Here is a 123,846-nt window from a genome sequence, read left to right as displayed (position 1 = left end):
AGATGATTCGTTGCCTTTTTATAGCCGCATCGATGTCCTCCCCTCAGAGATGCTCACCTTATTTTGCATGGTGAACCGAATTCCAGGATGACGATCAGTCTTGATTCCAATATTTGACTACCACGCAAGAATGAAAATTTCCACTTTGAATTTTGACGATCCACGGGATTTCATGGAACACGAGATCTCTCTTTAAAATCGTTTAATCATCCATGGGGGACTGCTCTCAGTCCGACAACAGTCATCTTCACCTACTTTTGAATAATGCAACCTTGAGCTTTCATGTCACAACTGGAATCTAATTGCATGGCTAGATGTATGTGTTCTCGGGATTCCGTTTTCAGATTTATTGAAATTCATGATGATATATTGCTTTCACGGCTAACCTACTGGCCGATCAGTCTTGATTCCAATATTAGACTATCTTGCCAGAACGAAATTCCCACTTTGGATTTTGACGATCCACGGGATTTCATGGAACACGACACCTCTCTTGGAAGTCGTTTAATCATCCATGAACAGATTAACATATCCCCACCCTTTCATGATAAATATTGTACGTTATATTCAATTTTTGGGGAGGAACACTAACGACAGGCACTGCTCTCTGTCCACAACATTCATCTTCACATGAATAATGCAACCTTCTGTCCGGTGAGCTTTCATGTCAAAAGTATGTAATTCCTGGTGGCCCTCAAAGATAATGATTCCATAAATCTAGTTCACTGCATTAGGAATCATGTTGTAGACGATGATTATACGTTAAAGAGTCCTCCTCCAGATGTTAAGCAATAAACGTAGCTGATGTTTAGGTAACAACTGCATAGCGACGATAGAATCAGAGGATGAAGATCGAAGCCTTGTTGTAGCGGTTCGATAAATACCGGGGAGGATATGGTGAGAGAAGATCATGAATGAGCAGCAGCTGTCGGCAATAGAACAGGAGCAGCTTTCCGTCGGACTAACTGCAACCACTACTTTTAGATGTTTTTATTGTTAAGAAAGAGTAGTCGACGTGCGTAGATCTGAACACCAAACGTCCAGTGTGAATTACAGTAGCCTCCTTGACGCCGCCAACTTGGCCGGTCCCTCCCCCTTTAAGAAATGGATAGGATCAATTTCGAACATCTCAACCAATATTATAAGATCACTAACTCAGTGATATACCGGACTTTGGGAAAAGGACAGCCCTTCCCTACACTAGGGGTGGCATCGAGCCTAGCCGAGCCTGAACCTGCCTACCCGAGTTTGATTTAGGGGTGGCCTCAAGCCCACCGAGTTCGAGCCTCAACATACATTTAAAACTTTTCAAAAAATATATATCAAATAAAATATATATAAAATTATGCATACATTTTACATAAAATTGGACATAACCTATATATATAATACATGTATAAGATTGGGCATAACCTCTACTACAATTAAGCATAATCTATATATATAATACCTATATAAAATTCGACATAACCTCTATTTAAAATTGGGCATAATCAATATACATAATACCTGCATAAATACTCCATAAAATTATTTATACATTCCATAAACACTCTAAGAAATTGTTTATACACTCCATAAAATAGTCTAAACACTCCATACACTGCATAATATTATAAATAAATTCCATACAATAATCAAACACAACAAAATTAAATGAAATATCACTATCAATTTATAATCACCCAAATAAAAACTATAAATCCATTATAAATTTACAAACTATAGTTATTTCTCTTCATGCTAGAAAATAATATACGTATTTGCTTGAGTAAAATCTCCACCTATGACAAAAACAAAAAAAATAAAATTAGTTATTGTCAGATAAAAAAATACTCTTCCACTACTAGTTACTTAATATCGTTAAATATTTAAATTACCATGATGAGAAAAACATGAAAAATCATGTAACTGGTAGCATTATCTCTGCACTCTTCTTCTCAGGCTGTAATCATAAAACAAAATTTTAATAAATAAAACTAAAAATATACTAAAAAATATCGTAATAAATAATTAATCAAAGAAATTCACCTTTTGATTTCTCTTTATACCGTGAAGAGTCCGAACCCAATCACTGCCACAAATCAAAGTTTGAAATGTATTTGGTACCAAGGAAGAATGATACGAGTCTATTACTCTACCACCAGCACTAAATAATGACTCTGAAGCTATTGTGGATATGAAAATTATAAGGGGGGTTAGTCAACAAACTTAAAATTTGAAGTTCATCTTCATCTCCTGCTTCAAATTCATTTAATTCCTTTACATGAAATTCAATTTCAAACTTGGTGTTAGTGTGGACGAGTTCATATACATTGGAAAACAGTTTCAAGTGTTAGTGCCCCAAAATAAGAAAAATATGAAAAACAAGAAAATGAGTAACTTATAATAGTATACTTAATTAAAACATAATATTTAAACCCCAAATTAGGTAAAACAAACATGATAACAACATAAATAAGTAATTTAATGTATAATCAAAATAAATTAATATCTTAATTAATTAAATTAGATATTATATTATTTAATGATTACAGTTTAGTATACATTAATACAATAATTACGTGAGCCAATTAACTGTGTACATGATTAATTATAAAAAAATAAAAAAACAAAAAGGAAAAATTGATCAAAATACTAACTTTAACACTATATTTTTAAGTATTATTGCATTGTCCAGAGGAAAAACAAGGTGAGAATAGGATTTGCAAGCTTTTTTTTTTTTTTTTTTTTTTTTTTATAAAAATCACATGTGCGAAACTCGCATGTGTGAACTGCACGTGCAAGTTCGTGCGGGACGGGGCGTCGAGGGGGGAAAATAATCTCCCCCCCTCCCCTCTCTCTCCCCCCCCCCCCCTCAACTTAGGTATCCGAACTTTAGGTACCTGGGGGTTCTTTGCCATTCCGGCGAGAGCGGTGGCCGACTGATTTGACGGCGGTAGCAGGCGGTGGTAGGGAGGTGACGACGACAGGAGAGGGTCTAGAGCAACCGCTCTAGTTGGGGTACGACGAGGCGAGGGCGACACTACGGGAGTCGACGACGACGACGATGAGAGGTAGAGAAGGCGATGAGCAGGGGGAAGGATTAGGTGCGTCGGCGGCGAGAGGGAGAAGGGAGATGGAGGCCGAGAGAGGGAATTTCGGAGGAAGAAGAGAGAAGGGAAGGAGGGGATGAAGAGAGCGAGGGCGGGAGAGAGACCAATTTTTTTCTTTTGGGAGAGAGAGTGCGAGACTCCCAAAAATTTGCTCCATCCCGCCGCTCGTTAAATTAAAGAGTCGGCTCACGAGCCGACAAGCCGAACTTGGCTCTGCTCGAGCTCGACTCGTTAACCTAAATGAGCCCATTTTTGAGTTCGAGTTTGGCTCGAGCTCGATATATAACGAGTCGAACCGAGCCAAACACGAGCCGATCGCGAGCCGGCTCGGTTCGAAGCCACCCCTACCCTACACTACATGGGGGAGAACTTTTGCCCTCGCGGTTTCAATTCAGGGAGGCCCGAGTCAGCTTGGGTGAAGGATATCCCGCCGTAACAGAAGCACGAAGACTATGCTTCCATTATCGGAATCAGAGGTAGAAGACTAGTTAGCCGAGAAGTAGAAAAACCCGATTACTGTTGTAAATTTTATGTATAAATTCAATGTAAACTCTCCTGTCGCTCCATCGCCTTCCCCTCTTCCCTAGCATGATGGGTAAGTTGAGCCTCGTAGATTGGCAATAGCACCTAGTTGTAATCCTAAGGCAAATCAGTTTTCGAGACGAAAACAATGTCTCTAACTCATCATCATCGTCGTCATGATACTATCTTTCCCACCCGAGGCGTCTCTCTATCTCATCTCTTTCACTCGACTGTGATGTAACCGCTACAGTCAAATGGTGTTGACTTGAACGGCTCCTTCACCGTTAAGGCAGTAAAAAAGAAGAAGAAAAGTCACTTCTCTTCAAAAGTTTTTGGTCCAACTCCCTCGTCTCTTCGTTCTATCCAAGACATTGATCTCAAAGGTTAGAAACACGAAGTAGTCGGTCTCTCGGGTCAAACCTCAATGTCCGTTGAATCCCTTCCTCATCTTCTCCCCTTTCATACCCTAATCCACATGATTACCATTAAACTCTCCTCCACAACCTATCTCTGCTTGAAATGCCAACTTCTTCCCCTTCTTTAGAGTTAGAATCTCGTCACCTATGTGGATGGAACCCTAACGCCACCACCTCTAGCGACGCAGATGGTGTATCTTCTGTTGTTCTAGTCAGATGTTCTCCCCGCAACCAGAAACTCTCGCTCGCCAAACGAGTGAGATCAACAACGACCCAAAATGCACACCGGCATTTCATCACGACTATTTTGAGCACACCGGCGAGGTTGTTTTTGTAAAGGTCATGTGGGGGTAAACTATTGTGAGAGCAGAGTCAAGAAGCAAAAACAGAAACAGGAAGGAAGATGACGAATCTGAAGAGTCACCAGTGGAAATGCTTCTTGATACTTCGAGATTGGTCAATCTGTTGCTATACCCTGAGATAGGTCAAACTTGAGTACGAAAGATCACCAAAATAAAAAACAAGGCACGAGGAAAAAGATAAAGAAAAAAACTGTGGAATTCTAAAAATAATATGAGTCCCAAAATCCAATGCTCTGATTCCATGTTAATTTTCAAGACTCCATGGATTTAGCTCATGGATTAAAAAAAAAAAGACACATTGGGACAAAACAGGAGCAAGAAGAGGTTATGGACTTGTTGTCCTAACCCTCCCCCTAAACTCAATTTATAGATTAATAAAACTATAATTTACAATAATGCCCTTGGAACTTAACCTAATTACGTCGGTGTCATCTCTACAATATTCACCAAAAGTATTTCACGTACTCTTTTTGAATTTTTTTGCTTCAAACTTCACGTTTGTTCCAATATGACGCTTCTGTGTGTGTGTGTGTGTGTGGGGGGGGGGGGGGGGGGGGGGGGGGGGGGTGCGGATATCCTGCCGTAATAGAAACTCGATGACTAGGCTTCCATTACCAGAATCAGAGGCAGAAGATCAGTTAGCTGAGTGGTAGAAAAACCTGATTACCATTGTAATTATTCTTTATAAATTCAATGTAAACTCTCACCATCAATTCGTGATGATTAATTAGATTTTAATTAAATCTTAATGTTAATTCATCGGTGAACTTGCCAATCTTGTTGTATGAAGATTAAGGCTTATTCAAGGAGGTGCGCTCCTTTGATTGTCATGAAGCGTGAGTTGGCTGCACCTCTTAATCAAGAAGGTGGGCTGATACCAGTCACTGAAAACTGATTACAGACCTTTTGCATAATAGATTAATGGAGTTGCCTAACAAATGTGCAGGGCAGGCTCGAGATTAACGAAATAAGACATGAACATTAGTAGTCTTATCTACACTCTGTAACGTTGTTGGATGAGGATCAAATCTTAAGAGGTGCTCTTCGAAGTCTCTGTATTTACAAGCATGACGAATAGACACGGTTGCTTTTCAAAAGCGAACACTGGACACTGGACACCAGACCTGCACGCTACTGATACTAGCAAAGATAATGTAACTGATCATGGGCTTCATCAAACTATAGCGAAATTGTACATTGAAACAATCATACTGGTCTATGGCCGTGTCTGTATTGCTAACTCCATTATCCTCCCTGTTACAAACGCAAAAAAGTTACAGTGATGGCACGACATACTGAGCATGCCTTTATACTACAATCATGGCGTTCTTTAATTCGGATTCCAACCTGGTCTTCTCGTGAATGTATCCCAGATGCTCGCTCCATTGTTTCCTTCGTCGACATCTCCTTCGAGCTAACTCAATATCAGAAGAAAAAATATCAGTTCCGAAGACGAATCTTAAAAGGTAGTTCTGTGTCTATTACAAATAACATGAATAAATGCAGCGAAATGGGTACTTATTTGTAGTCATAGCATTGGGAGGACCACACTTCATAGCATTGGGAGGACCCCACTTGGTCGTGTGCAACAATATCCATACTGAGCTCTCTTTGCCAGACTAGACCCCATCGTCGGCAACGTCGCCACAATGTGTTTACTCATGAAATCTGCAGCTTCCACGAGTGCATCTTCCTCTTCTATCGCAAGATAAGAAGCTTCGTATAACGCCAACAGTCGCATTGCATCATCACTCACTTGCAGTTTAAATCTGCCCATCCCATCTCGAAACCTATGGCAGCCTTGGTTTGAATGAGGAGGGGCCATGGCAGCCTTGGTTTGAAAGTTTAATTCCCCAGCAAGGAATCTTTTAAGTAGTTGTGGATGAACGACCTTCGTACGCCCCACCAGTAAAACATGTGGAGCTAGTTAAGTGCAAGGACTCATCTTCTACTTCACTTCTTTTCAGAAACGTGACTCCAGGATCAGCAAAACCACAGAAATTTCCGTTCGATGAAACAGTCGGCAGCAGTTAATGAGGAAAATGAGGAACATCTGGTCCTAGTCTTCACGTTTCTGTGCAAATCTGCGAAGCGCGAGGATACGATGAATCTGCCTCGTGTAACACGGCCTGCAATAAGGCATCATTTTGATTCAGTTAGAGCTCAAATTTTAGCAAGAACCGGCAAACCTCACGAGGGCTGAACCTGACATTCCTAGTGTTTCCCAAAAGGGAGATAATATGGCAAAAGCAGTAACTAATATTAATACAAATTCTGCTGTTAGAGGAAGTCGTACAAATGAATCAGCCACTCCTAACTGCCGCAAAGAGCCGACCTTGATAGCACTTGAAGAAGTGCTCCAAGCATTGAGCTTAATTTAATTGATGGATCCTATTACTCATTTTAGATATATCTTAATTTTTTGAAAATTAGTTGTACAAATAAAAAATTAAAACAATTCCTTTTTCTTTTTTTTCTTTTTTTCTGTTCACCTCTCTCTCTCTTTCTCTCTACTCTCTAGCACTTTCTCACTTTTTACGTTCCATCTAATTACAACCAAATGTAATTCCTATATTTGAAATTATATAAACTTCGAGAGCTACAAATTAAATTCGGTTCAGATTCTTCTTTCTCTTGTTGCAAATTTTAGTTGGTCTTGGCGCCAAATTGATGTGACAAAAGCATTTCTTAATGAAGAAGTATAAGAGGAGATTAATTTATATAGATCAACCACTTGGGTTTGTGGTTGAGGGGGAATTGGCGTGCAAATTATAAAACGGTCATTGAGAGCATGGTTTGGTTTTAAAAGATGCATGATGGATCACTCAGTATTTTTAAGACATACTAATAAGGGAGTTATTCTCCAAGTTGTCTTTGTAAACGATTTTTTTGTGAGAGGAAGTTGTTAAGTTGTGGAGCCTAATTAATGCCTTACGCTGAGTCGGTAAGCAAATTTCACACTTGTATTATGGTTACCCTAGTTTTTTCTTTATATTTGGGGCCGTCGTTTTTAGGGTTATCATCGAGAAGAATCATCAGTTGCGGCCAAGAGAGCTTAAATATAGGATTTCCATAGGCACTTTATTTCCAACATGACCTTTGAGTCTTCTGATACCGATACCTCTCTTGAAATATCATTGGGTCATAAATTAGCCTCAAATAGCTTTCGTTTGAGGTTATTTCTTCAATATAAAGTTTTCTACTTGATAGCATAAAATGCCTAAAAAAAGTGAAACTTTCTGTTGTTGCTCATACCTTTTCCTGATGGCCAACCTTTGCTGCTTCAAATATCGAGTTTTCTTTATTGAAAACTCAGATTGCCAAAAGTCTTTTTGTATTGGAAAATTGACTCAAATATCTTTTCACCAATATATAATATAAAAAATGTATTATGAAGATGCTAAATCTTATAGACCCAAGTAACATTGTGCAATGTATCTACTAGCCATGTCTCTTTCATTATTTAATGGTACTCAATAATGTAACCAATATCTAAGGACAAAAAAAGAGTGGCCAATGGATTTTCTACCAAGGTTTGGGAAGAAAATTGCAAATTCTTTTCAGAAAGAAGACAAGAAAGAGCATGGATATTTGAAATGAAGCTAAGCAGAAAGATGGTATGTGTGGACACTCGAGTTGTAGTTGCAGAGAACCATGTGTAGCAGGTTCAGGCAGAAGAAATTGAATGAAAAGGTGGAGTCATGGCAGCCTTGGTTTCAACTTTAATTCCCCAGCAAGAAACCTCTTTTAGTCGTGGATGAACGACCTTTGTGTGCCCCACCAGTAAAATATGTGGAGCTAGTTAAGTGCAAGGACTCGTCTTCAATGAAACCGTCGGCAGCAATCAATCGTTCCTCAAGCATAACGGGAGGAAAACGTGGAACATCTGTCTTCACGGTTCGTTTCCTCGTGGAACACACTGCAGCAAGCTGACGATGGAGGAAGCCTCATTACTGACTGCATTCCTCGTCGTTATCGATCTTTCGTGCTATGTCTCTCTATTGATTTATGGCGAAAGAGACATCTTGTCCTTCGGCAACAATTACTTTTGACCCGTCACCACTTATATGCTCTTTACGTATAATATTGTCCATTACATGTGCAGCTACACCTGGAGCAGTAAGCCCTAGCTCTCACTATAAAAAAGGCTTCCGTGGAAGCCTCAATCATCACAATAGCTTCTGTTTCAATTTGCCAGAATAAAAAAAAAGAATCACTTCCGTTGCCGTCAGTTTTCTTGCAGCCCATGGAAACACTCTCATCGGAGGCTGCAGGCAGTGTGTCGGCAGAAGAGATGCACTCAGTCATTCACTTATTCACATCTACGCCCTTCACTAATAACATGGCACGTAACTCTTTCACACATCCAGTTGTTGTTTCTCGTTATTGATTTTTCATTTGGTCAATGGGTTGTATCCATGCAGGAGGATTTACAGACGAAGCGACTGAAGGCAGTTGAGGAAGTAAGACGATTATTACTACCGCAGCACGAACCAGTCGAATCCGCAGTTCTGATTGACAAACTGCAACGTCTGGGCATTGATTACCATTTCAGAGATGAGATCGAGCAACTGTTACCTCTCATTCATGACAACGTAGGTGATGATGATGCTCACCATGGTCTGCTCTTTGCTGCGCTTTCCTTCCGTTTGTTGCGGCAATGTGGTTACTACGTGTCTACAAGTGGGTAAATTTTGCATCTCTCTGCAAATTTTAATGTTAAATGCGTATAAATGTGAGATACCAATAACAAATTTCCATGCTGCAGGTGTGTTCAATCGTTTCAGGGACAGAGATGGACGATTCAAAACACAGTTAAGCGAAGACATTGCTGGGATGTTGGCTCTGTATGAAGCTTCCTTTCTCAGTTTAGAAGGAGAAGACATGCTCGACGAAGCCAGAAAATTTTCTTCAAGTTACCTACGGAAGTTGGTGGGCGACGTTGAGGCTTCCATAAGTGGACAGATAGAGTACATCTTGAATCATCCTTTTTACTTGAGCATACCGAGGTTCAACATTAAGCACTACCTAGAAAAGTCGACGGGAGCTGGAGGAAAGAACGAGATCGTCAATGAACTTGCCAAATTGGACTTCAACATTGTACAATTGATGCTTCAGAGAGAATTGCAGGAGGTTGCGAGGTATAGACCCTTCTTATTTCTATAATAGATGCCCTGGTTGATGAGGTCGATAATAATGATGTATTTAGCGTATCTGACCTTCGCACGAACCACTTTCTTGAAATTTTTTATGCCATTATAGGTGGTGGAGAAGCTTGGGTTTGCAGAAGGAACTGAAGCTTGCAAGAGAGAATTACGTCGAATGGTTCATATGGTCTTTGATTGTCGCTTCTGACCCTCAATTATCAACTTCTCGCGTAGAAATGGCTAAGCCCATTGCTTTCATCTTCCTGATCGACGACATCTTTGACGTTTATGGAACACTTGATGAACTCATTATCTTCACGGAAGCAGTTGAAAGGTGACTTTTTGCTGCTTCGGCGATTCTGGTACGGAGTGAGAGAAACTCAATCTGGGGACTACTTGATTGACGAGAAATTCACTGTGTTGATTGCAGATGGGAAGTTGAATCAACGAAAATGCTCCCAAGGTTCATGAAGATGAGCTTTATGGCACTTTATAACACAACCAACGACATTGCTGGCAAGGTCCATAAACAACAAGGCTAGAATCCGATAGAGACATTAAGAAAAACGGTGTTTATCTGCACCCTAAACGTTATTAACTCATGAAAATTAACTAGCTGAAATCCATGTGTTAGTTGTGAGTTTTCTATATATTGCAGTGGGCAGCCATGTGTAGATCATTTCTAGCAGAGAAAAGATGGCTTTCCTCCGGGAATTTGCCGGAGTCAGAGGTATACCTGAGAAACGGAATGATCAGCTCTGGAGTGCCGATGGCTCTGATTCACATGTTCGTGTTGCTGGGAGAGGGGAAGAAGAAGGAGAAGACGAACCTACTGCGCAGCATTCCTGACCTGATTTCACATTCAGCCATGATATTTAGGCTATGGAACGACATGAAAAGCGTCAATGTAAGAAACCTGATCACCTTTGGCTTAATTTGGCCCCGCCTTTTAGTTTTTACTCCATGAAGGACATGGGAAGCTTTTTCTTATCTTCAAATAATAATAACAACTGATCGGTTGGCTTTCTGACGTGAAGGGAGACAAGGGACGCGGCCATGATGGGTCCTACGCTGACTGCTACATGAAAGAGCGCTGTGGCACCTTCCTTTCTATAGAAAGTGTTGAAGAACATGTGAAGCAGAGGCTCAACGTTGCATGGAAGAAACTCAACGCGGAATGCCTCTCTGCAAATCCATACGCAGCTGCTTTCACAACAGCTTCGCTCAATGTACCCCGAATGGCTCAGATGGCCTATAGCTACAATGATGATGAGCGCCCTGTAGCTCTCAAGGAGCTCAGCCTGTCCTTGCTCATGGAAAGTGTTCCTCTGTAGCTAGAAAAAGATAAAAAACGAGATCATTTCCTGTCTACCATTTTTAAAAGTAAAAACCTGTTCTACACGCTCCACGTAAAGGCCTTTAAATGGCTCCTTCACAGTACAAGGTTGTTGTCGATTTCAATGTCTGCAACTTAAGAGGTTGAGATTGTAGTAGAAACATTGAGAGTTTTTTGCGGAAAAGGATCTCATTGGCTACCCAAGTGAATGGACCCTATTTAGATGAATGAAATGAATAGAGTACTAATAAGGGAGTTATTCTCCTATTTGTCTTTGTAAATGATTTTTTGTGAGAGAAAGTTGTTAAGTTGTGGAGAGTACGCTGAGTCGGTATGTGGATTTCACACTTGTATTACGGTTATCCTAGTTTTTCTCTTTATATTTTGGGGCGTCGTCGTTAGGATTATCATCGAGATGAATCATCAGTTGCGGCTGAGAGAGCTTCAATTTAGGATTTCCACAAGCTCTGTACTTCCAACATGACCTTTGGGTCTTCTGATATTGATACCTCTCTTGAAATATCAGATTAAGAAACGGTTCATTGGGTCATAAATTAGCCTCAAATAGCTTTCGTTTGAGGTTATTTCTTCAATATAAAGTTTTCTACTTGATAGCATAAAATGCTTAAAAAAAGTGAAACTTTTTGTTGTTGCTCATACCTTTTCCTGATGGCCAACTTTTGCTGCTTCAGATATCGAGTTTTCTTTATTGAAAACTCAGATTGCCAAAAGTCTTTTTGTGTTGGAAAATTGACTCAAATATCTTTTCACCTATATATAATATAAAAAATGTATTATGAAGGTGCTAAATCTTATAGGCCCAAGTAACATTGTGCAATGTAAATGTATCTACTAGCCATGTCTCTTTCATTATTTAATGGTACTCAATAATGTAACCAATATCTAAGGACAAAAAAAGAGTGGCCAATGGATTTTCTACCAAGGTTTGGGAAGAAAATTGCAAATTCTTTTCAGAAAGAAGACAAGAAAGAGCTTGGATATTTGAAATGAAGCAGTGGCTCGTCGCCTTTCATAAGCAGAAAGATGGGATGTATCGCAGGTTCAGGCAGAAGAAATTGAATGGAAGGTGGACATTCAGATTCTCTCTCCGTTTGTTACCTTATCTGGACTTTTTTGGATTGTTCAAGGAAGCGACGGTCGGGATTTGTTTTTTACTTTGCTGATCGAAATCCTACTACACCAGATTGCTTACATCTATAAATTCCGTCAGCACTATGACCTTGAGTTCCTATCTGTGGCAGCGAAAACGACTGCTCCCGAACTTGTGATGCTTGCTATTGGTTACACATGAGGGGTCTCATTCTGGGGTACTAATGAGGTTCTAGAGAGGAGCACATTAGGTTAACATCATCTAAGCTGCCAGGACCCCGGGCTTAGTGGCCTTATCCTTTGTCTCTGGTGTCTCTTACATACCTCATGGGTCTTTGGTCACATCCCAAATTTTGTTCATTTCTATTTCTAGCTCAAAATTGCAAGAAATATCTATCAACTCAATTAATTACGCGATCTTTTTTTACTCTGTCACTTGCCAACTTTTTATACGTAAAGGTTTTGTTTTTTTATTTCAACAAAATTTTAACACTTCTCACAAATTCCAATTTGCTTAATCAAGTGTTATTATTGGAGCTAATCAAATTAATATGCGGGAAGAAAGATAAAAATGGTCAACTATGTAAGTAGAAAGTATCCTATCCGCGATTAAAAATGGTCAATTTTGACTACCTCACCTCCGCAATAACTCTTGAGAATTTTCACATGTTAAGGGGTGTTTGTGCCAATAGGAAAGTACAAAAAAGCTTCTAGTAAAAAACTTTTCATTTGATGATTTTTTTGTTCATGTTTGTGCTGTATTTTTATGCTAGAAAAATATTTCATTCAATGCCTCTTGATTACTTTTACCTTTAATAAATGTTAAAAATGTTAGAAAAATTATTTTTTTATTGCCCCATTACAAAATTATGGTAAAAATAAGCTAAAAATACTAATCATGATTTATGATCCCTTGCTTCTTCAATTTTAATTTTATTTATAGTGTATACACAAACACTATAGCTATTTTTTTAATACAAAAATTAGTGAAATAAAAAACAAAACTTTCCCTCATTTTGTCGTCCTATGGTGGCACAAAGGGCTTAGGGAATGAGTACCTTGTAATAATATACTTAAATAGAACATATATACCTAAACACCAAATTAACCAAAAAAAATATAATTATTATACTAATAAGTAATTTAATGTAGAATTCTTTCCTAATGATTTTAATATTAAAGGCACGAACTCGTTGTTGAATAATCTATCTTAGGTTATTAATAAAATAATATATTTATTTATTTATTATATTCATTAATAATGATTACTATATGAAAATAGATATTTAAGTCTGGTAATTAAAATATAGTTAAAGTATGCATTTGATCAATTATTTTTTAATAATTATCATTTTTCATAAATAATTAAACTAATCATTTTTAATTTTGTGGAAATATATTATTAATTAACACTACGTAAAAAATGCTTCTTGTGTTATGAATAAAAGAATATTTTTATTTATTCATTATATTTATTTTTTATCAATTTTTTTTGTTTAATCATTCTTTTTTGTTAAAGTATATCTTATGTTATTAATAATTTAATAAATTTATTTATTATATTTGTTTATGTTATTTTTAACTTTATTTTATTTTTTATAATTAATTATGTGTACAGTTAATTGGCTCACGTAATTAATATATTAGTGTACATTAAACTGTAATCATTAAATAATATAATTTAATTTAATTAATTAGCATAATAATTTATTTAATTATACATTAAATTACTTATGCGTGTAGTAATCATGTTTGTTTTACCTAATTTGATATTTTGGTATTATGTTTTATTTAAGTATATTATTACAAGTTACTCATTCTCTTATTTTTGTTATATTTCTCATTTTGGGGCACTAACACTAGAAACTTTTTCCAATGCACATGAACTCGTCCACACTAACACCAAATTTGAAGTTAAAGTTCATGTAGATGATTCAAATGAACGTGAATTTGAATTTGAAGTTCAAGTTCATGTTGACACTAGTATTGAATAACCCCACTACACTTATTTCATATATTTATCTTTTTGGCATCTGAGCCATTAAAGATAAGGAGATCGAGAGCAAGAATTATCTTTAGGGGGGATTAGTCCACAATGAACTTGAAATGAAGTGAAGAATTCAGTTAATCTTAAATGAATTGATTCAACTTTAACTCATCATTGGGTGTTAGTGTAGATGAGTTCAAGTGCACTGGAAAACAAATTCCAGTGTTAGTGCCCCCAAATAAAAAGTATGATATAAACAAGAGAATGAATAACCTTTTATAATACACTTAAATATAACGTATACCTAAATAGATAATTAACCAAAATAAAGATGGTTACTACACTTATAAGTGATTTAACGTATAGTATTAGAATATATTATATTATAATTAATAAAAAATATTATATGAATTAATTATTATAGTTTATTATAAATTAATGCAATAATTACGTGTGACTAGAATAAATTATTAAAAATAAATAAATAAAAATAAAAAAATAACATAAGCGAATATAATAAAGAAATAAATTATTTTTTAATAACATAAGATATGTTTTAACATTAAAAACCACTAATTTAATACAATAATAAAAAAATTAATATAATAAATAAATAAATTTATTTATTAATAACATAATATATATTTTTATATATTATTAATTTATAATATATTGTCACAAAATTTAAAACCATTGGTTTAATTAATTATAGCAATGGGATAATTAAACCAAAACAATTTCTCAAATATTTATTTTAAAAATATTTTAATTATGACTATGAAATAACTATTTAATAGTAATTATAAAATGAGTATATTAAATAAATAAAATAATTATTTTATAAAAAAATATAAATTATTATTCTTATTACGATGGTTTAATTTTTCCTTAACTTAGGAAAAATTAAACCATCGTCTTCCTCATGGCACGCGTCGTCTTCCTTAGCAGCGGGAGACTACGGCGACGGAGGCGGCGTTCCAACGGTACACCGAGAGGGAGACCGAGAGAGAAGAGAAGTCGGGAGGCCGAGAGAGAAGAGAAGCAGGCTCGGCCTCTCGTGCTCTGCGACGGAGGTCCAGAAGGAGAAGAGTGGGAGGCCGAGAGGGAGGAAGGCCGATGGAGCAGGGGCGCAGGGAGACGAGAAAATAAAGTTTGGCCGAAGGACCGCAGGGGGAGGGGGGAAGGAGCAACGCGAGCATCCCGCGCTCTTCAATTGTTTGATTCGTAAAACAGGTCGGAATCCAAATTACCCCTTTTTTCTTGAGCGAATGAATTAACGTGATTCACTTGAAGTATAATTCATTATACACTAACCCCTTAATCTAATGAACTAAGTAATACAGTAGTAATTCATCTCACTTCATGTTGAACTAACCCCCCCTAAAGTGTTGTTGAAATTATTGATAGATTCATTCTAGGCTTATTGCAATTAATCTTTCATTCTTGATTATCATATTTGCCTTGCAAAGAGGTATATTTTATAGAATAATCTTAAGGAAGAAGAAAATAATTCACCATATTTTTCATTGATGAGAGACATGTATTTATAGACCTACAACAAGTGTCATAGAATTTAAAACTCTTCAACTATGACACAACTCTTGAGCTACATGCCATAGTTGGATACAATTTGATTTGAGTTCATCCATTATCCTTTATCTCTATGATGACCTCACAAGATGGAGCCTCGAGAGGAGGGTCCAATCTTGGTCTTCAAGAAGAGGGAAGCGTATTTGCGGAAGCAGTTTGGTGAGAGCATCAACCAACTAAACACCAGTGGAAACATAAGTAACCCGAAGAACGCCACTCTGAACTTGTATGCTAATGAAGTGGTAATTCAAAGCAACATGTTTCATGCGATAGTGAAATACTGAATTGGAGCACAGATTTATAAAACTGAGATTGTCACAATACAACATCGATTGTTGTGGAAGAAAAAACTAAGGTAAGTAACCAAAGAATAGATCCATCGGATCTCAACTGCAGTGGTTACAACAAATCGATATTCCACCTCAGTAGATGTACGAGCCATAGTCTGTTGCTTCTTAGAACTCCAAAATATAGGATTGTGACCTAGGTAAACAAAATAGGCACATGTGGAAGTAAAATCTCCCTTGTTTCCTGCCTTGTTAGGATCAGATAATGCATAAAAAGACAAAGAAGATTATAGATGTAAGACAATACCATGATCCATAGTCCGACAAAGATATCGCAACAAGCACTTAACAACTTCCCAAGGGTTAGTAGTAGGGCAATGCATAAACTAAACTAACTTATTCACACTTAACTAATGTTAGGGCACGTAAGAGACAAGTATTGGATACTACCAACAACACTCCAATATTCAGATGGATCAGAGAGTGTCATGCTAGACTGAAGTGTAAGTATACATGATGTGGCAAGAGGCATAGTTACAAGATTTGCATTTTTCATGCATGTTCGAGCAAGTAGATAAAAAATATACCTGCATTGAAATAGAAGCATTCCTCGAGAATGAGGAACAACTTCATTTTCGAGAAAGTAAGTCAAGGACCCAAGATCCTTGAGTGAAAATTGCTGAGAAAGAAAGTGCATGAATATTGTTATAGCTTGATTATTGTCTCTTTTAATGAAATCTTACATTGTATCAGAAGTCCTCGTCAATCCCCTGTCTCCCTGATTGCATTTCTCGTGTTTTTTTCCGATAGGGAACCCCTCTTTCACCGTTGTAGTTGAGCCGTGGATCGTCGACATCTGCAAGCTATATCACCATTGTCGCAACATTGACAGCCTTGTTGCACTACTCCTACTCTACTTCCGTTGTCGCTACAACTTAGATGGATCTGCCCATTGGACCTTGGCCTCGACAATTTTGATCTCCCATTGCTCCGTCACGTTCCTGTAGGAAAATTGATGTCGCAAATTTTCCTCTCTTGTCGCTTCGTTGCCTTCCCCTCTTGCCTCACTTGATGGGTTTTCTTTTCTGAGCGAGTTGCGCCTTGCAGATCAACTTCAACACCTGGTTGTAATCCTGAGACATATCAGTCTTCGAGACGAAAACAATGTCTCTGACTCTTCCCTGTCGTTGTCGAGATACCATCTTTCCCACTTGAGACGTCTCTCTATCTCGTCTCTTTCACCCGACTGTGCCATAATAGCTACGGTCAAACGGCGTTGACCCGAACGACTCCTTCACCATTTAAGCAAATAAAAAAAGTCAATTTTCTTCAAAAATTTTGGCCCAACTCTCTCGTTTCTTCGTCCCAATCTAGACATTGATCTCAAAGGTCAGAAACACGAAGTAGTGGTCTCTTGGGTCAAACCTCAATGGCCACTGAATCCCTTCCTCATCTTCTCCCCTTTCATACCCTAATCTACATGATTATGATTAAACTCTCCTCCACAACCTACCTCCTCTGGGAAAGCCAACTTCTTCCCCTTCTTGAGAGTCATAATCTCCTCAACTATGTGGACAAAATCCTAGCACCACCACCTCAGTTTTTCGCCGCGGAATCTACCACCCCTACTAGTGAATATTTTGCATGGAAAACAATGGATCAATGCCTTCTCAGCCTCCTCTCTCCTCCCTTACCGAGGAGGCAATGGCTGAAGCCGTTAGCCTCTCCACTACATGCGAGGTTTAGCTCGCGTTGGAAAATGCCTTCAACCACAGATCAAAGGTTCACGAAATCCTTCTCAAGGATGACCTCCAGTAGCTGAAGTGCTACCATCAATTTGTTGCCACCTACACCTACATTTTCAAGGGTCTCTACCACCAACTTTATGCGGTCAATAGACCTGTCGACAAAAATGATAAACTCCATTGGTTTTTCTGTGGACCCAGTGCTGATTTCTTCACCTTCTCCATCACACAAATGGCTCCATGCCTCTACTTTGTTTCTCCAACCTCATCTCCAAAGCAACATATGGTATCACGTTCCAACTGTGAATCTAAGTATCATGTTCTTGCACACAATGCAACTGAACTTCTTTTGCTTACACATCTACTTTGCGATTTTCATGTTCCTATTCTACAACAACCTCTTCTCTTATGTGACAACAAAAGTGCAATCTTCTTGAGTTCCAATCTAGTTTCTCACAAGTGAGCCAAACATGTTTTAATTGGATTATTATTTCCCTCGAGAACTTATTGTTGTCGACAAATTTCACACACAGTATGTGCTATCTCACTTGCAGGTTGCCGACATTTTCACCAATAATATTTTACATCCTCTTTTTGAATTTTTTCGCTCCAAGCTTCTAGGTTGTTCGAATCTGACGCTCAGCTTCTGAGGGGTGTCCAAAGACCAAACTTCCATTACCAGAATCAGAGGTAGAAGACCAGTTACCTGAGACGCAGAAAAATCCGATTACCATTGTAAATTTTCTATATAAATTCAATGTAATCTCTCAACATCAATTCGTGGTGATTAAAAAATGTTTAATTAAATCTTACAGCTAGTTCATTGGTGAACTTGCCAATCTTGTTGTACCAAGATTATGGCTTAAACAAAGAGGTGCGCTCCTTTGATTTCATGAAGCCTAAGTTGGCTGTTCCTCTAAATCAAGGAGGTGGGCTGATACAAGTCACTGAAAATAGATTACTGACCTTTTGCAGAATAGATTAATGGAGTTGTCTAACTAATGTGCAGGGCAGGTTCGACATTAACAAAATAAGACATGAACATTAGTAGTCTTATCTGTACTCTATAACATTGTTGGATGAGGATCAAATCTTAAGAGCTGATCATCGAAGTTTCTGTATTTACAAGCATGACCAATAGACACGGTTGCTTTCCAAAAGCGAAAGCGAAGATGATGTAACTGATCATGGGCTTCATAAAACTATAGCGAAATTGTAGAATGAAACAATGATACTGGTCTATGGCCGTGTCTGCATCGATAACTCCATTATCCTCCTGTTACAAACGCAAAAAGTTGTAGTGATGGCATGACCTACTGAGAATGACTTTTTACTACGATCATGGCGTTCTTTAATTCGGATTCCAACCTGGTCTTCTCGTGAATGTATCCCAGATGCTCGCTCCATTGTTTCCTTCATCAGCATCTCCTTCAAGCAAGCCCAATATCAGAAGAAACAATATCAGATCCGAAGACGAATCTTAAAAACTTGTTAAAAAATTAAGCGAGAGCAGAATCTTAAAAATAAACCTGGTAAGCTGAAGAAGCAGTTCTATGGACGAACCTATGCAGGAAATCAGTTCTACTGATTGCCTCCACATCTGCAAGAACGAATGACGTCGTTAAGAGAGACAGAAACGAGCACACGTCCATAGAAACCCACTTTCTTGGCAAGGAAAGAGGGAAGAGGTAGTCCTGTCTACTACAAATAACATCAATAAAAGCAGCGAAATGGGAAGAGGTAGTCCTATCAAACATAATAATATTTGTCATTCTCAAAATATTCATGTACACAAGCCATAAGAGAAGGCATATAAGATATATGAATTCCATTTCAATAGTGTTACAAAATACAACACCTAAGATCAAAAGTAAAGTGACCTATCTAAATAAAGTTTCATCCTTAAACAAACTTAGTGGCATGCCTTTGTGAATAAGCCTCAAATGCCCATCTTGATTACATCATTCACAACATGCATGTATAAAAGCCATAAGAGAAGGCTCATCAGATCCTTGAACAAACTTGGTGACATGTATTTCATCAATAAATTTGCATCCATTTGTTTAGTATGCTCGTATTCGATTAGTACTTAATGGCAATGTGTTTACTTCAACTTTCACTTTTATTATTATTAATCAGGAACAAGATGACTGAATTATAAAATAAATATTTGATGGATTAGACATGGAATCAACAATTCGAAGCCGAAAAATGAAATTCTTTAAAAATATACCCCGCAATGTAGTCTTGAAACATACAACAAACTTAGCTTCCATAGTAGACATAGTAATTAGTAATTGCTTCACATTTTCCCATTATACAGCTCCATAATCTAACATGAATATGTATCTCAATGTTAACTTACATGAGTCAACACATCCTGTAAAGTTCCAATTTGTCGGATTGTCTATTGGAAAGCATCAAGTTCCAGAAATATGATATGTTAACCTTGTTGTAAATCCAGTTCGCGTGTATATGATCTATGGGTAAAATCTATTGATCCCGAGCGTTCTCCTAGTAAGTAGTCGGTGTGTTGTTCGAGTGACTCAAGGCGATGATCATCGTCATAACTGTACATAACTTGAACCATTCGAGCGGCGTTGAGTGAGCCTGATGTGAAAGCTGGAGAAAAGGAATTGGGAGAGAGGCACGCCTTGTTGAGTTTCTTCCACTCTCCCCTGATCAGATGCACCACATGTTCTCGTGCCATTTCAACTTGTAAAGAATTCCCGTTTTCTTTTAGGTAGCAGTTCAAATAGGAGCCGTCATACCCTTGTTGTTTCTCATCCTTCAAAGGCCGTCCATGAATATTTGTTAGACAAATAAAAGAGTACCAAATTGTTTGTTAGAGAAGACGGTGAAACTAGCTACCAAGAAATAATCTATTCTAATCAGGCAGAGGAGTCGACAGTTTTGAGCACTTGCTTCTCTCTTCTTACCTTGGCACTTCCCAGATCATCCCAGAGGCGAAGAATAGTTGCAGGAGATGAGATAAGGACGGGCATTCCGCAATGGAGGTTGCTGCTGTCAAAAGATGCTCCTTCACCCAACAATGAAAGCAGATGAAGAAGCACCATGGGCAACCCCGTGCTGATAAATCCGTTTCTCAGGTACTCGTCTGTCGTTGGCAAATGTCCCATGCTGAACCACTTTGCTTCTACTAGAAATGCATCGCACAGTGCGGCCCACTGGAATATTTACACTCGCACATATCAGTTAAAACCGTAAACAATTTCAGTCGGAAAGGACATACACTCTACCACGAACGTCGTCTTTGAGCTCTTACGTACCGATTTCCTTAGCGTGTCTATGGGATTCCATCCATGCTCTTTGTGGATCTTATCAGCGATCGCATTTGTGGTGTTGTAGAGAGCCGAGAAGCATATCTTCATGTATCCCGGCAAACTGTCGATTCCGTCGATGCTCCATCTATAATTTGCCGGTAAGTTAACCATAATTTCAGGATTATTTGTTGTAATTGCAGTGGGTTGTTGCGTAAAAATAGTTACCTGTTTACTGCTTCAGCGAAGAGAATGAGTTCGTCGAGTGACCCGTAAGTGTCAAAGATGTCGTCGATTACGTAGAGAAATGAAATAGGTTTAGTGAGCTCAATTCTATATTTGGAAAATTTTGCGTTGGGAACGAGGGCCAGCGACGACATAAACCATTTCAGGGGCTGGTTCCTTGCAAACTTGAGTTCCTTGGCCACTCCGAGATCATTCCACCACCTATTAGTCCAAATTAATGGAACAAATTAGACCAATCTACAGCTAAAGTGACAGACCATTAATGGAGTTATTGCTGCTTACTGCCGAACGCTCCTCAGTTCTTCCAGGTGCATGAACTGTGCAGAGTTGAAACTGAGTTTGGCTAGTTCGTGGAGGACTCCGGTCTTCCCCGTGGCTCCTAATTTGGAGTTTTCCAGATAGAACTTGGTGCTGTAGCTGGGTAAGGTCATGTGAATGGGATTGTCCAAAGCATACTTGGCTCTCTTTGCCAGACCAGATCCCATCGTCGGCAACCTCGCCACAATTTGTTTACTAGCGAAATCTGCAGCTTCCACGAGTGCATCTTCCTCTTCTATCGCAAGATAAGAAGCTTCGTATAACGCCAACAGTCCCATTACATCGTCACACAGTTGCAGTTTAAATCTGCCCATCCCATCTCGAAACCTATCAAACACATCTGTTTGGCAGCTTCCTGTTAATTACCAGAGCTGAATAATGTGCACAACAAAAACTTAATTGAAAAGGTCTTGATTACTTGGCGAGACATAGTAACCATGTTGCCGCAACAAGCGGAAAGCAATTGCAACATCGTACAAGCTGTCTCTGGCACAGTCACCACTCAAGATATGTTCATGGCAGAGGCCCAGACGCAGTCCAATCTCTTCGTGGAAGTGATGATCTATGTCCAATCGTTGAAGGGTGTCGATTATTTTCGCATGCTCCGGTGAATAATGATCAGCTGATCCCAGGATCATGTCCCTGACTTGCTTCACTTTCTCCGCCTGCTTGACGCGTTGGTCGTCCTATAAGCATTGTCCAGATTAAATTACCTAGAGGAAGATAATGAAGCCAGAGTAACTTAAACAGGCATAATGAGAAATAACAGAAGGGAGGAGTTGAAGGGCTCGCCAGGTCGTGGTTCACCGATGACGAAGAGATCAATATCCCCTGCTCGTAAGGGACAGATGTTTTGTTAGGAAGCGAGACTTGTACGCCCCTGCTCATTATATTTTGGGCGGTGTGCAAGGCAGCCGATCGGCCTGGAAAGGTTGGTCTATAAGCCGAAAACACCAACGCCATTGGCGAGGGAGGGGATAGACCTCTCACGACTTTATGTACAGCGAAGGTCTGGTTGACCTCATATATGCTATCGAAAGGGAGGATTAATGCGCAGATTTGAAAAGGAAGACGGGTGTGGAAAGAGCAGAGTTGTGATGGCAGAGAACCATGTATCGAAGGTTCAGGCAGAAGAAATTGAATGAGGAGGAGGAGCCATGGCAGCCTTGGTTTCAAGTTTAATTCCCCAGCAAGGAATCTCTTAAGTAGTTGTGGATGAACGACCTTCGTGTGCCCCCCAGTAAAACATGTGGAGCTAGTTAAGTGCAAGGACTCATCTTCGGCTTCACTTCTTTTCAGTAACGTGACTCCAGGATCATCAAAACCACGGAAAGAGCTTTTCAGAAAGAAGACAAGAAAGAGCTTGGATATTTGAAATGAAGCAGTGGCTTGTCGCCTTTCATAAGCAGAAAGATGGGATGTGTGGACACTCGAGTTGTGGTGGCTGAGAATCTTGTGTCGCAGGTTCAGGCAGAAGAAATTGAATGAGAAGGTGGAACACGAAGGTGAATAAATTGAACACGAAGGTGAAGAAATTGAATGTTTTGCTGGCAGCCTTGGAGCAAGGAATCTTTTTTAGTTGTGGATGAACGACCTTTGTGTGCCCCACCAGTAAAACATGTGGAGCTAGTTTGCAAGGACTCATCTTCAATGAAACCGTCGGCAGCAATCAATCGCTTCTCAATCATAACGGGAGGAAAACGTGGAACATCTGCTCCTAGTCTTCACAGTTCGTTTCCTCGTATAACACACTTCAGCTTGTCGTTGCTGACTCAATTGAAGTGAGATGAATTGTTTCCACTTAAGTCATGTTTGGGTGTTAGTCCAGGCCAATTGAAGTGGCTGGAAAACAGATTCCAGTGTTAGTGCTTGGAAAACAGATTTCAGTGTCTTTTTCTAGATAAATGATTATAGTTTATTATAAATTAAAACAATAATTACGTGTGACTACAATAAATTATATAAAATTAATAAAAAATTAAAAATAACATAAGAAAATATAATAAATAAACCTAATGGTTTAATTAATTATAGCAATTGGATAATTAACCAATTAACAATTATAATTTATTATAAATTAATATACTAATTACGTGACTAGAATATATTATATAAAATTATTAAAAATTACAAAATAGCATAAGGGAATATTATAAATAAAAATAATGGTTTAATTAATTTTAGCAATTGGATAATTAACCAATTAATGATTACAATTCAATATAAATTAACATACTAATTACGTGGGATTAGAATAAATTATTTAAAATTAATAAAAATTTTAAAATAACATAAGGGAATATAATAAATAAACCTAAGTGTTTAATTAATTATAGCAATTGCATAATTAAACCAATTAATGCTTACATTTTATTATTAATTATTAAACTAATTATGTGTGATTAGAATAAATTATTTAAAATTAATAAAAATTTAAATATAACATAAGGGAATATAATAAATAAACCTAATTTTTTAATTAATTATAGCAATTGCATAATTAAACCAATTAATGATTACATTTTATTATAAATTATTATACTAATTACGTGGGATTAGAATAAATTATTTAAAATTAATAAAAATTTAAAAATAACATAAGGGAATATAATAAATAAACCAAATTGTTTAATTAATTATAGCAATTGCATAATTAAACCAATTAATGATTACATTTTATTATTAATTATTAAACTAATTACGTGTGAGTAGAATAAATTATTTAAATTACATAAAATAGTTAAAAATAACATAAATGAATATAATTAATAAATAAATTATTTTGTAATAACATACTATATAGTATAAAAATACTTAATAAATAAAATTAAAACAAAAAGGTATAAAATGACAACAACCAATATAATTAGAGTTTGTGCGTTTAACATCATCAATTGACTAGTTTAGTAGATACGAATGACAACATACATGTTCAAATGCAATAAAGTACAACCACTAATAATCACTCCACATGCTAGTTGCTATGGCATCTCGAAATTGTGCAGCTCTAGTGGATTCTAATGCACGACGCCTCCGCATTGTTGTTGATAGGTTGCCTTCATCCCCAAGATCATCGCTATCATCGCTATCTCTATCCAAATTTTCACCAGCTAATCAGACCTCATCACCTCCTCCACCTACCTCATCATCGGAATCATCATCTTCCAATTCAAACATATCATTGTAATCCTCTTTACGTATATAATTGTGTAATATGCAACAAGCTATTACAATTTTCATCTGGATCTTATCAGAAAAGGGAGGAGCAACTTTCAACATTTGGAATCGAGCTTTTAAAGCACCAAAAGTTCGTTCAATAGTATTTCTCAAAGATGAGTGCCTTCGGTTGAATAGCTCTTTATCATTTCTAGGAAGGTTGTCTCCAAATTCTTGTAGATGATAACGAGTTTCTCGATATGGAGCCAAATATCCTGACATATTTGCATAACTAGCATCGACTAGATAATATTTACCTACAATACAAAATATTTTTCACATAAGATAATTGAAAAAAAATAAAAATGTAATACTACATAACAATATATTATTTACCTTCAGGTACACAAATTCTATTTCGGCGAGTCAATGCGTCCTTCAATACACGGGAATCAGCTGCTGATCCCTCCCATCCAACAAGTACATAAATGAATTGCATATCAAATGTACATGCTGCCATCACATTTTGTGAGAGATAGCCTTTTCTGTTCCAGAACCTTTGTTGTTCTTCAAGTTGGATGTTTGCTTTAATATGAGTTCCATCAATAGCCCCAATACAATCCTAATTATATCATTTCAATTAATACAAGTAACTCTAAATATTAATCTAAAATTGTTCATTATATGTCAAGTGATGTTACCTTAAAATACGGATTAAACATTGGATTGTTTAAAATCTTCGAGTGAGTCCGTTCTGAAGGCCGTTTGATGTAATCAGGCCAAAGTTTGATAATAGCATTCAACACCTTATTGAAATACCTACTTATAGTCCAGTTTGATCTATCAAACATCTCTGCTGTGACACTATACGCTTGTCCTTGACCAACAGTTAAGAGAAAATATGCAAGTTGTTATTCCACTGAGATGGTCTTTGTAGGTGATAAAAATCCTTTGCGATAAAGTATCTCTGCCATTTTTTTAAACACAATTTGATTCATCCTGTAAACTTTTCGAAATTTAACAGGTGATTTCGCTAATGCCTTTTGTAAATAAATCGGACCACCTATCCCACGAGGACGTAATGTACGTCTAGACCTATGGTTCATATAGTATATTCCCATCATGTACATAAGACATGTCAATAAAATCATCATTGTATTCCTATTTTCGTCTTCCATGGAAACCTGCAAATACAATCACCACAACCATAATAACGACTTCAACAATAATTCATGTTTCTTCATAATATCATCAACACAAAAACATACCATGTTCTTCAATCATAACCTATTTTTAATCACACCTATATAAAATCATCTCCAATCACACACCCACAACATTCATCCACACAATAAGAACACAACAATCATGAAAACCCAAATCTTAATCATAATAAAATTCATAATCTATCAATGATACGTCTTATAAAATCATAATTAAAAAAAACATAATTAAACTTCAAAACAATCGTACCAAAATACATAATGTACTTCAAAGTATTGACTCCATTTTACCAGCACAATATTTAAGCCAATTAATTCGCTCTTCCACTGGCAGCTTCGTAAACATGTCCTTCTTCATTGGTGTATCTAACAATATAGGAGCGCAAAACTTCATCTCTACTGATAGATCCGGGATTTCTGTGAGTGCTTCATACCAATTTTTTTCGGTGGCTTTATCATTTTTAGCTTGTAAAGATTGCAGTAGGGTGGCAATTCTTGTCATTGTATCAGCGAACATAATACTATCATCAGTGGCCATTTGTGGTCTCTTTCTACGACGACTTGAACTTGACGGGTTAGTACTTGGAGACTGATCAGGTGCCGACTCATTTTCTGTAAAAAATGGCGAAGGAGATTCTCTACCTAAATCGACATCCTCGAGCATATCCACGTGCTCATTTTCTTCCTAATGTTGGACATCATTACACATGTCTTCGTTAGTTTGATTTGTTCTCCCCATGGCTATTGAGTTTCCCACTACCAAAGCCAATTTGTCATAAAGAGGGCAGCCTTGTTGTCTGTACTTTTCAGCTTCTTTATGCTCCTACAAGGATAAAACATCATTTAGACGACTTGGCATAGTGTTCTAGTAATGCGGAAAACATACAAAATGTTTTACAGTCAATCATAATTTACTGACCTTGATATAGTCTTGCCATACAGAATGACATGCAGTAACTCGATGTGTGGTTGCATCCCAACCGAACCCACTAGTGTTGAGACAACTTGTTACTGTTTGGTAAGTTTTCTTCCATGATCTTGTTCGATTCTTGAGATGCTCAACAGTTTTTTTATTAGCTGTGTCTTCATTGAACCTATTGACACAGTCCAAATATACTTCATGCTTCCAAACCCCATTAGGCATCCTATTCCCCATATTGACTTGCTCAACCAACAGATTGAGCATTTTGTTGTCATCATCGAAGGTCCAAATGTCATATGATCGAGGAGTTTGTTGTCTTCTTCCAGCCATTTATAATCTAAATCCGAGATGGTCGTCATAGAAATATTTTTTATCAGACAACCATTACTCGTCGTAGTAACTAGGGACACACAGAAACACAACCAACAAATAACAAAATACCATGTAGTGGATATTTATAACTCCAAAATCTCCTCACCACATGACATAAACATTCCATAGCACTTCAAACATATTCAACCACATTCTAAAACATTTCAAAAGTAATCTAACTAATTTCATTGCAAATGACTAGAACAATGCAAAAACAAACTCATGAAGTCCAAATTCACCAAACACCCCTGGTAGAGCCCCATATGACTTCGCAGTCACTACGAACCGTACATCGTCATTGATGGGGGTCGGGTTTCGTTGGCTAATGGACGCCCGTGTAGGAGACTCAGCCTTGTTTGAATTGGACCATGTGGTGGATATTTATAACTCCAAAATCTCCTCACCACATGACATAAACATTCCATAGCACTTCAAACATATTCAACCACATTCTAAAACATTTCAAAAGTAATCTAACTAATTTCATTGCAAATGACTAGAACAATGCAAAAACAAACTCATGAAGTCCAAATTCACCAAACACCCCTGGTAGAGCCCCATATGACTTCGCAGTCACTACGAACCATACATCGTCATTGATGGGGGTCGGGTTTCGTTGGCTAATGGACGCCCGTGTAGGCGACTTAGCCTTGTTTGAATTGGACCATGTGGTGGATATTTATAACTCCAAAATCTCCTCACCACATGACATAAACATTCCATAGCACTTCAAACATATTCAACCACATTCTAAAACATTTCAAAAGTAATCTAATTAATTTCATTTCAAATGACTAGAACAATGCAAAAACAAACTCATGAAGTCCAAATTCACCAAACACCCCTGGTAGAGCCCCATATGACTTCGCAGTCACTACGAACCGTACATCGTCATTGATGGGGGTCGGGTTTCGTTGGCTAATGGACGCCCGTGTAGGCGACTCAGCCTTGTTTGAATTGGACTATGTGGTGGATATTTATAACTCCAAAATCTCCTCACCACATGACATAAACATTCCATAGCACTTCAAACATATTCAACAACATTCTAACACATTTCAAAAGTAATCTAACTAATTTCATTGCAAATGACTAGAACAATGCAAAAACAAACTCATGAAGTCCAAATTCACCGAACACCCCTGGTAGAGCCCCATATGACTTCGCAGTCACTACGAACCGTACATCGTCATTGATGGGGGTCGGGTTTCGTTGGCTAATGGATGCCCGTGTAGGCGACTCAGCCTTGTTTGAATTGGACCATGTGGTGGATATTTATACCTCCAAAATCTCCTCACCACATGACATAAACATTCCATAGCACTTCAAACATATTCAATAACATTCTAACACATTTCAAAATTAATCTTCAGGGTTGGAATTAATTTGGCCACAATCAACATAAATTACGCACAAAAATTTAAATTAACTCAAACACAAAATTAAATTAGTTGAAAAAAAAAATTAGGGTTTCGGATTACCTTCTGTTATTCTAGTTACTAGGCTTTTCCTAACAAAAGAGAACAACAAAGAGAATAAAAGAAAGCACATCAAAAACTGCAACAGTGAATCAAACTGTAGAGGAATGGCATCAAGCAGCAAGCTGCTGGTGGGAGATCTCATAACTAGCAAGAAAATTGGCAAGACTTGCATTGGGAAATGTGGAACAGCTAAATGCAGATGCTTTGCTTTGGTTTCATGATTTTACCAAGCGAATGGGTAGAACCACTTAATATTGGATGGTTCGTTTTGGGTTCATGGTCTTACCCAGCGTATGGCCAACTGGGTGTCACCCTCTAATAGGAGCATTGTTAGTGCAACGGAAAAGTTGCAAGAGAATTTACTCTCTTGAAAACTGTATGGAAATGAGTTAGTCAAGGGGAAAAAGTAGCGAGGGGAACTCACTGCATCTAAAGAACCCGTTATGAGGAAACTGCAAGGGCATGGTCCCAGAAATATGCCATGAACTGACAACATGCTTGATGGGTTGTCAAGTTCTTAAACAGTCAGTTGAGCTATCAACTCTCATGCACAGGAAACAAGTGAGCAAATCTGTATTATTTATTAATGAATGTTTTGTATCTCAGCTTCAATGAATGTGATATTATTGGAATTAATTTGGCCACAATCAAGATAAATTATGCACAAAAATTTAAATTAACTCAAACACAAAACTAAATTAGTTGAAAAAATAATCAGGGTTTCGGATTACCTTCTGAAATTTGGGGGAAATCACCGCCGAATGGGGAAATGTAAGCCCAATGGAAGAAATCGACGCCTAACCGTCGAAAATCGAAGAAGATTGAAGGAAATCGAAGGAATTCGAAATCGGAATAGGTTAAATCATAGGAAATCGGGGGAGGAGGAAAGAGAAGAGCGAGAACGAGAAGGAAGAGGGAGGCCGAGAGTGAAAAGAGATGAAGGCCGAGAGGGAAAAGAGAGAAGGAGACGAGAGAGGGAGAGGGAAGAGAAAGGCCGAGAGAGAAAGAGACGAGAGAGGGAGATGGGGCGAAAACGAGAGATAACAAGAGAGAGGGAGCAGAGAACAAAGACGAGCGCCGAGCGAGAGGAGTAGAGCGAGCAGACGAGAGCCGAGCGAGAGGAGCAGAGACGAAGTCGGGCAAAAATTTTCGTCCAGAGACGAAGGCTGAGCGAGAGGAGAGGAGAAAGGAAATGAGGGTGATTTTTTAGTTTGGGGGGGGGGGGGGGGGGGAAGAAGCAACGCCGTCGCTCGTGGTAATTCGATGAATTGAAAAAAAGGGCGAAAACAAAATTCCGTCGTTTTTGCCTGAGGAGATGAAACGGTGTTATCTCACTTCAAGTCAATTCATTCTGGACTAACACCATAAATGGGATGAACTAGGTAATGCGGGGGGAATTCATTCCACTTCATTGTGGACTAACCCCCCCTAGATGTGGACAAACTGAAAAGTGATTCCAAGTAAAAAGGTTTCTTAGTTGTCGCTTGCCAATAACCACTCAATTGCAGAAAAAGTCAAGTAGAAAGATTGTTCCGGCGTGGTTTTGTCCTAAACAAATGTGGGGAACGTTTAGCAACATATTAGACAAAAGACATAAAGCGGCAATTTATTTTCCCAGCAACTAGTCGTTGAGTTGCTGCAAAAACATCTCAATCAAGGATTTGTCATGTCAAACTGAACCTGGAAATCAAGGATTAAGGATAAATAATAGCAATAACGTTAATAATTTGCCAGATTAAGGATAAATAGATAGCTATAACGGGGGGGGGGGGGGGTTAGTCAACAAAATAGAAATTTGAAGTTTATCTTCATCTCCTTATTTAAATTCATTTAATTCATCTATATGAACTTTATCTTCTAAATTGGTGTTAGTATAGACGACTTTATGTGCACTGAAAAACAGTTTTAAGTGTTAGTACACTAACATGAGAAAAATATAAAAAATAAGAGAATCCTTAAACCCTAACATTATTCTTAATTAAAACATAATCCTTAAACTCTAAATTAGGTAAAATATGTATTATTATTACACAAATAAGTAATTTAATGTATAATTAAAATATATTAATATACTCATTAATTGAATTAGATATTATATTATTTAATGATTGCATTTTACTGTGCATTAATACAGTAATTACTTGAGCCAATGAAATATGCACATGATTAATTATACAGTAAAATTAAATAAATAAATAACGATATAAATAACAGAAATGAATGTAATAAGTTTAATTATTAATTTATTAATAATATATGATATATTTTAACCTAAAAATGATTTAACGGGAAAAATTGATCTAATCATAACTTTAACACACTATATATTTGTACATAATATTAATTAATAATATTTTTTATTAAATTTGAAACCATTGATTTTATTAAATAAAAAATGGGTTAATTAAACCAAAAAGTTGTCACAACTCAGATTATTGAAAGGAAAAAGGTCGAATTGCCAAATAAAGAATAATAATCAAAATTTTATTTTATTTTCTTTTCCCTGGGATCCAAACATACCCTAAATAGCAAATATTAAACCAATTGAATATATTCAAACTCCGAATGCAAAATAAAGAATTCATCAGCTATGCCATCCACAAATGGTTCACCTTTCAACTTTCAACTTCCCTCCAGTGAAGTTGAACAAAATCCAGCAATTGAGCAATTACGTCTTTTCAATCCCTCCAGTGAACACCCAGAATTTAGTGATCCATATCAACTTGGTTCAGCTCCGGGAAAGCATCAGAGCTTTGCCTGCTGCCAGCATTCTTCTCCACACTTTTTCTCCCTTTTCGAATTGTATCTGCAAGTTAGGCCAACTTAACTCCAGAACACTGGAAATAAAATTCAACAAGTGAATCATTATGAATAGGTAAAAACAGCACTTTGAGAGGGTTAAATTATATTGAGGTCATCACTGAGAGAGCTACAGATTCTACCAGACAACTCATCTACAGAAACACAGGATTAGAAATAGGCATTTGAAAACATCTAATCTTTCTTCAACAGACCAGCATGTTCATACTATTTTACAGAATCAACCAGGGTCTCCTCCAATGGTTGTACTTCCATCCTAAACTCTTCAGCCTCTCAGAGCTCATACAAATATCATCGCCACCATTGACAAATCTGCCAAACGTAAAAGTATGTAGGTCTAAGGTGGTTTAAAAATCGTGAAAATTAAATCCTCAGAAGTGTGAGAAACTTACTTTTGAGGATAATTATACTGTAGAAACATGCTATGTAGTTTTTCAACTAAATCATGTGCCCGTATTGCATGGGGGCCACATATGTATCTCCTAGATGCATCTGATCTTTCATAGATAAGAAGAAGAGCTTCAGCTACATCTCGGACATCTACTATTCCCCGGATTTTTTTTTCCATTGTCTCATATGCACCTGTTCACTAATCAAATTATCAGAATCATAACATGACTCAGAAACAGGTCTAGCAGCAACTAACCAAGAGTACCAAACAGAAGACCAACAGGCAGCAAGAAGATCACCATTTGAACTTTTGTCAACATCCTTTCTACTCCTATGGCACAGCAGAACAACAATCTATTAAACCAGACATTAAATGACTTTGGCTCGAGGGCCTAAATTATTTCTTTAATTCTAAATGAACTCTGTTAAAAGAAGCATTGGTTTTTCACTGATTGAAACAAAGTTGTAATCAAGTTTCTGTTGCATGCAAAAGTGATACAAAATATGTTGGATTACAAAAAATGTAATGTATGTCAGTATTTCCATTAATAACCTCATCATGCTTGGCTAGGCCAAAGTCTATCTAAAACATAAATTATGAGTAAAGCACCTGTCAGCATCTTGAATAAAACCAGGCTGCTTGCATTCATGGTTGGTTGCAACATGGGCCCAAGAATAAGAGTTGGGCAGGCAGTCACAACATCAAGTTTGTTCTTTTGTCCATACTTGCATCAGAGAAACTAACCTCCAAACAAGGTCCAAATTTGTCTATTGATTGTTAACATAATCTTGAACCATCTACTCGCATAAGAGAAACTAACCTCCAAACAGGGTCAAAATTTATCAATTGAACAACACTTTTCACAATAAAGCATGATAAGCAAAATTCCAAAAATTAAACCCTATAAAGACGAAATTGAACCATAAATACAATAAACCCTAACCCTAAATCCCCAAGTTACGCACAAAAATTAAAATTAAAATCAAATACATCTCTAAATTAATAAAAAAAATATAGTGTTTAGGCTTACCTTAAGAAATCTGGGGGAAAACGAAGCCGAAAGGGGAAATTGACACCAAATCGAAGTAGAATAGAAGAAATCGATGCCAAAATGTCAAAAATCAAAGAAAATTGAACAAAATTGGGAGGTATTTTGGAGGAAAAGAGAGTAGCGACAGGGAGAAGGAAGTGGGAGGTTGTTGTGGTCCCTGACCATGGATCGTGTGATTCAGCGAAGGGCGAGGTCATTTAGAGGATCAGAGGCTAAAATAGGGCGTCCTGCTTTACCTGGGCAACCTATGATGGCGAAATTGTGATGGAAAACAGAATGAACGGGAATGAAATGATCATGCTCGTCAAGGGGAGACCTGTACCCTTGGGTTCGTCAAGAAGAACGCCGATCCTAGGGTTCAATGAAGGAGAACGCCAATCCTGAATTAGGTTAAACTCTGCTTGCTTTTCCTTCACCCCCGTGAGCCCCATAAAGGCTAATCACACCAAGGCATCTGACTAAGAGTTTTACAATAATGTCATCGTTGGCTTACATCCTACCACATAATTAAATAAAGTAAAGTTATAAATCCTAATGTACTTGAATGTCCTAATGAGTCGTCTCTGCATGACTCGTTCCGCTATCGAGTCCACAACATCACTCCCCCTTGGAAAACGAGCTTGTCCCCAAGCTCGAACGTAGGGTAGACATGTTGAAATATGTCTAGATCCTCCCAAGTGGTATTTGTGACGTATGTGTGTGTCCACTGAACTAGTACTTCCCTCCTATCCTAATTCTAGCGAGCATTCAAAATTTTGGTGGGCATGAGAGAAACTTGTCCATCCTCAATCGGTGGTAAAGAGGGAGTAGAAGGTGGATCTTGTCCTTTGAATGGCTTGAGAAGAGAGACATAACAAACATTGTGAAGCTTGGACTCTGGAGGAAGCTGCAGCCTATATGCTACCTGGCCCACACGCTGGATAATGTTGAATGGCCCAAAATATTTCGAAGAAAGCTTGTGTCGACCACCCGCCAATGACTTTTGACGGTAAGGCTGTAGACGGAGCCATAATATATCACCCGGATTGTACTGAACATCCCGGTGGCCTTGATCGTAATAGTCCTTCATGTGTGCTTGAGCTTTCTGAAGCCATTGGAGAGTAGATTCCAGCAATTGATCTCGACCCATAAGAGTTTGGTCAACGACCTCCACTCTCGTTGAACCATGAGCATAAGAAAGCAAACGAGGGGGATCCCGACCATATAATATCCGGAATGGGGTCTCCTGTAAGGTCGTGTGGAAGGATGTACTGTAGCAGTACTCCGCCTATGGAATGCATTCCGCCCACCGTTTAGGGCGGTTTCCCACTAAACACTTTAAATACATTTCAATGGTTTGGTTCACCACTTCGGTCTAGCCATCCGATTGAGGGTGATAAGCGGAGGAATAATTGAGTTTTGGTGCCACAAAGCCTGAAAAGGTCTCTCCAGAATTGACTTGTAAAGACTACATCCCGATCACTTACAATTGATTCTGGAATAACGAGGAGGCGAACAATATTGGAGAAGAACACTTGTGCTACGGTCGCTGCTGTATAAGGGTGATCCAATGGAATGAAGTGGGCTTATTTTGAAAATTTGTCCATGACCACAAAAATAATAGATTTCCCTGAAGCCTTAGGGAGGCCCTCAATAAAATCTATAGAGCTATCAGACCAAACCTAAGTGGGAAGAGCTAGTGGTTGCAACAGCCCCCCGTGGGACTTAAATGATCTGCATTGTTCCTCTGACACACCTGACAAGCAGCCACATACGTTGCAATTGAAGATTTCATCCATTCCCAATAAAAATCTCCGCAAATTCGATGTAATGTTTTCTGAGTGCCTTCATGAGAACTGTCATGATAAGAGGATAACACCACTTGCACCAAAGGAGAAGAGTGAGATAAATAAATGTGTTGGTTATACAAAATAAGGTTGTCATGAAAGGACCATTTTTTGAGGTAGTGTCATTGCGGCAATTTGGTAAGACAACTCCTGCAGTTCTGGTGTGCGCCTATTTTCCTCCTTTATGGACTCCAAAAGTAGCGGTTTTTGATGACTAATTGCACAAAGGTGCACTGGGTCTTCAAACCGGCGTGAGAGTGCATCAGCGGCTTTGTTCAATGTACTTGCCTTATGTTCCACTGTAAAATTAAACCCCATTAATTTGCTAATCCAATGTTGTTGGGGAGAAGTTGATATGCGCTGATCCAACAAAAAATTTAAACTGTAGTGGTCAGTGCGGATGATAAAATATTTGGCCCACAAATAAAGTCTCCAATGGCGGACCGCCTTAGCTAAGCCAATGAGTTCTATTTCGTGGGTTGGTGCGAGTCGACGGCTGAAATAGGCAATAGGGTGCTGAGATTATTGAAGCACCGCCCCAATACCTCCTCCCGATGCATTACATTATACTACATATACAACCTCAAAATATGGTAACTGTAATACAGGCACGGAGGCCAATGCTTGCTTGAGTGTCTGGAATGCTTGGTCGGTGTCTTCATTCCACTGAAAGGTATTGCGTCGGAGAAGGTTGGATAAAGGAGATGCTAGTAGCTCATAATTAGGAATGAACTTTCTATAGTATCCCGCTAAGCCCAAAAATCCCCTTAATGCTTAAATGTGTCTTGGTGGAGGCCAATGTTTGATGGCTGCAATTTTTTCCAGGTCCACTGTGACCCCTGATGCTGTAATAATGTGCCCCAGATAGGCCACCTGTGTTCTACCAAAGGAGCACTTGAATAAGTTGGAAAACCAGATGAAAGTGTTCTAAATGCCGATTCCACGACTTGCTGAAGATTAAAATATCATCAAAGAATACTAAAACAAACTTTTTGAGATAGACACTAAATACCTCATTCATTAGGGGCTGGAAAGTTGAAGGAGCATTGGACAGACCGAAGGGCATCACGATGAATTCAAAGTGGCCATGGTGAGTGCAGAATGATGTCTTCTCAATATCCGAAGGAAACATTCTGACTTGATGATACCCCGGGTGCAAGTCCAACTTAGTGAAAAATTTAGCCCCATGTAATTCATCTAATAACTCATCCACTACTGGGATAGGGAGCTTGTCTTTGATGGTATTGGCATTTAATTCTCGATAGTCCATGCAAAACCTCCAAGTATTGCCATGTTTCTTCACCAATAAGACTGGAGAGGAGAAAGGGGACTTACTCGGTCTGATGAGGCATTGTTCGAGCGTAACTTTGCATTGACGTTCTATTTCATCCTTTTGGAGGTGTGGGTACCTATATGGTCGTACAACTACCACTTCGGACCCGGCCTTCAAACAAATCCGGTGGTCACAATGTCTCAATGGCGGTAGAGCCGTAGGTTCCTGAAAGAGGTCGGTAAACTCATCCAACAAGTTGTCTAAAGTGGTAGTCGTATGTTGTTGTTGTTGGAGTCCATGTAAATGTGTTGTAATGTCTTACTACCTTTTAATGTAGTTGTGTGATCTTCAAACTCAAAGGCCATGGTCAATGCTGCGAAATCCCACAAGATTGGCCCCAACGTTTGAAGTCATTTGATGCCCAAAACCATATCAAATCCCGCTAGTGGAATGATAAAAAATTCCGCAGAAAATTGGTTATCATCAACTGAAAACATAACGGCCTTACTGACCCCGTAGCATGGAACCTTTTCCCCATTTGCCACCGAAATCGAAGCTATTGCCCGAGGTTGAATCTGAAGTTGTAAATGTTTGGCGGCATTGAAACTCAAAAAATTATGAGTACTCCCTGAGTCCACAAGACTTAAGAGCGGTTGATAGCTGACACACTTGCATTGTTTTGGTGGACTGGAGTCATGTTATAGTGTTTAGGGAGATGCAAGGTCTTCAACTTCTGGCTGTTCTACCTCTGGGGCATCTTTGGCCTCATCTTCCACTTCCAACTAGAATATTTTTTTACATTGATGACCAAACGTATACTGCTCATCACAATTATAACAGAATCCTTTCGATCGTTTGTCTTCCATCTCTGCCCGATTCAATTTCTTAATGTATGCCGGGTTAGAAGGAATGGGCTTAGGGGCTTGAGGAGCACCGGTAGTCACATTAGTTCTCCACAGTGGGGCTGTGGTGGTCACTCCAGCATTATTTTTTCCCCTGCCAAGTTGGCCTTCGAGTTTGAATCTTTTGCTTGGTTCCTAAGACTCTAGCCAAATTCATTGCTCTTGCTAGATTTGTAGGAGCAAGTAGTTCCACTTCTAGTCGCAGGGCTTCTATCAAACCAGCTGTAAACAGACCTACTTGTTGGTCCACCCTCACAACTTTACTAGCCCTAGCCAATTTTTCTTGGAATAATTTTTTATATTGCTCAACACTACCCATTTGTCTCAGCAGTACTAAATCCCCTAATGGGTTGATTTGAGCAGGTGGCCCAAACCGAATTGTACACAACTCTTTAAATTCATCCCAATCTAAACTCGAATTTTCCAATTCCAACTAATGGCCCCATAACTGCGCTTCATCGAGCATGTGGAAGGCAGCCCCCACCTTGTTTATTTCAGCCGTCCTTTGATGAGAATTTTTTTTCTCACACCTATAAAGCCAAATTAGAGGGTCCTCTGACCCATTAAACATAGGGAAGTCCAGTTTTGTGTATCTTGGAATTGTGCCTCCTCTTGGACTAAAACCCCCTCCGTGTACTGGATATTCTGCACGTCCAGCATACTGCTCCCCTTGCCTGGTCGCAGGGATTCTTCCCCCTTCCCGTGAGGATGGGTTTCTTCCCCCAATCAATTCATACAATCTATTAGACAAAGCTTCTACTTGTAAGTTTACCTGGTGAGAGACTCTATTGTCCAACAACACAGCCAGACGACCCTGTTTTCTTCTTGCCTTGCAACCATTCAACTTTCACTCTCTTCTTGCCATGCGTGTATCATCTCTCCAAGCTTGGCTATCAATTCCTCTTTGTTGGATGACTCCCCCATGTTGGCTTGCTCTGATACCAAATTGTTGTGGTCCCTGACCATGGATCGTGTGATTCGATGAAGGGAGAGATCGTTTAGAGGATCAAAAGCTAAAACAGGGCATCATGCTTTACCGAAGCAACCTATGATAGCAAAATTGTGATGGAAAATGGAATGAACAGGAATGAAATGATCAAGCTCGTCAAGGGGGAGACTTGTACCCTTGGGTTCGTCAAGGAGAATGCCGATCCTAGGGTTCAATGAAGGAGATCGCCGATTCTGAATTAGGTTAAAGTCTGCTTGCTTTTCCTTCACCCCCGTGAGCCCCTTAAAGGCTAATCACACCAAGGCATCCGACTGAGAGTTTTACAATAATGTCATCATTGGCTTACATCGTACCACATAATTAAATAAAGTAAACTTATTAATCCTAATGTACTTGAATGTCCTAATGAGTTACCACTCACCCGTGTCGCCTCTGCACGACTTGTTCCGCTATCGAGTCCACAATAGAGGTTGAAAGGGAGAAGAGAGGGAGGCAGAGAGGGATAGGAGTGAGGGAGAAGCGAGCGGGAGGCCGGAAGGGACAGCGAGTGCGAGGGAGAGAGAGGGAGGTCGAGAGGACGTTCATAGCAAGAGGGAAAAGGGAAAGGGAGACCGATAGAGAGAAAGGAGAAGCGAGAGGGAGAAGGGACAAGCGAGAGGGAGCAGGGAGACTGGAGATGGCTGCAGAGAGAGTGAAAAAAAAAATTGAGGAAGAAGAAATGTCGAGCAATGGAGGAGACCGAGAGAGTGAGGGAGACAAAAAAAATGAAATGACGAGGGTTTGAATCACAGCGCCAAAGTCATTTGGATGACTCGCAATATGCAACGGAAACTAGATTCCATAACTTAAATTGTGGAGATGATTTTTGAATTCATCTTAGTTATCTAGATGATTTGAACTCTAGTGCTCCACTAACAACGTCAGGAGATGAACTGAGTAATGCGGCTGAAGTTCATCTCTTGCGTCAAAGTTTACTAACCCCCCAAAAGTAAATGAAGCTCACTTCAAACTTTTTCGAGGAAACTTCAATCATAACAATATATTTTGTTTCCATTTTTTGGAATAAAAAAAAGGAATCACTTCCGTTGTCGTCTGTTTACTTGCAAACCATGGAAACACACTCATCGGAGGCTGTATGCAGTGTGTCAACAGAAGAGATGCACTCAGTCACTCACTTATTCACATTTATGCCCTTCACTAATAACATTTTTAAATTGGGTTAATCGGAATATATAACATGAGGTATATACTCTTCCCACCAGGAAGAGTCTTCCATAAATAAAGAGGATCACTTGTTTGGCAAGATATGTTTGTGGTTAGTCATTTTGGGATAGGTTTTGAACCCAATTTAACAAACATGGTAAGTAACTCTTTTACACATCCAGTTGTTGTTCCTCGTTATTGTTTTTTACAGACCTAGCAATTGAAGGCAGTAGAGGAAGTAAGACGATCATTTTGTCATTTTGTCTTGTTCTTTATTTTATCAATGGTTTGTATCTCATTCATGACAACGTAGGTGATGATGATGCTCACCATGGTCTACTCTTTGCTGCACTTTCCTTCCGTTTGTTGCGGCATTGTGGCTACTACTTGTCTACAAGTGGGTAAATTTTGCATCTCTCTACAAATTTCCTTGTTACAGATGTGTTCAATCGTTTAAGGGACAGAGATGGATGATTCAAAACACAGTTAAAGCGAAGACATTGCTGGGATGTTGGCTCTATATGAAGCTTCCTTTCTCAGTTTAGAAGGAGAAGACATGCTTGACAAAGCAAGAAAAATTTCTTCAAGTTACCAACGGAATTTGGTGTGTAATGTTGAGGTTTCCGTAAGTGGACAGATAGAGTACATCTTGAATCATCCTTTTTACTTAGCATGTGAACGACACTGAAGCTTGCAGACCAGGCTTCCAATAGTCGGAACCGACGGATTACCGAGCCAAAAATAGTAATCTTCTATTATCATCTTGTATATAAATACCTTTGTAAGGTTTACTTATAATTGTGGTAAATAAAGAGTTTTTTCCTTAAAATCTTACATGGTTTAAGAGAAGGTCGATCTCCTTTTTATCTGATAGCCATTTTTTTTCGACGAGAAGCTTCCCGTCGATCTCCTCTGTGTGCATCGCAGCTCTACTTCACGACTGCTCACCTCTGCGTACCGGCATAGTCATTGCCTCTCTGAATCCATCCCGATGCGATGGCCCCTGGTGTTTCGCATTTTTTCCGCGGCGCCTCTTCCTACCCTGAGAGACCACAGTCGTATCCTTTCCGCCTCAACAAACCTTTCTCCTCCAGGCATAGGCTTAAGCAGCTTGAAAGCACCAACCCCTTGATCACTGACGCGAATTGCCCCGCTATCACTGTCTCCCAGCATCGGCTCATTCTCCGTCCCAACACGAAGGCACTCCAGACACCCCCGAACGATAAAAAAAAATCTCTTGAGGGACCACCAGAATAGATGTCCCACTTTTTTGAGTCCGAGTGGGGCAGAGAGTTATCCAACCCTCGTGAACCTAGGTCGACACGTGGTTCCAACCTGAACCCAACTCGATTCACAAATCTTTAAAAAAAATGACCTCTGAATTCTTTTCTCATATTCTCCCTTTTCATTCCCTCATCCATATGATTACCATTAAACTCTCTTTCACAACATACCTCCTGTGGAAACTCCAACTTCTTCCTCTTTTGGAAAGTAAAAAATCTACAATTACGTGGACGGAACCCTCATGCCACCACCACAGTTTGCTGCCTCAAATTCTACCACCCCTACTACTGAATATTTATAATGGAGAACAATGGATCAACGCCTTCTCAACATCCTCTTTCCTCCCTCACTGAGGAGGCAATGGCCGAAGTCGTTGGCCTCTCCACTACACTCAAGGTCTGGTTCGCGTTGGAAAATACCTTCAGTCATCGCTCGAAGGTTCTGGAAATCTGACTCAAAGATGATCTCCAACTGCTAAAGCGCAGAAATCAATCCATTGTAGCTTATACCTGCGTTTTCAAGGGTCTCTGCGATCAACTTCACGTGATCAACAGACCTGTTGACAACACCGACAAACTCCACTGGTTTCTCCGTGGACTTGGAGCCAAATTTTCCACCTTCTCCGTCACACAAATGGCCCTCGTGTCTCTCCCCCATTTCTCTGACCACATCCTCAAAGCCAAGAGCTTTGATCTCTTTCAGGAATCTCTAGAGAGTTTTGTTCCTCCCGTTGTTGTTTTCATTGCCACACCCTGTGGATCAGACTGGTCGACCTGCAGTGGCTCTAGTAGAACTCATGGCCGAACCAATGGGGGCCGAACTCATTTTGGACAAGGGCGTCGCCCTCCTCGCTATCATATATGCCATTTTGATGGTCATTATGCTGATCGATGCAACCAACGTTATGCCCGTAGGGAGTCCAATGAGTCTCATGCCCATCTTGTTGAGGCTTTCATTGGATGGTGTGCTCTCATTGGATATGCACCCTTCAACTGGTTCTTGGACATTGAAGCATCCGCTGATATGTCCAATAACGCATCCATCCTGGATTAGTCAACTTCGTACACAGGTAAGGATTCTATAATTGTGGGGAATGGTGCCCCCTTACCTATCTCATATATGGTATTCTTTCTCCTACCCCAAATATTCAATTGTTAGATGTTTTAGTAGTTCCACATCTCACAAAAAATCTTCTCTCCATCAGTAAATTAACGTCTGGTTTTCCTTTAACTATTACATTTACTAACAATCTTTTGATAATTCAGAATCGTCTCACAGGAACGGTGGTGGCAACCGGTAAGAGAAATGGAGGCTTATATGTGCTAGAGCATGGCAACCCTGACCTTCTCTCTATTCTTAAAAATAAATCTTTATATGCTTCCTATGATTTATGGCATGCTCACCTTGGACATGTAAATCATTCTATTATTTATTCTTTACATAAATAAGGTCATCTCTATCTTACCTCTTTATTGCCTTCTCCATCATTATATAGTTCATGTTAATTTGCAAAAAATAGTATATGCCTTATCCACGTCATGAACATGGGTCGTCTTTGTTATGGTCTTGGGTTAAGTATCTATGTCTTCCGCTCCTAACAGGCCGGTCTTTTGGGTAGTATTGGTTAGGTGCTTAATATTTGGTATCAGAGCGGGCTCCCACGTCGTGAGTTCGAATCCCGAAGGCGGTGACCTAGCGGAGGGGGCGACCTAGAGGCTAGATTAAAATTACTGGTAGGTCGTAGGAACTTATCCCGAGTTTGACCAGTGTTGTTAGAGTGGGTCGTCGCTAGAGTAGGCCATCGCTAGAGTGTGCCACCGTGGTCGTCGGCTCGCGAAGGTGGTGTGTGATGTTATGGTCGTGGGTTAAGTACTTATATCTTCCGCTCCTAACAGGCCGGTCTTTTGGGTAGTATTGGTTAGGTGCTTAATAGTCTCATATGTTAAATCTTATTCATTGTGACATATCAGAACCTTTACCTGTCACATCCCATTTAGGATCTGCATATTATGTTATCTTCATTGATGATTTTTTCCATTTCACTTGGCTTTATCCTTTGAAATTCAAATCCGATTTTCATGATATTTTTACCCAATTTCAAAACTATTGGAAAATCAATATTCAACACATATTAAAAAAAATTTGAAGTGATGGCGGGGGAGAATTTACTAATACTTGCTTCTAGACTCATCTTTGTATCTCTGGAATCCATCATCAACTTTTTTGCCCATATACACTTGCCCAAAATGGACATGCAGAATGCAAACATCGTCATGTGACTGACACTAGTTTGGCATTTCTTTTTCACTCTCATCTCTCTCCTCGCTTTTGGTTAAAGCCTTCAGCACTGCATCTTACATCATCAACCGTTTGCCCACATCACTTCTTGAAGGTAAATCACCGTTTGAACTTTTATATGGTTACTTTCAAATTATGAAAATTTTCATCCCTTTGGTTGTCATGTTTATCCTTGCTTATGCGATTATATGCCTAACACATTTTCACCTTGTAATATACCCTGCAATTTTTTTGGTTATAGTCCCTCTTATAAAGGGTTTCGCTGCCTTGATTCAATCACCTCTCAGATCTACATCACCTGCCATGCTCAATTTGATGAAAACAACTTTCCTTTCATACAATCATCTCTGGCTCAACCCCCTTCCTCTCTCCATTTTTCCAACTTTCTAGAACCCAATCTTATCCAAACAAAAACTCCTTCTTCCTCCTCACACCATTCTTGACACATTACTCAATCCGGATTTAACCTATGTTCTATTTGTGTTGATTTGGTCGATGAGCCCATGCAGACTACTGATTCTTTTGTAGGTCCCTCCTCACTGCACTAGACTTCCAGTCCAAAACCTATCGAGATACGAATCACTCCTCCTGTTCCTATTTTAGTCTTTACACTACTGTTGGGTTCTCACTCTATGCTTACACGAGGTAAAGTTGGTATTTTCAAACAATGTCATCTGACCAACCTCGGTATCGTGGGCTCCTTTGGACTTCTCTCCGCTCTCCTTGTCTCTTCTGTGCCTAAAGGATTCAAATTTGCCGCTAAGAATCATGCTTCACTTGCTACGTTGGATGAAGAAGTTCAAGCTTTGCAAAATAATCGGACTTGGATTTTAGTCCCTCGACCTGCCAACACCAATATTGTGGGCTCCAAATGGGTATTTCAGACCAATTACTTGTCTAACGGATCCATTGAGCATCTCAAAGCATGCCTCGTTGCCAAGGGCTACACTCAGGTCCCTGGTCTTGACTACACTAAAACCTTTAGCCCTGTGGTAAAAGCTATTATTGTCCGAGTTGTGCTCTCTATTGTTGTCACCAACAAATGGCCTCTTCACCAACTTGATGTCAAGAATGCATTCCTCAACGGTACTCTCACTGAAAATATTTATATGGAACAACCTTTTGGGTACATTGACCCTCGTTTTCCTCATTACGTTTGTCAGTTGCAGAAAGATCTCTATGGTCTCAAGCAAGCTCCTCGTGCTTGGTTCTAGCGCTTCAGCTCCTTTATCACTCAACTCAAATTTTCATGTAGTCGTGTTGACACTTCTCTGTTTGTCTTTTATAAGTATTCAGATACTATATATCTGTCCTTTATGTTGATGGCATAATTATTACTGGCAACAACATAACTCTTATCACTAGTTTCACTTGTGAGCTTAATTCTGAGTTTGCAACAAAAGATTTGGGTCTACTCAATTACTTTCTTGGCCTGCATTTTTGCCAACTACCAATGGATTATTTATCAGTTAGCTAAAATATGCACGGGGTATTCTTACTCGAGCTCAGCTACTTGATATTAAACCGATTCCTATGCCTATAGTTGTTTCACAGCATCTGTCTGCTGATGGTTCTCTATTTACTGATCCCACTCTTTACAGGTCTCTCATTGGCGCCCTTCAATACTTGACCATCACTAGCCCTGACGTAGCCCATGTTAGACGGTAGCTTTCCACTACATAATAGATCAGTCTTTTGGGTAGTATTGGCTAAGCATTTGACATGGTATGAGAGTTGGGCACCACGTTCCGCATTCGAATCCCGACGAAAGCGGTAGGGAACGGGAACGGTGGGTATCAGAGTTAGGTGGTTCCGTCCACCACTGATGGGTTAGGTACTTGGCTTTCTGCTCCTTAACAGGTCAGCCTTTTCGGGAGTATTGGCTAGGCAGTTGACAGCCCATTCGGGCAATTTTGTTAGCCAATTCCTACAAGCTCCCACTGAAGATCATTTTCTTGTTGTTAAGCGTATTCTTCGCTATGTCAAAGGCACCATTCACTTTGGCCTTACCTTTTACCCATTTACTACTCTTTGTGCTCTAGTTGCTTACTCTGATGCTGACTGGGCTAGTTGTTGTGACACTCGTCGCTCCACCTCTGGTTACTCCATTTATCTAGGAGAAAATTTGATTTCTTCAAGTGCTAAAAAGTAACCTACGGTATCATGTTCTACTGTGAATCTGAGTATCGTACTCTTGCACACACTGCAGCTAAAATTATTTGGTTTACACATCTCCTTTGTGATCTATATGTTCCTATTCGACAACCACCTCTTCTCTTATGTAACAACAAAAGTGCAATCTTCCTTAGCTCCAATCCAGTTTCTCACAAGCGCGCCAAACATGTTGAGCTAGATTATCATTTCCTTTGAGAACTTGTTGTTGTTAACAAACTTCACAAGCAGTATGCGCCATCTCACTTGCAGCTTGCCGATATTTTCACCAAAAATATTTCATGCCCTCTATTTGAATTTTTTGTTCCAAACTTCACGTCTGTTCCAATCTAACGCTCAGCTTGCGAGGGGGATAACATTGGGATGTAGTTAAGTGGATTTTCAGATACTTGAGGGATACTACAGACTATGACATCATGTTTAACAGACATTAGAGTGTTCCTTCAGTTGTGAGATATGTGGATGCAGACTATGCAAGGGACTTGGATGACAGGAGGTCTACCATAAGTTATGTATTTACTTTTGTGGGAGAGCCTATTTGTTGGAAGTCCATAGTACAGTATATAGTTGCTCTATCTACTACTGAGTCAGAGTATATGGGTGTAGTTGTGGCTTCCAAGGAGGCTTTGTGGCTTACAGGGTTGGCCAAGGAGCTGGGTGTCCAGCAAGGTAAAGTTCAATTGCATTGTGATAGTCAGAGTGTCATTTATTTGGCAAAGAACCAGGTGTATCATGCGAGGTCCAAACACATAGATGTGAGGTTGCACAGGATCAGGGAATTGGTTTCATCAGGTGAACTACTGCTTCAAAAAGTTCAAATTTCTGAGAATGCAACAGACATGTTGACAAAACTTGTTACTACAGATAAGTTCAAGCATTGCTTGGACTTGATAAATGTCTCCAGTTGCTAGATGAGAGACGGCCCCAACCTATTGTTCCAGGTGGAGTCCTAAGTTATGATTTCTTTTTTTTAAGGGGTGAATATTCGCCAAGGTGGAGATTGTTGAGTATATGGCTCATACATGAGGTTCGGAGGTATTTTTGTATAGGGGTATTTGTGTATTTTCTACACAAATACATCTAGGGTTTAGTATAAATTCGCATTATGTAACCTTAATTGAAATTAGTGTATTTTTCGGCCGTCACTCCGGTGGACGTAGGTACACTGCCGAACCACAGTAAAATTCATTTGTCTTCTTCATTCTTCCCTTTTTCTTCGCATAACATATTCATCAGCCTTTGGGGAGAGTCCACAAGCAAGCCATCTTGGTTCCACCAAAAATGCGTCGTAGAGCATCTGCAGGGCAGAAAAGCGAGCAAAATTGAAGCACTGCGCACATCCAGGGACAACTCGAGTAGTGAAGTCAGTAGCGCTTACCGATTTTCTTAAGATTACTAAGGGATCCCAGCCGTGGTGTCTGAGTACCATATCAGCAATCTCGTTCGTGGTTTTATTCAGACCCATGAAGCACGTCTTCATGTATTCTGGCAGCTTGTTTATTGCATCGTCGTCCCACTGGTTCATCGCTCATCAGTACTGATTTTGATGCTTATCTTTCTGGTTTATGTCTTCAGAAAAGACTAGTTTGGGTCAGAATTACTTGTTAACCGCTTCAGTGAAGAGAACTAGCTCAAAATTACGTATGTAAAAAAATGCTTTAGCTCTCTCTGATGCATGGCCTGACCGACATTGAAGCTCAGTTGGGCTAGTTAATGGAAGATTCTCATCTTGCCTTGAACTGATCAGGTGGAATTGTTCAAATAGAACTTGGCGTTGAACCTTGGCAAGTTCAAATGAAAAGGATGCTTCAAAATGTGTTGCACCTGCCTTGACAGACCCGCTTTCATCCTCATCGCCGAAGATTCGAGATGTTTACTGGCAAATACTCTTGCTTTGTCAATTTCATTTCTCCTTCTATACCCAGGTGGGAAGCCTAGTACAAAGCTAACATTCCTTTTATGTCTTCAACCACTACGGCTTGAAACCTCCCGTTATTGTCTTTATATTAATTAATTAAAAAATCTTACTCTTACCTATATAATACATTTTATTATCAATTTAAAATAATTGTTAATTAAAAAATTGAAAATTTTATTTTAGTGTTTAAAAATCAAATTTATTGGTACACTTTTATTACCTTATATTTAAAATAATAAAAATAAAATAAGTATACTAATTAAATAAAAATCTGACTCTTACCTATTTAACGCCTTTTATTATCGATTTAAAATGTTGATTAATCGAAAAACTATTTTAAAGTTTAAAAATCAAAATTTTAGGTACAAATTTTATTACCTTAAATTTAAAATAATAAAATATTTAAAAATATTAATTAATTTAAATTTTATACTCTTACCTATTTAACAACTTTTATTATTGATTTAAAATATTTATTAATTAAAAAAATTAAAAATTTTATTTTAGATTTTAAAAATCAAATTTATCGGTACACTTTGTATTACCTTATATTTAAAAAATAAAAAATAAAATAAGTATACTAATTAATTAAAAAATCTTCCTCTTACCTATTTAACACCTTTTATTATTGATTAAAAATATTTATTAATTTTAAAAATTATTCAAAAAAATTATTTTAGTGTTTAAAAATAAAATTTATCGGTACATATTTTATTACCTTATATTTAAGATAATAGAATATAAAATTATTCAATTAGTTAATTTAAAATCTTACAAATCTTACTTTTACCAATTTAACATTTTTTATTATCGATTTAAAATAATTATTAATCAAAGAAATATTTTAAAAATTTATTTTATAGTTTAAAAATTAAATTTATTGGTACACATTTTATTACCTTATATTTACTATAATAAAATATAAAATTATTATATTAATTAATTAAAAATTCTACTCTTACCTATTTAACAGCTTTTATTGTTGATTTAAAATAGTTATTAATTGAAAAAATATTTGAAAAAATTATTGTAGAGTTTAGAAATAAAATTTATCCGTCCTCTTTTTAATAAATTTATTATTTTAAATATAAAAGTAATAGAATTTGTACTGATAAATCTGATTTTTAAACTCTAAAATAAAATTTTAAGCCGAGTGGGTGAGAGGAGAGTCGAGAGATCAAGTGGCGAGAGGGAGAGAATGAAAAAAATAAGAAGGTTGACGAGGGATTATGTGGTGCATGATGACATGGCATGATGATGTGTCAAACATTTAATGAAATGGCATCTTACATGGGTGATCATGTGTCTTGACGATGACATGTCAATTGACGTATCATTCGACTCATCAAGTCATGATGTGCATGAAGATGTGGCACCACGTAATCGGTCAAAGCCTACGTGTCACTTTCGACTGTACACGTACTATTGATTGGTCAAAGTTGGGTATTTTTGGAAATAAGTTTAAAAGATGGTTATTTGTCTAATTATGTTTAAAAAATTGGGTAATATCCTAAAAGTCTTAAATCTTTATTAGCCTATGATAGAAACAAAGCCATGGAAGCTTTCGATTTCGGTCTCATCCTGAGGGAGACCTGGGTCAACTTATAGATGAGTATGGAGCCATACAACCTCATTTATAGGAGTTGGATATTGAGATCTTTCTTCATGTGCTTTAACGCACCTCTACCACCCTCTTCGTTGCTGTGATTTGTGAGGTGGAGCAATTCATAGAGAGAAACTTCGAAGAGCTGTGACTTTTCATTTCTATGACAGAAGGATGCGTAAATACAGCTCCCTTTTTTTTTCATAGGGAGCAATTCATAGAGAGAAACTTCGAAGGGTTGTGACTTTTCATTTCCATGAAAGAAGGATGCGTAAAGACAGCCAGTTTTTTTCGTGGGGGAGCAATTCACAGAGAGAAACTTCGAAGGGCCGTGACTTTTCATTTCTATGAAGGAAGGATGCGTAAAGAAGCCCCTTGTTTTCATATAAACGCCAGAATCTCTTAACTCTGACTCGTGTAGCATCGCCCATGAACGAAAGAGTGAATGCAGTATCATTAATACTCAGTCGGCAACAAATTGGATATCATATAGGAATCCCCATCCAGATTCGATTGCCTTATTTAGACTGCACGTCTGGTATGTAAATTTTAAATGAATCCCCGCTAATAAATGGTGACTGCATATTACTAAACTTGGTGGCTACTTGGATTTCTTAAGCTCTCTATAAGGATTCCAACGCCTAAATCATCCATTCAAGTGGAAATACCCAAGCAAAGTGTACCGAGAGATTGCACAGAGCTCCAAATCAGAGTTTCGTTTATATTTTCAGGTGAATCCTTCTTTGCTTGCTTCATTTTATGATGTGATTTCTTCTTCTTCTTCTTTCATTGTTCATTTCTCTTGACAAAGACTTTCCGATCCTGAATTTGCAAAAGCATTTCACATTTAATTGAATTGGAGAGTTCTTAGCTCCGTTCGATCATCTCACTGTATGTTTAGGACATTGTCGTTGCTTATTCGATTGATGTTTTCGATCAATCACCCAAAAACCGTACCAGTTATTATAAACACTAGAATGATCATCTTATAATTTTGGGTTTTTCTTTCCTTGAAGTTACCAACACTCCTGCGTCATTTTCTTCTTCTGAAAATTTCTATAAATTAACGTGACGGCCTCTTAGAACACAAAACCTATTCTTTTTGTTGCAAATCGATCTATACAAGAGAAGATGACAGTTTTACCTGCATGGTAGTTGCATTATGTATTCTCACAGTTAATCCCATCTTGCATGCAGGTTGAAATATGACCCTTATGGATGCTCCTGTAACTGATGTTCAAGGTGATCAGACCTCATCTAGTGCCATAGATCATCGTCGAACGGCAAACTATAAGCCAACCCCTTGGACTTACGAATTTATACAGTCATTAAGGAATGACTACGGGGTAATCTTTTCATAAATGATATTATTTGTGAATTCCTTTGTATCGGTTTCCATAGTCTAACCAATTTTACAGGAAGAGGCACATGTAGAGCGAGTGTTAGTGTTGAAGAGCGATGTATTTCGGTTGTTAAATGAAGTAACCCAGCCGTTAGAAAAGCTTCAGTTGATCGACACACTTGAGCATTTAGGGCTGGAATATGTCTTTGAAGAAGAGATCGAAGAAGCCCTAGATAACTTGATGCCGGTAGAAGATCTTCATTGTGTTGCTCTATATTTTAAGCTACTGAGAAGACATGGACGCGAAGTTTCATCCGGTAACCCAATTGCCTATTTTTCTTACATTCACATCACCCATAGCCAACAATCTCGTAGCGTCTTTAATTTGTTCCAGATAATATATTTTTACAACTAATCGGTTCCAAATTGTTGAAACCAGTTGCGCTAAAACCTCGAGGCATTAGTGAGAGGTGCAACAAGACCTTATACAAGGATTGGCCCGAGTGATACAAATACAGTTCCACACTCCCCTGCACGGGGAATACCCGTGGAAATTTGGTGGCCAAATTCACGACCTTCGGGGGGGAGTGGGATTCGAACTCGGGACCAACCTATACCATGTTGAAACCAGTTGCGCTAAAACCTCGAGGCCTTAGTGAGAGGCGCAACAGGACTGGCCTGAGCGATACAAATACGGTTTCACATCACCCATAGCCAACAATCTCGTAGCGTTTTTAATTTGTTCTAGATAATATATTTTTACAACTAATCGGTTCCAAATATGTGACATAATAGACGTATTTGAGAACTATGAGAAGCAAATAGATTGCATGGATGCAAAGGGACTCTTAAGTCTGTATGAAGCTTCACAGTTGGGCTTTGTTGCTGAAACTGTCATGGAGGAGATCAAAGAAGTGGCCGTCAGGCGCCTTATGGAAACCCTCAATGGAAGTACAGATCCAATTGTTGTGAAGCAAGTGGAGCATGCTCTAGAGGTGCCTCTGCAAAGGAGACTGCCCTTGATGGAAGCCAGGTGGTATTTAGACATCTACGAGAAGGAAGACAACAGGAGTGCCCTATTGCTTGAACTAGCAAAACTGGCTTTCAACATCGGGCAAGCAGCTTTCCAAGGTGATATTAAAGTAGTCTCAAGGTAATTTTCTGAACAGTATTTTACTTCAAACGTCTGCTCCAAGTCTGCGCTAGGGCTGGTTCGTTCTTGTCTAATTTCATGCCCTGCAGTTGGTGGAAGAGCCTTGATCTTGGAGTTAAGATGAGATTTGTAAGAGACAGATGCATGGAGTCTTTTCTTTGCGCAGCCGGAATGTTTCCGGAGCCTGGACTTGCTATTTGCAGGAAACAGCTTACAAAAATCTTCAAGCTGATAGTCGTCATTGACGACCTTTACGACGTCTATGGAAAATTGGATGAGTTAGAGGTTTTCACTGAAGCTGTCCAAAGGTAACTTTGGTTTTTATGTTTTTGGATTAGATAAGCATAATAGTGTTTACCCTGTGGTTACCAGAAAAATCATTAAATATTTAAATGTTTTGTCTTGGACGATGGTATGTGACATTATATATGGCTTCTAGAATAATGAGCTGGTATTTTTTTTTCTCAGATGGGATGCTTCTGCAGTGAATCAACTTCCCGATTTCATGAGGACATGTTTCGGAGCACTGCTGGATACTTGTAAGGAGATTGCAGACTATGCCTACCTCCGGCAGGGCAAGCAAATCGATCCTATTCTGGCTAAAGGGGTATCCAGACTTTCTTCCCAAAGAGAATAATTTCTGTAATGAGTCAATATTGCTCATCCTTTGGTTACCCCTCCTGCTATGTAACTTGATTAATTTGATTTTCCTAATGTTTTGCTCGGTTTAGTGGAGTGATATCACGGAGGCATTCTTGAGAGAGGCTAGATGGTTCAACTCTGGTTATGTACCGAGCTTCGAAGAGTACATCGAGACTGCATGTATTTCGTCTTCCGGAGCTCTCATCCTGACCCATACTTATGTTTTGCTGGACCTGAAGATTAAAGACGAGGAACTGCAGTTCCTGCAAAGCTATCCAGATACCTTACGATCGTCATCCATGATCTTTCGGCTCTGCAACGACTTGGCCACTGCTAAGGCACGAAAGATTTTCTGAATTGTCAGCTCGACAGTTTTTGTTCTTCATTCCGTATCCATTTACAGTAAAGGTCGTTTCTGAATTCTAACCAAATTAATGTAGGCTGAGGCGGAAAGAGGCGATGCTCCTGGCTGCATCGAATGCTATATGCGGGAGACTGGCGAATCGGAAGAACAAGCTCGAGCTTACGTAGAAAGCCTGATCGACAAGAGCTGGAAGACGCTGACCGAAGAGACTCTGGCACGCTCTACGATGCCTAAACCTTTCAACAAGATAGTCTTAAACCTTTGCCGCGCTGTTCAAGCAACGTACCAGGACGGAGATGGGTACGGGGCTCCAGGTCGTCGCATGAAACGCCTGATTACATCCATCCTGGTTAAGCAAATTCACATCTAGAGGTGCAGAAGCCAAACGCCATAGTAAGTAAAGGGCATAGAAAGGGAAGATAAAAGTGTTTGGATGTCCATGGAAAATGAGAGCTAAAATAGAAGATAGATATAGTTTATATTGTCCGGATACAAATGGGAAAAAAAAATTAGCAATAATTTAAAATTTTATTGATTAAAATTTTCTCTCAAGTTTCTATTTCTTTTCTTTTCTGTGGAATCCAATCAGGCTCTTAGAGAGAGCACCGTCTCTCTCATCCCAAGGGGAGAAGCCTTTGTTATCCTCTTGTTTTTCCTGAGGGACATACTCCATCTTATTTTAAGTTTTAGCTAGTAGTGTGTGAACATAGGAAAATGTAGAAAAAATGTTAATGAAAATTTCCATGTTAACCAAAATTTTCTAGCATTTGTGCCATGTTTTGGGACGAAAATGTTTTTCTCCTTAATCTTAAATGTTAAATAGGATAGGAAAATGAATTTCCTATTACTCCATTAGGAAAACTATAAGAAAATAAAATAAATAAACATTAATGTAGTTCTTAATTACTTAATTTTTATTTTAAATTATTTTAATATTTATAAAAACAATTTATTTATAGTATAAATACAAAATGATAACTAATTTTTTCCGTTATTTTATATGGTAGCACAAATGCAAGAAAACTAGTCAAAGGAATTTTATAAAGAAAAATTTGTCAAAAAGAAAATATTTTTCTCGCCATTTTGTTTTCCTATGACAGAACAAATGGTCCTAAGGCTATAAGGGGGGTATCATATACCCTATTGAAGGACTTCCTATGTCTTAATTACCTTGTGTGTTTTTGTATTTTTCTCTCAATTAAATGAATTGTCTAATTATCAAGAAGTATAATCTAAAAATCAAATTAATATGTGACACCTCAATATATAAAAAGTGATATTACGTTTATTACTTGAGAAAAAACTTTTAAACTTAAAAACCCCAAAACCCCACTTTAGTATTTTAGAGAAAAAAAAGATTGGAGACACATAATGATTGAAGTGGACTTGAGGCCCATGTCTAATCCATCACTCAAGCCCGAGCCAGAGACAGCCCAATCTCGTCCGCAAACTAAGAAATAGGGTAAATTAGGTAATTCAGGTCCAAAACCGCTTAAGTCTTGCTAGCCCTCTCGGCTACTATAAAATCGACTATTCTCCCGTCAGAGAGAGAAGAGAGGGGGCTGAGATGGCGATGGCAGCGAGAGTAGGTCGAGTTAAACGACTATTCTCCACCTTCCCTTTCCCCTCCTCTGCTCCTGCGAAGCCTCCGCCTCCTCCCGCCGAGCCTTCGACCAATCTTTTCGTTTCTGGCAAGTCACGCTATTCATCCCTTTAGTGCTCTTTCCTTTTTTCCTTATTTATCTGTCTGTGCATGTGCCATTTGTTCGTTTTGGTTTTTTATAACATGGCATATAGTGAGATTCGAAACATTTTGTCTTTGTGGCTTTGATTTATTTTTATGAGCTGGGTATTACAAGATCGTGACACTTATTTGGTTCGTTTACATGTCTTATGATGGCAAACCCTTTTCTTTTGCTTTGTTGTTTTCTGTCGAAGCTTTTACTGTGGTATAGTTTATACCTACTGGAGAAGGAATCATAAACAGCTTAGATTTTCCAATTCAAGGTGACAAATCCTAGGAAAATCGAAAACTTTTAAACAGTTGAGCTTGACGCTGATAAAATAGTGAAAGATTGCGAGATGCCCTTTCCTGGTAAACCAACTTAACTTTGATAGCTGCTAGACACCTTCTTGCTAGTGTAACATAATATTCTTTCTGATGCTTTTGGGCTGCTCCATGTACAGAATCTAACTCTTTACTGAATTTTAATAAGCTCAGTTCGTTAACTTACAAGGGTGAGGAACACTGTGAGATAAAATTAGGACTAGTAATGTATCATGTAACATTTCTCGCATCTTATTTGTTTAATTAGGCAACGTTGATTGTGTTTTCATATTCGGCAATACTTTTTTTTTATAAAGATGTATTTATATATATATATATATATAACAAGAAAAATTACAAAGGAAGAGGGAGCAGATCCCTCACAACCAGAGACTGCAAGGACGCTCCCTGCTTGGTTAGCACATCTGCAGCCAAATTTGCAGATCTCGGAATGTGATACCAAATACAAGAGTGGAGTGAGGTAATATCTAAAATCTCCCGAAAGATGTCCCAATGGCACCACGGTGGAGGGGAAGCACGCTCACACCATCCAATGACCACCTTCGAGTTTCCTTCAATGTGAATGGGACCACTGCAGTTGTCTCTGAAAATGTGATGCCCATTAAGTAAGCTATAGAGCTTAGCCGACGTAGAATCAGAAATGCCTAACAAACCGGCATAAGAGAAACATTGATTGCCATATGGATCCGAAATAACTCCCCTAAAACCAACAATCCCTGGATTCCCGAGAGAAGAGCCATCAAAATCCACTCCTGCATTGCTGGAGCCTTGATCCCAAAGTGCACCCTTGCTAAAATATTACAATTTTCACAGATAGAGGTTCCTTTGAAGGAGGAAAAAACCTTCTTAGTTATAAGACAAGAGGTTATTTGCCCCGACACCCTATCCGTTACTCTTACTTCCAATTTACTTTTAGCATCGAACCACCTTCGGTTGCGTTCATTCCATAGCCCCCACGGTATGAAACTGGCACATGCGGATATCGTCACTTTTTAGACCAGGGAGGGGGAGGCCAATGATTGACTTGCTAAAGGAGATCAAGTCAGCTGATATAGAAAATTGCAGCCCCATCTTGCCTAAAACAGAGGTCCACACATACCATGCAAAGGAGCAATGTAGAAGAATATGACCGACAATTTCTGCTTCAGTGTTGCAGAGAGGACATAGGGGGTCGATAGCTAGATGGCCCCTTCCACTAAGCACATCACTTGTGAAAATCTTACTTTGGCAAGCGCTCCATGTGAAGACTTTTATCTTTGGAGGTGCGCAAAGACGTCATACAAAGTGAATATCATGCTCCCTTTGTGTCGAATCCCAGCCATTAATGTATCTGTATGTAGATGAAACTGAAAATTTGCCTCTTTTGTCAGGTCACCAGATAAGCTTGTCCGCATTGAAAGGTCTCATTCTGACAGAATTCAAAGAGTCCAATAAACTACTTGCTTCCAAGGCCTCTGAGTCTGACAGGCCCCTTCAAGAGTGTAAGTTCAGCCCCCCCCCCTCCCCCCTTCCCCCCCCTCAAAAGCATCAACAACTGACATCTCCCTCTGTGTAGAAAGGAGGAATAGATTCCTGAAGGAATTCCGCAATGGCTCTTGCCCTGTCCACAAATCATCCCAAAATTTAAGCGACCGACCATTTCCGACATAGAATCTAATTGTTGAGGAAAATTTCGAGAGCAATGGGAACAGTGATCCCCATATTGAGGAAGGTGATGTATGGATTTTGTGTATTAGGGGTTGGGTTTTCTTGATTGAGAGTTGGAAGGGGAGGGAAATTACAAAGGTCATTTCTGGGAAGGATCTTACTTTTTTGGTTTCTCGCCGGAGGTACCTCTGCAAACTTCTCACCTATGGCTATGATCGAGCTTCTCAATTCTTTCCAGTAGTGAGAGGACCCAAAAACTTCCGGTAGGTAGACTCGCGCCATGAAGGTGGTCCGCCTTCGTTGGATTATCTTGAGCTCTCTAATCCCCTTTTTGCGAAACACAAAAAGGGGGAAAGAGACCTCACCGATCCTGATTTCACGTAGTCTCGGCACTCTCCCCGTATCTCCATCCTCGAAACTTCGTGCAAAATCCAAAATTGAAGCTAGAGGAATTGAAATGAAAGAGCTTCTTCTTCCATTTCTAATAGTGATTCGTATTATCATTTCCTTTCGCCCTTGCTTAAGTTCCAAAGAGATCTCTGATTCTCCGCTAGCCCACAGAGATTTCCAGGCTTTAAGATTTTCCTTTCTCGTTGAAGATCTTCCTTTCGCCGTACTCCAGGATCCCTCTTCCTCCGTCGTCGCCGTTTTTCCATTGTCTGTGTGCCACTGTTGGGTTCGCACGACTAGAGCCTCCCCGTCGTCGCCGATTCCAGGTTGGGGAGGTCGGGATGTGTCTTCCTCCTGATTCCCTTTATCCGAGCAGGATGTTTGGAGGTCGGAAGGGGAGACTCATGCAGTGATTTCGGAGGGAACGCGAAGTGGCGAACTCGGTGTCTGAGGCTGCTGTTAGAGTAAATTTTTCCCACATGAGGTAGTATCTGATTTAAGTACTTAAGTTCATTACATGGAGTTGTCAGTGTAGATGCCTTGCCCTATATGATTTTTTTCATTTTTTTCCATTCCTTGAAATGGTCTTTTGTGTGAATTCAAGTGGCAAATGTGAGCAGAGCTGTTTAGTTCCTTCTTGGATCTAACACTATTGATGTATGTCCAAGAGGTTAACCAGTAAATAAGAGCAACTTATCTCCTCTATAGTAATTCTGTTGATCTTTTTAGTCAACCCTGTTGTCATGCTATTCATACCTGTGACAATTCCTCTCTTTCTGGCAATTTCTTTCATGAATTTGCTTTTTCTCATTTTTTACGAGTTTCTTTACCCTAAATAGATTGCCATAAGTTAAACTTATTGTACTTTTTTCTCCGTATCTGGACTTTGTAAAGGAACAGATTTGTTAAACTTTTCAAAAGCTGAACTGTGCTCCCTGCAGTGTTTTATAGTTATATTGTCTAGCTTGCAGTATTATTAAAACAAAAGAAAAGGCTAAAATTTTCAAAAAATAAAGCCTATTATCCCAATTGCCACATATTTGCAGCATGGCACCTTCTGATAGTGTTCTGGCAGGTGTTGTAAATTTAACTATCGTAAACTTGTTAATTCATTTTCCTTATCTTTGATGTATGATTGAAACCCAGTTCAAATAAAAGTCATGGTTGCTTTTTGCTTATCTCATTCAGTGATTTGTTTTTTTATCATTAAAAAATGTTTGGATATATTTTTTGTGGTTTCCACACTTCCCCCTCTTAGAAATTCGAAGTAATGGAAGACACTCAGAATGTATCTTTGTAGTACCAATTTGGACACATGGCAGGTGAACAATTGAGAATTTTTTTTGGCTCGGAAAGGTTGATATCTTAGTGACTATTTAAAGTTGTTTTCTGCTTATTGTCTGCATGCCAGTGACCAACTCTTGACTTGTTAGTGGTAGCTGATTTTTAATGTCAAACACATTAAAGATCTTCTGGAGGGATTTTTCTGTGTTCTTATTACTGTTCGTCCTGTAATGAAAACATGGCACTTATCATTCATTCACCTGCCCCAAGGGCTTTACTGAAACATTGAGCTATTTGACAGGAACATACAGCACTGCTGGCTACTCCTGGTTGTTTTTCTGCATTGTGAAACAATTTGAACTTGTTTGTTTTTCTGAAAGATGGTTTTGGCTATCCTTTCTTTGGAATGTCGAATACAAACTTAAATATTTTTTTTCTCCTCTTTTAACAGGGGAAGGGGTTTACTCTCTCATTCTTGTTTATTTAAAAATGTTAATGAAGGGCAATTTTTTTTCTGTCAAAGTACACATGGCAAGAAACATTCCAAAAACAAAAAGTTATTCTTGGCAAAACCATAGTTTTCCTCTATATTTTGTTTATGCAGACATTTTTTGGAAAATTATGGATTTTAAGTGGCTGTATTCATTCACGTTTAAAAAAAAAAAAGTTAAATGGTTGCATTTGGAAATGTGGCATCTAAAAGGGTTGTATTTGGTTGTAGATTATGAAATGTCAGAACTTAATGAGCACTGAATGGCTGGGACTTATCTGGCACTTTGTCTCCATTGATTCTTGCCAAAATTATTTTTGAAACCTATTAATTATGGATACTGCAACCTAAGGCCGTTTGGTCTAGTGGTATTCTGTTTACATTAAGTGCGTCAGGTCGCGACTTTGAATCGCGCCACGCCCCTCTCAAAAAAAAAAAAAAAAAAAAAAAACGATGGATACTGCAAACTAACAACATTAAATAATATGGGTAATTTTTGAGATTGAAGTACCTTTTCAAAGTAATGGTGAAGGATAATGCCAATTTCTTTGATCTGAAGTAAGCCCCATGAGTATAAGATGTCTTTGGAAAAAGGTTTTACAAATATAAAAATTGATAAATGCAGGATATATGCAAGCACAGGGTAGGAGTTGTGTTTGTCATGTGAGATATACATTTTTAAAAAAAAAAAATATAACTTCTATATTTTAACACTTTGACACTACTGCAGGGCTTAGCAAGCGCACAACATCTGAGGGACTCAGAGAAGCATTTATAAAATTTGGTCAAGTTGTCAGTGGCAAGTGTCATTCCTGATTTGTATCTTTCAGTTATTCATTTCCACATAATGTACTCTATCAGAATTGCATGGATTGTGTATTGATGTTTAGATGTGCTTGTGACTGGTATGCAGCTAGAGTAGTGACAGATCTGAATTCAGGTTATTCTAAAGGTTTTGGGTTTGTAAGATATGACACCTTAGAAGAGGCAGCAGAAGGAATAAAGGGCATGGATGGCAAGGTAAGCTTACTGCATACTGCATTCTGGTACATAAAATATCATTTTTGTCTAGAATCTGCTCACCCCAATTCTGAGGGCGGGTTGGCTCTTAAAACTGATCATGTAGTTACTAGGACCTTCTTATTCTGACAATATGTGCGTCTGCTTTGTGCTTGTATGTAGTTTTTGGATGGTTGGGTCATTTTTGCTGAGTACGCCAGACCAAGACTACCTCCACCACCCAAGACCTCCCAGCCTCAATCCTTCAATTGAACTTGATGCCTACATCATGATGCCTCCAAGTTCTACGTTAAAGACAATTTTCACCCTATATTTGAAGATACTGCAATGAGGAAGGAGGTGCATGGCATATATATGTAATTGTCAGGTGTATGTGTCAACTATAGACTTATTCCTCTAAATTCAGTCAAGCATAAGAAGAAATCAGCATTAGACAGTCTATTTGAGTTGTGTCAAAGGAATGTTATAGCTGTACTGGAACTAATACAAATGTTTTGGGAAAACCTTTTACCACTTCATAAGGCAACTCATTGGGTTAGTCACTCGGGTCAAGCACCTGTGCGTGGTTAACCCAGAACAAGTAAGGATCTCCTGCGGATATATGAACTATTTTTGAAGTTTAATTCCTTGTCCAAGTTTCTTGAGCCTTATTTTTAATGAAATATCAAACCTCTGAATGGCTTTTTTAAAATACTTTCAAGGGGCTGATTTTAATTATCATTATTAAACAACTTAACCAATCAAACCCTACTCACTTTTTCCAAAAAAAAGTACTATTTACAAAAAATTCTAACTAAATTAAGATGCCAACGAATTGAGTTTCTTCTCAAGCTGTTTAGCTCGACGGAGGGCATGTAGCGCCTCAGTTTGCTTGCCAGCACGCTTCAGGTTAAGTGCCTGGGCTCTCTCCGTCTTAATCTGTTCTTCTAATTGACTTCTCTCTCTTTCTTCATTGGTCTTTTTACTAGCATTAACATTCAGTGTAGCTTGAGGAGTTTCTGTAGTCTGGATAACAATATCTGCATCTTGCCACCCAATTGACTTCAGAGCAGAAAGTAGTTGGGGATCAAGAAAATCCTCAACGGCCGCATCATCCACAGGACCCTTACCCATAGCATTAGAATCAAGTGCAGCCATTTCTTCCAACTGGGTCTCAATAGCCTTGGCCAATTCAGATTCTGCTTCAGATTCCTGAATCTTACCTTCCCTCCGCAGCTTAAGAGCTTGGCGCTTGTGAGCCAAGCATTGCTGCTGCAATTTGAGACGATCTCGGCTTGATATTGGTTTTTTATCCACATTTGTTTTGTTCTCTTGCATAACTGAGAAACTGCTAGCAACAGGAACTGTAATATCTTTATTGCTATGTACACTTGAATGTGTGTCATCTTGTTCTAAACTCTTCTCCAAAATCTTTGCTTGTCTTAGCTCTTCCCGGGCTTCTGCCAACTTCCCTTCCCTCTTCAAAGCAAGTGCTTTTCTCTTCTGAGCTAATATATCTTGTTGAAGAGAACCGTGATCCTTTTGAGAATTGGTTCCTTGATGGGCTTGAACTTCCTCAAGGGCTGGAAGTCTTTCTTCATGAGTTCCTGCTAACTCATCAGAGATCCTCCTTGACGATTTCTCCTCCTGACGATTCTCTGACCCTCTTGAATTCTCTTGCATGTCCAAAATACCTTTTGTTTCGGTAAAAGATATACTGTTGATACCTGAGTTTTCTTCACCCTCTGGTCTATGAATAGGTAAATGGGAAATTCCCCAATCCGAGGCCGTTAGTAAATCTCTGGTGACAATGGATTGGACTGCTTGAGATGAAACATCTTTCACCAAATTAAGGTTGTCCCGCTGACCTCTTTTTGCAATAGACTTATACTTGTCTTCCTGAAGTTGAAAATTATCAAGATTTACCCCACGAGACTGTTTACTAGTTTCCATTTCTTCCAAACTTGAATTAAATGGTTTTGCAAGCTCAGATTCTTTAGAATCCATATAAAATACCTCCCTTGCTGTCTCTTCTTGAATGTTCAAACGTCCAGTCCCACTTGTTGCATTGTCATTATAACCACCAGCTTTATCCATTTCAGCCATTTGAGCATCCAAGACCTTGGCCAATTTCAGTTCTTCCTCAGCCTCTTCTTGCTTCCCTTGCCTTCTTAAAGCAAAGGCCTTCCTCTTTATTCCCAAGAGCTCTCTCTGTAGCTCAGCCTTAGTTCTCCATGCCCTAATTGGGGTCTTAGATGGATCCTGTGTGACAGCAATTTCTACTTGTTCATCTTTTAGATAAGGCAACTTTTGTGATCCAACATTTTCTTCTTCCCAACCCATAGAATTTAATACTTGTAAGTATGCTGGGTCCTGGAGATCCTGCTCAGTTACATCTTCTTCCTCTTCTTTATCTTTATCCCCAAATACAAACTCATGATTTACTAGATCTGGTGTATTTTGCAACTCTTCCAATTGCAATTCGAGCACTTTTGCTTTCTTTAACTCTTCATCTGCTTCATCTAATCGTCCTTCTCTTCTTAGAGCCAAAGCCACCTTCTTCACACCTATAAGCTCCCTCTGGATCACCAATTTACTTTTCTGGGGTGCCAAATCCTTGATATTTGTCTTCACCAAAGGTGTTGATCTATTTCTGAATTCAGACTCTAAACCATTTCCGACACTGGTATTTGTCTGAGGTACAGATTGCATCTTTTCAAGGTCTTTTTCAAGTAATTTTGCTTTCTTCAGATGTGCCATTGCTTCTTCAACATCACCTGCTCGTTTCAGGTTCAGTGCCTCTCGTTTTAAGGAGAGAACTTCTCTTTGTAATGTTTCCTTGTCCACAGTTTGATCTGGTTCTTCATCCCAACCTACAGATTTTAAGGCTGATACCATCTCGGGGTCATTCAAATCTGCATCTGTTACTTCAAAATCATCATCAAAAGCAAGGTCAACTGGCATATTCCCCAGGTGGTTCAAGTCCATTGCTAAATCATTCTTGTAATCCATTGTAAAACCATCATGGGAACTCTTATTTTCATCCATACCACGAATAAGAGTGGACAACTCATCATCAGAACTTTCAGCATCAACCAGAAACTCCTCTTCCTCAATTTGTTTTTCTATAACTTTAGCCTTCTTCAGTTCTTCTTTTGCTTCAGCAAGCCTCCCTTCTCTCTTAAACATAAGAGCTTGTTTTTTATGAGCAAGCACTTGGGCCTTATTAGCTTCACTTGGTTTCTTCCCTGCTGCAGATCTTTGAGGGAATTCTTCGAGAAGATTTGATAACTCTCCTTCCAAACTCAGTTTGACTGGCTTTTTATCTGCATCAATCAGATCTGCCTCAGACCATCCAAGCTCTCTCAACTGGGCTCCCAATTCACCCTTCTCTCCCTTATTCTTTTGGGAAGATTTTTTAGTTTTAATTGCAGACTCATCATGGTCATCAATTATTTTCTGGGTACCACTCATACTGCTTGAAGATGAAGCCATTGCATTTCTACGACTCTTCCTCAATGCAGTCTCGAGGGCCACTGCTTGTCTCTCAAGCTCTTTACCTCTCTTAAATGCTTGTAGTGCCTCCTCACGTTTTCCTTCACCATTTAAGACTTTATACTTTTTCTTTTCTTCCAGTGCACGCTGATGCAGCTCCTCTGGGCTGCTAGATCCCATTTCATTTGTCAAATCAACAGTGGTGCTCTTTATGCCATCAACTGCTCTATTCTGGCTAAGAGCTTCTTCATGCACACTTGAAGAACTGCTAACTGTCCTATAGAGATCTGAATCTGAATCAGTCCGATTTAGAGCTTCATCCTCATTCTTTACACCCAATTTTGGACCGCCTGATAAAAAGAGACACATGGTGTTAAAAAGCTGAATGTAAAGTTGTCTCTCCTTTCAAAAGTATAAAGCATCAGTAGAATCACATAGTCACAAATAAACAATAGACCAAGTCACAGATAAACAATGGACCAACCTTTTCCAGCTCTTTTTCTGTGGCCATGTCGGAGTTCAAAACGTGCAGCTTCCTCAAGTCTCTTACAAGCATCACATATGCGAACTGCAAAATCTCCCTGGCCATGCAAAACCATCCTATGTATGGTGCAGTTGTTGCAAAATATTCCTCCACATCTTCGGCAGTGATGCTAGTTCCCCAAATATTGTTCATCATCAGGGAAAAAAAGAATAAGATAAAGACATACATGTCAAAAGATATGACATTATCAAATGAAAACGCCAACTACTTCCAGCTGAAAGTAGAAGGATCCAAATAAAGTAAAATGTAAAAAATTAACATGAAAAGGGCTATAGAATGCGTATTCTCATATAAGCAGTCTCTTCCTTCTGAGAATAATAGACACTGGTGAGCTGTGAAGGGAAGCCCTCTCACTAACCATGCAGAACATTTTAGCCACATCTTATTTGTAGTTATTCTTTTTATCTGTTTGGAAGATCATTTGCAAGTATCTTAGGCACTGCAGTTAAGATGTGTATGATGCCCTCACAAAAAGAAATCAATTAAAACACAGTAAAGTTGCCAGGGTACCCATTAAAAAGTATCACCCAAGCAGAAATTTAGTAAAGGGGAAAAGGCCTAGTAACATTTTTCCAATGAAAATGCAAAACTTGCATTAAGAAATCCTTGACAATCGGGTCAGGAATTGCCTTATGTAAATAAAACTGAATACAATGTGTCAAAAAATAAGTAAACAAAATCAAATCAATCCAAGTCGTACATCTAGTCCACATCACTGCAACACAAACCATGTGATTCAAGAAAAAAGACCAATCTTTACATACATCAATTTGGTGGATTTAGCTGCATCTCCAAAATGTTATATTTGATAAAGGAATATATTTTTCCTGGTGTACTAAGATAGGCATGAACAAGTAGCTTCTTATTCATATACATTAACCAAGTAAATGTGGATGTTTAAGTCAAACACTAAGCACGGTTTCAGATAAACAAACTTCAGAACAAGTTAACTAATATGACAACAGATTTGCATATAAATGTTAAAAATTGAAGTGCTATACAAGTGTGAACCAGTGGGGTGAGTAAGAATAGAAGAATTGCTCCTAATAAAAGTGGATATCAGAACTCTCCATTAAAACAGCAAGCACAATACACCATCCGACAAGATGGAACAAAACATGGTAAAATATTTGAGTATGTTACGTATTGCCAGTACAATTATGAATTTTATTCTTCTTAAGCTGAAAACTTTTCCAAATTGTACAATATGAAGGGAAACCTGCCTGACACACACACACAAAAAAAAAAAAAAAAAAAAAAAACATTTCTGCTAGTGGTTAACTCTATTTCTCATTCTTTTCAATAAAATTTCCCCGTTGCCCCAACTAAAATTTTTAGCAGAAAAATGAAACAGTTGTCAATGGTGGTCCTCGGTCAAGGGGAAGGAGAGAACAATAACAGCTACAAAATCCAAGCAAGAACCAGATCAATCCCGAAAGCTACATGTGAATAAATTATCAAATACAGAATTCATCCATCCGGGTATCGGGGAGATTGACGATATAAAGATAAGGGAACCGGTTAATCGGATGGGGAGAAAGAAAAATCATACCTTCCGGTTGAAAAAGGTGAACTGAGACGCACATCCCTGACAATGAGACGCGTCGATCACCCAAGCGGCGCCTCGCATCGATGGTTTGGGTGGTAATCCGATCTTCTCCAACATCTTCTCTCGCGAGCAAAATAATTGTGCAGGAATCAAAGTAAAAAAAAAGTTAATGGACTCAGAAACTGCGTCTCCTGTCAAAGTCTCGAAGGCAAACTACAGAGGAAATCAGTCTCCAAGAAAAAATGATCCACTAGAACTTAAATTACAACAGCCGCCTAGGCATTTTGGTCAATTGACGGAGAGGTTCCAAACTAAATCATATTTCATCACAGCAAACCGAATCACCAATACCTTTTCTTTTTCGTACCAAAGTACTTGGTTTTGTGTGTTTTATTCATAACTTTATCTCCTAGAAGCAGTAAACTTGATCTAAAGGCCTAAATTGGGCACTCTTAAAAAACAAAAGACTATGTGTGCTATTAGCTCTCATTACACAATACCTTTATTTTAGCATATTTAACCTTCTTTGAGCATCAACCATATTACTCTAGTGTTGGTTCTACTATACCTGGTCTCAACCCATTTATAGATATTGGCAAGACCAGACTACTTTCCCTCACAACCACTGAAGGAATCACTATTTGAGTCACCTTCGTAATGGCCGACTAGTCACTTGTGTAGTCTCCTGATTTTGGGGTCAGTACGTCCCCTTCTTCTCCTATTGTTTTCGGCCCACATTATGATGATAGGCCAATTCTCATTTAGAAATCTACATGTTCTTACCAACAATCAAAATCTACGTCCTCTACTTCTCATCTTAGATCTCTTTGCAAAAAATAGATATGATTGTGTTATGGTCCTGGGGTTAAATACCTATGTCTTCCGCTCGTAACAGGCCGGTTTTTTGGGTAGTATTGGCTAAGTGGTTAACATTTGGTATCAGAGTAGGCGCTACAGCCCGACTTCGAGTCCCCTCGTGCGCAGGTGGACCGCATGCCCCTGGCGGGGAGCCGTAAGGGAGTATGGGCTCCTGACCCAGTCCCCGTTGTTGTGTTAAGGCTGTCGTGGTCGTCGGCTCGGGAGGGCGGGGTGTACTGTTATGGTCTTGGGGTTAAGTACTTATATCTTCTACTCCTAACAGGCCGGTCTTTTGGATAGTATTAGCTAGGTGCTTAACAGATTGAGTGTAAATCTCAAGAGACCCCCTATAGATCCAATTGCAAAATAGTGTGTTGAATCTAGCGACGATGTAGAAGTAGAAAAAAATTTATTGGTTGGTTAGTAGCCTAATTTACCTCATTGTGACTAGGCTTAATATCTCTTTTGTCGTAAGCGTTGTTAGTTAGTCCATGCATCAACCTTAGTTTTCCCATTGGCACACTTCAAAAAAAAATTCTTCATCATCTTAAGAAAAAATCGTGTCAAAAGATTATTGTATAAATGTCATGGATATATTAATATTGACGGTTTTATATATGCAAATTGAGTAGGTTCTCTTAATAATAGGAAATTGGTTTCAGGTTATTAAACAATGGTGGATGATAATTTTGTAACTTGGTGCAACAAGAAATAAAATGTGATGGCAAGAAGAAGCACAAAAGCAGAATATCATGTCATGGCCTATACATTGATTGAAATGTTATAGTTGAAATCTTTGTAAAAAAAAAAAAACAGTTTTCCTATTACTACTATTATGCAACTCCATCATGACGACCAAGTAACTATTCACATAACAACTAATCCGTTTTTTCATTAAAGGACCAAACACATCAAAATTTATTGTCACTTTGTTTGAGAGAAGCTATAAGCTAGAATTATTGGCATGCATTATATTCCCTCTAAGAATCAACTTGTTAACTTTTTTACTAGAGCAATTGCAAGCAGTCATCTTCATAGTTCGTGTTCCAAGCTATGTGTTTTTTAGGTTTTTCCATTAACTTGAAAGAGAGTGTTAAAGATCAATTTATACTCTTGTGTACTTTGTTTTAATTACACTTCCTCTTGTATTAGGAACTTTTATTATTTATTCTTGGCAATGCTAGATGAAGCAGATTGCTCGACCTAATTGAGTCTCCAGCCTTAGACATTCATCTTTTTCCCTTTGTTCTCTCTCTCTCTCTCTCACACTTCCCTCTCTTAGTGCTTGGACTAACCCAATGTTAGTAATGTGCTAACATACTTGAGCCTATTTGAATAAAATGGTGTTTCATAGTTATTACAAATTAAAATGCATAATATTTAATATGAGGTGATTCTACAAGTTGTATGTGCATAAAAAAATGTTACTCTTTGTGCAACCCATGTCTAATTTAAAAAATCTTGTGAATTAACTAGAGAGGTAGGTTGTGTTAAGATTTGTTTCTGACAACGAACGAACCGACGAAACTCTTACATAATGCGTTGAACCGGTTGACGGCACAACGTTCTCACGGTGGAGGACGAAACCACCACTATCTCATGGGATTAACGAAACAGTCCAAATCACCAAACGAGAGAGAGCGTTGAGCTCTCTAGTTTCTTGACGAACACGATGAACACGAGAGACTAACGATAAAATTTTTCCATTGGGGTTTTTTCCCCTTTCATTATGTATTTAAGTTTTAGGTTTTCCTGTTACAAAATGGCCCATGGGCCCAATACAATATCACCCATCCCCTTAAGCCTAATCTAATAATCGTATGTACATAACCTAAATTATATAATAATTATGAACATAAATTATATCTAATATATATTTTAACATATAGGTTGGTCTCATTGAACCTAATAAGTTAATTTTAAAAATATAAATAAAAAATAACAATTAGGGAGAACCGTCTCCCCTCGTCTACATGGAGGAGGAGAGAAAGGGGTAGAACCCTGTCCCTTGGGAACGGATCCTAACCCTCTTGGCCCTCAACCATTTAAAACTTTCACAAGATCGAGTGAAGATTGGAAAGCCATCCCAAGCAGGTGATCAAAGAAAGGCCGAAGAATCCTGCTTTCGACCCACTTTGATCCAAGTTAGAGATAAGAGTCATTTCTTATTTTCCAATTTATTGCAGCCCAGGGACTCCATCCATGTGAGCAGGACAATGTTAACATTTGACTGGTTTTTTTTCCGAATCCAAGCTCTGACGAAGACGATTCAAATATCTTACAATGACAAGAAAATGATTAAATAAAATCTGGTTTTAGAGCGTGGGAGAAGGAGCCGAGCATTTCCTCCCGAGGCAAAGAATCGGAATAGAACCAATCTCCTTCTCGGATTTGGAGTAGACCTCAAGACACAATAAATGCCCTTCTACTTCTCCTTCTTTGCTTGCACGATGGCGGCGAGAAACACTATGCCACGTTGCCATGCCCAACGTCTCCTCTTCTTCCTCTTTCCATTAATGCATTTACGTCACTGCACTGCTCTCGAGCGAATCCCAGAGGACTCCGACAGTGTCATTCACATGGCCCTTTCTCTTTTCTTTCTTTACGTTCTGAGCCTCTGTTAGTCTTGACCCATCTCATCTTTTTCTTTTACAGCCTTAAAGTTGTTGTTTTGCTTCCTGTAAGGAAAAAGGCGCTGGTGGCTTGGTCAGTTGGGGTCCACTTACCTCTGGCGTAGCAATAGCATATCATCGCTGGCCAGGCCAGATTGATCGAACATTCATCTTCTCCCAGATTCGGTTTTGCTTCTTTCTTGTTTTTCTTGGGAACCCTGTTTCTTTCGTGTATTTACGCGTTCTTGCTGCTGCAAAATCAAGGACTTGACCTATCTTTAAGTTAATGGAGTTATAGAAAATTAGAAGTACTCTGCAATTAGTCAATGGGTGCCGTTTATCGAGGTCTTGCTTCAGAGCCTCAGCTTGCTTACAGAAGAAGAGTGTCCATTGAGAGGGGTTCTCAAGCTTATTTAAGTATAGGTCTGTGATTCTCATTTGAAGGTTGGAGGATCTTTTGGGGTTTGATTAGTTCTCTTCACAAGCTTTCACGAGAAACCCATTTGGGAATTCACAGAAAAGCCAACTGAAAACAGGAGATGACAGAGATAATAAGTACCCGATTCCCCGAATCTGAGGGTACTGCTCAGGCTTTCACTCAAAATTCATCATCCTCAGACACCCAGAAATGCCTTCACATCTTCCATGAGACGTCACTAAGAAACAAAATAGTTAAACCACTCTTTATCTGGTTGGATCCACCTGCAACAGCCTTCAGAAAATTTTAGTAAAAGAAGAGGAAACTAAAACCAACAAGCTTCGCTGGTACGAAACACCCATATCATATCCATCTTATTAAAAAAATGCGAATAGTATTTGATTAATCGTCTGTGTTTTTTAGTGGAAGCAACGAGCTGTTGGTGGTTGGTTTGGCTCTATTCGATTTTGTTTAGTATAGCAACTGGACAGTTTTGTGAAGCCTCCGTGGGTAGCTTCTATTTTGTTGTGTATCGCGCCATTAAAGGCAGCTCGACCTTCGGGGTCCTGCAATCCCACTCACCTCGCGTGCCCTTTGCCGCAATGCACGACCGAGGCGACCCCGCAGAAATGTTTGTTTCCTGCATTAAATGACTCGTTCTTCGATCTTCGTCTTTTCCAGAACCAGACACTTCTAATGACCCAGAAACCTTTCCCCATCTTTTATTTTGGTGACAGAAACAGAATCCGTTATGGGTTTGGAGAATTTCAATTTTCATACTTCACCGATAGAAAAACGAACAATTTTTGCAGATATGATTGAATTTACAGATTTGCTGATAATTTGCTCGTCTTCTGTAGCTTATACTCGCTTTCTCTGTTACTGAAAAGAACATGTCAACTGGCACTTGCATTGAAAAGCCATTTCTCGATATGAGGAGCACAAGGCGTTGTTAAAAATCTCGATCGACTGACAAAACTTTCCCACTTTTTCGTTATCAGTGATACATACAAGGCACCAACTTCTCACATTGTCATCAACGAAAGAGACGGATCAAGGTGTTGCTTTTAATCACTTTCATTCCTCAAAAGTAAGAAAAACGGCTTATAAATACAGAGCACAATTTCTTACACTGTACAAGAAAGATGTGTGAAGAAAACCTGCTGACAGATAACTAATTTTTTCATTAGGAACATAATTTGGGCAATGATCTTGGATTTCCAGGACTTGGTAATCTTGACTTCATGATTTTTGCCATCTGAACCTGCATCTTTCTGCAAATTTTCTCTAATTCCATGACCCTCCATTGCATCCCTTGCAAATGTGCTTTGAGGTTTTCATTCTCTGTTGACTGATCAAGTTTTTTGGCGTAGAGAATGACCTGATCACCATCATAGTTGCCTGCTTTCTCCATGGTGGGTTTGCTTATGAAACTACATGGAGTATCATGAACAGGTTTGAGAGGATCTACATCTTGCAGCAAGTTTTTGAGCTTGGACTGTTGAGACATGAGTGCTTCAAGTGCAGTTCTTGGTGGGAGCTTTGGGTTTTGGGCAAGATGCCTGCAAACCTCTGTTGATAGTTTTTCATAGTTCAACACACTACAGATCTTTACCTTGTCTTCTTCAGATAATCCAGAGTGAACCTGTCAAAATTAAACACAATCTCGTTTAGGCTAACCATGCTAGAAAGATCAATATAGGCACCATTTCCATCAGAAGAGCTTCTATCCAACATTTAGGGAACAGGATAACAAGTAAACCAGTAACTCAAATTATAAGAAAAGTGCCATGCAAAGATAATACCTCTAAATACATGTCAACAGCCCGGTAAATCTTATCGTAAGAATCTCTTGCCCCATCTGGTAAGGCCATAGCAAGAGCAATAAACTTTGATGCCTTCAATCTAGAATCTGGCGCCACTTCGGCAATGTACATGTCCATCAAGGCCCCTACTCTTTTCAATCGAGATGAAGAAGCTCGAAAGCCGCTACATAGGAAAGACTTCAAAAATCTCAAGACCAAGTTAACATCATAAAGAAAGCCCATCCCAACGGGAGCAGGAACAAGCAGATTGTCCAATGTGGCTTGATCAAGCTGCGATCCAATCATATTCTCAAGCTTGTTCTTGCAGCACTTGTTTACATTTACATTTGACACAACTCGGAGCACACCAAACAATCCCTTGCACGAAATAGAGTTTCTATCAAGCAAAAAGAGCAGATCCACTATAATCTCTGTAGCTTTGCACTTCTCATTGTTTTCGGCGCAGGAGACTTGTGATTTGAGGTAGTAGAAGAGGAATCTACTGATAGTTTGGTGATCTAATTTATGGGAAATCATGCTTTTGGCCAACATTTCGATGATGTTAGAGTTGAATACGACAAGGTCATCAAACCACCAAGCTCTGTAGAGACTTAATTTGGTGCTCTCGCTGCTTCTGGTATCACAAGAGAAACGGAACCCGGTACTATCTGGTGAGGAACTAGAAGGACTTGTCTCACTAGCTGAAGTAATTCTCAACACAACAGAATCCAAGCATTTCTGGAAGAGCTGAGAAGAATTCGCCAACGGAGATAAGCTCTCACACTGTTTCAACAATACCAGGAGATCTGCCCAACTCCAAAAAGCAATCCCTTCAAGAGACTTCTCAATCTGCTCGATTAAGTTGTTAGGAGAAACATCTTCTGTCATTTCCATGTAGTGGGCAATGGAGTGAAGAAGACAGGCATTGAGAGGAGTTACTTCAACTAGTCCATTGTTGTAACAGAACTGTGCCATGAGCTCAAAAGCCTCCGCCCCTCCGGGTAGCTCATGAAATATTATTTTCAGGTTTGACGTTGATCTTGATTTACCGAACAGTTTTCTTAATTTTCCCGAGTAAGAGCAGAGTACTACCTGGACAATAATCCCAATGAGCAAGAGTTGGTTTCAGCAACCACAACAACAAAATCTAATAGAAAATCAGCAGATTTTGTTCTGTTTACTGGCAAATAAACGAATAATGAGAAATCAATTTCCTATCATTTTCATTTCATCAACAGCATTAAATTTTTTGGAAACAAACATGAAGCCATGAAAGAGCACAGCCAATCATCACCCAATTCTAAAAACATGAAGGTGAGATGTCTTTATAAGTAATAAAACAGGATTACTGATGGTCCTCCTGAAATGGGTGAATAGAGCAAAAGCGACAACCACCACGAAAGGAATACAATCTGGCTAATCCAATTCCCCAGACAAAAAAGGTAAAATCGACAAACAGGAAGGGAAGCATTAAATTGACATTAAATCATCAATCAATGAGAAGAAGAAGAAAAGAATCTTAACCTGTCATTTCTGCAGGGATGAACAGTGACTGCGAAGAGCAACAGAAAACCAAAAACTTTTTTTTTTATGTGGGTGGGGATGCGCTTAACAAAAGAAAATATTGGGAACTGGAGGAAATCGGGGCAGAGGAGAGAGACGAAGAGTCTGGGAAGGAGAACATCTGAGCGCATGGAAGAGCTGAAAAAGCACCCAGAATGTAGCAGGCCGGAGACTCGAGAAATCACTACGATCTGCATTGATGACCACAATTAAGCTAAAAAGCAGATCAAAACCAAACATCAGTCATCGCAGATGCCATAACCTCAAAAAGGATTAAATAACAAAAATAGGAACCATCAGAAACATCGGTAAATAAACATCCCACTCGAAGGAAACAGATTACTTCACCAATCAATCACCAATGTGCGAAATACAGAAAGACTAACAGAGTACCATTGACATAATTATTTCGTCGTCAGTAGTCAGAGCGCGAACCGACAAAACCAACCAAACGAAAATGAGACCGAAATGAGAGAGCAGACTATACGAAGCAAAAGAGAAGAATGAACTGGAAAGAAATCCAGAAGAAAAAAGAAGAATGAATAACGAATACCCATTGCAGGGCTCGCGGCTTTGCCCACAATAAATCCATCATATTGAAATAAAAACAAACTTTTACAACGCTGAAAAGGAAGTTCATAATCAACCCAGAAAAAATAATAATAGAAAAATGAATCATCAATAAGAGAAGAAAGAAGATCAGCTCTCTAAAACAATACTTTCTTCCCGCCGAAACGCAGTCTAACGACTGAAACAAGCGGAATAAGAAGTTCCGAACAGAATAAACATTAGCATTAATAAAATATAATGGAATATGAAGCACCAAAACGAAGAAATCAGTACCTTGTCCACCAGGAACACCTCTTCGCCATTCACATCCACTTCCAGATCACACCCCATGTAGAATTCTAAAGAGGCGCAAAGTCGGGCAAGGAAAGAAAGAATCAAAGAAGAAAATCCCGTGAAATCCCCTCAGGACGTTGAATTCTAAAGAGGCGCAAAGTCGGGCAAGGAAAGAAAGAATCAAAGAAGAAAATCCCGTGAAATCCCCTCGGGACGCAAAAAAGATCAACTCTCTTGGATCAAACAAAGAAAGCGAATGATACAGACAGAGACCGGTGAAGAAAAGAGAAGGCATAAAGTCATATTCTCAGATGGGTATGAGGACAATCGCAAGAGAGTGTTTGTGCAGTCAAGGAAGAAAGAGAGAGATGAACCATGAAAGCAGAAAGGAAAGCAAACAGTTGTTAAACGACTGACATTCCTGCAAGCTCCGCTTTTTCTATTCCTGCCTGGTGCCAGTTTTATTATCTTATGCTTTTATAACCGCGCCCGAAGCTTGCAACTAACGCTTTTTTGCTGTCTACATGTAAATGCGTATGTATAACCTAATGCCCAGTTCCTTCCAAAGACCAAAAAGATAGTAAATCCCTTGTTTTGTGTACCTACTTCACAATTTGGATATATCAACAACCAAAAACAATACAGTAGAGGCCAGAAATGACCTCTTTATCGAATGGAAAATATCAAATGAAGAACAGGATAGAACGACAGCCTGACAATGGTCAATGCTGAAAAAATCTAGTTGGATTAGGTTGGATTAGTCTTCCTAAGCTTCTTCTATTTACCTGTCAAAGTTGTTTGAAAGCTGTCTCTAAAAAAAAGGATTATCAAATTAGACTCAATTCAATGCTTCCCACTTTCAGTTTCACTCCTTGTATCAAGTATTTAAGGGAGAGTTTACCACGCCCAGTCTCATGGAAGATGGAGATGAGCAAAGACGTGGGAAAAGGTAATCATTAGTTAATCAACTTTTTCATATTTCGATTGTCGCACTCTCTGCAAATCATGGAAGAGATACGGAAATTACCAAAATACCCGATCATTGTTCTCTTGTTGAAGCACTTTCATCTCGAGTTAATTCTTTTCATTCAAAAGCTTAAAAAGAGCAGTTTCCACTTTCCAATTTAGACAAAATCGCAGTCAATGTCGAACAGGTGAGAAATGACCAGAAGCCTTACCGTTGCTGGCCGTGCAGCTGCCTTAGGCCCAGCAAATTGTCCATCAAGTTTCAGAATCTGATCGGTCAATGCTTAATGCTCTATGCTCATGCCTTCTGACTCCAAATTCATCATTTAGAGCTCGCTTTTCTGGTCATCTACTGGAGAAATGAAACATTGCTCGACTTTATGTTGCTCGATCATCCATCATCTACAGATGGAAAATTAAAAAGAAAGAGAAAAGTTACGGTCTTATCTTTGATGCTAGGTCCCATCGAACCCAATTGACCATAGAAATTGGCTTGCGTAGTTTTTTATAGAAAAAGAGTAGCAAAAAGTTTTTTCTTGTGATCAACGAAAGCCGTCCCCCATGATAGGAGAAGGGGAGTCTGACAGAAGAGTTCATGGAAGGATGAGAAGTGCAGGTCCATCTTTTCTGGACAAAAAAGGGGAACCGTGATTCATTGCTTTCCAACTCATGAGGCATCGGCTACAGAAGAATGTGTGCCCAGTTTGAGAAGATAGGCTCCCCACGCTCTTCCTGATGCTCCTCTTTACCGCGACATTGCTGGTTCATTGATGCTTCCCTTTCCTTTTTCTCTGTTTTCTGTTCGCCACCATCCATAGTGCGTATGGATGGGCCCAATAACATGAAACAAATGTTAAATGGGCCTAAATCCAACCTGAATCCGATGGATCAAGTCCTGTCAGTCCAGAGACTGGACTCAGCTCGAGTCAAGGGAGACTCGTCTATTGTAAATTCCAATCGGAATCAGTTCCACCCGATTATAGGTTTGATTCAACGAGTTGAAAAACCTATCCCTGAAAAGGGCATTTGCCAGAGGAATCTGTTAGGGTTGGCTTAGCTTCTTGAGGACCAACCGTCGCATGTCCCGTCTTTGTCTTCCTTTTTGTTTGGACCCAACTCGAATTAGGGTCCACGGCTGGAACACTTGTACGCTCACGATTTGTCTTATCTTGGCCTGGTAGGTCATCCACATCACCTTCTGCATTTATCCTGCCAAGAACAGGACCTCCCAGGAACTAAATGTCAAATGAATCTGTATGGATTCGGTGGAAGATATTTAGGGTTTTTTGAAAGTGAGTGAGATCAGTATAACTTAGAATCTAGTTTTGAATTCACTCGTCTCGGTTACCACTTTCCATTTGATATTTCTTGAGTCGTGTATCAATAATGTGAGAAAAGGAACACCAGAGTCGTTCGTTTTTTTAGAATTTTTACATGATTGGATAGTTTTGATTCTTGTTTTTTTTTTTTTTTTACGAGAAGCAAATTTAAGAGTTACGATTTTCCGTCTTCGAAGTGAAAATGAAAGAAATTATGGATTTTTATGACTAATTTTCACAGTAGATGAAATTGAATCGGGATTCAGACTGAAGCAGCCTGGACTCGAGTCGAATGGAGGATGATTCGCCGTAATAGAAAGTGGCTAGTCTCACTCTTTGATCCATGCTGTGGATACCTCAACAAATGTTGGCAGTAGTCTCTCCGGTATGATATTTCCTCAAACTTCATCAACTAGATTTGGATTTTCAGCTTCTAGAGAGCTAATTTACCAGCAGCAAGTAGAAAGCTAGTGGGAATCTCATAAATTTGATGAAGATGCTTCTCATTTTTGAGTTCTTTGTAGTGAGTTCATGGAAACAAATCAATCTACTAGTCACAGCTCTCGGAAGTAAGGAAGCATTTTGGCACCAAGCAAAGCAGAAGTTAATGTGGTTTTCAAGTCACTAATTACGTGTAAGTTTCAATCCAGAGTGATCATGAGCAAATCGATTTGGCTTTCTCACCACAAGGGCGAACTATGTACATTTTCTTCTCTTCTCTGCTCTCATGTGAACAAAGAGCAAGTCTCTGTCTCTCACACATTGGATTCGCATGGGCATTATTCCTGCAATCTGTAAATAACAGCACGTCGTTGTTCATCTTTGTCTTGAGCTGATTCTGAGGAGGAAAAGTTAAGGTATTTTGTCACGTCTGCATCCCAGAAGAGGAGGAGAACTCACACGGCCGGAGACCATCTGATCAGCTCCGGCAGTCTCACCGTTACGTCTCTGGTACCGCGAAGCTTAATTTACTCTTCAAATCTGCAGGGAGACCAAGCTGTTGCAAAGACGGAGTTATGACCTTTCCATGTGAGGACAAGCATGTCCTCCTCCCTCTTCATTCCCCAGCCGCTGGCATGTTCCTCCAGCAGGAACTTGACTTCGGCAAGAGTGTCTTCATAGAAGGGGAGACTCAAAAAATGGGCTTTCTTCATGCGTTGCACTAACCGGACACCGGATTCCAACCTCTCTATCCTCTGCAGCCCTTCGAAGCCGATGATGTTCTCGATCTTGTACCCTATTTCGGCCTCGTACTCCATTCTCTGGCAGCTATCCTTCGACAGGAACGTCTCCAGTGCATCGAAAGGTATCCAGAGATAATTGAAGCAGGTGGTGATTCTTGAGGTGAGGCTGGAAGAATCCAAATCCGAGTCCTCGTCCACCACTACAACGAGTTGAGGATTAAGGCTGCTAATCGTCTCTAGAAAACCATCACGGAGGGAGAGCTCGTGGTGGCCTGCTACGGGCTCGTCAGGCAGATAGCGGAGCCAGTTCTGGCAGTTCACTATCAAGGCCTCGTCGTCTCTGAGGTCCAGAAGATGAGGGTTCAATTGTTCTAATAGCAATTCGTAGGGGAAGATAGAGGGCTCCGCCGACACATTGTTGGACGTCGACGGAGGACATTCAATCACATGGAACTCGAACGGAACCTCTTTGGACTTTGCGAAATTGCTGAGACGCAGACCTACTTCTTCTATTGATACGTTGAGCAAAGGAGGGATCTGCGGCCTAATTGACGGCACAGTGATTCGAAGAGAAGGAGGACCTTCAGGTCTCTTGGCTAAGGCATGGATTAGTGTTGGCCACTGCATGCAGTGGGTGATGCTGAAATCCAAGATATGAGCCTTCTGGCACCCTTGAATTGCCTTGTAAATGACACTGTTTGATGCACAGAACCCAAACTGATGCCAGGGGATGAGATCTACATACCCAGCGAGCTCTGTCACAGTCAAGAATCTAGTCCTGTTCAGAAGGCTGGTTGCAGTGCTGGCACCGTGGAATCCCATGGCAGTGGGGCAAATCCTCGACGCCCTAGAGACGAGTGCTCTGAGAAACCAAGAACTGAGCCTCTGGTTAGGATCACCAGTTCCAGAAGCGACGTTGTTGAGGACCCACATGACCTGCTGCGCGAGGGTTAAATCGTTGTTTTCTAGGGCTCTCGCACAGTGGAGGAGGAGCTTCTCTATGCTGGCTCCATCGAGACTGCCGAGGGAGCCCTTGAGGGCTCCAGAGAGAGACCCTTGAAGGGTGTTGAATAGATTACGGTTTGGGAGAGAGAAGAGCGTCAGGTTGCTCCGGTGCTCAGTCTTCATGTCAGGGAGTAGCAGAAAGGTCGAATGTTTCTCCTCTCCTACGTGCATATAGGAAACCGGTTGAAGCTAATTGAAGAAGATGGTGAAGGGCGACTGTAATGGCGACCTTTGACACATGGCTGCCGAGGATTGGAGAGGTGGAGATTGAGATTTTGGGGATTTATCTTGTGGAAGATGTAGGCTACCAGTGTGGCTGTGGTGATGAGGTCAAGGAATTCATGGGCTGATTCTTGTTTTAAATGAATTTCTGAGAAGACTTGAGAGTGAGTTCTTACTTTGTTCCAGCTACACTATATATAACCTAGGCATCAAGAAGCAAATTCCCCATCCCGCAGCTCAGAAAGGAACCTCATATGCTCAAGCTGAAATGACAAGAAAACCTAGGTTTCCTCCATAGAATATTTCCTTTGTCTGGGTACCTAAAGAATTACAGTAATTCCTTTTGGAATGGCGGCCGTTATTCGTCATATTTTAAGGGTTAAAATACCTTACAATTTATCGAACCGCCTTCAAAAAAAAATTCCAGCAGGAAGAAGAAGAACAAAAAGTGAATTAAAATTTTTTCCCACTACTGTGTTGCTCTAATCTCTTAACGCTCGATAGAGCTTACAAACTTAAAAAACTCAACATTAGCTAAAAGAAGAAACGCAGCTTCTGCTTCTGCTTACTAATCTTGGTTCCATTCTAATCGTCTCTTCTGAGTTATATTTTATGCCGAGATGGTGTTCGCCGTTTTGTTGATTGGAGGATGGAAGGTAGTAAGTAGGTTAAAGAAGGTGTCTTTAGCCGGCCGCTCTTTTGTCATGATGAAGAAACTCCAGTTGATGACAAGTTCAATGCCATTAATTTAATCCATCGAGGCTTCCAGTAGAGTTTATGGGTCGATTGGAATCGCTGATTGCCATGAATTCATAGAGCTGAGACGAGCAAAGAGTTTGGTTGCTTGCGGCATGTCAATCCAGCACAAACAACAACTGGACATCTTTCCATGAGAACACTGTAAATCGGAAAAGGTCACTTCAATTCCTAGAAAGCAGACAACAAGAGTAGAAAAAGCTACCCAGTTGTGGGCATGAATCTGGAAACCCAAATCATTTCCATCACTACTTTCAGTCATCTCTTCTCTTCTCTTGAGCTTTCTCGCTGACACCCATGTGACTTTGAAGCCTATCTTCTCAGAAAGATCAGATTCATTGTCTTGAGAAGACAAACATTTCAGGACTCCATATGATCAAATCAAGCTTGCTTTATTGTTTAATTACCATTAATCTGATTCAGTCTGGATGAAGAAAAAGATTCCTGATCAATCTCAACTCATCTTAATCTAATTTCTTATGTAGTTGAAGCAATTACTAGCTTCCTTGTTAAGAACTGTCTAGGTCGTGAGACTTTTGCTGTCAATTGCAGAGTTACTCTTGCAGCTAAGTTACTAAGATCTAAGTGGGAAACAACAAAACATGTTAGTTTAAAAAAATTGTAATTAGTTGAGGCATCCTCCGGAAGGGACAGGGGTGCAGAAGCAAACAACACTAAAGCCTTAGGCCTCTCAATAAGTGCAGTAGGCATTAACATTTAGGAGATGCAACTGGACAGTGATAACATCACATTCCACAATGTAACAAAGGCTCACTTAATAAAATATGGACGAAACAAGGCATTGTGATTTTCACCCTGGCATCATCTTAGAGATTAAGATAAACCATCGGCTTTGTCGTTAAATAGATAATTAAGGAGAAGAAACAAACGCTACTCGTGCCACTTATGTTAAACAAACGAAGAGGCTGAACGAAGAACTTCCCTTGTCTTTTTTCTTGGCTTGCATTGATTGAGACGGAATGAGATGGAAGAGAATTTCTGCATGACCGTATTCTATTAAATGATCAAATTATCAAATGATGGAACGGTACCGAGTGTATCAATCATCGAACTCTCAACAAGTATTGAAGATGAGTCCTTGTGAATGTACCACCACAGTGTTAAGGAATAGTCCCACATGGATTAGTGAATATAAAGATTTTGAGTTTATTAGTTGGGAAAGAGGTTTTTTAAGTTGGTTTATCATTTTAGGATGTGTCTTGGACCCAACTTCACACACAAGGACCATGTTTCATTGTCTTTCAAATTATGAGGATGGAAGAACGAAGAAAATGAAATAACTATAAAAGATGAAACACAAGGTGACTATGAAGAGCACCTATTTTTTGTCTGCAATCAGCAGTCCACTACTAAGAAAAGCTCCAATGATGGGCTTACTACTTCCTAAAGCAATGGGCCACCAATGCTTAAAATAGGAAAAGAAACTGACCCACCAAAACGAAAATCACCGTTCAGATGTCAAAGGATAAGCTTGACGACGATCGAGCACCAGATATCTTGTAGGAAATCATTGCTGGGTTTACTGGAAAGGTATCGGATCTCACGAAAGCCTGAATAGTCCAGATTAATTTAACCCCTGACTTTCGTCCGAAGATGATGATGGTCTCCCACCATCGTCAACCATCGTCGTACTACTAGACACGGTGGAAAGAAAAGTCTTCTTCTTCTTCCGCAGAGGGTGATGCATGGTTCCGGTGCTCAAATGGCGTCCCTGGAACAGTATCTGCAACAGGTTAGGACAGTCTAAAGATGAATGATGGGGGGAAGCGTCATGTCATTTACCTACCTCACCTCATCTTACTGGTTGGAAATTAGAGAAATGGCTACTGATCCAAGAGAAAGCTAGATAAGGAAAACCAAATTTTCTGTTCTCAGATGGCTTCGAAGTGCTCTCCGCGTTGGTTTTGATCATTTCTGTTTTGTCTCTATATTTCTAGTTTCTGAGAGGATGGTAAGCAATTACTGAAGAAGCATCAACACAGGAGCAGAACCTGAAAGGTCATCCAGATATTTCTCTTCTTCTGGGTTTGAGGTCTGAAACCATTAGCACTTGTCTAGTGAGCATTACTGTTCGCTTTTATGATAGATCCAACGTTTCTGAATCTGGGAACAATCTTGTTGCCTCCATCACCTCATTTACTGAGTACCCAGTGTGATTATCAACCTGGCAGTGGTGTAGACCCACTGAGTGATCCCCAGCAAGCTAGCAACACCGATGATCCTCATCTTTGGCGACAAATACCATCCAGCAAAGCGAGGAATTCAGAAAGATAAATTTTAGAGTGTCAGAACGTGAACCACTAGTTTGAGCTTTTTCTTTCAGGAGTCCTATCTGCATCTGTAAGGACAAAAACACAGGCCACCTCCCTCGCTAGAAACCCAGAAGATTAATTGCCAGACAATGCCCTCACAGCAGAAAAGTCAGGCTCATCAAGAACACCTCAGCATATAGGACACTGCATTCATCACAAGGGAGATAATCGAACTAGAATCCTGAAGTTGTTTCTTCTAAACTAATGAGTGCTGACCTGAAATTCTGGAGGAACTGGAGATTTGTTTTCTCGTGGGGATTGATGGACCAGAGAATTCTGTTCTTAAAATACAGTTTCCGGGTCAAGTTCATTTCCATTTCTTTCTATATCGTTGGCCCGCCATTGAACATCAATAACATGACTTGTTTCTGTCAAATCCAGCCAGGTCATGAACAGTTCCAACACCATATTCATTTAGGCCTCTTAAACTAATGAATATCAGGAGATTTGCTCACCAAATGCTGGCAGAAGAGCAGCAGATTGGTTTAATTTTCTCTTCGCCTTCGTTCAACTAACTTACCTACTTCAAGAATCAAACGAGAGAAACAGCAAATGCTTCATGTAATGGGAAAAAAAAAATCTGAAAACCAAATCAGCGGCGTCTTCTGCGTCCTGGATGAAGACCAGAAAAAAAAAAACAGCTTTAAATGAACAATCAAACAGTAGTGGAAGCTCCAGCAGAATTAAACGGCCAAAAGGCCATCATTATAATCATTTTCTTCACAGAAATATCGTAGTTCTAAAATCATTCCAAGGAAGGAACAACAAATAGACTAGAAAGGGATTAATTGATTAGCTGCGCACTTGCAAGGGTGAACCAGTCAACTCTTGCCGTTTTCATAGTTGCAATTTTCTTATCAGAAACATGAGACGAGGAAGCATAATAGTTAGTTGACTACATCGCAACTAGAACCTCATCGGATCTTACACAATATTGATAATGGGACGATAACTCAGGAACCCCGATTGTTGTCTTATCATGAAACACATCTCAGAAAATCTTGTCTTAGAGCTTAGTATAAATTTGATGCATTGATATTATGTAGCATTAGATCTAAATTAGACTAAAGTGGGACATTAGACCGTATTCGACCGGTTTAACTTTTATTTCATTAACTTTTAACACAATCCAATAGATTGATATGTCGACGTGTTTGGTCTCTACTTTAAATCTTCCTACCAAAAAAAAAAAAAAAAATATTTCGAAGTATCTTATGTTGTTTATCGATCAAACTAGACCTGAATCAACCAGTCGGATTTATGATCGAACCAGACCAACAGGTCGAATCATCCAAATTAAAGAAAATAAATAGACCGATTTTGATAACATTAGTTTTAATTATTAGATAATGAGTGAGGTTGATGCACTAACAAAAAGGAATGGCCTCATAAAGATGTTAAACAATTATAAATTGGATACATATGAGGCCACCTAAGTTGATGGATTTCCTTGTCACATACATAAATGAGATTTCATTTTAGTTAATGCTAGGAGGCTAGTAAGCCCAATGTGGGTGGATTTCATTATCATGGAATAATTGTGATATGCACAACTCATCATATAAATGTCATGGAATCAGTCCTCCTCCATTGTTGAGTTGAATTTTCAAAGTGTGACACCTGGGAGGCTCTACTATGAAGGCAAATTTATTATGTTAGTTGGATAGATATTAGTACCCCCTCTAATCATAATTGAATACAAAATGTAATCTTTGATTAGATAAATGTATTCATATACAAAATGCATCATGTCACACATGGTCAAATACAAGACAACAATTAGACTCTATTTAATTAAAGATACGTGTCAAACACTTAGAATGTGGCTCTCTATCACCTTCTCAATGTTAAAAGTCAAGAGCCACCAGGTGCATTAGAAGCCTAATACTAGCCAAATTATGTTAATACATGAGATGGAGATGGGCATATTACCAATAATTCCACGTCCTAATAGCTAAAAAAATATGTGCCATGTTCATGCATCTTTCTCACATTTACACGTGTTTGATTACTTCCCCTCTCTCTCTCTCTTTCTTCCCTTCTTTCTTCCCTTTTATCTCTTGTCTAGTCTCTCCTCTGTCAATTTTTCTGTATGAGAGAAATAGACAGGTAGGTCTATTTTTAATATATATCAAGTATTATTTGGTATGTATTAGATTTTTTTTTTCTAAGAGATATAGATTCAATGTCAAAAGCTTATTGGTTCTTTTGGGTATTTGATTCAGGATCGTTTTTTCAGGCAAGACTCATAATGTAATTAATAAACTCAAGATCTTATTACTCATAATTTTGACATTATATTGAGATTAGATGAAATTCGATATCATTATTTTTCTCAATTTTATCGCTTATATGATAATTTTTTTTCAATATTTTGTTATTATTATCGACAAACATGATCAATGGGTTCAAGACAGGCTTGAAAAATAGGACCACTTATGAAGCATGATTGAAATTCAAAACATGCTTTCACATTAATCTCATTTTTCCTCCTTTCCTTGTGGCCCCAATTAGAATACATATTAAAATATATTTTACATAATTATTGGAAATAATAATATTTTGAAGCACTATAAAATTTATAGAAATTATGAAAAAAATATCTTAAAATAAATAGAAATTTTAAATTTTAACAATTTTAATTATTATTACATAAAATTTTAACATTTTTATGTAATTTAATTTTTATATGTGGATAGTTTTAAAGAACTTGACCCACCCTCTCTTAGTAATATTTTTTGTCCTTATACTATGCGACAAAATTGTTGAGTCACATGAAAACGAGTAATGGAAGTGAGTTGGATGTAGCCCATATTTATCATTGACTCGATCTCTAATCTTTCCAAAATTCAAATTAATTCAAATTAAACTCAACTTTAGGTTTTTATTTTTAATTAATACTAGATATATTCAGTCCACATGGCGGGGCCTCTTCTCTATTTAATTGCGGAAGAGGTGACTTGCCGGTGAAAAGAAGCAAACGTGAGGTCAATTTTCACAAATAATGTTTTTAGGGACCCTTTTTAAATTATGGGAAGATTTCTGAGATCTTTGACTCTGGTGGACCTCTCCTATGGGCCAACTTGACTGCAGAGGGCTAAGTGTCACAAAAAGACAATACGGCAACTTGGATCGTTGCTACGAGGGGGCTCGGTTCTTATAAAATGGCGTCCTCAGTCGTCTAAATGCCTCCCACACGTTTCGCCGACTGTGGCGAAGGGGACGAAAGAGCAGGAGGAGGAGGAGGAGGAGATGAAGATGATGAAGTTTTCCGAACTGGTGCACTGCTGGGGCCAGCCGGAGCCTCTGCAGCGCTCGGAAGAGGCGTCGGTGGGGATGGAGTTGGCGAGTAGTGCGAAGAAGCGAGCGGAGAGCTCCGGCAGGGGGTCGAGGAATTCGGTGGTCTGGCGGCCGTCTCTGGGAGCGATTTCTGAAGATAAGGCGGCGACGGCGGTGGGGTCTGGGAGGAGCGAACGGACGGAAAAGTCGAGGAAGGAGGTGGCGGTAAAGAGTCGGCCTCAGAAGGCCTCGAAGTTTCGCGCTCGTGACGATAGAGATCGATACGGGTAAGGATCTTTGTCGCGCTCCCTCCTTTATCACTTTCGCAGCGGCTTTTATAAAGACGAAGAAGAGATTTTGATTAGTTGGGCCGCTTTATGCTAGCAGGATCAACGGAAGAGGTTCTTTTTCTCTTTCCGGGTCAAAATCTTATTGACTTGATTCAGCTTGTTTCTCGTATGGTGACGGATCGTCTACCTGGGTCTGAATGATCCACCACTGGGATCGGGGGAAAATAAAAGACCAGAAAGAGATCTGGGTAGAAAAACTAATGTGAAAATATATAATTCTGGACTCTGTTCGTTCGTTCTTTAGTGTTCTTTTGGACTATCGTCTCTGCTGGACCTTTTAACCAGAGCAGTCCACCTACTTCCACGTCATGATCCATTTCTGAAATCGCCCTCTTATTAAAACGCGCAGCAGAAACTGTTGTTTAAACCCAAATGGAGTTCTTCTTCTGATACGATTTCGTTTCTTTAATGAAGCAAACAGCTAATCCAGTCGCTTCAGTTGAGTTTTATTAGGTTGGAGTGACAGGTGACTGATGCTGGGGAAATGTCTCTGTGTTTTTGCAGGCAAATCGTCGAATCTTCTGTAATTCCGGCATTCGCTCCAACAGCCTTCTTGTTTTGAATCTGTCCATTACTGTTTGCTGTCTTTCCCCTGTTCTTGTATATTTTGAAGAAAAAAAAAGAAAAAGAAGAAGAAGAAGAATGTGTTACTAGTTGTAAAACCTATCAATTGGATGGATGATGGTTAGCCTATTGAAAAGAAAAGAGTTCTCTTGATCACCTGTAATCATCGATTGGACGGACCTCTTGTTCAGTTACAGTGGAAGATGAAGACCATTTAGAAACTGCAAACCAGTGTAATAATCTACACCATAATCGAAAACGCTCTCTCTCTCTCTCTCTCTCTCTCTCTCTCTCTCTCTCTCTTCTCTCTCCGTGAGATTACTGGAATTAAGAATGATACGCCGGAATCGTTTTCATTTTCTCTACTTCTTTTTCTTCACTCTTGCTTCACAGTAATCTTCTTACATGGTTTTTACAATTCCCACCGGAACGTGATTATGGGTGAAGAAATTCAGTTATCGCGGTTTTCTCCGTGAAACCTCTGTATTTTAACGTGAAAGAGATCCGGCAACTTCACTTTTCCTCATCTCTTATAGAGTCTGCGTTTGGTTTCTTATACAAATCGAGGGAAAACAAAAAGAAAGAAAAAAAGTTGTTTCACTTCTGTTCTCTGGATCCATACGAAATATGAGAGAGATACGACTCTCTTGTTTGCATGCATACGGAAAATGGCAAAGAAAATGAAATTTTTACTAATATTTTTTCATTTTCTCTAGTTCTTTTTCTTCACTCTTGCTTCACAGTAACCTTCTTACATGGTTTTTGCAAATCCCACTGGAACGTGATTATTGGTGAAGAAATTCAGTTATCGCGGTTTTCTCCGTGAAACCTCTGTATTTTAACGTAAAAGAGATCTTCTTACATGCATTATGTCAGATGAATATGCCTTACTCCAGAAGGGAGCACGGATTTGTTTGTCAATGAGGGTGACGAGTGTGAAGGGAGAGAATAAAGAAGAAAAGCAAAAGGAGATCATGCTTATGGCATTGAGTGGCTTCTCTTCCTCAGAAGAAGTTAGCGAGTATGAGAATAACTCCACATATAGAGAGAGATCCACTGCTGTGAATCGCACCATAGACCCGTAAAACTTCTCAGTTTGCAGAAATACAAAAATGGAAGATATGAGGTAGATGTCGATTAAGGTAATCGCAATGGATTTCTTTGCATTTTGGTAATCCATTTCATCAATGTCGAACTCCCTAGTACCCATTGATGTGTCTTGGGGTTGGACCTGTATAAAACTCCCGGGTATCAGTCAGCCGGGAAAATGGCACCTGCTTCCTCTGACTCATCAACCGCTCATTTGCACTCGCATCTGGTGCCGACACTGGCCTTGAGAATGCTTCGGCAAGCTCCAAGGCAGATGCTGCTCTACCATAGCGAGTCCCAGGGGTTTCAGATGGAACTGGCGTTGGGGGCTCAACGGGCTTCCGCCAGCTCTCGGCCTCTGGCCTCCGTTGCTCGTGCGGCTTCTCAGTTTCCCTTCCATTGCGCTTCTCATTTCTCCATGAGGTCCTCCGAATATCTGCTTTCTCTGGCTCCAGACGCTGATCTCTCCTCTCAAAATCTCTTGCATTCCTCTGATCATGTGAAAAATGCTCAGGCTTCTCCCCATGACGAGCTGCTAGGACATTGGTGTCGCCCTTTATTTCAGTCTTTGAAACTTCGGATTTTCCCCTTCGAAAAATAACAAGTGATGGGGGTTCAGTCAACACAGACAATATTTGGTTTAAAATGACACACAACATGTTCCACCAAGAACGATTATATCTAATAGATTACTTCAGCAGAATAAGGCATGCCAAGTTTGAGGATCATATAAATTTCTGTACCTGTTGACTGGCGGCTGACTCACTTCGTGATTGTTGACAACAACATCATCAACTCCGCGCTCTTTCAGGACCTGTAAATAGAATCTGATTTATCAGCTGAAGTGATAACAAATGTGCAAAAACCAGAAAAGCAAAGTGTCTGCAGATTTTCTATTGGTGGAAGGAACACCACACATCAAAGAGCCCACTGAGGATGGATGGTGAGAACTTAGTTAAAACCAGCACAAAAGAAAACACAGAAAAAGAATTCAGTTACACAGCAAGGGAGTAGACAATACTGCACAACGGGCTGATACAAGACAAATAAACAGAAATACAAAAAGAAAAATCATGAATCTAATACAAAAATGTGCCTTATAAGGACACTCTAGATTCACCAATGCGGAATTTCGGTCGGCCAAAAGATGACCCTGAAATTTGCTCCTGAGGACAACCCAAATTTTTTTTTTCTTTCTATTATTTCTTTTGAATAGTAGGCAACAGAAGCATTGTCCTATAACATGGAATTTTCAATCTTCTCTTTTTTACTTTAATGCATAGAATTTTATTTTTAATATATCGAATTTAAAATTTAAAACTGTTCCCTGTCTGATCACAGGTCTTTCTCTTTATCAAAATGAAATACAGAAAGATCCCCCTCTGAATAAATTTCTCCTGCAGTTCAAAAAATAAAAAATGAAATACTGAAAGATATGTAAAAACCAGGACAGTCACCACCAAATCAATTCTTTAGTTTACGGCAGAAGGGAAATCAAGTATATTTTTAAGTCTCCAGTTCATTTAATGCCACTGAGGAGGAAATAGAAGGGACATGATCGAAGAAGTTGTGAAAAGTGATGATATGCAACAAATCAGCCTCTGCAACCTTGATAGGATGGTAGGACTTACCAGTTCTCGTGGCCGAGCCCCCCCAAATAATGTGTTCCTACACCAATAAAGCAAGTAGAAACCATGTCAAATCATGATAAAATATTAAAAGGACTTCCTAATCACCAAAACAGATTCAGGGGTTGGAACGTTTCCAGGTTTACTTGAAAAACCTTGAAAAATGGAAAAAACTTATTTTTTCCACTTGAAAATCACTCATATTTGAGCTAAATAAACTGGATAGTTGTAAAATAAAAAAATATTATTTTCATCAACGCATAAACAGTCATAACCTTTGTTGATAGCTCTTTGCATTGTATGTTATTAAAAAGTAAATACCTCATTCATCTTAGGAGCTAAGATCAGAAGGTAAATCATATCCTGATTCCAATATTCTTCTAGGCAAAGTAGTCAAACCTTAAAACGCCTCAAAACAACATCACGAAAGATATGAAACCAAATCGATTATTTTTTAAAGACAAACAAATCGATATTTAGAATTTTAATGAACTATAACAAAGATATGCTAAATCCCATTACAGAATGCACTATCATAGCTCAAATTATCTGAAGAGAGGATATTATTCTAAGGAAAGGACTATTTAAAGAGTCTTCTTTTTTCCTAGTTATCTATAACAATGGCCAGGACTCGCACTTGATTTATCTTCATTATCATTCCCAATACAGTAATTATAATCGTAAAAAAACTGAGTCAACTACTTTATGGTCAGCACATGCATTCTCCTCCATGCAGATGTCTTCGTAGTATTGCCAGACTTCCTTTTCCACCAATTCCATCTATGTCATCTTTGCCCCTCCAAGTTCTTGCTAGCTCTCATATAACATCATCAAGACCCTCAAGACCAATGATTGTGCAATTAATAAATAACTCCAGTTTCTTTTTCTTTTCTTTTTTTCTTTTTCCTTGAGCTATAGCTCTATCACATTCTTATAAAAGATTTAATGATGGTCACAGTTGCCTAGCTAGAAGAACAAAAACAAGCAACCAAAGCATGCTAAACACTCAACACGGAAGCTTAACATGAGGATTTTCCATTAGTCTTAAAAGACCTCATACCAGATTTATTGCTACACAAACAACATTTAGGTATACTCACCTGGTCTGCACCACAGAACCACATGGTGGTCCTTAAATGTAAAACAGTAAACTCATACTTGGCAAGGCACAGCCATTGTCGGGAAGTTGCGCAAGTACAACAGCAATATTAACAACACGCCATCAACAAATCACAAAAATATTTTCTTTCTTCTCATTGTCTTTTAGAAAAGCTTTCTTCTTTATCCAATGACTGCAACTGCTACAATATTATAACAATCTAAACTCCCAGTGAAGCATTTTTGAAGTCAGCCTGCTGATCACTAGTATATATATAAGCATCAGACTCTACATCCAAGAAGTCTGTCTCCATTCCCTCCCCATGTCAACCCACAACTTTCCCGAACCCTAATAAGCTCCATTCCCACCCCAGATCAACCCGCAACTCTCCTGAACCCTAATAAGAATGTTCTACTTACTAGTAACCTTCTGATTCCTAAATAACCCAGTAAAGCACATCTTTCAACAAATTTCACAAAAATTGCTTGTTTTCATTATCCTCAAAAAAATGCTTATTGGATCACTTTTTTTGTGCAAGGGCTCAGTTAAAAGTTGGGTCCTGAGTAAAACTACAATGCAGCCCATTTTTTTTTTAAAATAAAAACTATTATGCAGTCCTTGCTTCAATGTTTTCCAACAACAAAAGAAATAGGACCATTTCTGGATAATAGGAAGAAAGTTGAAGCTTGCAAACACTGTTAGGACTAATCTCTATCCACTAAACATCAATTGCAAGACAGAAAACATTAGAGGTTTGGTATTCCAAGATAAGTGGCCAGTAGAAAACCTACAGTGAGTAAAATTTGAAAGAAAGTGATTGTTGTAAGTATAAGATAGCAACTATAAAGAGGGAAATTGTCTCAAAGAAAGGGGTCCTTTACCATTCATAATGAAAAAGTGGAAACAATGCATCATTCACCTAAAACGGCTTCCAAATTTAACTACAGACTTTATCAAATGATCTTTAACCCTTGTAAAATCCAGTTATTTCAATGTCAAAGCACTTGATAGCCACAACAGATAAAACTATAGGAATAGATTAGTCCATTATTCTAACTTAATATACTAACTAAAATTACAAACAAAATATTGATAATTTAAATAATAAACAACATGTTATCCAAAGATGGAGGCTTCCCAGCAGGCCCTTGCTGTCAGAAACTCCACCCATTTTTATCTTTTTAGTCCTGCATCCAAATTCCCCATCTATCTATATGTATCATGTAATCCATAGCTTGTGTTGAGTTTTCTAATAAAATATCTACACCGTATTCAAAAAATAATAATAATAAACAAAATTAAGTATAAGTTCACATTATACTTACGCTTATAAAAACATTGGAATTAAAACTTTCCATGGACATAGGCAAAAATGAGTCCATGATTGTATCAGAACCAGTACTACCAATAAAAAATCATGAGATTATCACCATTCTGACTCTCATCACCTCAAATAGTGAACTGATTCCACAAGCAATGAAGTATAAGAAATAGAGCATCGCAAATGCCTTTAATAAATTATGCATAAAAACATAAAGTTTATATGCATCAGTTTGAAAGATAAGCTCAGGAGGGAGCAGCCAACTCCCTGAATTAAAGGACAAGAAGAAAACAGTGGGAATATAAATAGCCAAACTGAAGCTGGGCCACAAGATTTGCATTGCATGGCTGGATTTCTGAGCTTTCTCAGCAATGAAATTAAAACATAACATAAAAACATGGAATCTTCATATCTAACAATTAAGATAAGAAAAAAATTATATTTCGAAAAAAAGATAAGAAAACAATTTAAACTATAAGTTCACCAACCCCAATCCATGCACGGACACACTAGCAAGTCTCAAATGTCTCTCTAAACATAAATAAACAAATCTACTAATAAAACTAAAGAGATACCAAAGTAAGCTAAAAAAAAAAAAAAACTCAAGAAAAATAACCTGAACAAACACCTGCCCATCTGGTCAAGACCATTAACAAAGCTAATAAATCATAACAATTTTAGTTTTACTGACAAGCCACCATTAAAAAACTTGCAAATCTACAAGCAGCTATTACCACATTTATACTTTCAAAATTAAACTAAAGAGTATACTTAACAAAGAGAAGTGCGAAGTGCAGATGAAAATATAAGAAATGGCCGAGCACACGCACAATGACCTATATGAGCATATTGGCGACCATGACTAACTGAAGGCGACCATTCAGAAAGATTGCCAATGTGCGCAAACATAACTCCAAAAGGGCCCAGAAAATGATAGTCAAGCCCTTATGGCACTAAATAGGAGGTTGTTATGGTACAAAAAAGGAGGTCAACTAGTCTTTGAAAGATTTCGTCATATTTCATGAAATTTCAACCAAAACACTCAAGTACCCACCTTCCCCTTTCAATGTTCTTGATTGATTGATCTAGAGGCTGTGATCTGGGCTTCAAATTCAATTTTGGACGCTCAAAAGCATGACCCCCTTCTGTGACATTAGATCCTGTCTTTGGAGGATTTGAATTTCCATGCATTTCAGTGATAACTTGCATGTCACCTGAATCAGCTGTTGGTTGATATCCCTAAAACCATCCAAAGCAACTAATTTATCATTTCAAAGACAACAATAAATGCAACAAAATCCAGGAAACAATCATGAGGAAGACATGTTACCTGCTTCACGACAGGCACTTGTGATTCAGAACTTTCCAAGGTCTTTGCCCTTGGAAACAGCTTTACTTTTGGTCTATCAGACACTTCTACCACAGCTTGCAACTGTGACTGTGAGTGGTACCCACCACCTAGTTTACCTTCTGTAGATGCTGGTCGGACTTGATCTGGATTATACATCAAAGGTCGAGCCCATTCATGGTTCATAAGTTCCTTACCACCACCATATCTTCCTCTTGCATCGCTCATCTGATCCACACCATTATAGCTGTATGTACCATGGTGAGCATCGTTATTATCCTTACTACCAATGTCACTGTCTGGTTCGGAGTGCCTTATCACTTCAACATCAAGCTGATTATAAAGTGAAGGTTTGGATTGCCATCGACCAGATTGAATATTTTCAAGTGCACTTGCTTGAGCAAACTTGGAAACAGCTGCAGGCCCTGACCAGGTAAGAGGAGGTGCCGGTTCAGGGACAGAAGTCACTTCCTTCCTAGCAGCCCATGCATTTGGCATGTGACTTACAGCACTATTTGGCACACTGTTCACCACCGATGCGGTCATGCTGGAAAGCTTAACAGGGGCCTGAACTGGGGTTGAAGGTTGCCATGATGAAAGTTTTCCGCCATCAGGTTTTGGTTCAGGACGGGTAGTTGGCGCCCAGATGTTGGTGGAGCTGGTGTCATCACTCACGGTGCGACGCGGGGCAGAGATACCATCCAGAGGTTTGCGTTCATCTTCATCAAAGTTGCGACCGATAGGCTGAGGATGAGAGAAAAAGGATGCTTTCTCTTCGAATGTATGAGATGCGCCTGAAGATCCAGGACGGGTTCGGTGATCAGATCGGCCATTGGGGTTTCCCCACGAGGTTGGGCGATCGGAATGCCTCACCATCCTGAATTTTTGTACGAAAAAAAAAACGCAAAGAAGATAAAAAAAAAAATCAATGAACTTATAAAAAATCTAGACAATGATATAAAATACAGATAATTAAATAAAACTACTTTTTTGATAGAAGCAAGGCAGTTTAACTATGACCTAGCATTTAACAGATCTTATGCTTTTAAATTTCTATCCGTTTTCTTGAAGGGCAAAGGCGAGGACTGAATTGATTCCAAGCCCATATTAGAGAGTAAAACACAAATAAAGTAAATTACTCGAACGTTATTAAAAGGAGGAAAGTTTTCCAATACACACATTTTTTATTTTTTTTGAAAAAGATGTATTACACACATGTTGCAGACAAAATGATAAAGCATACAACAAATAGCAGATAAATTTTTAGGAAAAAAAAAAAAAAAAAACGAAAGAGGTACATCTTACACGCCAGGAGCTGAAGGTAACTTTAGATCGGAAGGGATGGAACCACCATGGAAATCTTTCAGCGTCATCGTGGAGCCGCTGAAAGATTTCTTCTTCGACATATTTCTTCAAACTTTGCGCCTTATCTTCCTCTATCAATTCAATATCGATTTGGTCTTTTACTCTCTGTCTTCTGAGGTTGCTTCTCTTATCCTTCTGTTCTGGCGACGCAAGCGAGAGGGGGCAAGCTGCCGACTGAGAAACCAGGGGAGGGAGGTCAAGCCGAGATGCGCGAGAAAGTGGATCCCCTGACATTTAACAGTTTAAGTTTGAGACGGTCGAGTTTCGTGAATGTGCGTTCACAATCTTCGTCAAAAACCCATTCTTCAACCGTTAATTACGGAACCACCCTCAGCAAAATCTCGTAAAAAATTAAGGAAATGGGCCTTGGGCCGGACAACGGACTGGCTGGGTCAATGTTCTAGAAATTTTTCTAATAATTTTTTTTTATAATTGGGTCCCATATATTTTTTAACTTCATTCCATGAATATCACTCGAATTTATAAATTTGTAAATCATTTTACAGACTTAAAAAGAATGTGAATTATTTGTAAAAAGAATGCCAAAAATCCTTGTTGATAGTGCTCCCACTCATGATACAAGAGATTGAAATTATATCTAATTGAACACTCAAGTATAATTAAACGAAAGCCATAGTTATATCCAAGGCTGTAATTGTTGCATCAATGGCTCAATATTACCCACATGATGCACTTAATCCTCATAATTCAAACCAATCTTAAGTCAATCTCTATCAATCAATAGTTCTGTATCAAAGATCATGAATCTTTTTCATGCAAGCTGAAGTCATAAACTTCAGTTTGAAAGGGAGTGTTAAAGAACAAGTATAGTGTCTTACATGATTTTCTCAATATATTCTACCTCCAACTAGTTATGTGCATCATGGACTTAACCTGTTATCTTCTACATTCACCTGAATCTTCACATCATGGTAACAATTAGCTTCTGCAAGCAAAATTTGATCTGCAGTTTCAACTATTACAAAACCTTTTAAAATGATACTTCACCAAGCAGGTTTAAGAAGCAACCCCTGCAAAGTTGACTCCTACATAAACAAAAACCAGAAGTCTCCCACTGCTCCCCGCTCGTCAGTAAACCGCAGCAGTAACTATGCACAGAAAAACCCTTGCAAATACAAATCCAATCATCAGACGCAACTCTATCTGTCTGAGTTAGTGCTACTTATTCTGCTGCTCGAAAGCTGTTACACCACATAAAACCTCAATCAAAAAGTTACGTTTCAGGCCAGTTTCTTTCACTTATTTGCTTATTATGTTTTCCGTCGTATGTTATGTTCAGAAGATGAGGTGGGATGAAACGTGGCCTTTTGCTTGAGGATTTATCTGGTGAAGCAGCTATGACCAGAGAATATCAGGGTACAAATGCACAAACTGGGACAGAGAATTGGGGTCTAATGAATGGGCTTGTATTAGCAAGGATTTTTCATTTCTTCAGAACTGACTTCAAGTCTCTTGCAAGTGCTGGAAACAGAGCAATCAAATTCAGGAAGGAAAGTAGAAGGAAGTGTTGGAGAATGTCGTGTGAGAGGAGCAGCTCTTGTTGAGGGTCAGGGCTCGAATCTTCATCTCTTCATCAATTCACTACAGCACAATCACAATAAATAATCGAAATAAGCATCAGCCAAGAGATTCGAATAAATACCCACAAATAGCAACTAATCCACGCATGTGTTTAAACGAATGTTAATGTCGTTATTTCTAACAAATAATCTCAACTGGAGAGCCAAAGCGTATCAAGACTGAAAGCTGTCTTCAGAATCACTGGTCTTAGTAGATACATTTTATTACATGTGACCAGATTCACCAGATAAAGAAACAAAATTCAGATCTACATTTAGTTAATTCAGAGCATTGGGTAATAGAAACTCAATTGATGCTGCTTGTGACCACAGTCCTGTTTCCTCAGATAGGACAGGCTTTTCTGTGGATAACAACAGAAAGGCTTCATTCAATTTACGAACAAAGTCCTAACAACAGAGCGATAATCAGAAAAACAAGCATGTTCTAAAACGAGGCTGCAAATGAGCTCTGCTCAATGCTAACCGAAACTTATATTTTTTGTTGTAATCTTCTCGTTGGTGAGAATTTTCTTGACACAGAAAATATTTTTCTTCCCGATTTCTCCTACAAATTAAAAGCAATCTTTCTCTCACATAACAGAATCATAAAGGAAATGCTCAAAATGAAATTCAAGAAGATTGAGCTACAAAGATTGCCTTGGCAAGAATCTAAGACCTTCTTTCTCATCAATGGCCTCAGATATGTGGTTCCAAGTTTAAAGACAGGCCATAAATTTTCTTCAAAGGAAACCAAGAACTAGAACATAAACTTTATGAACAAGCATATCTGCATATAATCCTCAAAAACCAGGAAATAAATAGCGATCCAATCACATAACCATGTTAAATTACAAAGAATTAAGAAAATAACGTGGAAAAAAAAACAATAAAGCCTCTGTGTAAATATATTGAAAAGGAAACTACTCCGTGTCAACCACAAAAAGGAAATAACTGCCCATAATCCAGAAAAAAGGAATGGTGGACAAACTATAAAGAACAGAATGCAATACATGCACGTTGCAGACGAAGATGAAGCCCTTAAAATCCTATGATTTGAAGAGGTCAACAAACCAAATAACAACTATCAAGGAAATATAGAAGAAACTAACGCAGACACAACAAAGAATCGAGTCCATAAAACCAGAATGATAACAACAAGTTTCGAAGGAATTCCAGACCAACCCAATAAGCCACAAGAAATGTATGCTAACGACGAAAAGAGAACAAACAGTAGAAGGAATAATAAAATAACGAATCCTTCACATACACCGTACTGCAAATAACTCCGAAGGGACTGAGAAAATTTATACTAAGAATCAAGACATTGTGAAGGTCTAACACGTTTCTTACCGGTTCTCCTGCCAGAATTAGTCCCCAGGCACTTCTTTGGCTTCTGTACAGAATTCATTGCAGCCTTTCCAGCGTTCCACGACGAGGGCCTTTTCACGGGAGAAGAATAAGAAGAAGAAGAAAAAGAAAAGGACGCACGACGGGTCTGACTCGCCATTTCTTTCAAAAAGAACTTATAACCTTCCTATCAAGAAGAACTTCAACCTAAATCAACGGTTCGCTATGCTCGACCTCCCCTGACCAAAAGATCGAGCAAAAACGACGATATAAAAGAAAAGAAAAGAGACGGAAGAGGAATCAAACCATGAAAGAACAGAAGAAGAAAGAAGGAGCAAGAATGAAGAAACTGGAAGGGGCGGGCAAAAACTACGATAAAAAAAGAAAAAGAAAAAAAAACGGAAGATGAATCAAACCATTAAAGAATATAAGAAGAAGAAGAAGAAGAAGAAGAAGAAGAAGAAAGGAGCAAGAGGCGAACAGGGACTTCTTTCGATTTCGGACCAGCCACGAGGGTGAGGGAGGAGAGAGAATGAAATGAAACGAGAGGAGCAGAGAGGCGGTGTCTCGTTTTTATTCTTGCTTTGGAAGAGGGTGAGACTGAGAGATCCAAATTGAATTTGGCGCCTTAGTTGAGGAAAACATGGCAACCCATCGCCTGGATCAAGATTTACGTGCAGAGGAGGAGAGTGGGGTTCGAATTTCCCTTCTGCGATTTTGAATTCAAACTGCGAAATGGGGGGCGCGGGTAAGTCCGGTGAAGTTATTAATTAATGGGTTAATTTCCAGATTTTATATTTAATATACTTAATAGATTACATTTTATATATAAAAAAATGTAATCTATTATACTATTCATATTCTTTAGGACGAAGATGCCCTGTCAAAGGGTACTCACTCTCTCGAGGCGTTGTTGTTTGAACAAACCTCTTTGAAAAAGCCCAGTACTACTCACCCTAGCTCGAGAGTCAGCAACGGAGATGTTGATCACCAACCAGCCAAACAAGCCGAGAGGGATTTGCTTTGCACTGTTATTCCGATGTTTGTTGGATCTGCCTCCAGACGTTTATGTAAGTTGTTTTCTGTAATGCGAAAGGAAGCTTATCTTTAATATTTCTTTTACTTAAAAAATTCTTGTTTGCGCGGACGCGATTTAGGTAGGGGACAGAATCAGGTTGCCTTCATTTGCCACAATTTTAACGAGGTTTAGCAAGTAAGTTTCCATAGAGATGAAGTTAGAATAACGCATTTGAATTAGGCTAGTACTGTCATGTGATGTCTTTACATACAGTGAAAAATGGACTGACTAACTCGTGATGCAAGCTATGTCATGTAAGCTTGTTCGGCACTGCAAAAGTGAGAGTGCGAGCTTTACTTGTAGCTTCTAAATGATATTTTAAGAGGTCTGGGCAGCAACTTAGTGTAACTCTGGCGACTCTTGGTTCTAATCTGTCTGAGGATTTCTTAGTACTGCTATGTGGTACAATCAAGAAAAAAAGATAGACCGACTTGCTGGATAATGGAAGAACTCTCATGACTGCTCTTGGTTCTCATCTCTGTCTTAGGGTTTGGACAGCAACTTAGTAGAACTCTCATGACTGCTCTTGGTTCTCATCTCTGTCTTAGGGTTTCATATATTGAACCTTGGTACTGTCAGGAAAAATAAAAACAAAAAGAACAGCCATAAAAAAATATAGTATGCTTATTGATTGATCAGGCCTAAATTTCACTGTTGCAGTTGGTTTTAAGGGTAAGAAAATTATTCAGAATAGTGCTTTATATTAGCAGTCATTAGTACCTACGCTTGGTTTAATTTTTTGTTATCCTGAGAGAAACAAGATAGCTTCATTAACCTGGGTTATTTAAAAAATCATTTTAACTCTTGAAGACCTTTACTGGATAATAGTCATTAAGCAACCTGACCATTTAATTGGATGCTAATAAATCAGAGTGGTATCTAAGAAAAATCAGAGTGAGGATTGCATTCTTTAGTCTTGGATATCATCCTTTAGTCTTAGTTTTAGAGTGAGGATTGCATCCTTTAGTCTTGGGTTAGAAAAATCGGTTCCTAACCAGCTAATTGGCTGTTCCAGTGATACTTGTATGTTAGACTTATGTTGATTAAGTTAGCTCCTTGGTCACACACATCCTAGGAGGTACAATGGTGCTGTACCTACGCAAAAGTTCCTTTCTCTGTAATTTCCCAAAAATGGTTGAATCAGGAGTTAGATTGAAAAATTTGTGTTTTCCGCATTTTCCTTTGGAGAAGAAAGTAAAGGGGATTTTGGCAATTGCAGTAAGTAATTGTTTGTGTCTTTTGGAGAAATAATACTAGTAACAATGTAAAGAGAGAAGCTTTAAGCTCATGTTTCGATCTCTTATTTTCTCTATGCTGTTTGAAATGAGATGTTGAAATTGTTTTCTAGAGGTACTTTTTTAGATTTTATAACTAGATGAGTTGAAGAGGTACTTCTTGTAGCCATGCTATTAGTCTCTTCTTGTGAACCAATTGCTTCTATCAGAAATATTTAGAGATTTCTGTTTTCCCATTTTCACATGCTTCATTTTGTTCGTTAAATAGCCTCTTAAGGATGTATGTGAATTAAGGGTCTTCCTTGCATGTTACTGGAACCATTTCTGACACATGGTAATGACTTTAGAGTCTGGTTCTCTGTTGAAACAGTTATTGTGCTGAAAGCTCTGAATCCTTTTGTTAAATTGGGTCCAAGGCCTTATCCCAAAATGACTAGTCAACTTAGGAAACCTCATTCCCAACTAATAAACTCAAGATTTTTGTACTCACTAATCCATGTGGGACTATTCTTTAACACTCCCCCTCACGTGTAGACTATCTTTTGTGGCTCTACAAGTGGATAATTTAGGTATAGGCCCTCTTTTGTGGCTCTACAAGTGGATAATTTTTAGGTGTAGGTGTAGGCCCACATATGAGTACCTGCTCTGATACCATATTGAAACCATTTGCACTAAAAGATCGACCTCTTAGAGAAGACGCAATGTGAATATTAAAGACAGGCAGCCAATTCCAACACTCCCCCTCACGTGTAGACCCTCTTTTTGTGGTTCTAAAAGTGGATAATTTAGGAGTAGGTAGTTTAGTGTAGGCCCTCTTTTGTGGCTCTACAAGTAGATAGTTTAGGTGTAGGCCCTCTTTTGTGGCTCTACAAGTAGATAGTTTTTAGGTGTAGGCCCACATATGAGTACCTGCTCTGATACCATATTGAAACCATTTGCACTAAAAGATCGACCTCTTAGAGAAGGCACAACGTGAATATTAAAGACAGGCAGCCAATTCCAACACTCCCCTTCGCGTGTAGACCCTCTTTTTGTGGTTCTATAAGTGGATAATTTAGGAGTAGGCAGTTTAGGTGTAGACCCTCTTTTGTGGCTCTATAAGTAGATAGTTTAGGTGTAGGCCCTCTTTTGTGGCTCTACAAGTGGATAGTTTTTAGGTGTAGGTGCAGGCCCACATATGAGAACCTGACTCTGATACCATGTTAAATTGGGTCCAAGGCATTATCCCAAAATTACTAGTCAAGTTAGGAAACCTCTTTCCCAACCAATAAACTCAAGATCTTTATATACTTACTAATCCATGTGGGATTATTCCTTAACACCTTTTACCAAAAAAAAAAAAAAAAACTCTGAATCCTTGAACATTTTTTTTTTAAGATTGGCCTTCAAATGAAAAATAAATAAATAATCAGTTAGCCATCAAGAAAAGGGAATAAATTGTTGAATGTTTTGAGGGAACTGTTGAAAGTACTGCAAGTGCCATAAAATAGTGGAGAGGTGATATCTTAAAAGATCAGGTTATTGCTATGTCATTGCCACCTTGCTATCAGTTTTTTTTTAGATTGTTAAATCAGATAATCTTTTTGAAGAGGACGAATAAAGCAAAAGAAACCTTGCCTAGCTTCTGTTTCACTTCGTTTTCAAGTGGTGGAAGAAAGAATTTAGAAATTTTTGTTGGGTCTTACATGCAATTTTTTAGTTTGCAGTGTTTCTTTTTACTGTTTCTTAATGTTAGTAGATATAATTTAAGTGTTAGATCTATCATATTTTTTCACAGTGGTAGAAGCAAATATAAAACTGCATTTAGTCATTCCATCATATCATATGTAACGACATTTTGTGTTCTTTATAAATCTGCTATGAAAAGAAGTTATGCACTTTAAAATGGACAATGATATTCGAAAGGGTGGCTCTTTCTGCTTTCTGACTTCATATTATTTATTTTTAAAGGAAAGAGAGTAAGGTGAAGAATAAAGCTAGCAAAAACAGAGCACCATCTCTGGATGAAAAGAGATTCTGCTGGTTTTGAACAAAAAACACTCAACCTTGTTCAAATTTTACGCTTTCAAGCTCACATTCTGGATCCGCTAATTTGGCGGTTGATGTGCTTGCCGGGCAGGGAGCTACCCTACAATCGCTGGTTGTAAGGGACGTACTCCCACAAATTTTGTAATTCTCTTCTGTTTTATTAATACATCTTCATAAAAAATAAAAAAAAATTACGCTTTCCAGATGATATTTATCTTCAAATTTTCACTACATGTTGGAATACTGGTCATGAATGCTGGGTGACCTCTTGTAAAAAAACAAGTCATTCGATTTACGTCTGACAAGTTTAAAGCTTCTGAGAAGAATGTCATCTATGGAGCATTGGACAAATGGATTGCTTTTGAATCACAATAACTCTCTTTGATAACTGCAGCTAAAGCTCTGAGTATTTGACAGAGGAGAAAGCTGTGGTTACTTATAATTCAAGTATGCTTTTTACTTCTGCTCACTCAGTTTCCATCATTTAATTAAATTATAATTTGCTAAATGCTGTTTGTTTTCTCCACGTTGATAAGAACCATTGCTGTCTCATTTATTAATTAAATTTTCCATTAGATTTGGCCAGAAATTAGTAGAAGGGTATTTTGGTTATTTTAACTTAGATATTATATTGTTCAGCATGTTTAACTTTCTTTTTAGTAGAAATTCGAGACTGATCCAGTCAGGAGACCTGGCCGGTCCAATTGCTGTTTCCACCTATTACAGCTCTCTCTGGTAACGTAATTCTCTTGGTCTTGAATTCCTACTCAGGAGCACGGGTCAAAGTGGGATCTGCTGCTGAATATACTCTTCTGGGAACTACTTTTTCGAACCGGATAAGTTAACGGCCCGAAGCAAAAACTTTTAGTGGCTTTACGGCTTCTTCCTGACCCATCGTTTCCGGACATTGCCCTCTTCACACCAACAGACGCCACCTTGGACTCGTCGGACCGCTGTCATCATGCCAAACAGGATGAGCATATAAGATACATATATAAACAAAGAAGGAAAAGACAGCCGTTGAATAGGAGATCGCGATTCAGAATCCTACGAAGACTCTAAAACGGGAAAACAATCAAATCCAGAGTTACGACGATGTTTTGGACTTCTACGATGAAGAGACCTGACCGATCGACATTGTAAGACACGTCACGGCCACCCGACACAGTGTGGATCGTGCGATCCAGTAAACATTACCTCCGTATCGTTTGTACATACATAACAGCGTGGAGCGAGCAGGAGTCCCCGAAGCAGCAGTCCTGTATCTGGACCATGTCGCTGGACCCGGATTGCAGTGGCGACGCCGATCTCGTCCGCCCCCTTCTGGTGAAACCCTGCAATGAAGAGGAGGAGAGGTTGGGGATCGACGAGATACTGCAGAAGTACTCAGGGGAGTTCGGGATCTGGCAGCTGCGGCACTTCGTTCTCACCAACTTGGCTTGGGGGCTGGAAGCGTTTCACACGATGGTGATGATCTTCGCTGACCGGGAGCCGGCTTGGACGTGCACCTCCACGGCTGGACCGGAGTGTTTCTCCACCGCCACCATGTGCAGCTTGTCGGCCGGTTCGTGGGAGTGGGTGTCGGGCTCCGGGTCGTCGACGGTGTCGGAGTGGGGGTTGATATGTGAGGAGAAGTACAAGGTTGGCCTCGTACAGTCCGCTTTCTTCGCCGGCTGCATGATCGGTGAGTTCTCTCTCAACTTCATCTCTTTCTTCCTTTTTTTTGTTTTTTGTGGCTTGGTTTTCTGAACTGGGCGTCCATGGTGGAGGACTTAAATTTGCTATTACGTGTGGTTGACAAGGAAAGGAAATAAAAACAGATGGGATTTCACCATCCTCCTCTGTGAATTTATTGACTAAAGCCACCTTGTTGCTCGTGCACTAACTCAGCCACGGGTTCACTTTAGTTCTTACGACCATTGTTAACAAATTCTGAAAAATTCCTGAGTGAGTAGATTTGGTTCTTCCCTTTCAATGCTCTTCCAGTTGAATTCTGTAAATTTTGCCTCGAGAGAAAGAGAAAATCAAACAGTTTGATTTTCTCTCTTCCTGATCTGCACAAACATGTGAAGCGCCCGATCTTTCCGTCAGCTGACGGCTTTCTGCCTTGTCTTATCTCTGCCAGTTTTCAATGCTTATCACTATCGCTTTCTGGTTTCCTAAATTTTTTATGATTAAGACAAAGAAGGCTGCTGCTAATGCTTCATTTGGTCAAAGAAGGCCGAATCGGGTAACACCGTCTCCGAGTTGTTGTCATTCATAAATAATACCGTTCGATTTAAATGCCACGTGTATACCGCTTTCATGACTGATATGATACGACGCCATGAGAAAGCATTGGAACAGGCATTTGAAATTAAAAAGAGATGAATGAGAAGTCTCTGCTTTGCTCTCGAAGGTGGTAAGATCGTGCGTGTCCTTGGAAACTTTTGGTGGACCTTCTTCGAAAGCTGGTGATCAACATAATGATCTGCTCAGACAAGAAATTTTAATTCTATATAAAATATTGGTAAAAAATATTTCCTAGTTTGATTCTTTCTTTGAAATTTCATTAAAATTTTCTATTTTATATGATTTTATGTCATGCTTCCTACAAAATTTTATAGAACTTTCTTTTTTCATCAGTCAAATATTGGGACAGAGTTGGACAAATTTGTCACCGTGCCGCCCATCTCCGTTACCGGTGCGGGCATGGAACAATACTGATCTGGTCTTTTTTATCTTTGATCAGGTGCGGGAGTGTTCGGCCATCTTTCCGATTCTTTCCTGGGACGCAAAGGATCACTGATCACAGTTTGTGTCATGAACTTAGTTTTTGGCTTGTTAACCTCAACTGCGCCGGGGTACTGGATCTACATTCTCCTCCGTTTTCTCACCGGAATCAGCACCGGCGGTGTAGGCCTCTGCGCTTTCGTCCTCTCCACTGAACCAGTCGGACCCAGCAAGCGCGGTCTCGTTGGAATGTCCACCTTCTACTTCTTCTCCGGTGCCATTGCCTTACTGGCCGTAATCGCCTACATCTTCCAGTCATGGCGGACGTTATTTCTTGTGACATCCATTCCCTCTCTCCTCTTTCTTGTCGCAGCCATCCCCTTCATCTCCGAGTCCCCGCGATGGTACCTCGTCCGAGGCAAGATCACGGAAGCCATGAACGTCATGAGAGCCATCACGGAAACCAACCGGAAACACCTTCCCGACCGGGTCTCAGTGGTCATGGATAACAACATCACAGAGAAAGACCCTGACGCTGCGTCCGGTTCATTGATCGACGTTCTCGGCTCTCCCCTCACTCGACCGCGATTGATTCTTTCCGTCATCATAAATTTATTAACCTCCGTGGTATACTACGGCCTGAGCTTGAACGTGGTGAACCTTCAGACGAATCTCTACCTAAACGTAGCTCTCAACGGAGTCGCAGAAATGCCGGCGTTCATTTTAACGGCGATTCTAATAGAGAAATTCGGAAGGAAACCGCTGACAATCGGGACGATGTGGTTCAGTGGGGTCTTCTGCGCCCTGGGGAGCTTGCTCCCGAACTTGGGCCCCTTCAAGGTGGTTCGCATGGTGTGCGGGATTCTGGGCATCTTCGGCATGGCGGGTACGTACAACCTTCTATTCATTTACATGGCGGAGCTGTTTCCGACGGTCGTGAGGAACGCGGCGCTGGGATGCGGCTCCCAGGCTTCGCAGTTTGGTGCGATCGTGGCGCCGATGGTGGTGGTTCTCGGCGGAGGGCTGCCGTTTGCGGTCTTCGCTCTGTGCGGGTTCGCCGGAGGAGTGCTCGCGTTTGCGTTGCCGGAGACGTTGCATCAGCCGCTGTATGATACTCTGACGGGGATGCAGGAAGCCCAGGGTGTAAACACAGAGCCAGTGTGAGATTCGCTGGACCGGGTCCAGCAAACCAGTGTTATCTTGTACCGGGATATTCCCAAAACCAGCCGGGAATATCCTGCAAAAGTATCATTATAATAGAACCATTATCGTGGCTTTGCCAATCCAAGGTTTCATGAAAGGAGGTCGAAGCCGATAATCTTTTAGTCTATATAATTGTAATCTCATGTTTGTTGGAAGATAGGGCCCAAACTCATACTGACCAAGGTAGACCCATAACCCATATTGATGGCAAGAGAGTAAATAAAGGGTCATATTACATAGATAACATTGATATAATTAGGTTAAAGTTTCAAGGTTAAACCTGAACCGTTCAGGGGTATTATTATAATACAGTAATTTTTCCCAATGGGTCTCTCCTTTTTTCTCCGTGACCTAAATTCATGGAGTCCGAAAATTAATATGGTATTAGAACTTTAATTTTCAGGATTCACATTTATGGTTTTTAAAGATACAAAACCCATCAATTTTTTTTATTTGCTAATATTATCGCTTAGTTTTTTTTTCTTCATATTGTTGTTAGTTTTTCTCTCTTCGGCTAGAATAAAATAATAAGAAAAACAAGACGAAATAATAAGAGTTTGTTTTTCTCTTGTTTGGATTAACTGCCCTAAATTCGTAAAAAATAGAACCATTACCATGGCCTTTGCTCTTTTAGTCTTTATATTCGTAATTAACATTTAAAACTTACAGGTATTTTTCTTTTTCTTAAAAAAAATGTAAAAACTCCACCACATAAACCTTCTTGTGGGAAACCCACTTCATCGACCCTGATTTCACGGTTCAGTGTTTTTATCAAATCCGGTTGAAACCAACTCAAGTAGCTGGGTCGGGTTCTCTGCGGCAAATAATATTAGATTTGGCATAACGGTTGATTTTTTTCTTTCCTTCTTTCGCCTCCGTCGATCTCGATGGGCCCTATCGGATGCCGCTTAATTTGATTCACGAAATTTGAACTCTTGCTAGGTTAATCAGGCCTCGCAGTGAGTCCAGTATATATGTAGAGAATTGGATCGTCGTGACTGGTGGGCTTGTGGGCCTCCACTGGCCAGAATGGAGCTTGACCTCCGACCGTATTGAGGACTCCAAGTTTTGAGAGTATATAATGGGAAGAAGGGCAGAGGGGAGGAAAATGAAAAATTAAAAACACGACAAGGTTTCCTTCCCGCAGAGTAAAGAAGAGCAACATAAACAGATAACAGAAGGAGAGCTTCCCAAAAACCTTTCCATGGCGTATCTCGATCCGTATTCGAGCTCTTCTCCCGTTGCCTCACGTCCGGGCCGGAGCTTCTGAGTTTCGTTTCGCTTCCTCTGCGGCTGTTCTTAGATCAGTTCGGGTAAGTTTTTGGTCGGTTCTCTGTTCCTTTTGTGGGTTGTGTCAGTGGTTCGAATTTCGGACCTTGTGGTTTGATTCTGGAGCTTCTTCCAATATGCCTATTTTTTGGTACCCTACATTGGTTTTGGCTCGTTAGCGTGTTGTTTCGGTTTGTGATTCTTACTTCCTTTCTCTCTCTGCGAATTAGGGTTTCCAATTTTACCGCGCCTCTGTCGATATCGTTGGGGAAATTACAGTATGAGCATCGATAGCCCCGAAGAAGGCGAGAATTAGGATCGTTGTGTCGGGTCTTCCATGGGTGATGGAGGAGTCGCATGTGTGCCTTCGCAACATCTTATGGACAGGTTTCCGATTTCTGAGACGTTTTGCGGAGGCAATGGCGGTTTCGGTTCCAAGACCTTGCAATTTGTGGACCTGTCAAGAATGCCAGAGAAGAAAATGGAACTAGAGGAAGAAGAGTCTTGCTCCGGGAAAACGCACGAGAGTGACTTTGACAAGGGAGAAATTATTGCACGCAAGCCACTGAAGATTGAGGTTGAAAAAGGTGAGATTGTTTCTGAAACAGTGCAAACCTGTGAAATTGAAAACGGTGAAATTGTGTTGGATAAGCCGCGTAAGTGGGAAATAGAGAATGGCGAGATTGTTCCAGAAAGCTGGCAAAAAAGTGAGCTCGAAAAAGGGGAGTACATACCAGATAAATGGCAAAGAGGACAAGAGAAAGGGGAAATTCTGGGTGGACGAGGTAGAAAAGTGGAGCCGGAGAAAGGAGAGTTTGTTCCGGATAGATCGAGGAGAAGTGAAGTGGGGAGAGTGCTGAAAGGGGAAGTGATGAAGGAGGAATTTGGTTCTGGGAAAGGGCGAAAGTGGGAGTTAGAAAAGGGGGAGATCCTTCCGGAGAAGGGCAGGAAAGATAGAGAGAGGAGCAGCGGAGGTGACTTCCCACTCAGTAAAAAAAACCCACTGTCTTCTTCCAGATGGGACCCAACAAGCGAAGCAGAATTTAGCAGGAGTGGCACTGAGCGGAGAAAAAGATCTTCTTCCAGGTGGGACCCAGTCCATGACAAGGAGACAAAGAGTAGCTCACGAGCTGATGAGGAACTTGGAGCATACAAGACTGACCATATTCACAAGTACCACGGTGATTATAATGATCGTTCTGGATCAAAGGTCCGGAGGATTTCCGATGATAATAACCGAATGAGTTATTCAGACAAGTTGCGTTTGCGAAGTTTGGCAGATAGGTCTTATAGGAATTCTTCGACATCATCTTCTTCATCAAGGGTTCCCTCTTCATTCAGGTATTCTTCTTCTAGGCATCATGACTTGCCTTATTCTTCTAAAGGACCTCATGACAGACATGGTCGAAGCCCGAGCAACTCAGAGCGCTCCCCATATGACCGTGCACGCCACCATGATCACAAGGAACGCAGCCCTGACCTTTCTTCATATGAGAGGGTTCAGCACAATGGGCACAGGGATCGGAGTCCTGGTTATGTGCAGCGGTCCCCACATGACAAGGGAAGGCGTCGGGACCGAACTCCTGGATATACGGAGCGTTCACCACATGACAGGGGAAGACGGCATGATCAACGAGATCGAAGTCCGGGATGTCCTGAGCGCTCTCCTCACGATCGTTCCCACCATCGTGATCATCATGATCGGACCCCACAGCGGTCCCCATGCCTTCGAGGACAGACGACAAGTCGGAAGAGTGGTGGAAGTGAGAGGCGACATAGTCGACATGAAGAGAAGTCTGGGCAGCGGGATTTGGGTGGGAAGGATTCCAATCGGAATTCTGCAGCTAGACTTGCAAATGGTAGTAGTAACTGCCGTGACAGCAAAGTTGAGAACCGGCCTTACAAGGACAAAGAGCTAGAGAATCCTAATGATGTTTGCAGTGAAATTCCTCAAGTTAGTGAGGCTCCTGAGGACTTGGCATCTATGGAAGAAGACATGGATATATGTGACACCCCCCCTCATGTACCAAATTTGGCTGATTCAACCTTGGGGAAATGGTTTTACCTTGATCACTATGGCACAGAACAGGGACCATCTAAACTTTGTGATCTTAGGCAGCTCGTTGAAGAAGGGTTTCTTCAATCAGATCATTTAATAAAGCATTCCGAGAGTGATCGGTGGGTGACAGTTGAAAATGCTGTTTCTCCTTTGGTGTCTGTAAACTTTCCATCCATTTTTTCTGATACTGTTACCCAGCTAGTGAATCCACCTGAGGCTCCTGGTAATTTAATGGTAGATTCTGGAGATGTCATGTCACCTCCTAGTGAATGTAAGCATGGGGACGATGCAGTGGAGCCGGGTTATATGGCTGATTTTCAAATTGATGAGAGGGTTGGAATTCTAATGATGAACCATCCCCTTGTTACTGGGAATGAGCTTGAAGTAGTTGGAGGTACTTTTCTTTGCCTCCCTCTGTTCTTCCCCTCATTGCTTCTGTTATCTACTGCCATTCTGGTATCTCATTCTGTTCATATACCACTCAGCATTTTCATAATTGTTTTTTTAAACTACCTTTTTCTTCTCCTCCAGATGCTTTAGGTGCGACGTTTGAGCACGTGGAATGGGAAAAATGGGACAGCTGTGAAGGTAAACGACTAAATTTTTTTGTTTTCCAGGAACATGATTTTCTTGTTAGCTTTTTTTAGCTTTTCAAATGGATTAGTTGCTGAAAATTCGCAGGAATTATATAGAATTGGGTGTAGTCTTTACCTCTTTGGCCTTTGGCCTAGGTTGGATTTGCTAGCTACATCAGTTAGTGTCCTGGTTTTTTGGTTATTTTGTAAAATATTCTTTTATTATTTTAGTTATAAAGAGTTGTTTCGGTGTTGCAGGGTTTACTAGGTTCCAATACTCAGGCCAACCTGAGACGTTTGTGCACTCAAGAGAGAAAGAGTTGACCAGAGTCTTTGAGGCAATGCCGAAAGAGACAGCTGAAGCAAGATATGCTATACCAATTGAAAAGGAGTATCCTTTCCTCAATGTTGATACAAGTGATTGGTGTGCTAGCCTGTGGTCATTTAAGGGTGGTGATTGGAAAAGAAATGATGAAGCAGCTCAAGATAAAACTCTTAGAAAAAAACTGGTTCTTAATGAAGGCTATCCTCTTTGCCAGGTATCAAAATCTAGCTATGAGGACCCTCGTTGGAGCCGAAAAGATGATCTGTATTCTACTTCACGAAGTAAAAAACTAGATCTTCCTGTTTGGGCTTTTTCTTGTCCAGATGAAAAAAATGAAGCTAATGGTTCTGTCAGGCCAAATCAGCTCAAGCCAGTGGCTGCTAGAGGAGTAAAGGGGACCATGCTTCCAGTTGTTAGGATAAATGTATGTGTAGTTAGGGATCATGGTCCAGTTGTCTCTGAATCACGCACAAAAAGCAGAGCTAATGACCACTATAGTTCTTCAAGGTCTATCCGGTCCTCAGCAGGCACTGATGGTAACAGTTCTTCCACAGATGGTGGTCTTTCTCGGACCAAGAAGGTTCAAGAACATGACGGAACACAAGCCTTGCTCAAGTGCAGAAGTGTTGTTAAAACCCCAAAAGATCGAGTTTGCAAGATAGATGATTTAGAGCTAAATTTGGGTGATTGGCACTATCTGGATGGTGCTGGCCATGAGCATGGCCCGTCCTCATTCTTGGAATTTCAAGCTTTGGCTGAGAAAGGTGTCATCCCTATGCAGAGTAGTGTTTTTAGAAAGACTGATAACCTTTGGGTTCCAGTAACCTCTATGACAACGTCTAAAGCTGTCATTGTCCAAGAAGGAAAAGGTGGAACTGCTGCTGCTACTTCCTCAAGTTCATTTCACAGTTTCCATCCACAGTTCATTGGTTATACACGTGGGAAGGTCCATGAGTTAGTAATGAAGTCTTATAAGAGTAGAGAGTTCGCCGCAGCTATAAATGAGGTACTAGATCCATGGATTGTCACAAAGCAGCCGAAGAAAGGTTCTGCACTTAACATTCAAGACTCTGCAGGACAGAGGAACTGGAAATCAGGTATTGTAATCTCTTCCCTACAGATTATTACTTATTTAAGTTCACTTTTACTCCTTGTGTTTTCCTTCCTAAATGTTGTTTATGTTCAGAAGATGAGGTGGTTGAGGATCTACAAACTGGCTTGAAACGTGACCTTTTGTTTGAGGATTTATGTGGTGAAGCAGTTTTCGACCAGGAGAATAATCTGGATACAAATGCACAATCTGAGACAGAGAGCTGGGGTCTGTTGAATGGACTTATATTAGCAAGGGTCTTTCATTGCTTGAGAACTGATTTCAAGTCCCTTGCCTTTTCTGCTGCCACTTGTAAGAGCTGGAACAGAGCAGTTAAATTTTACAGGGGTATTTCAAGACATGTTGATTTTTCACCTCTGGGCTCGCAATGCACTGACACTATGTTCCGGAACTTTATGGTATGTCTCATTTGTAAATGGTAGCAATTTGTCTGTTTTAATTTCTTGACCTCATTCCAATAAAACCTCACAGTAATTGGACAATCAGAATTTTGAGGATATGCTGGGTTTGTATGGGAGATCAAGCATAGTTGAACTTATGGTAGTGTAGTAGAAATATCTAGATATTTGAAGGATTCAGAAATCCTGGAAACCTGTTTCCAGTTATTTTTATTTTGATAATAAAATACTAATTTCTTATTATATTTGATATTTCTAAGACGTTTGTTCTGCAGCCCTCTAAATCTTCCTGTGAATACTTGGCATATATTTACATATATATTGGGCCAGTTCCTGAGTTCTGCTCTATTTGTGCTTTCAGAAGGATTACAACAAAGCAAAGTTGACATGTATTATTTTGACGGGGTGCAATGATATCAGTGCTGGTGCCCTTGAGGAGGTTCTACACTCATATCCTTCAATATCTTCTGTGGATGTAATTGGTTGCAGCCAGTTTAGAGAGCTCTACTCCTCATTTAAAAATGTGGAGTGGACCAAGAGACATGTTTTACAAAATGTGAAGCCTGTTGAAGAATCATATTCCAAGATAAGGAGTCTTAAACAGCTAACTGATAGAAACTATTCAGCTTCTAAGGCTTACAATGGTGGAGGAAGTTTTGGTCAAGACTTCAATTATAGCAAGGCTTCAGAAAGCTACACTTTCCAGCAGTCCTCTTACAAACGGAGAAAGCTGCTTGCTGCAAGAAAGGCTCCGGCACTTTTATCCAGGGAAGCCCAAATAAGGCAATTGCTTCGCAGGAAGAAAGAAAGAGGCTATAAAAGAATAGAAGAATTTCTGGCTGTTACTCTGAAGGATATCATGAAGGAAAACACTTTTGAACTTTTTGTTCCCAAGGTATTATCATTTGCAGTGCTTCCTTTCTCTACCTTAAGATGGTCTTCCTTACCTTACCTTCTTTATCTGGGTTTTGGGGGTGGGGGGAGCTCTCTGAGTATATTCTTTCAATTTATCTTTTATTTTTTGTGTTTTTTATTCACTTTTATGTTTCATCTTATCAGGTTGGTGAAATTGAGAATAGGATGAGGAATGGTTACTACTTAACACATGGCCTGAGATCTGTCAGAGATGATATCAGTCGAATATGCCGGGAAGCTTTAAAGTATGTACTGCTAACGCCATTTCATGCTGTCTGTTTAGTCACATGTTATGAAAAAAATCACTGAGATTCCAGACCACGAAGGTTAAAGAACAAGTGAAAGGGCTAGTCATGAGGTCCTTGTTGTGGACTTCTTATGGTCCCATTTTTTAAGGATAGTTGAAAATTTCAATTTTTTTAGATATCATTGAGGATTCACTAACTGGTTTTTAGTTATTTTTGTAATGCCACCATCCCTGTAATGTCGCGTTATGCTACATCAATTTTTTTTTGTTCACTGTAGAGCAAGGACCAAAGGCGATACTGGAGAGGAAATAAATCGTATCATCATGTTATTCCTCGAGCTGGCTGCAAGTCTAGAAGAAAGTTCTAAAGCATCAAATCATGGGAGAGATGAAATGATGAAGAGTCTAAAGGATACCCCCGTTACAGTGCTGTCTTCTGCTGCTGCCAAGTATAAAAAGAAACACAATAAAGTAATGAGTGAGAGGAAAGGCACAAGGAGCACATATGCCAATGGGGGTGTGGATCGTGGAGAATATGCAACTGAGAGGGAGATTAGAAGGCGTTTAAACAAATTGAACAAAAAGGCTTTGGACTCAGAGAGTGAAACTTCAGATGACCTTGGGCCTTCTGAAGAAGATATTAGGGCTGATGGTGAAAGCACTAATTCAGATACTGAGAGTGACCATGACCTGCATGCGGGAAGCACAGCGGGAGATTTGACAGGAAATGGCCTGTCCTTTATTGAAGATGAAGGTTTTGATTCTGTAGCTGATGAACGTGAATGGGGTGCTCGCATGACAAAGGCCAGTCTGGTCCCTCCTGTTACACGCAAGTATGAGGTTATTGATCATTATGTCATTGTAACAGATGAGGAAGAGGTCCAAAGGAAAATGAGGGTGTCACTTCCTGATGATTATGCTGAAAAGCTGAAGGCACAGAAAAATAGTAGTGAGGAGGCAGACATGGATTTCCCTGAAGTAAAAGAGTATAAACCTCGAAAAAAGCTAGGAGATGAAGTACTGGAACAGGAAGTTTACGGCATAGATCCTTACACTCATAATCTTCTTCTTGACTCCATGCCAGAAGAATCACCAGAGTGGCCACTTTCAGAGAAACATCTCTTCATAGAAGAGACACTGTTGCGAGCATTAAATAAGCAAACTAGACCTTTTACTGGTGGTGGAAACACACCGATGACTTATCCTCTGCAACCTGTTATTAAGGAGATCCAGAGTGAAGCTGAGGTTGGCGGTGATACACGTATCATGAAAATGTGTGATTGCATCTTAAAAGCCATGCAGACTCGCCCTGATGACAACTATGTGGCCTACAGAAAGGTATATATAGTCCTTCATTTTTACATCCTGTGTCATTATTTTTACTGCAACTATTTGTATTACTCCTGATATTTATCATTGTACTCATTTTCACCCTCTTACTCGTCTCATGGATATCTTCAGGGGCTTGGAGTGGTCTGCAACAAAGAGGAAGGCTTCATTGAAGATGACTTTGTTGTAGAATTCTTGGGAGAGGTATCAACAAAAAACTTTTTGAACCAGCAAAACTGTAACTACAACATTTACAATATACAAATACGAGCTCACCCTATTTTTCATCTCCTATTCCGTATTTAGGTATATCCAGCTTGGAAATGGTTTGAGAAGCAGGATGGAATCAGATCTATGCAGAAAAATAATAAAGATCCTGCACCGGAGTTCTACAACATTTATCTGGAGAGGCCAAAGGTATATTCGTTTTCTTTATTCTTAAATGAAGTAGATTGGCATACGGTGTGCTCAGGTTCTGTGTTTATTTGAGTCATTCACTACAAAAACTTTCCAATTTTAGGGAGATCGTGATGGATATGATTTAGTTGTGGTTGATGCAATGCACAAAGCAAACTACGCTAGTAGAATTTGTCACTCATGTCGGCCTAATTGTGAAGCCAAGTAAGAAGAGTATTTTTTTTCTCCATTGAATAATTTTCCATCTGATCGTCTGCACTTCTAGTTCAATTTATTTTATTGATTCTCTGAGAGTTGTTTATATTATTGCTGCTGGTTTTGTCCATTTATCTGTGCAGAGTTACTGCTGTTGATGGCCAGTATCAAATTGGTATTTACGCTCTACGGCCTATTGGAAATGGTGAGGAGATCACATTCGACTATAATTCTGTAACAGAGGTGTGTATTATTTGTCAAGCCATCAAGTTTCTACAACAGTCTGTAACTTATTGACATTAGTTCGCCAGATTGATATTCTTTGGTTTATTGCAGAGTAAGGAGGAGTATGAGGCTTCTGTTTGTTTATGTGGAAGTCAAGTATGCAGGGGTAGCTACTTAAACCTGACAGGTGAAGGAGCCTTTCAAAAGGTACATAATAATTGAAACTGCAGGGCAGATTTTGCTTGCATAGCGGATTGAAAATTTAAAATTTAGGTCATCACAAGTAATAGCTGCTGCCATGTTAAATAATATGTTATACTTTATAGGTATTGAAGGACAGCCATGGAATTTTAGATCGACATCAACTACTGCTAGAAGCTTGTGAACTAAATTCTGTTTCTGAAGAAGACTTAGCTGACTTGGGAAGGGCAGGGTTGAGCACCTGTCTGCTCTCCGGGTTGCCTGATTGGCTTATTGCATATTCTGCACGTCTGGTATGCATACCTAAATCCTTAAATATATAAGCATATTCATACACACAAGAATGCACAATGACACGTATATGTATCTCTCTTATTTATTTATTTTATTAGATTAGGACGATTAATTTTTTTTGTACTTGACTTGTTTGTGGTATTTTATGGATGAAGGTGAGGTTTATAAATTTTGAAAGAACAAAGCTACCTGATGAAATCCTGAATTATAATTTGGAAGAGAAAAGGAAATTTTTCACAGACATTTCTCTCGAGGTTGAGAAGAGTGAAGCGGAGATTCAGGTGAATGTAGCAGATAACATTCTCTGTCTTTCTGTTTGGTTGTCTCTCTCTCTCTCTCTCTCTCACCCCTCTCTTCCTATCTGTATGCCCAACTAATTGTCTATTTATATTTTGTTAGTTTGGGATGAGAAAGTGATGCTTGAGTTTTGCACATATTTATGAATATCAGAAGGTTAGGCATCTAAGGGGAAGTTTGCAGAACAAACATACAGACATATAATATGCAGACATACACAGAAACAACACACACAAATACACATGCACACATACACGTACATGTACACATATACACTTACATATGTGTATTTATGTATGTATTATATGTTTAAATGTTACTACTCGCAAAGCTTTTGGCTAGTTGAAACAGGTTCATTACGTCTATTATTTGGAAGGTTGACTAGCGTTGTGCTTCTCCATCTCCATATGTTAATATTATCTTTTTATGGTGCAGGCTGAGGGGGTTTGCAACCAAAGGCTTCAAAACTTGGCTCTTACACTTGACAAGGTGTTTTTTTCTCTATATGCTGTCGTTCTCGTTTTTGGGGAACTATAATGACTGGATAGTTGATTTATTTTCTTAGTTTGTCAAGTCTGAATGTATTCCTTTGGTACAGGTTAGATATGTAATGAGATGTGTTTTTGGGGATCCAAAACTAGCTCCACCACCGCTGGAGAAGCTTTCTCCTGAAGCTTTGGTCTCTGTCCTCTGGAAAGGGGAAGGTTCCCTGATTGAGGATCTACTACAGTGTATGGTTCCTCATATGGAGGATGATATATCAAATGAACTCAGGACCAAGATTCATGCTCATGACCCTACTGGTTCTGGTGATCTTCAAAGGGAGCTTCGAAAGTCCTTGTTATGGTGAGCATTTTATACTTTGTTCAGTTCTGCCATCCTTCTTTGCCATTGGAATTACAGGTTTCTTACTCTTGTTTGTTGATGGTTGAATCCCAGGTTGAGAGATGAGATTCGTAATCTTCCTTGTTCATACAAGTGTAGGAATGATGCTGCTGCTGATTTAATCCACTTATATGCATACACGAAATGCTTCTTCAAAGTTCGAGTGAGTCAAAAAATTTGTATGAATTCATGCTATGAATAAATGCTATAAGTGGTTGGTGCTCAAAATTTGGCTTTATTTTTGACAAAGAATGTTCTGTCCTTGCAGGATTACGAAATTGTGACATCGGGACCTGTTTATATCAGCCCACTTGATTTGGGCCCAAAGTACACTGATAAGATGGGAACGGGCTTTCAGGAATATTACAAGACATATGGCGAAAGCTATTGTTTGGGGAAATTGATTTATTGGTATGATCAGACACATCCAGATCCGGATCGTGTCTTGGCAAGATCCAGAAGAGGCTGCTTGACATTACCTGATATTGCGTCCTTCTATGCTAAAATTCAGAAACCACCTGGTGAACGTGTTTATGGTCCTGGAACTGTTAGGTTCATGTTGGCCATAATGGTACGACAGATAGCACGCTAGTCTCCTCTGTTTAATTAATTTTGACCCACCTCTCTGTTAGTTTTTATACTTACTATTTGGTGTAACAGGAAAAACAACCCTACAGACCATGGCCAAAGGATCGAATATGGCAATTCAAGAGCTTTCCACGGGTTTTGGGAAGTCCAATGATGGATGCAGTCTTGAGGAAGTCACCATTGGACAAGGAGATGGTACATTGGCTGAAGAGCAGAAAACCTGTTTACCAGGCCATGTGGGATAGGTGATGAAGGGAACCAGTGTATTTTATCTTGAAAAATATTTCCATTTGCTGTGGTAACTGCCCCTTCCAATATTGGGAATCTCGCTATCAGTTCAAAACCGTCTCTATGTTCTGCGTCCTCCATCCCACTGTACAGTTGTGTGTAAGTATGTTCATTATTTGGGGATTTCATTGTTTCAAGTCCGGTGCCCAGTAACAGCTCTATTTTTAACAGCTTCTCTGAGATCATTTTTGTATGTATTCATTTGGGTCCTCTCTTGCAGTACTCTGTGTCTTGCAAACCAACCTCCCATAAAAGAATGCTGAAGTTGAGAGGGGAGAGGAATCCTGGCATGATCTGCAATATCTGATAGTTTGTAAGATTGTGATGCTCTGAAACGTGTTGATGTAAACAGCAGCTAACCTCAGTGGGCTTCTTTGTTGATTCAGCCGCCAAGTCGGTCTGGTTTGTAACACATTGAACAGCAACTGAAGCCTTAAATGAATTTCGGCAAAAAATTTGTGGTTCTAACCAGTGCAACTCCATAAGCCTGTTAAAAAGAATTTGGGTGGAAGAAATATTGAAGCTAATTAATCTTTTGATCTTCTTGTGTCTGGTAGGTATTGAAGATCAGAAGGTGGCCTGTAGGTCCTCCCCAACATCATGTCCATACCAATCTCCAAAATGGTATTCTTCAGGATGGCTTTTTGATCGGGAGTTGGCTGGCAATGTCGGTTTGTTGGAGGCTACAAGTTGTATGAAATTGGATGACCCTGATCATAGGATCAACAGCTGAGTCATCTGAAATACAGTGTGGCTTTTGTTGGTGATTTCGGTCATTGTTCTTTCTGGCTTGAGGAAATCTGGTTACATGTATTTCGGTGCCATTCTTAGGGAGATTGGTGTACCTGGTATTGGGGAGGCTCTACTCGTTAAATATAATTCACATTTCAGGTCAGGAATTGATTAACCAAGCTGAAAATTTTTCATTCTCGCCAATGAGAGGATTTCATCAAAGAGTCCCAAGTTAAAGGTTAGGATTGAGCACTGCTCATTGGCAGCTTATTTTTTCTCCTAACAGTACTGAGGATTGTAGAAAGCTCGTAACATGCTTGTATATGGTTCTGTTGTGAGGATTTTCAGTCAGTTTCTTAAATTGAAAGAAGCCTTTCTGTTGTATTCCTCCTCATAAAAGCCTGTCCTATGTGAGCTACAGCATTGTATTCACAAGCAGCAGCAGCAGCAGCAGCTAATTGAGTGAGGCCCAATGCTGTCCTTATCAGGTTGTGAGATCAATAGATTTATTAGATACGAGTGGTCGTAGTAAATTTTTAGTGGTTCGTGAATTGTAAATGATTCTGATTATAGTTAAGCCTAATCATATTATTATTTCAATATCTTGGGTTTGAACTGGATTACCCAAATGTACTTATTCAACCCTAATTTTGACTATTTTAATAAGGGGGGGTTTAGTCCACAATGAACATGAATTGAAGTGAAAAATTGAATTGAAGTAAAATGAATCGATTCAACTTCAATTCATGTTTGGGTGTTAGTATAGATGAGTTAAGTGGTTGGAAAACAGATTTCAGTATTAGTGTCCCCAAATGAAAAATATGATATAAAAAAGAGAATAAATAATATTTTATAATATACTTAAATAGAACATATATCTAAACATATAATTAACAAAAATAAACGTGGTTATTACACTTATAAGTGATTTAACGTGTAGTATTAGAATATATTAATATCCTAATTAATGAAAAATTATATTATATTACTTAATGATTATAATTTATTATAAATTAAAACAATAATTATGTGTGACTAGAATAAATTACACAAAATTAATAAAAAAATAACACAAGAGAATATAATAAATAAACCTAATGGTTTAATTAATTATAAAAATTGGATAATTAAACCAATTAATGATTATAGTTTATTATAAATTAATATACTAATTACGTGTGACTATAATAAATTATTTAAAATAAATAAAAAAGTTAAAAATAACATAAGTGAATATAATAAATAAATAAATTATTCTGTAATAACATAAGATATAGTTTAACATTAAAACTCACTATTTTAATAAAAAATAAAAAATACATAATAAATAAATAAATATATTAATTTATCAATAACTTAATATATATTTTAAATATTATTAATTAATAATATATTAACAAAAAATAAAAACTAATGGTTTAATTAATTGGATAATTAAACCAATTATGACGATGACTTAATTTTTCCTAACTTAGGAAAAATTAAACATCGTCTTCGTCTTCCTCTGCAGCAGGCTTGGCAACGGCGACACTCCGACGGTACACCAAGAGGGAGAAAATAGGGAGACCGAGAGAGAAGAGAGGCCGAGGGGCTCTAGCCTCCCGTGCTCTGCGACGGAGGTCAAGAGGGGGGGGGGGGAAGCAACGCGCATCGTGCATGGAAAGCTGATGATTCGCAAAATAGGTAGGAAACAGCTTTCCCCCGTTTTTGCTGAGCGAATGAAATGGTGTAATCTTACTTCAATTCAAGTCTTTCTAAACTAATGCTATTTTTTAATGAACTAAGTAATGCGAGGGGAATTCATTCTACTTCATTGTGGACTGGGATACTACGGAGGGTTTTAATCTTCCAATTTACCATATTGAACGGCTCCATAGAAAGGTGTAGAAAAGTTGCCCAATCCAATTTCGATCTCTGAGACTCTTACCCTCTTCCAAGGCAAGAATAAAAACCGAGACATCCTCGTTTTATTTCATTCTCTCTCCTCCCTCATCCTTGTGGCTGGTCCGAAATCGAAAGAAGTCGCTGTACGCCTCTTCCTCCTTTCTTCCTCTTCCTCTTATATTCATTCTTTCATGGTTTGATTCATCTTCTGTTTTCTTTTTCTTTTTTATTGTCGTTTTTGCTCGCCTCTTCCGAAGCAATAACAAAAACGAGACACCGCCTCTCTTTGATGCTCTCGATTTTTCGTTCTTGCTCCTTTCTTCTTATATTCTTTCATGGTTGGATTCCTCTTCCGTCCCTTTTCCTTTCTTTAAGGTCGAGTGATTTAGGTTGAAGTTCTTCTTGATAGGAAGGTTATCAGTTCTTTTTAATAGAAATGGCTAACCAGACCCGTGGTGCGTTCTTTTCTTCGTCTTCTTCTCCCGTGAAGGGGCCCTCGTCGTAGAACACCGGAAAGGCTGCAGTGAATCCTTTACAGAAGCCAAAGAAGTGCCACAGGTAAGAAACGAGTTAGGCCTTCAAAATGTCTTGATTCTTAGTATAAATTTTCTCGGTTCCTTCGGAGTTATTTGCAGTATGGTGTATGTCGAGGATTCGTTATTTTATTGTTCCTTCTACTGTTTTTTCTTTTTTCCTCGTTAGCATGCATGTCTTGTGATTCTGGTTTTATGGACTTGATTCTTTGTTGTGTCTGCGTTAGTTTCTTCTAAATTTCCTTGATAGTTGTTATTTGGTTTGTTGACCTCTTCAAATCATAGGATTTTAAGGGCTTCATCTTCGTCTACAATGTGCATGTATTGCATTCTGTTCTTTATAGTTTTGTCCACCATTCTTTTTTCTGGATTATGGGCAGTTACTTTCTTTTTGTGGTTGACACGGAGTAGTTTTCTTTTCAATCTATTTACACAGAGGATTTATTGGTTTTTTTCCGCGTTATTTTCTTAATTCTTTGTAATTTAACGTGGTTATGTGATTGGATTGCTATTTATTTCCTTGTTTTTGAAGATTATTTGCAGATATGCGTGTACATGAAGTTTATGTTTTAGTACTTGGTTTCCTTTGAAGAAGATTTATGGTCTGTCTTTAAACTTGTAACCACATATCTGAGGATATTGATGAGAAAGAAGGTCTCAGATTCTTGCCAAGGCAATCTTTGTAGCTCAGTCTTCTTGAATTTCATTTTGAGTATTTCTTTTATGATTCTGTTATGTGAGAGAAAGATTGCTTTTAAATTGTAGGAGAAATCTGGAAGAAAAATATTGACAAGTTGTGGATGTTGATGACAATCACCAGAACCCACTGCAATGGGCATCATTTACTGGTGATATTTACAGTCACCTGCTTGAAGCTGAGGTATTTTTTGTTTTTTAGCGTATCAAGTTAAATACATTGATTCTTGTGCAAATTTTGGCAATTCTTGTTCATTAAAATAATCTTTTACTGGTTATGCATCTCTATTTTCGTTGTATACTAGAGTTGACTGTTTCTATTTGATCGATCCTCTCAAAAATGCTCCAGAGGTTATAATTATTTAATGTGCTTTACATGCTTGTCTAGTTCACTTCTTTGGAAATTTGGGGCATTGGTTTATGGTAGTCTCATTCATCTCTTAACCAAGACTTTTGGGTTGAGTGTTGAAACTCACCCAGTGCTTGAACGAGATGATGAAACGAATATTAACTTGTCTTCTTTTAGTTTAGGGTATTAGGGTTTAGGGCTTAGAGTTTTAGGATTTATGAAGGGTTAGAGAGTTTTGACAGTGCAGGTTTCTTTGTTTGAGGAACTACTACAGTGTATGACTCCTCATATGGAGGATGATACAGTACATGAATTCAGGTCCAAGTTTCATGTTCATGTACTGGTTCAGGCAATCTCTGAAGGGTGATCCAAAAAGTCCTTGTTGTGGTGTCTGTTTTGATCTTGTTCAATTCCTCTATCCTTCTTATCTTTTGGAAGTGCAGGCTTCTTACTGTTGTTATTTGATGGCTGAACCCCAGGTTGAGAGATGAGATTCATAATCTTCCTTGTTCATTCAAGTGTTTGAATGATGCTGCAACTGATTTAATCCACCTGCATGCATACACGGAATGCTTCTTCCAAGATTGAGCGAGTCAAGATTTCATATGATTATATGGTATAAAGGTCAGTGCTCCAAAAGTGGATTTCAAAGAATGTTCTCTCCATTCAGGATTGCAAAATGGGACGTTTGATCCCGTTTTATGTGTGATTTGGGCCTTTAGGAATTCTGCAAGAGAAGGTGAAAACTACTGTTTGGGGAAGTTGATATACTCGCATGATCTGACACATCCAGATCCAAATCACACATTGGCAAGAGCCAAGAGCCAGAAGAGGCCGCTCCTTGATGTTGCGTCCTTCTATTCTGAATTCCAGAAACTACCTCGTGAACGTTGTTTTTGGTTCTGGAACTGTTACATTCATGTTGGCCAGCGTGGTAAGACAGATAATATTACTAGTATTTTGGTTTGGTTTAATGCTAATATTGACCCTCCTTTGTGCTGATTTAAAGATTTAATGATTGGTGTAACAGGGAGAAACAACCCCAGGGACCATGGCTGAAGGGACAAATATGGTAATTCAAGATCTTTCCATGGGTTTTGGGAAGTCCATTGATGGATGCAGTTTTATGGAAGTCACCTTTGGACAAGGAGATGGTACATTGGCTGAAGAGCAGAAAACCTGTTTACCAGGCCATGTGGGATAGGTGATGAAGGGAACCAACTTGAAGCTAATTGTCCTTTTCATCTTCTTGTTTCTGGTAGGTGGAGATCAGAAGTTTGGTTGTACGTCCTGCCAAATGTTGTGATCATGATCTTTGCCATGACATCCTCAAAGATGGAGTTTTGGGCTGGAGGTGACTGGCCATATCAGTTTGACAGAGGCCAAAAGTTGCATCAATTTGATGATCCTGATCATAGGATCAACAACTGCCCCCTCGTAGATGTGAGTTGTCTGATATAAAGTGTGGCTTTCGTTTTTCAGAGGTTTGGATATGTCTAGTTGGTTTAGATTTTGATGATTCTTTCAGGGTGAGAGTGAATCTGGTTACATGTATTTTTATGCAGTTCATGGTGTTATTGGTGTACCTGGCATGGAGGGGAGGCCAAATCCATGTATATTTATGTAGGTCATGAATTCACATATCTTGATCAAGTTGGATAATTTTCCGTGTCAAGGAAATTCTCACCAACGAGAGGATTACAACAAAAAGTATAAGTTGAGCAGAGCTCATTGGCAGCCTAGTTTTATCTAAGCGGGGTGGAGGTTTGTAGAAAGCTCGTATTAGAATATACTTGTTGGCTGATTATCACTCTTTTGTTAGGGCTTTGTTCTCTAGCTAGCAAATTGAATGTAGCCTATCTGTTGTAATCCACAGAAAAGCCTGTCCTGTCTGAGGAAACAGGACTATACTCACAAGCAGAAGCAGTTGAGTTTCTATTACCCTGTGCTCTGAATTAACCTGTAATAAAATGTATCTACTAAGACCAGTGATTCTGAAGATAGCTTTCAGTCTTGTTATGCTTTGAAGAAACTGGTGATGTGATGCATTTTGGCTCTCCAATTGAAGTTGTTTGTTAGAATTAACGACATAACATTGATTTGAACAAATGCGTGGATTAGTTGCTATTTGTGGGTGTTTATTCCACTCTCTTGGCGAAGATTTCAGGGGTTACTTTTTAATCAAATGTCCTCTCAAATCTGTTGGTTCATTTGCTTCAGTGCCTTTTAAAACGCAAACCTCATTTATGGTTTGACGAAGGATTTGTTGAAATTCATTCAGTTATTTATATGTACAAAACAGGCAAAAATTAAATGTGCAGCTGTGGAGTTTAGTGTATAGAGAAAAATGTATTTCGATTATTTATTGTGATTGTGCTCTAGTGAATTGATGAAGAGATGAAGATTCGAGCCCTAACCCTCAACAAGAGCTGCTGCTCTCACATGACATTCTCCAACACTTCCTTCTACTTTCTTTCCTGAATTTGATTGCTCTGTTTCCCATCGTAAATGGCGTGTATATTTTGAAGATGAGGTTGGTCAGGATCTACAAACTGGCCTGAAAACGTGACTTTTTGATGGAGGTTTTATGTGGTGTAGCAGCTTTCGAGCAGCAGAATAATCAGCACTAACTCAGACAGAGTGAGTTGGGTCTGATGATTGGGTTTATATTTGCAAGGGTTTTTTTGTGCATAGTTACCGCTGTTGCCATTATCATATTGGGTATTTCACTCTACTGCCTATTGGCAATAGTGAAGGAAATCATGGCCGATTATAATTCTGTAACAGAGGTCTGTATTAATCATCACGCGTTCAAGTTTCTTCAAGAGTTTGTGGTCCATTGGCATCAGTTCCCCATATTGATATTCTGTGGTTTACTGCAGAGCGGATTGCCTCCACTTCCTATCCCAATGAGGATCTGTCGATCGAAGTTTCGCCAACCAGCGTCCGGACTTTATCTCTCAGCAATTCTCGCTTTCTCGTCCTTCGCTGCCAAGCAAGATAACCTCTCCGACACTCGGGTCAAGTGTGGTTGAAGCAACTGAGGTGGAGCCGAGTAGTGGAGCTTTAGCTCGTCGAGAAGACACTCTGGGGTCCAGTTACGCTTCTTTTTCCTTTTCGAGCTTGGGGCACTCGAGCTTCTTCGAGAAGGGATGAAATTCATCGACGAGTTTCCCAGAGCTTCCAGAAATCCCCTCCGAGAGAGAGCCCGAGAAAAGTTTGGAGGAGGGAGAATTAGTATAGAGAGCACCAAAATCGACCATTCTCAGTTACTGCTCCGCGCAGAGGAAACGAGACGGCTCCGTGACAGAAGTAGAACCGTAACACCATGGAGGAACGTCGGCAGGACAAGGAGTCGCCGGAAACACAGAGCTGGTTGTGTCTTGCATGCAGAAATTCATCCCACGGTACTGTTTCTCCATGGCAGCCGACTGCTGAAGTACTGAAGCTTCTTCTCACTCTTGGTAAAATATCGTGCAAGAAAAGATAAGACAAAATGTACGTTCGTTAGCGTCCAAAGCGAAACGTTGAGAAACAAAAACCCCGATCTTACAGCTAGGGGTGGCTTCGATTGGTCATTTATCGGCTCGAGCTCAATCACCGAAATCGGCTCGTTTACCTTAATGAGCCGAGCTCGACCGAAACTAGGTTCGGTTCATCGGCTCGCGAGCCAGCTCGAAGTGAGTCGGATCGGTATGGATCGGTAACGGGATCGCGAGAGAGCGAGAGTGAGGGGGGAGGGGGGGGGGGGGGATTTTTCCTCCCCCCTCGTCACCGCCGACCCCTCCCATCAGTTGTTGTCGCCGACTCTACCGCCGTCGCAGCTGTTCGCCGGCCGTCTCTACCGCCGTCGCAGCTGTTTGCCGACCGTCTCTATCGTCGTCGCAGCTGCTCGTCGGCCGCCTCTGTGGCCGTCCATTCGATTTCTTCCTTTCCTCGCCGTCACCTCTGTTTCTGTCGTGGCCGTCATCCCCGACGATAAGTCCTCCCCGGCGCCATAACCCCCTTCCCTCCGCATCTTCTTGGCGGAAAACCAGAATAGGGGAGAAATAATCTCCCCCCTCCCTCGCGAGAAGATCTCGCACGTGCGATATCATAAAATAAAAAATTTTAAAAAAAAACTTTTTCCTCTGGAAAAAATTAAAAATAAATTTTATATAAATAATTTTCTATAAACTATTAGTTTCTCATGTTTTTTTAAACATTTTTCTAATTGAAATTTTTTATTAAAAATCATATAATTTTCTAAGTAAGATTTTTCGTACCAAGATGGAGTAGAAAACTGTTTAGAAATTTTTTGAATTAAATATATTTAACAGTTGATGCTGTAATACTTTTAGCATGAAGCAATTTTCATTGCAATTTTGTGTTCGATATTTTATTTAATTAAAAATTTATCGATAAGTATAATAATATATTAGATTGATTATTAATAAAAGGTCCATTTAACTTTCCTAAGAAAATTTTAAAATATTTCCTGTAATTTTCTAATAAGTCACTAATAGTAATAAGATTTTATTTAAAGGTTTTTTTCGGAATATGTATCATAGGAAAAATATTTTTAGTTTTTCCTAGAATATAATTTTTTATCTAGGGGCACTAAGGAGGCCATAATAAATTATGGCCAGATTCAAAAATTACAAAACAAGCTAGATAACAATTGGAGTAAAA

General features: G+C 39.2%; 11 protein-coding genes and 1 long non-coding RNA gene across 18 annotated transcripts; 7 read left to right on the top strand and 5 right to left on the bottom strand.

The window, feature by feature from the left end:
- The first annotated feature begins 8,581 nt into the window (after positions 1 to 8,581).
- LOC137965443 ((3S,6E)-nerolidol synthase 1-like) lies at positions 8,582 to 11,282 on the top strand. The gene is made up of 7 exons (XM_068811722.1): positions 8,582 to 8,740; positions 8,820 to 9,078; positions 9,164 to 9,536; positions 9,658 to 9,876; positions 9,973 to 10,079; positions 10,184 to 10,449; positions 10,580 to 11,282. Exons 1-7 carry the CDS (start codon positions 8,642 to 8,644, stop codon positions 10,874 to 10,876), a joined length of 1,620 nt encoding a protein of 539 aa, XP_068667823.1. The 5' UTR covers positions 8,582 to 8,641; the 3' UTR covers positions 10,877 to 11,282.
- An 8,590-nt stretch (positions 11,283 to 19,872) lies between these two features.
- Positions 19,873 to 40,184, bottom strand: LOC137965441 ((3S,6E)-nerolidol synthase 1-like). The gene is made up of 8 exons (XM_068811721.1): positions 40,093 to 40,184; positions 31,999 to 32,137; positions 21,861 to 22,128; positions 21,407 to 21,782; positions 21,107 to 21,325; positions 20,888 to 21,026; positions 20,537 to 20,785; positions 19,873 to 20,385 (listed from the first exon to the last, which is right to left on the bottom strand). Exons 1-8 carry the CDS (start codon positions 40,182 to 40,184, stop codon positions 20,041 to 20,043), a joined length of 1,827 nt encoding a protein of 608 aa, XP_068667822.1. The 3' UTR covers positions 19,873 to 20,040.
- Positions 40,185 to 49,491: 9,307 nt separating this feature from the next.
- LOC137965440 ((-)-alpha-terpineol synthase-like) lies at positions 49,492 to 52,157 on the top strand. The gene is made up of 7 exons (XM_068811720.1): positions 49,492 to 49,632; positions 49,705 to 49,945; positions 50,424 to 50,781; positions 50,871 to 51,089; positions 51,250 to 51,388; positions 51,513 to 51,761; positions 51,864 to 52,157. Exons 1-7 carry the CDS (start codon positions 49,492 to 49,494, stop codon positions 52,155 to 52,157), a joined length of 1,641 nt encoding a protein of 546 aa, XP_068667821.1.
- A 1,156-nt stretch (positions 52,158 to 53,313) lies between these two features.
- LOC137966134 (organelle RRM domain-containing protein 2, mitochondrial-like) lies at positions 53,314 to 59,309 on the top strand. The gene is made up of 4 exons (XM_068812654.1): positions 53,314 to 53,478; positions 58,397 to 58,465; positions 58,580 to 58,686; positions 58,849 to 59,309. The coding sequence occupies exons 1-4, from the start codon at positions 53,355 to 53,357 to the stop codon at positions 58,936 to 58,938; spliced, it is 390 nt and encodes a 129-aa protein (XP_068668755.1). The 5' UTR covers positions 53,314 to 53,354; the 3' UTR covers positions 58,939 to 59,309.
- Positions 59,310 to 59,437: 128 nt separating this feature from the next.
- On the bottom strand, positions 59,438 to 64,466 carry LOC137966055 (uncharacterized). Its single transcript, XM_068812516.1, has 3 exons — positions 64,257 to 64,466; positions 62,645 to 62,813; positions 59,438 to 62,510 (listed from the first exon to the last, which is right to left on the bottom strand). The coding sequence occupies exons 1-3, from the start codon at positions 64,368 to 64,370 to the stop codon at positions 59,485 to 59,487; spliced, it is 3,309 nt and encodes a 1,102-aa protein (XP_068668617.1). The 5' UTR covers positions 64,371 to 64,466; the 3' UTR covers positions 59,438 to 59,484.
- A 4,663-nt stretch (positions 64,467 to 69,129) lies between these two features.
- On the bottom strand, positions 69,130 to 72,786 carry LOC137966385 (BTB/POZ domain-containing protein At3g22104-like). The gene is made up of 3 exons (XM_068812971.1): positions 72,353 to 72,786; positions 69,947 to 71,038; positions 69,130 to 69,786 (listed from the first exon to the last, which is right to left on the bottom strand). Exons 1-3 carry the CDS (start codon positions 72,407 to 72,409, stop codon positions 69,328 to 69,330), a joined length of 1,608 nt encoding a protein of 535 aa, XP_068669072.1. The 5' UTR covers positions 72,410 to 72,786; the 3' UTR covers positions 69,130 to 69,327.
- A 2,455-nt stretch (positions 72,787 to 75,241) lies between these two features.
- On the bottom strand, positions 75,242 to 77,253 carry LOC137966650 (scarecrow-like protein 32). The gene has a single exon (XM_068813335.1). It carries the CDS (start codon positions 76,995 to 76,997, stop codon positions 75,606 to 75,608), a length of 1,392 nt encoding a protein of 463 aa, XP_068669436.1. The 5' UTR covers positions 76,998 to 77,253; the 3' UTR covers positions 75,242 to 75,605.
- A 6,073-nt stretch (positions 77,254 to 83,326) lies between these two features.
- On the top strand, positions 83,327 to 84,603 carry LOC137966610 (uncharacterized). The gene is made up of 2 exons (XM_068813288.1): positions 83,327 to 83,703; positions 84,271 to 84,603. Exons 1-2 carry the CDS (start codon positions 83,390 to 83,392, stop codon positions 84,326 to 84,328), a joined length of 372 nt encoding a protein of 123 aa, XP_068669389.1. The 5' UTR covers positions 83,327 to 83,389; the 3' UTR covers positions 84,329 to 84,603.
- Positions 84,604 to 85,285: 682 nt separating this feature from the next.
- Positions 85,286 to 92,394, bottom strand: LOC137966147 (uncharacterized). The gene is made up of 6 exons (XM_068812676.1): positions 92,121 to 92,394; positions 90,798 to 91,692; positions 90,522 to 90,706; positions 87,051 to 87,087; positions 86,163 to 86,233; positions 85,286 to 86,007 (listed from the first exon to the last, which is right to left on the bottom strand). The coding sequence occupies exons 1-6, from the start codon at positions 92,219 to 92,221 to the stop codon at positions 85,530 to 85,532; spliced, it is 1,767 nt and encodes a 588-aa protein (XP_068668777.1). The 5' UTR covers positions 92,222 to 92,394; the 3' UTR covers positions 85,286 to 85,529.
- Positions 92,395 to 96,013: 3,619 nt separating this feature from the next.
- LOC137966036 (organic cation/carnitine transporter 4) lies at positions 96,014 to 103,564 on the top strand. 3 transcript variants are annotated; one of them, XM_068812484.1, is made up of 4 exons: positions 96,014 to 96,177; positions 99,843 to 99,895; positions 100,220 to 101,132; positions 102,180 to 103,564. In XM_068812484.1, the coding sequence occupies exons 3-4, from the start codon at positions 100,721 to 100,723 to the stop codon at positions 103,322 to 103,324; spliced, it is 1,557 nt and encodes a 518-aa protein (XP_068668585.1). In that variant the 5' UTR covers positions 96,014 to 96,177; positions 99,843 to 99,895; positions 100,220 to 100,720; the 3' UTR covers positions 103,325 to 103,564. The 3 variants fall into 3 exon arrangements, with proteins under 3 accessions (XP_068668585.1, XP_068668584.1, XP_068668586.1); XM_068812483.1 differs by having other exon boundaries at positions 99,371 to 99,895; XM_068812485.1 differs by lacking the exon at positions 99,843 to 99,895.
- A 923-nt stretch (positions 103,565 to 104,487) lies between these two features.
- Positions 104,488 to 116,046, top strand: LOC137966703 (histone-lysine N-methyltransferase ATXR3-like). 4 transcript variants are annotated; one of them, XM_068813391.1, is made up of 22 exons: positions 104,488 to 104,676; positions 104,863 to 107,085; positions 107,223 to 107,279; positions 107,525 to 108,688; positions 108,778 to 109,100; positions 109,462 to 109,995; positions 110,160 to 110,260; positions 110,541 to 111,600; positions 111,724 to 111,795; positions 111,898 to 112,008; positions 112,112 to 112,212; positions 112,347 to 112,446; positions 112,540 to 112,635; positions 112,755 to 112,922; positions 113,079 to 113,204; positions 113,656 to 113,709; positions 113,819 to 114,066; positions 114,160 to 114,268; positions 114,374 to 114,676; positions 114,766 to 115,080; positions 115,202 to 115,383; positions 115,539 to 116,046. In XM_068813391.1, exons 2-20 carry the CDS (start codon positions 104,970 to 104,972, stop codon positions 114,940 to 114,942), a joined length of 7,020 nt encoding a protein of 2,339 aa, XP_068669492.1. In that variant the 5' UTR covers positions 104,488 to 104,676; positions 104,863 to 104,969; the 3' UTR covers positions 114,943 to 115,080; positions 115,202 to 115,383; positions 115,539 to 116,046. The 4 variants fall into 4 exon arrangements, with proteins under 4 accessions (XP_068669492.1, XP_068669494.1, XP_068669491.1 ...); XM_068813393.1 differs by lacking the exon at positions 115,539 to 116,046 and having other exon boundaries at positions 108,781 to 109,100; positions 115,202 to 115,449; XM_068813390.1 differs by lacking the exon at positions 115,539 to 116,046 and having other exon boundaries at positions 115,202 to 115,449.
- A 1,661-nt stretch (positions 116,047 to 117,707) lies between these two features.
- On the top strand, positions 117,708 to 121,229 carry LOC137966595 (uncharacterized). Of its 2 annotated transcripts, XR_011116226.1 has the most exons (7): positions 117,708 to 117,740; positions 118,088 to 118,155; positions 118,896 to 119,010; positions 119,655 to 119,799; positions 119,898 to 120,109; positions 120,206 to 120,618; positions 120,741 to 121,229. It is a non-coding gene; the product is annotated as an uncharacterized lncRNA (long non-coding RNA). The 2 variants fall into 2 exon arrangements; XR_011116225.1 differs by lacking the exon at positions 117,708 to 117,740 and having other exon boundaries at positions 117,750 to 118,155.
- The last annotated feature ends 2,617 nt before the right edge of the window (positions 121,230 to 123,846 follow it).

This window comes from Aristolochia californica, unplaced genomic scaffold (assembly GCF_029961685.1).
Source record: "Aristolochia californica isolate CCGP_79_NKW_82.1479 unplaced genomic scaffold, dmAriCali1.0.hap1 SCAF_5, whole genome shotgun sequence".
NCBI lineage: Eukaryota > Viridiplantae > Streptophyta > Magnoliopsida > Piperales > Aristolochiaceae > Aristolochia > Aristolochia californica.
Note: the sequence above shows the minus strand (reverse complement) of the source record. Positions and strands in the feature narration are given on the sequence as shown.

Coding starts and splice junctions, on each gene's coding strand:
- LOC137965443 (XM_068811722.1), top strand. CDS start 8,642: ATGGAAACACTCTCATCGGAGGCTGCAGGCAGTGTGTCGGCAGAAGAG. Junction 9,877..9,972: donor TTCACGGAAGCAGTTGAAAG/GTGACTTTTTGC, acceptor TGTTGATTGCAG/ATGGGAAGTTGAATCAACGA. Junction 10,450..10,579: donor ACGACATGAAAAGCGTCAAT/GTAAGAAACCTG, acceptor TCTGACGTGAAG/GGAGACAAGGGACGCGGCCA.
- LOC137965441 (XM_068811721.1), bottom strand. CDS start 40,184: ATGCTGGGAGACAGTGATAGCGGGGCAATTCGCGTCAGTGATCAAGGG. Junction 22,129..31,998: donor ATAATTTGATTAGTGAACAG/GTGCATATGAGA, acceptor CAATGCTTATAG/GACGACCAACGCGTCAAGCA. Junction 20,386..20,536: donor ATGATCTGGGAAGTGCCAAG/GTAAGAAGAGAG, acceptor CGGCCTTTGAAG/GATGAGAAACAACAAGGGTA.
- LOC137965440 (XM_068811720.1), top strand. CDS start 49,492: ATGACCCTTATGGATGCTCCTGTAACTGATGTTCAAGGTGATCAGACC. Junction 49,946..50,423: donor TGGACGCGAAGTTTCATCCG/GTAACCCAATTG, acceptor GTGACATAATAG/ACGTATTTGAGAACTATGAG. Junction 51,762..51,863: donor ACGACTTGGCCACTGCTAAG/GCACGAAAGATT, acceptor AAATTAATGTAG/GCTGAGGCGGAAAGAGGCGA.
- LOC137966134 (XM_068812654.1), top strand. CDS start 53,355: ATGGCGATGGCAGCGAGAGTAGGTCGAGTTAAACGACTATTCTCCACC. Junction 53,479..58,396: donor GACCAATCTTTTCGTTTCTG/GCAAGTCACGCT, acceptor ACACTACTGCAG/GGCTTAGCAAGCGCACAACA. Junction 58,466..58,579: donor ATTTGGTCAAGTTGTCAGTG/GCAAGTGTCATT, acceptor ACTGGTATGCAG/CTAGAGTAGTGACAGATCTG.
- LOC137966055 (XM_068812516.1), bottom strand. CDS start 64,370: ATGTTGGAGAAGATCGGATTACCACCCAAACCATCGATGCGAGGCGCC. Junction 62,814..64,256: donor TCACCTTTTTCAACCGGAAG/GTATGATTTTTC, acceptor TTGGGGAACTAG/CATCACTGCCGAAGATGTGG. Junction 62,511..62,644: donor CAGAAAAAGAGCTGGAAAAG/GTTGGTCCATTG, acceptor TCTTTTTATCAG/GCGGTCCAAAATTGGGTGTA.
- LOC137966385 (XM_068812971.1), bottom strand. CDS start 72,409: ATGGGGTGTGATCTGGAAGTGGATGTGAATGGCGAAGAGGTGTTCCTG. Junction 71,039..72,352: donor AGGTGTTCCTGGTGGACAAG/GTACTGATTTCT, acceptor ATTATTGTCCAG/GTAGTACTCTGCTCTTACTC. Junction 69,787..69,946: donor CTGTTGACATGTATTTAGAG/GTATTATCTTTG, acceptor TAATTTTGACAG/GTTCACTCTGGATTATCTGA.
- LOC137966650 (XM_068813335.1), bottom strand. CDS start 76,997: ATGCACGTAGGAGAGGAGAAACATTCGACCTTTCTGCTACTCCCTGAC.
- LOC137966610 (XM_068813288.1), top strand. CDS start 83,390: ATGAAGATGATGAAGTTTTCCGAACTGGTGCACTGCTGGGGCCAGCCG. Junction 83,704..84,270: donor GACGATAGAGATCGATACGG/GTAAGGATCTTT, acceptor GTGTTTTTGCAG/GCAAATCGTCGAATCTTCTG.
- LOC137966147 (XM_068812676.1), bottom strand. CDS start 92,221: ATGTCGAAGAAGAAATCTTTCAGCGGCTCCACGATGACGCTGAAAGAT. Junction 90,707..90,797: donor AAGTGCCTGTCGTGAAGCAG/GTAACATGTCTT, acceptor GGATGGTTTTAG/GGATATCAACCAACAGCTGA. Junction 87,088..90,521: donor AAGAACATTGAAAGGGGAAG/GTGGGTACTTGA, acceptor TTATTGGTGTAG/GAACACATTATTTGGGGGGG.
- LOC137966036 (XM_068812485.1), top strand. CDS start 100,721: ATGTCGCTGGACCCGGATTGCAGTGGCGACGCCGATCTCGTCCGCCCC. Junction 101,133..102,179: donor CTTCGCCGGCTGCATGATCG/GTGAGTTCTCTC, acceptor ATCTTTGATCAG/GTGCGGGAGTGTTCGGCCAT.
- LOC137966703 (XM_068813391.1), top strand. CDS start 104,970: ATGGGTGATGGAGGAGTCGCATGTGTGCCTTCGCAACATCTTATGGAC. Junction 112,213..112,346: donor CGGCCTAATTGTGAAGCCAA/GTAAGAAGAGTA, acceptor TTATCTGTGCAG/AGTTACTGCTGTTGATGGCC. Junction 114,067..114,159: donor CTTCGAAAGTCCTTGTTATG/GTGAGCATTTTA, acceptor GTTGAATCCCAG/GTTGAGAGATGAGATTCGTA.